Source organism: Tinamus guttatus, unplaced genomic scaffold, assembly GCF_059628265.1.
Source record: "Tinamus guttatus ecotype Peru unplaced genomic scaffold, ASM5962826v1 Tinamus_guttatus_pri_ptg000079l, whole genome shotgun sequence".
NCBI classification, from domain to species: domain Eukaryota; kingdom Metazoa; phylum Chordata; class Aves; order Tinamiformes; family Tinamidae; genus Tinamus; species Tinamus guttatus.
The window spans coordinates 3,091,102-3,211,536 of record NW_028288613.1 but is presented as its reverse complement, the minus strand read 5'-3'; the positions used below and the strand labels follow the sequence as shown (position 1 = coordinate 3,211,536).

Genomic DNA, 120,435 nt, shown 5'->3' with positions numbered 1-120,435 from the left:
ATGGGGTTGCTGCACAGGGCACTTGGTGCTCTGCGTTTTGCTGGCTCTGCGGAAATAACCCCAATCTGGCTGTTTGAGTAGGCCCTGTAGAAAAATCTCTAAAGAAATTAATAGCAAAATCTCTACCTGGATACCTGTACTGTGTCCAGCGCAGCCTTCAGCTTCTGTAGGTTTTTTTGAACCATTCTGTAGCAGTGAAAGGAGAGATAATCCTTTCTGCAGTACACTACAGGCTGGATCCAGCCAAATCTATTGTATATTTATTAGGTAAATTCCATGTCATCCTATTAGTTTTCTCCCTATTAAATTCCAGAGAACTTTTAATCCAAAAACAGTAGAGAGGGTAGAAAGGTGAGGATACCTATTGCATTCCAACCTCTTTCCAGTAAGGCTGAGCTATAAAGAAATGGCTTTTACCCAAAGGCTGCAGAACAAGGCCCTGAGCTCAGAAGACTAAGCAAAACATGTATATTCCTTCTAAGGTTTCATTAGTCACAATTTTTATTCTGACAGATGCATTATTTAAAGAAAAGATGGTAGCCAAAGCTGTTTAAAGGCAGTATTTGGGCAAAAAAAATGGACCCCGACCCTCCACAACACAGAAGTGTGGGCAAGGGCTGTAATCTGGATCCACATCTGACCACCCTAACACCCTGGGAGGTTTCAGTTTGGATTTATAGCACTGGATTGCAGCTGCACGCTCCAGTGTCTGTGCTGATTCAGAGTTTCTAGCTCTACTCAATGAAGCTATGACCATTTACCACACATTTAATGCTGCCTGCAGATAACATACCTGCAAAATATCCGGAGTCGGGACCATCTTACACGTGACACTTCCTGAGACACCTTTTTATTATGTTATTATTTTTAAACATTATTTAGTTCATTATATTCCTCTGAGCACAACAGCAGCTGGGAGATGGTTCATAATTAAGTGTCACCTAGACATCACATGCTAAAGCCACCATCCTGTGAGCTCAAGGGAAAATTCCTGATTTCAGCTACTTCTCTCTTCACTCAGTGCAATTACACTATGAAGTTAGTTTTTTCAAGTGTTTTCTTATTAACCAAGATGTAGAATATCAAAAGCAATAATTAAGCAGCCGTCATTTCTGTTGCTATGACTTTTTAAGAATAATCAGTTTCTGAAATAGCTTACATCAGAAACTTCCCACCTCATAACCTCTTAAAATTAATTTCAGGTAATTTCTTTAAATATTGGGTTCAAGTATCCATTTTTTCATTAATTGGCAGAAGACTTGCTATCAACTCTAACCTTAATTCTGTGCACATTCATGTCCAGAAGGTAACCTGAAATCCATATGACAAAGGCCAATTAATATCAGGAGTGAAATTAATTTCTTTCCAAGTAGATCTAGAAAGCTTCTGCCCAGTGGCCATGAAGAACACAGATATTTTGGTGAGAGAAATAGTAGATACATGCCCAGAGTACAAACAGTCTTGGACAACGAGGCTTCACACATGCAATAGCAGCTTAAATAACAGCTAATCTAGTTGGCTGTATTGACACCTATCCTTATTCTGCCTGTAAATGCAGAAGCCAGAACCATTACTTTTTTTAGGAAATGTTTTTTATTTGCCACCCCTTGGTCTCTCAAGCTGTCATGATACCACAGCTGCAAGGTAGATGCTAACCCATAAAATCCTGTTGTCACTTGCATTAGGAATTGGACAGGTACCACAACAGAGATTGACAGCTACCGTGTAAATAAAACCCTTCAGTTTAACCATTCATTTTAGTTACAAACCTGTAGCATAACTACATTAAAACATATACAGTCGCAGAATTTAAGTACGTTTTTTTCCACCTCTGCATTCAAAATTAGCCCTAAACCAGCTTAAATAGTCTACCTCATCTTATTCTTTTAACTTATTAGTTGTAACATAATCTTCTCAGGTGCAATAGATGAAAACATCCAGTTCATTATTTGTTTCTTAAGAAATTCAAGTCATTTTTATGACTTGATTACCTTCTGCAGGGAATTAAGTTTGATTACCACTAAGTTTTAAAAGATAAAATGCTAAGTATTAGATTATTTCAGCTAAAATCTCTTTTACCTAAGTAATTTAAGACAGGCTGATGGTTAAGGTTCACAGCTGTTACCAATTTATATGTGGGGCTACTGCCAAAGTCAATGGGAGGTTTGCATGCTGATAAACCCAGGCCTGGCAAGATTTCCAATTTTTGGTCCATCATTCAAGTATATTAAGATAATCTCCCAGAAAAATTTTATGATGCTGAGAGGTTGGAAAGCAAAAGATGGTGAAGGATATAGCAGTGAATTGTCTCATTACACACGTGTATCACAGTCAGTCACTGGTTGATTTATGTGACACCATGAGCAATAAATTTCTCCCCTTGTGCGTGTTTAAAAATTTGTCTTTCTTTCATGGTGCCTTTCTCCTGGAATTAATCTTATAGCAGAGAATAAATATAATTTCCCCTTACTGACATCAGCTCCCTGACACATTGTCATATTTCTACCGTCCGAAGCAAGCGATAGTTGTAAATGCTGGTGCTTGATAAACTGACTCAATATACAGAATAAAAGTAATACGCTAACGTTTCCTGGTGACATTTTATAAGATACTAGAAATATGATACTGTGGCTCGTTAAGTGCTAGATATTCAGCTGACTTCTTATAGGCAACTGGCAAAACCTTCTAAAATGTATGTCTAAGTGATGAATGTAGACGTGAGTAACTACGTGTCTGCTGAGTATTATATATATAGTAGACAACACTTTCACTCCAGTGCGTTAGAATAATGATGGCAAATGCAATGCAACAATACTTTATTATCGCTGACCGTGAAGCGGAACCGTTCTCCTCTTGTCAAACAGAAATGTGACTCTGTGCATGTGTGTGTGTGTGTCTGGGGTTTACAGTTGTTATTTCAATGTTTTTGAAAAAAAAATGTAAAGTACAGCTATAATGTGTGCCCAAAATATGGAACTGCATGTGCAACGCTTGTGCAGCTGCTTAGGCAATATGAAGCTTTCCGTTTGTTGATATCTGCAATCCATACGCAATATCTATTCCTCACATGCATGTTCAATTAACATTTTCTCCATATTTTGTAAATTTGGCAGGCAGAATTTTGGCAGACAATTAAGAAAACTTAATCCTCTGTGCCATTTTGTAGATCCTGATCTTTTTTATCCCTGTTCATTTTACAGTACCATATTATTTGGATACTCTCACAGCTCCAACTGTGAGTGAGGACCCCTCTTTATGTTGTGTTTTTGACACAGTTTGAATTTGAAGACTTGACTAACTGCATCGTGCAAGAGCTGTAAGACACTGATATGAATTTATTGGACAAATTATTAGCACCAGACACTTTCCTGACATAAATCATCATAATTGTTGGCTGTTTCACCCAAGTATCCTGTCCCTTTAAATAAATGTATCCATAGGTTTTATTGATCTGTCTTTTAAATGTGCAGGGCCATTTTCACATGTATTTGCACATGGAAGGGTGTAAACCGATCTTCATGCACGTAAGTGCCTCTTTGCATTTTCAGGCCTATCCTTCTGACAATAAGACCCCAAAAGCCTGTTTTCAGTGGCCCAGAATTAGACTTTTTATGCCTTGGATCTTGGAAATCACCAATTCTATCTGCTCCAAGCCCCAGGCAAGCCCTGGGCTGAGTCCCTTGCTGCAGTTACCAGCTTCTTGCTCTGCAGCAATGCGGAAAAACGATCCTAGTTCACATTAGATCAACAACAAAATCTCCCTGGAAATGATTTTTTTTCCCCTTTTGACTAGGCTGACTTACACTGAATAAACAACTGCATCAGCATGACTTGACAGGCCACTAACCTGGGGCAGAAGTGGATGGGAATGAGAGAGGGAGGGCCAGGAGGGCTCCTACTGCTAAACAGAGGAGACCCTCAAGGCTCTGAGCAGAGTCCTGTACATTTTAGCATGTGCACTAATGGCTCTGAGACGACCCTTTGGAATTTGCTTGCTTTCCACTACCAGTTGACCCATCTTCTCCCCAGATGAAATGCAGATCATTTGTCCTTGTGATCAAACCTTGCAAAGCCAGAGATTCCACATGTATGTGAGCTCATGGCTAATTCATCCTCGCAATCACTAGATATTACCACACATGCCACCCAGCAGAGAAAGTGCAGCCAGGTCCTGATCCTGTGGCCACTCTGCATTTGCTTTAAAGAAGGCCCCATTGGGCAATGCAAGGCAGAGTGTTTGCAGAATCAGGGACGGCATCTTCATGACTTACTCGAGCTTGCAGAAAGGGGACAACAATAACATTTTAGCCTTAAATCTATTTTTTTAAATCTGCTTCCTATGCTTTAATCCAGAGCACTATGTCTTGAAATCTTTGATGCATGAACTCTGTGTGTGACAAGCATCCTGCACAAAGAAAAGGCTGTCCCTGGTGGGGGTACAAAAGTTTACATGGGCAAAAGAGTTGCTGCAGACTTTAACCTGTGTCTACTTACCTGGAGTCCCGCTGTGCATCATGTAAATACATATTCGGGATTGTTGCTTTTTAACCAAATGCTGATCTAATGAGTTATAATGGTTGTTATGGTTTGTCATATATATATATATATAAATCTATATTTATAACAGAGAAGGTTAGTCCTGTAGTCTGTAAGTGCACTTCAGAAATGTGTGTGTTGAGAAGCAGATGTTTCTAGTGTATGACAGCATGCATGTGCAGTAATCCTGTATAGAAAAAAAAAGTATTATTTTTGTTGAAGAAATACTATTGCACATGGTTTCAATGTACCCAAAGGCACAAGTACACGTGACCAATTAACAACCTATAAACATATCGCTGGAAGTGGATCTGGCATTATTACTGAGTACTAGGAAACTGGTTCTAGTTGCTGTAATTATACAAATACAGCTTTAAAGAAAGCAATTTTGCTGAAGTCATACAATTAGTTAAGATTGTGAGCAGCTCCTTCCTGGGGTCTTTACCCTCCAAAGGGATCACAAGAAGGAGCAGAGCGGGACATTGTGGAGCGAGCGGGCACAGGGCAGTGATGGGGACACGCGTGGTTCAAGCGCGAGTTTGGTGCATCCTTCCCACGCTCCCACATCAGACAGGTCCCTTCACTCATTTTGCATTTACACAAGTAAAAACTCACTTCATTTTTGACTGTGGAACCCTTACGCAAAGGGAAGGCATTTCAACTCGTCCTGCTTTCTTAATGTGCTCTATGAGGAAAACAAAAATCTATTGAAACAAATGACACTTTTTAAAAGAAAATGCCAATGAAATACACGGGGTCCTCAAGGACATGAGGCCCCAGTGTGCTGAGCTTGGGGACAAGCTCTCCATTCCTGTGCCCAGCCCAAACACGTTGAGCCAGAGCCTCAAACCAGGCTTTTCTAGCAGATGTTATTGGGCTTCCCAGATGATATAATTCAAAAAAAATTACTATCACAGGCTGCCTTGGAAAATAGATAAAGAAAACTAAAAGGTGCCTTGATTTACCTTTGTTTATACGCAGGACGCTTTTCTAAATCCTGTTTTTCACAATGATTTTCTTTAGATCATTTTAGAACAGAAAGTCCCATGTACATGGCAATCATTAACCAGTTCTTTCTGATCTGTTATAGGAATGTAGCATACTACTAGTCTTGCCGGATACAGTTAGATAAAAACATTTCCCTTCTGATTAGATTGGTAGATGACTATTTTAAAATATATGTATATATATATATATATATAGGGGCTGGTTTTTACAAACTCTTGCTGTTAGTACAGTGTGGCTGTTTGAATGATTAAGGACCATCCATAGGACGTGGCATTTAAGAGGAGCAGCCTGCATATTTTAACCTTTCTTTTTGAAAACAGTAAAAAATAGCATTCGGTTTCTAAAAATACCTAGTCCTCCTGAAGAAATGTAGTTCTGAAATAACATTAAAAATAGTGGCTGTAGATAGGGCATGTTTTGATTATATTAGCATACCATTATGATTTAATGCATTTTGCTTTTTTGTTTAACAACAGGATGCAATTCCCAGGACTATTTATTTGGAAAGGGGAGGGGAAGACAATCCACAAAAACCTCTCCAAATCCCATAGAGAGGGAGATGCACAAACTAATTTCTAATGATCAAAAGCTAAAAGGTGCCATGGGTTAAATATGACTATGGGACTGCAGGGTACTACATAACCTAAATTGTATAAGTAGGCTAGATTGTAGGAGACTACCAATATATGGTTCAGAGATACAGATTCATTCATGTAAAAACAGATGCATAAAATTCTGTTACATTAGTACCTTCATTTGAAAGAAATACAATAAAATTGATAAATTTTATCCGGAGTTTTGAATAAGAGGCCTGCGCTGCCTATTCTGTTTACAAAGGCTTGTGCATTGTGAATACATATCAAATGTTGTAATATATTTTTATTACATAGAGCTAAAGGTTAATACAAAGTAACATATATAAAGAAATACTATATATGTATATTGTGATTTTGTTAAATTTACTGTTACTGAAATGTGATTATGACTAAAGGACTTTGTGTGAGCTATTTTTTAATATAAAAAGTTTACATTTTAAAATGTCTGTTTCACTTCCTTGTTGCAAAAAAATCAAGCCCATGATGTGGCTGCAATGAGGTGAATCAAGCAGCAATGCTTAGAAGATATTAACCACTCTTATAAACATTGCAAGTGAAATAACTGGAGGACCTCGGTGATGATTTGGCTCTAGTCTTACTTATACACACTTGTGCATATAGTCTTAAGGAGAAATAACTGTCTGCCCTCTCTCAGCAAACATCTTGTGTTCACTGCATGAATCCCGGACTTTTGGACCCACATTTATTTTTATGATGACCTGAGGGTTTCATTACTACCTGCACTTTACTAGTGATACCAGAGCTCCAGCACTCACACTGAGGCAAGCATTTTCCAAAATCTACACAAATTTCCCCAATCTCCCTGCTGCAACCCCGAGGCAGCAGTCAGAGCTGAATATTAAATCCACTCTGATGCACAACGAGGTCTCCAAAGGGCTCTTTTGCTTCCCTTGCAGGTGTTAAATTCCACTGCAGAAAAGCAGAAGCGACCTCAAAAGAGCTGAGAGCTCCCACACACCTATTAATTTCTGGGTTTACCAACATGATAACTTTATATTCTGTCCCTGGTTCCCATCCTTCCCTCTACTTTAAGCTGCTCAGCAGAAGAGTTCGTCTTGCACATCTCCCTGCGCCTTCTTCTTCTGCCCATCCCGAGTTCCTGGCTCTAGCAAATTCCCAGGAAATCCTGCTGGCACCATGAGGCTCCTGGGAGACTCTTTCCAAGTCCGTGGGTGGGTTTATTTTGCTCTGCTCTCCATTACATGCTTCTTTTCATCCCTTAAGAAGGGTCAAAATATTACCTGTCGTATTACAAAGGCTGATGCAAAAGAGTATTCATTCCTGGAAAGTTTTGCCTGAAGAGTCAGCAAAGATGGAATAATTATCCCAGAAAAGCGCTTCTTATTCCAAAGAAACTGCCATCCAGAGGGTTATAAAACTCCAGCCTTTTGCCAGTGTCTGGCTTTTTGGCCTGTATCCTGTCAGGATGCAGTTAAAAGCTCAGTGCCACTTCCTGCTACCTGGGATTTGGAATAAATCTGTATATAGGATTTAATAAGTCTGCAATGCCAACAGCACTGCACAAATACTTTGATCGTGGATCACAGTGCCAGCCAAAACAGTCCTTATTTACTGTTTTGTATTTACTTGCACCAACAGTCTAGAAAAAAAAATAATGCTCAAAGTCATAGGAGCCATAAGGGGTCATTAGGCAACAGCGGGATGGCTCAACCCAATATATGGCTGGCCCTATCCATGGGCTACTAGCCAAGAGGTGCACTCAGACCATAGCAATATCCATATCCATGCCATTTCCTTAGCTCCTCTATGATAGCATCTCTTGCAGGGTAATTACAGTTTCCTTGACAAAAAGACTCCAATGAAAGGTAAAACTAAAGAAAGCAAATCAAGGAGAATTATTGGGCAGTAAATATTCATTATTAGCTTTGTGTCAGTAGAAAGAAAGCTTCCCAGAGGAAGACTAAACCATTGCCTTTCTAAATAGGAGAAGCACTTTTGGAAGGAAGCTGGCCTCACGAGATACTTTTCCAATTAAGCGAGACAAGAACAAGCAGCAGTGCCTCCAACCATGCCTATACTGCAAATTTTGGGGCCAGAAGACATCCAGACCTTGTTCTGTCATCAGGGACCATGATCATTGGGAGTACAGTGTTTGCCAGGCAGTTACTCATATTAATCTTTGAGCCCTGTCTTTAAATACACATATGCCGAACCATTACCTTTGATAATTAGGCTCTGTTATCTTGGGTGATAGTTTCCGAGTGAGTGCAGAGGCTGCAAAGGGCCCTGGAGGAAACAGTGCACATCAGTCTAAGCTTAAGCAAACAATTGCATTTTGCAAAACCACTCATGCTGTTTGGGTTTTGGAAAGGAGTATAGTTTCTTTAAACCAAAAATATTTCCCCCCAGATTTTTCAGGGCCTTCCTGAAAGAGCTTTAGTGAACCCATTTGCAAGATGACAAGAGATATTCTGACAGGTTTTCTAATGATTTCATCAGTGTGACCGACTTAATCATTTAAAAATTAATGCTGTATCTGCTCTGTGCAGGTATCATGCTTAATTCGCCTTTCATTAACTGAAGTTACATAGCATTTTCCCATCTTTGCCTATATTTGATGTTGCTATTGCTTTCATTACTTCCGTAAGCTTCTTAAACTATGAAATAAATGATGATATCCGTTTTCCATGTAGCAGTAATTCCTGGTGCTACATCTCAACTTCTACGTCATAGGGGAAGAAATAACACTGTCTTGACATATTTTGTATGAATTCTGTTTCTGAAGTAATTTGCTTCCACCTAATACTTCTCAAAGTCTTCATTTTACCTTTTGTCCAAACTGACCATCACAGGATTGCACTGAGATCTTTGGATAAATCTCTTCTATTGCTTGAGATGAGAACACATTGAAGCAGGATCCAGACAAAAATGCTTGTATTAGTATACTAAGTTTCCTGTTTTTTTTTTCTTTAAGACTTCCATTCCCCACAGGCAAAGTGTCAAATTCATATTGTTTCACTTAAAAGCAGGTTTCGCTGGAATCTGTGTAGCTTCACATTACTCATAATAAACGTGCTGTGAACAGCCAACTCCCTCAAAACTGATTAGCTACAACCTTTTAGACAAACCACAGTTAAATTACTGCATTTCAGAGAGCGAATCTGTATTTCCTCCCCACAGGCTCAGGGATCGCTCATTCTCCGGCCTCTCTGGGTCCGCTCGTGTCCTGGCCATGGTTTTAGTCGTACCTTGAGGAAATGCAGTAACAGTTTCCTTCTGCTTCAATTATAATTCCTACTAATACTGAACAGCTGAAACAGTTATAGGTCCATAACAACATATTTAGAACAGGCCACATCAGCAAACAACAGCAGGAAGCCCTTAAGAAGTAGCCTGAAGAAGCCCAACTGAAGGAATTTTGTGGAGACTTTCCCCCGAGTCCAGTGGGCTTGGAGTAAAGTCCCAAATCTGGAAGCGCTGCTCTACTGAATTCCCTGTTTGCAACGAGGACGGCGTAAACATCCGATCCGCAATCGCGGCCAAGCTGCCATGTGTACAGCAGCAAAATCACTTCCAGCTGCCGCACTTCGGAGCGGAGCAAAGACCACAACTGCTAAAGAAATTGCTGTGGAGAACCAGGCATTTGGGGCTGCCTTTCCTCAGGTGGGATTCATTATAACTAATCTGTTTCTAGTCTGTGATAACCTCAGCGATTTCCCTTAAGGTCCTACTGATGGTTGCTCCATGCATCCTCTGTGCTCTCCGGATATTTCAGTGTATTGTTGGTCCAGGCGTTAGAACATTCCCAGAGATATCTAAGTCTGAACATAGCCCTTGAAAAGAGATCATATGCATGCGAGTTACCAGAGCAATTCACATTTTAGTACATTTAGTTCATGAGGTGAGAACTTGAAATAAACCTCTATTACAGAGAACTGGAAATACGAAGGAGAATTTAAGACAAACAAACAAAAAAACCCTAAAAATTCCTCAGTCCCTTTCTCTCGCAAAGCCCCCTGAAGTGCATAAACACTTGTTCAATGAGCTCCATGCAGCAGGACACGATGCTAGCACAGCTTTGCTGCACTGATTCCAAGTGCTGACAAATCTCCAGAAATCACAAGTCACAAGACTAGTGGAGAGACTTTAGGAGATTCTGAAAATGAAAAAAAAATAGCAAACCAACAAAACAGAATAGTATTTGAGAAAAGAAGGTGCTTAAAATGATGCTGGCAATTAGTATACCCATCATCACAAGAAGCTTTGCTAGAAAAAGCATCCTGTTAGGCAGCCCTAATGCAGAGATACCTGACCCTACAAGAGGCAAAACATACCAGAATCAATTTAAATCAGAAGTTAGCAACAAATCCAACAGTATTTGTACAGCTGCACCCCTTCTCATTATTGCAAATTACTGTTTTATCACTATCATAGAAAAAATGTCCATTCTCAACCCCAGCAAAGTGATGTACATTTTTACAAAACAGCCCTCTCTTTCTTTTTTTTTTTCCTGAAACAAATCTGTTTTCAGCATTTCCATTCATCATCTGTCCCCATTTAATCCATTTCGAGAAGAGCTGCACAGCACAAGATTTGATGCTGATCACATTAGGTGACTTCTAATAATTGCAGGTTTTAACAGAGCTAAAGACAGCAACTTGCCAAAATTAAGCTTGTAGTGAAAAGGAACAAGGAGGGGAAAAAAAGGAAATATATGAGTAGGAGTATGGTAATTACATGCTTGTGACTACAAGGCAAAAGAAAACAGAACAGATGGTATCTAAATCTAAAGGAAAAGTGTGAATGACGCTGAACTCAAACCATTTTCTAAATAATGACATATTTAGCAGCAGGTAGCTGCTCCCTGTAAGGAGACTTTACTTGCTAATGCTGGGGACATTCCTGCGTTGTTTCTTCACATTGCTACGTGCAGCCCAGCCTCGCACTTCCACCACTCTCTCCCACGCACTACATTACTGCCATCAATAAAGTAACACTAGATGCAATGTTTGCCATCAGTCATCCCATAAAACATCACCTTTTCCTCTGACCTTGCTGGATTTAATATGTCTATTTGCGGTGCAGCCCAAGCGAGCGTGCTGTACTGGCTGGCCTCTACTCAGAGGGGAAAATAAACAGGATGCAAATCCAACAAAGTTGTCATCAGCATTTCAGGGCATGCTCCCAGGAAGGCTGGTCACCATCAGGAAAACAAACCAAAAAAGTGTCATTTAAATGAGTATTTTTTGCAACACCAACCAAACAAACAAACAAAAAAGACTTACAGTCCCCTGGTCTGCACCTGTAATAAATATGCAAGAGCAGGAGGGTCCACACAGGAAATTCAGGCAGCAAAATGCCCACTTATAAAAGCCTATTTTTTAAAAGAAGGATAGAAAGGTCATGTGCACAGCCCACAAGGTTCTTTGGTGGAGGCCTATATGTCAGGTCTTATAATCTGCTGGCTGGAGCACCAACCAGCTGCCTAAAAGCCTGTTTCCAGTTATGAATCACTGTGTGTCTGTAAACACAGTTAAAAAGTTCTTTGGGCCTTGTATCATACGTGTTGTAACTCCAGAATGAGTAAAGTGTGATCATTGTGCAAAGCCAGGTGGTCTTGATCTGAAGATATTTTTGATCATACTTTATTTATCTTGTGCAAAACAAGAGCAAGAAGAGGAAGGGGGTATACACCCATGCAATTTTCATGTTTATCTACTTACATACTTATATTACGTATAGGTATAGACACAGTATATATACATTTGTATTCCTCAAGAAGGTAAAACAAAGGCAAAAATGTTATCTGCTGAAACCTGCAAATAGTTTCTATTAATTTTACTGATCCTTATGTCAAGAAGATCTAAAGAATATTGCGGTGTACCAGGAAATACTAAAGATAATGAAGTGAGATCCTCATCCCAGAAGAGCTTCTATAACTTTAGATTGTTTGCTGCTCCATTCCTTGGCCAAGATGCCTTGACTTCTTCCGTGGACTGAGGCATATTCTTGTCTGCAGCAAGAGTGAGTAGATTGAATTGAGTAGAGCAGATCAGAAACTGAGTAGATTAACTGGGAGATGTTGCCTGTGGCCAGAATAGTTTTCCAGTTTCCCAGTGTCGCTTTTTCTCCTTACACACCCCAAAAGGCTCCTTTTCCCCTGCCCACTTGCTATTTTCACCAGTTTAGTTCTCCACGACAGATATTTTTGAGCTGACTAGATGCGTCATCCAAGACCTGCCACACTGTGGCAATATCAGGTTAGATGAAAGGCCTCCTCCCTGAGCCAGTGGTGTCCCTTCCAACTTTGCAGCAAGCTCAGGACTTTAATTGCACAGTCCCAGGCCACCCTGCAGTGTTTTTTCTCTTTCCTTGATCTATTTCAGGTCCAAATGGCGCATGCCACAATCTCTGATAAGCTGATGAGATAACATTTATTTGTCTGCGTATTTTGTTTCTTTTAATAGATGCAGGTGCAGGCATTGCCGAAATGCTTTCCCCAGGAGCCTGCCGTTCTTAATCATCCTATTAAAGCGACTGTGTATTTTCCATAATTTTCACATTAGAATAATTTCCTTTCATGGCATACAGAAAGCTGTTCAAATTATTTGTTGCGAGCAGCTGATTGAATTTAGCTCTATTTGCAAACTGTCCCCCCTTTGCTCACAGCTCTGCAGAGCTGTTGAGTCACTGAAGTTGTCTGAGACCTTTTGGGCTCAGAGGATATGAGCACTGCTGCTCATGGTGAGCTAACCTGAGCATACACTTTCTGACATGCCATGGGGACACCCGCTCTTTGCACATGTCTAACAGCAAACATCGGGCTTTTTCCATGCTACAGGAGCTAATAGTGCTTGGCAAAGAGCAACCCATGGGATTTAAGCAGTTAAGTCAGAAAAAATCAATATATGTGCTCCTTGCTCACTACTTGCTTTTTTATACTGCTTGCCTGGACACAGTGGGTAGAGACATTTGCACAGCTCCTGCCTCGGGGGAAAGAGATAGAGATAACAACCTCCCGTATCTCCTGGTACTTCTGAAGAACCAGTGCCAAGAAAAGGATATTAACTACCACACTGAACACACCAACATCTCCTGCTCTCATGTTTGTTTTTTAATTTAACAGCTCTATTGCATTGGCGCTTCAAGAATCCTGCTTTTGCCCAGAAGAAAGAAATGTGATTACACATGCAATATTTCAAAAATGCTATAACTTTATGAACACTTTTCCTATTTAGGAATGATTCTGATGCATTTCTAACCAAGAAGCAAGATATTGCTTTAAAATTAGTTTTACAGCTTTCCCTCCAGAAAGCATTTCTTTATAACATGCAGATATATGCATCATTAAAGCTAGTTCAGTTTACAGACTGAATCAGTCCAAAAAATGAGCCTTTGGATAACATACTGTGACCTGAAAAATTATCAGGCATCAAAACCTACAATTTATCCACTTCAGTCCCAGCATCTCCTTACTGGAATGTCCACCTCCATAATAAACAGCTATTCTCCACATCAGCAGCACAATACTACAAAAGTTACCTTCTTCAAAACACAATAATTTTCAGCAATGACTTGGACTGTGGGTCTATCCCTGGCAGGCTCATCTTTATGGTTTAAGCTACTGTGCATACAGCTTGGAGAGGGAGGAACAAAATAGCACAGAGGACACCACTACTAAAGTGGTTTCCTAAGTCCAGAAACTGTGCTTCTAAGCTCAGTAGTACTGATAAACACAATTTACACAATTTCTACAAGAAAAGCAGTCATTACAAAAAAATGAAAAAAAAATATTCTCATAATGTTATCAACTTAATGTTTTCCAGTTTTTGCCTGGCTCATACAAAGTCATGAGTTTGACTTTGGAAAAGTCACAAGTTTGACATAGGGAAAAATATATTTGAGGGCATTGGCCATGGCTCTTTCAAAGCATCCGACTTTGGGCTTTTATCTACAACTCTAAAGGCCAGATTTTTTTTTTTTTTTTTTAAAGAAGACTTCCATATAACTGCAAAAGTTGGCAGCATTTTACCAGAGCTCAGATGACACATTATTTATCAGCATTTTGTTTACAGCAGCACCCAAAATGTGCTGGACCTTTTTAAAACATTCAAGTGGGGATGGGTCACATATTTTGACATAGAAAATCAGCATATTTTGCAGTAGGAGCTAGATTTAAAAAAATAATTCTTGGTGAGCTACAATTACAGTCCTCGAATTATCAAAGAGGAAGTTTTTCAGATGCAGCATCTGGACAATTTTGTCTTGATATCAGTAGGTTTGGTGTGGCTTCAACAAGCGGGTGGCATTTCCTAAAGTCTCGTTCAAACAAGAGGGACAAGACCATATATGTGTATATTTCAGGAGAGCATTTTCAGACGCCAAAGTCACAGGAGACTTTGGATTTTGTTTTTTTCAGTAGTTCTGGGAGGACGTTGGGAGAGAGGGAAGAGGGATATTAAAATCCACGACTTTACATCTCAAGGCTTTTGGTGGAGCTTCATCTCAGGGAAATGAGCTCAACGAGAGGGACTCAGTAAAGTGGATCAATAGCCCAGACTCCCACATGCCGCTTGGATTGTGGCTATGAGGGCTGCATTTGCAGGGTTTGTTTTTTCCAACGTCAAACCCTTGGTAGCTCCGCGGTGCTGATGCCCCCGAGGGCTGCCTGGCCTCTCATCGCTGCTGTCTGCTGGAAGTAACCATGGGAAGTGCATACAAAGTGCCCACACAAATGCACACACGTGATTATGGTGTCTCAGAAGCACTGTTACTTTCTCCTTTCCACCCCCTTTCAACAACCTTATTTTCTCCTTCTTCTCCCTCTAGATTTTTTTCTCTTCCCAATAATAAAGCTTTTGTTTTCTGTAGCTTCCCTGCTTCAGGTTTTTTTCATTTCAAGTCGCCTCTCTTCTCATTTCTCAAACACTCAACCTAAGGAGGTAACAGATTCCTCACGGATCACCAGGACAAGTGGAGCTCTGCTGATTTACACTGAGCACAGATTTGGGCTCTAGTATTTCATCTCAGCCAGAATTAATGGTATCTTTTCAGAAGAGAGGAGGGAAGGTTGTACATTATTGTCCCCATAGACAGCCCTAGGAACCGACCAAGCAAGTGACCAGGTGGAACTCCAACCTTCTCAAGTGCTTATTACATTTGATTTCCAGTCTTTTAAGAGCAAATCATCCAGCAGTCAAGGCATTAATAATAAATCTGAAGAATGTGCTAATCCAAAAAGCACTCTCTGGAGACTCATGTGGCTTTAGATGATAGATTGCTCCTGAAGCCAAGGCAAAAATTCATCAGTTAATTTGTAAGAACATTTGCATTAGCTAGAAACTGGATTTATACTATAGGTTTTCCTCCAGATAAGTTATGCTCTGCTCAGTGCTGGAGATGGCATCGCTATTGACAACATGGTACTGCTAATACTTGAATTTAGAGAGACTCAGAAACTCATTAAACTGATCGCTGATGACCTTCTCAGGGCACAAATAGCAAGCAAAACACATACGAGATTTAGCAAATATAACAAAGTATCTCTGCAAAATTTGATTCAGAGCAGATACCAATAGCTCCCACCATTCACTCCAGTAACTGCAGAATTACCTATCACTCCAGTAGCATATTGAGAATTCTAAAATGATAATAATAGCAAAAAACAATAGAATTTTCCCTTCAATTTGCACTCACTTCCAGCAACAGATTATATTGCCTACCAGATTTGCATCTGAGAGCTCACTCCAGACACAAAGCCCCAGGCCTCAGTTAGTGGCTTTTTAGGAGAGCACCAAATTAATGATCCCATTCACCTGCAAATCTGAGCTCCCACAAAACTATAATAAAAAGGAATATGATTTTAAAGCCTTTTACATTAAGCGAACACCTGAAGCCATATAATCAGATTCAGGTCCTTGTGGTAAGAAATAGATCTTGAATTTAAATCCCTTTGGTCTATTCAAGGGAGATTATACTGTCATTGATCCTTATTAACCTAGCTATTGAATTTCTGTCACATCTAAAACATGGAAGCTAATTCCATTTTTCATATTTCTACTTGCTGACAATAAGGCTGGTGGAATTTTGTTAGATCTTTAAATGATGGTTTGCCCTGAAAGCTCTTTCGTGTAACTCTCGGGATAGTATTGAGTGAACAAGAATGATTGTGATGTTGACATAACTCATATATTGAATTCTAAAAACAGCTGCTACAAATTAAGTGACACTTAATGATTAGAAATAATTAAAATATTTGTGTTCTTGATATTATACTGAATATAATGATAGGAGGGAATCGTTACTACCTGCTTCCTCTAAAAAAAATAACATTTGAGTTCTGAAAATACAATACAGATTTGAAAGAAAAGGAATTCAAATGCAAAGAGAAAGCTTTATTTTACTAACCATGAATTGGTATTGCTATTCACAAACGTTGTTTCGAATGTGCAGAGGGCTTTTTTGCTTGTTTGTTTTGCCTGCAGAAAGTGAAATTTTGAAATCTCTGCTGAGCTGATTTGCACTTTCACACTCATTTTCTTCCTGCCACACATTTTGCCTGTATATTTTTAAACCGAGGTGTTAACACAAACTAGGTTGGGTTCCCACCACCTGCGCCCTTATCCAGCTGCCATTTTTGAAGCTACATCCCAGTTCCCCATTTTCATGTATTTCTTTAGGTCTGGATAGATCCTACTCCAAATCCCTTTTGCTAGTCTTTACATTCCCCTCGTGCACTTTGATTCTTTACTCTATAAGAGGATAAACGGATAATATATAAAGGTCTATATATAAATATACAAGTCTATAAATAGACTCATAACTTTATAAAATCTTGCAGAAATTATAAAAGCTCAATCCAAAATATTTATTATGGAGTTATCATTTAACTTTGTCTTTTTTTTTTAAACATTTGCTGATTGTCAGGCTTTTGGATGTTTCTTCACCTATGAGAACATCTGGAGAGCAGTAACAGGAGCACCAATGCAACCCAAGAGCCCAGTTGCTGAATCCAAGCATGATGCAGCACTTGAACCATGCTCAGATATCCCAGATTCCCCCTTCCTACTTTTATATGTTTTTAATTGCAAGAATTTACAAGTTTTTAGGATCATTAAAGATGAGCAGCTCCTGAATCATTTCTGAACATCGGAGATGACAGTCTTCACCTGATATTTGGGGATAAAATCTGTCAAAGTATTTAAAATTGTCTAAAGAAAGACTGCTGAAATTAAATTTTAGTATCCATCATCATTCATACTCCATAATATGGAGTTGTTTTGCTTTTATGTAGGTTCAGAGGGATAAAGGTATACTTGCTTATAGAAAATGAGTGGCAAGTGTGTTCACTGCAGGCAGTAATGAATTGAAATGTTATTCCAAAAATAGTCTAATAAATACAGCCTCTCTGGCACCGATGAAGGATGTAAAAAGTTCTTTTTGCTGCCTAATGAGCAAGAAACATATAATGAGTGTGTGAGTGTTGTTTTAAAAATTACATATGGAGTTGTAATCTAGACCTCTATCAAATAAATTGGTAGGCAAAGAGGGCAGGAGAGCTGCTCCCTTGCACCTAATGCTCACAAAGTGCCCTGGAAATCTGACGTTGGACTTGGTGACTTTGTAAGTCACTTAAGACTCTATGCACTGGCAATACTCTCAGTGTAATCAGTGAAGACGGGCGCTACATGGGGTAAAATGAGGGCTGTAACAGTGGAAGAAAGAAAGAAATGGTAGAGAAAGGTTAGTTAGTGACTTGTTGCTCCAGGCACAAGATGTGAAGGCTTCACTGAACTCAAATTTCCCCCCAAAACATATTACGTTAAGATATACTACATATTATATTAAGATTTTTTTTTAAAAAAAAGGTAATTTCAAGGTAAAAGATATTTTAAAAATTTAGGTCTGCTAAGCACACTATAGTAAAGACACAGACATGACTAAAGCTTTCAAACTTAGGGAAATAAAAGAATAAAGACTTATAAAGCTTTAAGTTAACCACCTGAAGCCTAAAAACACTTATCTCCTGGTAAAGGCTGTTGCATGCTGAATCGGGAGGTGACACTACCAGTGACACTATCACACTTACCCAAGCTCAAGCTTGTGTCTGTAACTCACTCACTTCCGACCGATACTGAGATTCCACATATAGACATTATCAGCTAGTGCACGCCTATAGCAAATGTTCTGGATGTCAATTTTTAAAGGTTAACTGCTGAAAGTCTTCGGCGTGAGACCACTTGTTTCAACTCGTCTTCACTCAGGTGCTTCTCAAAAAGGTCAAGCACCTGCTGTAGAATAATAAAAGAGGCAAATAAATCTGGCTATAAACGTTCATCACTGACTGCTATAGCTCCATCACAGGCTTCAGAAAGATATCCCCAATTCACTGAAAATAAAGAGCTAAAGCAAAAGAAATAAAAAACATAATATACATAGAGAGAGGAAGAAACTGAAAAGATGCAACGGGTTTAAAATGTCCAGCAGAACATTGTTTCTTCACCAGCATAATTGCCAACTTCATTTATATTCATTTTTACTAGTGTGTTTTTCACTCACACAAAGCTAAATGTCCTAATGGAATGGATACTTAAATAGAGGTCACATAGTGTTCTGCAGACAGGGGATTAAATTTGGGTTAGATGTTATGAAGATTCAATGCACTTGCACCAATGTGTGTAAGTAGCTATTGCTTCATGGACTTCAGCATTCCCATGTGATCTGCATATCCTGAGATCTGTCTTCCAGAAGTTAGCATGCCTGTGAATACATATAGTTACTAACAGGAGTGAGATAAACCAGGCTACAAGGTGATAAAGTTTATGGTAAACAAGTGAAAAACTAAAAAATGCATTGCAGGACTTGGATGCTCAAGATAAAACCATTCGGCTCACGCTGTATTTTACGACTGTCAGGACTTTCCAAGTGAGCAGATGATTGATGACTGGTATTATCAAAAAAGGAGATGCTTTAGTCTTTTATTTATTTAACCTTTACTGTGTGGGTGAGATTGTGTAGCTGAATCTCTTATTACTTGGAAAATATTGTATTTTTTTATTTTGTATCAGGAAAGAGTAAGGCTTAGGGAAGTCCTCATATCTGTGGCTATTAAAATGGATCTGTGGTTATAAAAGGAGTTTATGCATCTTCAAGTTTTATTTCCTGTCTTTTCTGCAGGGTTGCCCTCTTTTCCTACAACAACTTCTCTTTAGAGATAAAAAGCAGAGAATATAGAAAAAAATACCTTTTTTGAAGCCATAGAAAAGGTAGACAAATAGAAAATATCGGTATCTGGTTTTAGTGGCTTGTGGTTTGTTTCTATCTAAAGATTAAGTGGCTCTGACATGTATTTCAAATAAATATTTTTAACCTAATTGTATGGCTATAGCAGTAAACAGGGAACTTTTCAACTCAGTACTATCCTATTCAGAGCAAACATAAGCACAAGAATAAATGCACAATTGTGAAAACATCTTAGCACACAATCTTGGACTATTTACAGACTTGAAGTTAGTAGTAAAAGTCCATTGAACTTGAGTGTTTTCCAGTCTAAAGGCCCCCCCAAAATAGTGATAACCTGCACAGACAAATACACACTGGGAGGCTTGATGCCTATGAGCTTTTAGCAGGACCTGGACTAAAATGGAATAAGACTAACCTGCATTAGCCATAGCTTTGCTAGGCTCGCATTAATCATGGCCAAGGCCACTACTCGAGGCTTCTGATGCTACTGAGGTTTGGAGCAATGAGCGCACATTCTATTTTAGTTAATAGACTTTACAGAATTTCCCACCAATCCACTTACTGTGGAAAACAAAAACAAAAAAACACATCTTGTCCAGATAACCTCATACCTGAGAACCTTCGAACCTTTAGGACCGTTAAGTAAACCTGAAGCCTGCCTGAAACAGTGTTTTCACAGAGTAATAATTTACCTCTCTGAACAAAAAATGTCCAACTAGTGTTTCCAGCTTTGATCTGACGAACAGCGTGATTTTAGTTTGGCTGGTTGCCTCCTTGCATGCAGCCTACCAGGAGCAAGATGACAGGGGAACATTTGTGGGTCTCTGGAGAGAAACCACCCAAAGAACTGCACACAAATCTGTACATCCCAATCTATTTTGGAGATAAGTAAAGCTACAACCTTCTTGATAACCTTGCTGCTACATTTTCAGTATGAAAATACGTGGCATATAGAATGCCTGGAAAGGGTGGTGAAGAAGGTGAACAAAGTAAAATGTAATTCGAAATGTTAATGCAACGATTGGATTATTTGTTTACCTCTTATTTAATTCAAATTATGCAGGGAGCTGAAGTTTCATAATTTTAGTGACACAAAATTATGTGTGAACTCTGCTACTTTCTTTGTGCCCTTGCTATCAAATACATTGCTGTTATTTAATGGTATTGGCAGAAAAAGTATAGCCTGGAATTGTCAAAAAAGAATTAAGAATGGGACTACTTAGTATGCAAGAGTTCGTGCTCATATTATTCACTCTGCAAACTTTTGCCTTTTATGTGTTTACAAGATTCTTTGTTGATAATAAAAAAAAAATTAAATACAGATGGCACATCGTATTTTCACAGTAAGTTTCCTACTTGCAGTTTATTTTTCCTTCTTTTTGAGTGATATTTTGGTGAATGTCTTTTCCAAGAATCATATCAAGTTAGGCAAGAACTGTAACAGCAATCAGAATGTTTTAAACAGAACTGTATTTGGAAATGTATACTGCAGCCTTGCTACCATGCACATTAGAGATGTTTATCCATAACATTTTGACTGGCTAAAACACTACAGCTGGACCTCCATTTGGTGCAACTCATAGTCATGACATTAAACCGACAGAACAAAGTTGATTTTCACCAGCTGATGATTTGACGAGTGTTTACTTAGCTCATTCTCCCCTCAAGTTGATCTGCATCTTTCCTGAACCTCGGTCCTGTCCTGCTATACAAATTTGTCACTTAAAAGCCAAGAAAGCTCCAGTCCAGCTCCCAGAGTGGCGAGGCCTGAAAAGCGGCAGCTCTAGTGGCAACATGACCAGGCAGGGGAGCAGAGCACAGAGAGGACCACGATATCCCTTGCATGTTGGGGCGGGCAGTGGCACTTGGTAGAGTCAAGGAAAAGATGTTGCCAGTGGATTTGTGGATATGCACCTTCCAGAGACCATCCAGATGGAAGACTGCCAAGAAAAGCTTCATTTCAAGTCCTTCTCCTGGGTTAAAGAGGAGATGCCATTCCACAGTGCTGCATTGGCCTGTACCCAATGCCCTTTTGGTGCGATTTCGTTCACAGAATAAAAATATATCTTTAAAAATCCGGAGAAGAAAACAATTCCTGGAATCACAAAATATCCTTAAACACAAACAACCAAAACTGAAAAACTGAGATTGACTATTTGCTTCATTCCCAGCCCCCACACCTAAGAGTCACAGTGCTTGTCAAAGGTGGACTCTCAGGGAAAGAGGGATGGAAATTTTGACACAAATTTCAAAGATATTCAAAAGAAATTATCCCTTCTCAGCTTTCCTCCTGTGTGAGAATGAAGATTAAAAGGTATTTAAAAGATTTTTTTTGAATTACAAGATATATCTATTTATATCTATTTTTTTAATTTTAAAACAGCATTTTTCAGCCTCTCATTCAAATTATTTCTCCTTAATAATCTGGGGGCTTTCTGTTTGTTCTTGCTTTAGAAAACAGATTTAGAAAGGATTAAATAACCCACGGGCAAAGTATCTCATTTCATGTAAACCCAAAACATCTTTTTTCATTCCTCCCTCCTCTCCTCACAACCAGAGGCTGATTCTGGTTTGACTTGAATTTTGCTTCTGATTTTTCACCAAACTGAAAAAAAAAATCCACTATCCGTCCAGCTCTACTAACTGAAAGACTGTGTATAGAAAAAATATGTATTAGAAGGTTGGCTATGAAACTCTTACTACGACTACAGCCAGGCTGATAGAAGCAGAGCTCGTGGCATCCTCGGGGTGTCCTTGGGGGTTGAAGTCCGTCTATCTCCGCTGGCGCCACTGCCGAGCCCGCTGCCTGAGCCGCCGCATGGACAGGCTGACCGGCTGCTTCCCGAACTTCCTCATGATCTCCTTGATCCTCGCGAGGTTGGTTTTGGAGATGGTGAAGTCGCACTGCGTAGCCCCCATGTCGTAGCCGACCTCGCAGGCCTTGGTGGCCGCCGTGTAGCCCTCGGCTCGCACGGCCACCACGTAGTCCCCCGGGTTGAGGAGCCGCCAGTAATCCCCATCGCTCCCTGGTAGAAGGACCAGAAGAGACAGCTTCAGAACAATGTTGCTGGTGTAAAAGATCTGTCCCAAAACTAATTAGTCCCTGCCAATCAAGAGGAACCCAGAGACACAGCGGGGACCCATGACACGCAAGTGATCCTGGCCAAACACACGTTTCCATGCTTTTGAGTATTCCAGTATGAGTAAATGCACATCACTGCACAGATCTTTGCAGGTAAATATGCTCTTCAGTAAGATCTTACATTTTTACAGTTTTAATACATTGATTTTCCTACAAACCATAATTCCTCTGGGTACTTAGCCACTTACCTGCCTGTAAATGCATGAACAGCACTACCATAACCAGCTAAATGACTTGTGAATAAAGCAAAGTGTATTTTAACACCTCGTTGAATCTGGAATTTTTCTTCTCCTATAGGTGTTGTCAAGTTATCCAGGCTATTCACGTACATTTAGGATGTTTTTAGACTTCTAAGTATTATTTTAACTAGTAAACATGCTTAGCTGTGGATGGAGAAAGGTGATAAAAATATAATATCTAAAAATTGTTTTCTACTCCAACCTGGGCAACCCCTCTGTGTAATGAAAGTGCACTTTCAGTTACACAATTCTATATATAAATGGAAATGCAATATCTCTGGTAGGAAGAGGTGTTTTTAACAGTAATGGGAAGAGACAACCTTGCTATTACTAGCTTTGGGCCACTTGCAATGCACTGTGTTGCTAAAACTAGTTTGGATAAAAATGCCATACTTGGAAAAAAATCAGACTGGTCGTGTTGGAATAAGACTATCTTGCATCTACTTAAAGAAATACAATTTTAATTTAGGACATGGTGGAAAAAAAAAGTAGCATGTTTTAAAATATTAACAAAACAGTAATATCAACTATATCCTGATATTACAGCTTCCACTTGCAAGTGTGAAATCAGAGAATGGTTGAATTTGGAGGGGACCTCCTGAGATCCTCCAGTCCAATGTCCTGCTCACAAGAGTGTCACCTAGAACAGGCCACTCAGGCCTGAGCAGATACTCTGCAAGAAGCACACCTGACCAAGGTAACTCTTGCACACTGGACCACTTGGGTTTTCCTTTCGTCTAATTGGTGTTACCCAAGGTGATGGTGATGGTCCAGATTTCGTGTTTCTCAGTTCTCAAGCATTTATAGGAAGGAGTCCCAAGAGGCTTAAAAAGGACTTTCTGATGATCTCTTCAGTTCCTTGCCCTTACTGTTGGGTCACCAGGAACCTTAGCCAAAAAGCAGAACTTAAAGCTGCCCAGGTTTCTTGACCTTAGCCCTGGGAGCTCGTTCTTGGCTCTACCATCCTGCCTTGGCTGTGTTTTGCTTGAGGCTATTTCAGGATAGGACTTAGGGTGAAAAACAGCTTTTGCTCTGTAACCCCTGCCAGGGGGTTCAGAACTGACCCACATTTTCCTGATACAGATTTAACAGGCCGACCATTACGGCTCTGCATAATTCCATAAAAAATCTACACATTCAGGCACAGCTAGGGAATTAGAGCAGAGCAAGATAATAAATTGCTAGCAGGATGCACTTTATTTACCTCCTTTCAATTTACACATAACTAGACATTAGTCCCTCTGTCACCTGTCACTACCCAACCTTTAATGCCAGACTAAAAGGTTTTTTTTGTTGTTTGTTTGTTTAATCATGTTAAATAGAGTAGGTAAAAAAATTCAGAGCAGATGTCAAGAGAAACAAAATTAAAGATATGGATAAATATAGTAAATAATATGTTTTCTAAAACAATAGGCTCCAGTTGGAGCAGGCTGGAGGCAGACAACATCTATCTCCACCTATTGGGTCCAGAGAAGAATTGCCAAGTCTGCTCAGATAAAATGATAACACATAATAATAATAATAAAATGATTGCATTATTATAAATTAAATACAAGTGTCAGGGCACTCCATAAAATCTTCAGTTAAGAGGAATACTCCCTGAATCCGATAGGCTAGATTCTAAGTTAAAATGAAGAGACACATCTAAACTTATATGAACTAAACATCATGAGTTTAAATATATAATACAAGTCTCTCAATGTTCTGTTACCTACAGAAAGCTCTCCAGGAAAGTTTTGCCACAGTACTGCATGCCCAGCTTATGTAAGAACATCTGCTTAAGCTTGCTTTATAGAAGCAGCAGCCAACAATAAGCCTAAATAGTTATAACATTAGAAATACAATTAGACAAGACAAATGTTATGAAATGTTACCACAGGCTACTGAGCTACAGCACTGCTAAAGATGAGCAGCTGCTAGATGGCAAATATTACCCTCTGCCAAAGATCAAAACCGTGCTCAGAAAGAGGCCTCCAGTGCTCAGCCTCCCTAATAAGTCTGAAGATGGCACCTCACCTTGCTCAAGACTTTCTTGATCACAAGGTTATGGTGTGTCCCTACACAAAACTCTGTCTCAGAGACAAGAAGGGACGTATTTGACATAAAGAGGCCATTTTGCAACAGCCTAAATCAGAAGAATTTACTAACTCCTCCAGGTCTCCGCAGTGGAAAGTCCTCTGACCACTGCTAGGGGGAGCGAGAAGGCAACACAGAGAACTGTCCTAGCAAAACGTGAAAAATGGGTGTCCAGGTGCATTTGTTCATCCAATTGATTAAGTTTTTTTCCAAAGGTTATCTTACAGAATACAGTTCACATCTAAGCGTAATACCATGTAATCACTCTGACTAAATCAATAGTTACATCTGCATCAAGAGAAAATGGAATAATCTTCCACAAAGCCCTTACCTTCAACAGAATCAATAATTTCAATTAGCTTATTAATATTATCAGCTTAGCATCAACTGTCTCCTTTTCCCAGAAGAAATATTGTACTTCCAAGAGAAAGTTACAAAAGTGCTCTATGTGCACTTCTTTTGTGCACAGACAGAAGCAGAAATCAGAAAAAAATCCTAAAAAAAGCTTTTAACAGACAATTTTTGTCTGCTCTACATGACCACATTAACCATTGACCATAAAGAAATAGCAGTTACTGTATAGCCCAAATCACATTAAACAAAAGTTATATAAATACAGACAATGGCCATAATTCTTCTCCCATTTAAATTATTTTTTATCAAGGGAAATCAGTTGTTTTTATATGGCTGCATTTTTCATTTGAAAAGATACAAATGAAAGGATAAAGCTGACAATTTGCCTTCCTTCTGTGCAGTTATATACACCATTTCATTTTTTTTGTCTCCAACATAAATTTTCCACTTCAAAGACTAATGACATATACAGAATTATCTGTATAAAACAAGATAGAATGTTTATGTTCCCATTTAGAAAGTGAAACCCAAACACAGTTTCAACTTTAACATTACTCATTTAAAGAAAGAAACAAACAAAAAGAAGAAACAGGTGCTTTATTTTTCCTGACAATTACAGATGGCTTTGAGCCATGAAAGCTCAGTTCTAAATCTAGGCTTGAGTAATTCCAAGTTTCCTGAGTGTTACAAGGTGTATTCTAGGATGTTGAACAGTCACGTATTACATGCATGTAAATTTGCTGTCATTTAAAAGAATTTTTCTTTCGTGTGGCAATTTAGTATAATGAGAGTTGGAGATTAATCACCCACTGCGTTTATTTGGTCTCGACCAGAGAAAAACAACCCACAGTTTATGGCAGCCTTCCAAAACAACTGATTACTTTTATTCATGTTATCATTTCCCAGTGGTCACATTTTGAAGTATTTAAGGAAGAATCATTACTGCCTTATTAAATATCTGTCTTTCAATGTTTTCTTTTACAATAGACACAGTAGCACTGAAATAATATTAATTGTAAACTAAGTTAGATATTTCAAGATTTATTATCAACTCAAATAATCAGCTGTAGCAAACATTAAAGATTTGGAAGTTTCTTATCCAAAGATCCATGCTATTGTATAAATCAAAAACAGCTAAGATGCTAAAGTATGACCTACTGCACCTCATTTGCTGTGCAACTAATGAAAGACCGAGAATGCAAGCAAGAGAGAAACAAATATAAAATCAGTGTCCTTGTTTCTAACATTAAGCCAGCCCTGGAATACAATATGATTTGTTTGCTTATTCACAAATAACATTTTATTATCCTACTGCCACCCTTACTTTGACAGCCAGGTTGTTGCATGACACTTGTCCTTAGAGCCTATTTGCTGTTTTTCAACTTTGATGACTGTGTCTAAAAAATCTACACAAGCAAAGGGGTGTTGGCCAACCTACAACTACTATACTGGTATTACTACTGATTTTTTAACAATTAGTATCTATTCAAAGCAGTACTTAGAACATGACACTGAAGTGCCATAACTATTTTCCAGGTCTTTAAATAGGCCTAGTTTACACTGAATACAGTTTACCTATCTATAGGTAAAGATCAAGACCGTACAAGCATGATAAATACCCGTTTATGCATTTTTTTTTAAATATAAGCATTGAAAAATAAACCTCTGGGATGGCAAATTTCTTAACACTGTGATGTTTTGTGAAAGACTCATAAGAGTGTGAAACTCCCTCTTTCCTGTAGCAGCTGTTCCTTTTCTGGACAACTCTCTAAATCAAGTTTCTAACACATTCGAGTGCTAACAGCCACAGAAGCACCCTTCATACAGCACAGTATCGCTCTGGTTTGGATAATCAGTGCTTTAATCATTCTGGGTTAGAATCTCATTATTTTCATATAGTAAAAGGGGAAATAGGGATTCTTTCTTAACCTGGCCTTACTCAGCCTATTGGTGCTGGGCAGAGACAAAACTACTTGCTCAATTCTGTAAAACAAGTGGGAAGAAGAGAGGGCAGGCAGGAGAAACCCCCGATCCGTTCTGTTCCTTTCTTTTCCAAGCAGCTGCTCCTTGGAAAGCAGCAACTCCCTCCTCCTGTATCTCTCTTTCTGCAACGTGCTCTCTGGATTGCAAACTGTCCCCAGAGAAGAATTCAACGATGCGACGTCATTCGCCATTTTTTCTTTTCTTTTTTTTTTTTCTTTTTTAATCTTTTCTTCTGCACTGACATTTTATTGTTTTACCTGTGCGAATGTCATGGTTGACACCTTCTACAGAAATAATAGCATTTGGAATTCCTTTGCCATGTATATCTTTCACAATGCCTTTGATGCCTCGATGGACCTATTGAAAGAATAAACAAACATTATACAACAATAACAAGTGATATCATTAGTAGGATACAGTAAATCATTAATTCTATGTAGGAATTAAGTTTATTCTATTTCCATTTTAAAATATCATTAAGAATATATTATTAAGCTACCAGGAATCAGCTAGTCTTGTATTAGCTTACAAACCCTTTTAGGATTCCTGAAGCATCAAGTTCAAAAGACAGAGAGAGCATCTAATAAAAGCAGCAGATACAGGGGTGTTTCCATTAGTCATTTCTGGAAAGCTCTGCATGCAGTTAAAATTTTAGCAAGTGTCATTATTTTGCCCTCTTAAGCTAAAAGTGTCTGATAGAAGTGATATGTCATTACTTCTCACAAGTAAAGTTTCTACCACAAATATACAAAATCATGTAACTTATATCATTTAAACCACACATCATTAGTGAAACTTTTCTTTCTAAAGCTTTTCAGGCTGAAGGTAATGTTAGCCCTGTGGATCCACAGGGATTAGGTAGTACTTTGTAGTGTAGAAACCATTTCTGATTTTCATGTAAGTCATGGTAACAGCTGAAATTTTTGCACCAAGCATCCTAGCTTCCAATTCATGTGGAAACACTGTAGAAAATGAAGCATAAAATCAACAGGGGTTTTAGAAGACATCCAGCAGCTTTCCACAGAAACTTATGCCAAAGCAAAGGAAGAAAAATAATTAGTCAAACATCAGAAACTCTTCAACAGCTTTGAAAAACCCAGTGACAGTGTTTGTACAGCAGGAAAGGCAAAGGCTGAACCTTCTCTAAGACAGTAAGGGGTGACATGTCTACATGGTGCTGAATGTCAACCGTGTCTAGAAGAACATCAACCTCCATGAGCAACGTGGCTCCTCCAGGCTACAGCCCTACCCAAAGCAGAGCACAGATGGTCATTGCAAACTCAGGGAAAGACAGGGCTTCACAAACAGAGTTATTCAGAAGTTGTTATTCTGCTAAGTACCTGTTCCATAAAGACTATCAGAGATTCGCGGTTGTTTTCCCACTCTTCAGGCAACTCACTCTCGTGAGGATACTTGTCACAGCCTACGTAGATGGATAGCTCAAAGCAGTTTGTGTGCAGGTAGCTGAAGTCATTTATGCCTGTCAAAAGGGGAAGAAAAGAAACAATTGATCAGATCATTTCATGTAAAGTAAATAACAGAAATTAAATATTTATCTAGCTGTCTCAGTCAGCAGATCTTAACAGTGAAATGCTTTCTAAAGGATACCACGTCTCCTGTAACTAAGTGCTGTGAATAACATCACAACAGCAATTTTAGGAGCAGAGTGCTGCCAATGTGCTTAAACCAGTCTGTGCAAGACTCCAGTGTAAGAGCATTGGCCACTGCGGCCCCTTTCCACTAGTCACCCTAGCACCACATATCTGCTTCCTTAGGTGCAAAGAACAGGGCCATTTCACCACCACCAAATTTACAGGAATTAGAGCTCTGGCAGAAAAACAAAACAAAAAACATCACTTATTCTAGATGGAGTGTCTGTGATATCAGTGGGAAATATCAAGGCACATCAGGTGGCCCACAAAACTCCATGGGCAGAATTCTTATGCAGTAAGAGTTCAAGAGGCGATGACTGAGCTCCCTCCTCTTTTTCCATGCACAGCTCCCACATTCCCAGCGTCCCAGAAACAAACTCCTGATCCATTTTCCAGCCAAAAGAACGAAACTACAGTGAGCTTGGCTAAAGTGGTGCCCCTAGGACTGCCCTGGGAGGAAATGGGATGGTATACATTAGCTTGTGTGGGTGCAGAGTATTCACCTAATTTATCCAGCACTTAAATGCTGGGATGAAAAGTAATGTGCACACAGGGATTGCTACGGAAAAAAAGTTATCAGAACAGCCGATGGAATAAATAGCTTTCCCATTCCAAATTATTCTCCCACTCCAGTAATAAAAGTAACAGGAGAAGCAGAAAAAAAAAAAAACAAAATAGTAAAAACTTAATAAGTTATATATATGTTATATTTATATTCTATTATATATTGTTATGTATTGTGCTTGTTAGCTTGCAAGCAATGAAAGGACCTATTCCATTTCTCCCTGTTATGGCTTTGCAGAAGACTGGAAGCAACACCGCTGTTCTGCAATAGGGATTTCTGCAAGGAATACACAGCAATCAAAAACTAGAGGGTTCAATGCCTCTGACCTTTGGTGAACTGCAGTTTAGAACTATATTACAAAGATAGTTGTGTTATTTACAAAGCCCAGGCCGTGCCACTAGGAAAGATAGTATTTACATAGAGATCTCTGAAATATTTCTATTTTTCATGTTCCTCTCCTGATTCTCAAAAATATTTTCCCTTGGGGAATTCCATTTATCAGTCTCCACAGTCATACAGATAACATGATGTAGTAGATGAATGCTGGAGGAATAAATGATAGGATTTTCTTTCTTACCATCCGCTGACACTTTTGATTAAAAAATAAACTTTAAAAACTTATTATGCTATATTTTATTATGCATTCATTTTTATATGTTACCATGGTGGAATTAGGGGGAAATACATTCATTAAGTATTTCTGATTGAAAGGAGTTAAAAAAAAAAATCTATCCCTGTTCAATTACCATGCAACAGTAGTCAAGATTTAATGAGCCCTCTGTGCCTTCTGGACGCAGAGCAGGAGGATTATATAATACAGATGTTAAGCTTTTCACATTTGTTGATGTGAAAAGACTAAAATATCAAGTTATGGCATATGCTACTCTGCAGAAATGTGCTTCCCTTCCATTTGAGAAACAGTCACAAATATTTTCTCCTCACATACTGCATTGCATCCTGATTAATCTATTGTGAAATGTGTTGCAATATGCAGTAATTGCTCTGTTTTAATAAGCGCATTTAAGAAAATGATTTAATGTTGCCAAGAGCAACTATCCGCATAGTGTCTGAAGCAGCAAATCCATAGTGTCTGAAGGCAAATCCAGCCTTGAAAACACCGTGAATAAAAATAAAAAATATATATATTGTTTGCCTGTGTGCAGCACAACAATGTTAAAATTATCTAGAAATTTACACTCCTTGCAGCCTAGAATATGAGCAAGAAATAGTATAGCTCCTAAAGAGCTACATGTTAGTGACTATATAATTAGTTATAAATAGTTAAGGTATTATGGAGGGGAAGAAATAGAAGCGATATCAGGGCAATTCTTTATCACCAAATATGAAGATACTTGAATCATGTTTGGATAACCCTTTACAAAGTCATGTGCCAGTGCTTAACTTGCTATCATTTTCTAAAAAAGATGTGTTTATACATATGCATATATATTATTTCCATGTAAATCATTCCCTTCCAAGCTCTCTTTGTTTTCACTTACACATACTTTAGTACAACATTTTTGACATGGTCTGAAACCCATTAGAATTTTAAGAAAATGCCCAGCAACTTTAATGACTTTAGGTGGAAATTCTGCATCTGACAGAGGAAATAAATACCATGCACAGAGAAAGCACAGGAAAAAAAAAAAAAAGGTAGGATTTCACAGAAGTCAGAGGAAAAATTCTTGGTGAGGAGCCTGGAAAGATTAGCACGAAAGCATCCTGTGGGTCTGAAACCATATCCTTTGAGGTTTAGCATAGAATCCAAGGTGTAAATTGGATGGTAAAATGAAAGCAAAATCAGTATTCTAGCAATTCTCAAAGGCAATTTTGGAAGTTTTATGATAATGACAGAAAGCAAGATGTAAAATGTAATGAGAAACATCACGAAGCAATAAAATAAATCAGATGAACCAAATCCAATATATAATTGTTACTAAGAAACCAAGTTATTACTCAGCAACTATATTGTAGAGCATTACTTAATATAACTTAATGTGTATCTGTTAGTGACATGGCCAGTGCCATCTTTTTTTGGATCAATCCATAATCATGTTTCTATAGTACTTAGGAAAATTAAACACATAAATAATTAAGTTATTAAGTTGGCATTCTGAATTTTCCAGAATTTGCAGAACGTATTGAAATGTATTGTCAGGCATTGGACTTGTGATCCAAGCAGCTCAATCTTGTTTCCCTTGGATTAAACCCAGCACAAAATATATTTGAAAAGAAAATCTAATTCCTGGCTCTATCCCTTAAAAGCTGGCCATCACTAACTTTACATAGGCCGATGCAAAAACAGTAAAAGCTGCGTCCAACACTTGGAAAGGTTCATGCAGTGCAGTGACCTGCAAATTACACACAAGCATTAGCTCTCATAAAAATTTGATCTGGACTTGCATCTATTAATTTATCACTTCTGCTGCTGTTGTGGTTGCTATCACCAAACAAGAGCAGACACATTTCTGCATCTCACAGAATGCTGCGTCCAGCTGATGAGCAAAGAGTGGGTTGGGAGAGCTGTGAGGAACCAGCAGAGGCCCCAGTCCAAGCCTAATGATGGCACAAGGATGGGCACATCCAGGTGTTGGAGACTCATGCTGGAAACGCGTTTCCAAGGGGGCTATCCTGCAAACAGAGGCTCTGCAGGACACGGCTTCTCCTTCACTCCGCAGGCTTGGGCATGTGGGGAATGACACAGCTGGTAGTTTCTTCTGGCAGCAGAAATGCCTATGGAGCCCGTTCAAAATCTGTGTGTAGACACGGCCAGGCCCTTCACAAGCAGGACGGTAGCAGGCAGGCAGCAGCTTTCTGTGGCACATTTCCATAACTCGAAGGGAACACAAACATGGGCTGAGCTGCTGCTAAGTTCAGGGAGCAGGAGCTGAAACTAAGATTTCCTTCTCTGAGGGCACCTGGAGTCTCTCCCTAGTCTCCCTAGCCAGGTTGGGAGTTACTCCTAAAATCCTGGCATCACTTCCTCTGTTTGTCTGCACTGTTTTCTGCTGGTACCTTCCGAGACAGATTCCCTCTTTCTAGTGGTTTTGGACTGGCTTGCTCTTTGGAATCTGTCTGGATGCTGGCTAGGATTATCTGGCACATGGTGAGCTTTACTTGTGACAGTCTTAAACATATGGAACAGCTTATACATTGCATGTGCACTCTTGGGAAAACCAGTAGCAAATGCAACAGCTACTCGGCTCTTCTGGAAAGCTGTCAGTCAAGTTGCTACCAGCACAACATGCTACCAAGCAGACCTGCTGATGGTCATTGATGCCACCTCTTTTCTCAGTGGACATGTTTACTACCATCACCTCTACCAGGCAATTATGGCTTTATCACGTTTAACAGGGAACCACAGGGAAAGCTTCTACAGACACTTACTTCCAGCCACTGTATGCCATGAGGCCCCATTAACGGTGCCATCCTCCTTCTGGAAGTCCTCAGTGTGACACGCTCTCCTCCTCGCGTCCGTCATCAGCCGGTGAGTGGAGGCGTAGGAATATGCCAGCCAGCGAAAGACGTGGTCGTCCGGGGTGGGTGTGTAATCCTGGGTCTTCCACATGGAACGAACCATATCATAGGGGTAGGCGACCACCAGTTCGCCTCCCTGTAAATTGCCACCGAGCACAAAGGGGATTTTTTCCATCCATGCTATGATTGCTCGTGTCTCAACTGCCACCTAGGAGGAAAGGAAACAGAGGCTTTGCTTGGAGCACTGAAATCTAATGGACTTCCTGCATAGTTGGAAGAGACAAAGGTGTCCCACTTTCAGTGTGCAACCAGCAGAAGAAATGGTATCGAGGAGAAAGGCTGCTTCACATCACAGTGGCTGCTAGCAGGGCTTTGGAGGCCACCACCAAACCATAAAAAGTTACATGACCTTAGTGTTTGCGATTTATGCAGGAATGTTATTCTTATTCAAGAACATCAAGAGAAAATCCCTCAGAAAGCTCTACAAGCCTAGGGAATCTGTTTCATAGTACTGAGCCCTTCAAGGTCTTCTCTTTGTCTATTTCCTGCTTCCCAAAATTTGAATATTTCCTCCAGACTCCCTCAGTACATCAAGGAGAATAGGATCCTTCAGGAAGCAGTTCATCCCACTTAAGGGAAGCCTTTAAAATATGCAGATGAACTGCACTTGCTGAAGATATATACCTTCACCTACAAGATGTTTTCAGCCTGTCCCAATCTTTGGGGTTTTCTCTGTCTGGAGCTGGTTTTACTTACTGTGGCGTTTTCCGACAGGTACCAGTCTGGAATGGGAATGTGATGGTTTGGGACTTTCCTTTTACTCTTCTTCTGGTCTTCAGAATCCCAGAGCAACGAGTTTAAATCAGGGAAATTATTGTTGATATCAATGCCATCCTGCGTCCATCGCCCTAAAGACCAGCCGCCTAATTCTGAACCCTTAGGACAAAGAAAATAAAAGGAATGGCCATTCAGAACATGGCAACTTGTGAGCCCTGAGAAAAGGGTTTTGAGACTCTAATACGAGATAATTCTATACAAGGGGGAGGGAAAAGGGGAGAAAAATAATAAAAAATAATGAGCTGTTTCATTAACATGAAGAAAATACTAGACATTGCTCCCCTAGACCTGCCAGCCCTCCAATTTTCCTTTTTTTCTTTTTTTCTTCTCTTCTAGACTAAATTTCTGCCATGCCAAACATATTATACTATTCTGAAAGATGCACTATTAAACTTCCACTGCAGAGAAATGAAAATTTTCCTGTTCCTAGCTTGGTTTCTGTCGACAAAACAGACCGAGTGATTTTGCCCTGTCACACAGCGGTGCTCACATTGATCTGTGCACCTCAGCTTGGTTTGCTCTTGCAGTCTCAGGGACCATCCTTTCAGTACCCATCATCCTGTTAATCAATATCACAAAAAATACGATTTTTCAGCTTTGTTTTTTTCTCAGTAAGGTGTTTCAATAGTTTATGCTTACTTTCATATGTTTATTTTTTACTTTATCCTGATTGCTTAAAAAACATGATCTTCAAAAACGTATTGACAACAGAAGTATACTTCATTAATTTAATAGCACTAATCCTTTGCTATGTTGATAACTGTATTACCGCTTTATATGCCTTGTCATATCCATCTGGGTTGACTGAAGGAAGGAGGTGAATCCTGGTATCCTCAATGAGATGGACAATGCGCGGGTTCCCAGCCAGGTACTCTTGGCACATGAACTGCATTAACAGAAGGATTAGCTCCCGTCCAAGCACTTCATTCCCATGGGCTCCTGCGATGTACCGGAATTCTGGTTCACCTATTGAAAACGCATTGAATGAAACACAACCAGAGCAGCAGATCAAGGATGTAATCAAAAGCCACTCCTGCCAACAAGAAATGTTTCACCTAAACTAACAGGGGTTGCAGAAACACCTGGACTGGAATGAACAATAGCTGAAATTATAATCCCACCAAAAAAAAAAAAAAATCATTGCTTTCTGTTGCTCTGATATGAATTGGTTTATATGCCAGCAATATCTGGAATTGCTGTACAAAACCTCTGATATACATTTTTCCATTACACATTATTTTAACTCAGCATTTCACTCAACATTTCATCATAATACAGGTAGGTCTTAAAAGTTCCATTAGTCTAAAAATAACACAACAAATCCCTTAACAGGCAGTTTGTTGGGAGATATTTTAAGACTTTTAGATAACAGCCAATGAATTTGTATAATTGATCTCTGGTCTCAAATACTCCTTTCCCTTCACTCATCAAAAACCAGGTCCATATTTACTTGTCAAGATTTTATTGAATGCACTGAATTTGCATTCAAATAGTAGCTGCTCCAGAACTGATTAGGAATGATGCTGGCTATTCAGAGAAGAGCAGTCTACAGGACAGACAACTGAATAATAAAGCAAAATTGTCCAAAGCTCGGCTTGTGGTTGGATCCCACCTAACCAAGCAGCTGGTCCAGCCCAGAGTACACTCCTTGCAACGTCTCACTGCAGGATTTTCTGATGTTACAGGTAGGGCAAGGCACAACTGAATTATTCTGGTGGTGCAGCTTGTGCAAAAACTGAATGAGTTTCTATGTCGAGTACTCTGTCGCTATACAAAACATCTCCCACAATGACCACAGAAAAAATATCAGGAGAGTCCAGCTGTCTTTTCTTGCAATGCATGCATCTCAAAAGAATCAAATTTCCATGGGACTCTCTAAAAATCCCCACAGTAAAATCCATTACCCAGAACTAAAATTCACTTTCTTTTTTTTTTTGTTGTTGTTGTAAAGAATAAAGGTCATTATCATTAAAGAATTTGATCCTACACTTGAAATACCTTCTATTTGTGTTCCCCCTCCACTTCCCAATTTAGCAACATAGCATTAGTTCCTCCCACGTACATTATAAATCCTTGCTGCCGTGAACATAATTTCATCAGTGATAATTGCTGCGGATATACAGAACAAGGGGAAAAAAGCCAAAGCCCAACACCCTCCAACAGATTTAGTTACACTAAATCCTAACCAACTTCGTGTTCTCCAGGGTTGTCAGAAATCTCTACAGCATACAACTTTAGTCCTTGGTTGCTTTTCCCAATATTGTAAATTCTTGTGATATTCGGACACATTTTATTCACAGTTTTCATCAACTGCCAAAGGAAGAAACAGCATAGTTAGATAATGCATCGTCAAAACATAACCAACATTAATTATTTCATTCCAAATTGGTTGTAGCTAACACTGTTGATTTCTCTTCTGTTCTGTTTACATTTAGTTGTAAAAGCTTTTTGTTTAAGCTAGGTCTTATGGCTATGCTACCACACAATATAATATTTGTTCAGATACAACAAGTTGCATCCTACCTGCTGAAGCAGCACAGTGTTGGTGAGGTTCAAGAGCATTCTTACATGTGAGATACTTTGGCAATAACAGAAAATGAAGGACATGACAAGGAGATCATGCATTTAAACACTGTTGTCCTTGAGAGCTCTCATCACTCCTGTCACCTTTATTTAGGTAGAAACTAAACCCAACCTTCTTGTATTACAAAATCTCATGCAAAATGTATACAAAAATCTCACATAGTGAAAGTCATTACTTTAGGTATAGTAAAAAAAAAAAAAAAAAAAAAAAAACAGCAAGCTGGTTGTCATCTGAAAATCTCCCCTAAACATAGCAGGATCTTCTTCTTCAGCAAATAGCTAATAAACCAGATTCCTCATAATTTGCTTACCTGCTTTTAGCAGAATTAAAATCTATAATGGAAAAGCCAACAACCTTAATTAATCCAGTCTGAGAACATACCTTTTGTCAGAATCTATTCTATTCATTATATATATGGACACAGCATGGCATACCAAAATATAATTAAACAACTCAATAAAGCGCATAATGAAGGTCTTGGTAAGGGGTACAGTTCTGTTTAAAGCCAGGTAGTTATTCAGATGTCGTCTTGATAATGAAATGCAGAAGCTAAATCGTCCCATACAAATGCCAAATACTACAATTTACAGACATGACCAGAGAGAATTAAGGTAATTTGCTCTATTTTCTCATTGTATGAAATGCAGACATCTGAATTAGGCTCCCCAAATAGGAACAAAACAAATTAGCTATCTGCAAGTAGTCCTGAATGTTTCTAAAATTTATGCTCTATACCCTGACTCCTCTTCAACACATTTCAAACTAGAGTTAACTAGTTAACTACACAGAATTATTCAACTACAGTTTGAATAATTCTCTTAAAAGTCATTTACGTATTGTTTTCTAAGCTGATACTTCCAATATCTACAGCACATTTGTGCAGCAGAAAAAAAGACTAGCTGAAGTAAATATGCATTAATTTCATTTCCAGGATAACACTGGTAACATTATCTGTCAGATCTGTCTGTACAACATTTTGGAGATGGAGTACTGATGTGCTCAACTAACCCAAGAGAGAGCAAAGGAAGGATGACATGCTGAAAATTTGTTTGTGGCAAATAGACCCTATGCTAAGTCCTTCGCGGCCATTTGAAACACTGATTTTGGCTTGGGTGTTTGCATAGATTAAAGGAAACAAACATCTGAAAATTTGCGTGATCTTAATAAGAAGTTATTAAAAATAAGTTTAAATGATTAATTTATCTTTCTTGTTTTCTTCATTTGAAGGGATTAAAAAATAAATAAGAATTTCACTGGAAATTGGAACCCTGGGGAATATTAATTAGACAGCCTTTTCATAAACAATGGTGCATACATTATTGAAGAAGTATTGTAGCATAACATAACTCTTTGCTCACACAGTGTTAATTTAGAAACAATACTGGATGATAACAAGGCTGATGATTTTAAAAATGCAATAATTAGATGTGTCCAATTCCCATGCTACCATTTACCAAACCTAAGTGGAAACACAATTCACATTGGGAAGAACATCATTAAAATTCCACTCATAAAAGACTTCACTTCTATTTATAATCATGTTGCAAAGAGACCGAAAGGATGTTATTTTTGTACATTTGTTCATCTCCAGATTGTTTTTCATATATGTATATATGATTTTTTTCTTGCAAATTTAAATTCCATACTGAAAAGTGCAATTAGATATGCTCTTTCAGTGTATTTGATCATTTCATCTCTACAAGGTGCTTATATAAGAATGCAACATTGGAAATGAACATATTTCATATTTTGTTTTCTCTCATACCCATGTGCCATACAAATGGCACAACAGGTCATCAGAAATGTCACGGTGCTTTCCATGCGCTTGTACAAACTGTCAGGCACAACTGATGATAATAATCAGTCATGGCGTTATTAACAACCAGTAGGACTGTAAAACACTGCCACAATTATGCTCACTAACAGCTCCTATTTGACAGTTCTTATTTGTTTGTCACTACCAATTATTTATCCTATTAGCACCCTGGAGGAATCGCATGCAGTCACTTTGAAGAAGCCCCACAAGACTGGTCTCTGAAGGTTCAATTCCTCCATTTTGCAGTGTGTTTTAAGCATAGGTCTAAGGGCCATCCAAGCTCAGAGGAATCAATTAGAGCTATTCTTTACCCTTTACTCTATAGAGAGATTTTGGATGTCCAAGTCCCACAACAAACCAGGTACAGAGGTCTCTACGTTCCCCGTTCTACTGGAGGCCAAACCAGAACTTGCCTCCTTCTGGAGCTTTGGCAGACTGTGATATTGCCATAAGTTGCACGTGGCTATTTATGAGGATGTTTGCTGGGTTTTGCTCCACTCTTCCAGACTTAGCTCTTTCCTCATCAAATGAGCCTATTCTAGAGAGCTCAAATGCAGAAGAACGTTCTGCATCAGCAGCATTACAGCACTTCCATCAACAAAGATGGACATGAAGAGCAATTCCAGACTTCAGAGGTGCTCAGTCTGCTTCATCCCAAGGGTACAAGTAACAGCTCTTTAAATACTCTGCTATTTTCTAAACAAAATACAACCCAGGTTAGCCATTTCAGTGGGTCACAAGGACAAGCTTGATGCTTCGGTCTCCGTTCAGATTTGACTTTCTGTGTGCTCAAGCGTAGCTGACCGAACCCTTTAGGATAGCTCACCATAAGGATCAGATCATTTGGCAGAATTTTCTCCTGCTTTCAGTTTAATAAAATATTTAAATTTGTACAAAAGGGAGGGCAGGGTCCAATCTATAGGAGATACAGCAAATGTTTCCCCTGGCTGAGATAACAATCTTGAATGCTTTTTTGAGAGGGAAAATAAAAATGGTGCTATAGATATTTTCTTCCAAAACAGAGAAGTCTATTAAAATAACCTGACATTAAGAAAATCCCTTCCTCTATAAATACTTGACATATTGCTATGTAACATATTACTTTTAAAACATGACCCAGGGAATTCTCTCTCCTTTTCTTTAGCATTTATGATAAACAACTTGAGTGAGGAGTGATTCTCTTCCCAGGGTGATTGGCAGTGAAGTAGTTAACAAAACCAACAATAACACCCTGCATTACAAGAAAAAGAAAAAAAAAAGGCAAAAAAAAAACAAAGAAAAAACCCTAAAAATCAGGAAATTAATGGTTATCATTCTATTTTTTACTGAGGAAAGAGATTATCAAAGTCAATGGCATCACTGAAGATTGATTTGGGGATATAGCACTTACTGCAACCCAACACATAATCTGCTGCCCACAAGCCTCATGAGTTGCCAGTACAACGCTATGTTGACACACACACAACGTTAGGGAGCCAGCAGAAGACAGAGCACATTGCTGACCAGCTCATAAGGCTTTCACCCTATGTGATAGGTGAAAAGCATCCTGATAGAAAGCTGTATTTATTCCAAAGCTATATCTTTTGATTATTTCTCACCTGACCAATCTGTCTTCCTGCAATTAGAATCTCAAACACGTTTTATTTTATTGCTCTTGACACTAATTATGTCGATTGAGTTTCTACTTGTCTAATCTTTGTGGTAAGGAATATAGGCCATGAAATAGCTACTGAACTAAATGTGTGACTCAATACACAATTGCTCAATAAAAAGTGAATGGTGATTCATGCAGTATAAATACCCTGAAAAATCAGCACACAGCTAATGATTCATATACTTCAAGTCTAAACATATTATCTTTTTATTGGAAAAGAAAGCAGGAAGAAATATTTCTTTAGCACAACCCACACCTCTGTCTGTGATAATACAGAGGAAGATAAAAACAACAACAAGACTGGCTCTCTGAAGATAAAGGAACAAGATTAAGGCTGGTAGATTTAAAATTACATCAACAGAATTATTAAAAAAAAAGATTTCTAGTAATTTATATGCTATGAGCCTCTGGGTCAGGTGTTATTTGCACCCACGTCAGTTTAAATCCCAAATAATTCCAGTGGTTTCTGGCGAGTTACTGAAGATTTTCATGGTGTGAGTAAAGAATTTGACTCCGTATAGTTTATTCTGACTATCCAAAACCACTGAAATTTATGAGAATTATGATGGCTAAACCAGAGTCAAATCTGAAAGGAAAAAAAATAAAATTAACTATTTAAATATCTACAGAAGCAAAACAGCCGCCCTTCATGAAGAAATACTCCCATTGTAATGGTCTCATCTGTTCTAGAGAAGATGATAAATAGAAAATGGGATTTTAAGAGATTGAAGCTTTTAAGCCAATGACCTGATAGAATTTTTTATCATCAAAAAGTTAATTCCATTACTATTTTTATGCCCACTTTTTAGGGAATATCCCCCCAAAATACTAAGGCTTTCTAATAAACATTGAATTGCTTTCCAAACATTTATAAGGGAGCACGGCAGAGATGTTACTTGAAAAAAGAAAATGAAGTTGGCTCAGGTGCCCACAGATTATATTTCAGGGACTCACTAAGGAATGCACCATTTTAAAATATAATTTAATAGCTAAAAATCAAATTTCTTAAGGGCTAAGTCCAAGCCTGCACCCGTCCACCCTCTGTGCACAAGGTTGCAGTCTGGATTCTTTACCTACCTGTCTCATTTCTTTGTAGTTGTGATGTTTAAAATCAAGATTATCTGTGGTTGTCATTTCATTTCTTCTGTGGTAATAATTATTTGGGTCTGAAAAAAAGAAATAAAAGAGTTGCCATATATTTATTAGCCATGTCAAATATAAAGATGGTTAACCACAATGCATGCAAGAAACATGCAATTATCTGAACTTCACTGTCCTATGCAAATTCAACGCAGGTTTTCAAAACCAAAGCACAAAGAAACAAAAACTTTAAAATATTGCTAATTACTGCGCAAAATTGAGTTGTGTTAAACCAGATAGAAGCAAGGAGGTGGCAGGTATCTATTTGTTAAACACCTACACTGCACTAACATCTAAGCTTTAACAGAAAAGCAAAAGGGCATCCTAAGGCTACAGAAAAGGGCAAAAAACACCAGAAAATTATGAGTCAGATGCAATAAATTAAAAAAAAAAAAGAGTTAAAAAAATCACATGTGAAAAAGCACATCAGAGGAAAAAAGCTCCAGTGACTGCACAGAAAGAGGGTAGTGAACGCTTCCAATTATTTTCCTAAGCATTTTTGTGGAAGCCTGAGATCTTCAGTTTAAAATTAGCAGACACATTTCTACAGGGATAAAGTTGATATAGTCTGCATCTCCTGTGTGAACATTTGTTGGCAGAATGCCAAGCACCAAATACCTAAAGAAAACAGCTTAATGCCAATTAACAAAGTGGAATCAAAGCAGGAGATGAGGGTAGAACAAAAACCTGTTACTTTGACTTTCCGGGTATTGGTCATTCACCAGAAAAAAGCAGCCCAAGACCCTAAGGGCTCAGTTATATCTCTACGTGTATATATACACATATGCTTCCTGATAACATGTCCCCAGCCTAATCTGTTATGAAGTTTCTTAAACAGGCCTGTTTTGAAAATACTGGAGACTTTCGTTATCTGCTATATCTGAAATGTTTGGAAGTTTGAGTTTATTGAACCAAAGGTTCTCAGGCTCTTATGACAAAGTTTCACTTCCCATAAAATGATCTAGATAGAATTTTGAACTATATTGGGACCAAAAGAGAGAGAGAAAAAAAAAGCAAATATTATCAAAGTGTCATTCTGTCTTATTGCAACACAACCATAAGATACTGTCTGTGGGGAAGAAAGTTTATATTTTTTTTAAAGAGTACCATAAAAGTCAAAAGACACTTTGCCCTATAAAATCCAGTTATCCAATGCCTTCTGTCCTCTTCAGCAAGAGCCTATATAGCAAAATCGCCTGGAAATTGATTTGAATCAGCGCCTAATCAGGTGAGGAATTTTATTTTTTTGTTCTAAAGAACCAAGAAAATTAAGTGCATCTTTTTTTTTTTTTTTGGTGTTCATGCCAACCTAACTGCAGGCTAAATTCATGCAAGTACATTAACAACAGCAATGCTGCAGATTACTCTGGAATGGTAAACGCTTAAAGGTCATCCCAGGCTAATTTACAGAAATAACTTATTAACACATAAATTAATAAGAAATGAAAATAGTAAAGCACTTCTAGAAACTCACAAAGTGTTTATAATGCCAGAGTGATATATTTACCCTCATAAAAATAGTTCTGTTGTACAAATTAATATAAACACTACAAAACTGCCAGGATGTTGAAGGCTTTCTCTATCACCAGGAGCCAAAGCATACAGGAACTGACTTTTTTCCTAGCACTTAAACCCATTCCTTTCAAATCCTGGAATTCTTTCCATACAAACATTAATAAAATGAGAATGATTGTGAGTACAGTAGATTCAGTAGACAGTCAAGAAACTAAAAGAAAATCTTCTCATAGTGAAAATGATTCTATATCTGGTCCTTGCAGAAGGACCGGACAGTTCTCTAGAGAATTAACACTCATCTTTTGCCAGAATCTATCATGAGTTTACTTGAATCACTGAATTTCTCTCACACAGATTAGGAGATAGCAGTGTAAACATGTAGAAAGGCATAAAAATCCTGTGCACAGCTGGTTACATCCACCGTGGCAAAATATATTTGCTTTCATAAAGGACAGAATAAGAGAGAAAGTAAAACCACAGAATTTAAACTGGAATGTGTTCATTTATTCACAGCACCATTGCAAAACAGTCTCTCTTTCTTCTGAGGGGAAAAGATCCATGGCGCTCCCATGGATTCATGGAGTCTATATATATATATATATATGTGTGTGTGTGTGTGTGTGTGTGTGTGTGTGTGTATAAACTTTAAGTTGCAAGTAGCGTCAATTCTAAGTTTGCAAATAAAGACAGTTCATTTCATCTTTCTATTTATGTTTCAAAGATGGACAAATGAATAGAAAGCTTTTTGTATTTGCATTTCTATGAAATGAAATTGGCTCTAAAATGCCCAACTATTTTCCAACATCCCTTTATTTTTTCAATAAATACTAGAGAAGTCTGATTGCTCAGCACTTTGACATACAGATCTGATATTCAGCTATATTGCACCTCTACACAATACCTAGAGCAGTGGGAACTTGATGCTTCCCATCAGAAAAGGTGGTTCCAGCTGTGAAACTAGCTACAAGAGCATGCACTTTAGATTTTGGTGTTAACTGGCATGTGAAAGGTAGGAAAGGAGCTTTGCAAGGCTTCGGACATGAAATCAATACTCATAAAGCAATATGGTCCAAATTCTCTCCTTTAATAGGATGCTACCTTGCTGTGTTCATCTTGTCTTCTCACAGAACTTATACATTGAGCTGTATCGTATCACACTGGTACAGTTCGTAAGCTCAGAAGTGATGTTTATGTGAAAATACAAATGGCTGAGAAAACTCATTCTAAGTGACCTAGATAAATGTCAATTAGAAACATTGAAATAGTCTAAATCCTTTAGACTTCATTAAAATATAAACCTATCCTCTTGCAAATGAGTGACTTTTTCATGTTAATGCAATAAAAATGAATTTAACTTATTTGACTTTTTTGAAGAACTAAAATTCATGGTACAACTCTTTGCCTTGTTTTATTTTGTTTCTTTCCCCTAAAGGTTTTCTACTAGCATGTGATCTTTCAGATGGGCTCCTACAGTCCAATACTACCAATAAGGGCCCTTCTGAACATTGGCAATACTTCCCCAGAATAGAAAATAGGAAAGAAAACCTTCTGAGGACAATTGCTGCATTGTTGGGTGATGTTATACATCTGTCTTGATGAGACTAGAGAAACATTACATTGGCCATTTCCCAGTAAGCCTTATTGAATTTGGACTCATTTTTATTCAATCTTTGCTCAAATCTGCAAAGAAAGTTAAAAATCTCCAAAGATTATGTTTGAGCTTTGCAGTGGTAAAAAGGGAACACAAGGACAGACTGGCTGTTCAGACAAAAATCTACTCTCCTGAGTAATTTGCTGAATTTAACAGTGCTGCGTACACAGTCACTTATAACCAAAGATGTACGTAGGAAGTCACAACGTTCTACAAAATAAGCACACTCCTAGCACTTAACCAAACTGTCTGGCAAGCTGAGGCAAACAAAAATACTACAGAATGATGCATCCACAGCAAAAGACTGTGGAGACCATCATGAAGTAGTTAAATCAATCTTTCCCCTTGGGTTGCAAGAGATGGCATGATCGTGATAGCAGTGATGCTGCTTTCTAAATAAGAAGTATTAAAAAGAAAATAAGCAATTTTATCACAAAGTCACTCCATGAAAAATAATTGCCTGTTGCTTTGAATGCTCTACAGTATACATAAACACACAAAGAGCTCATCTAATTTTGTCTCTCCTTCACTGGGTATTTTTAATCATATGCATTTTTTTTTTTTTTTTTTTTTTTTAGATTTTTGTTAGAGTACGGAAAGAACAGCCAGGGAAAGTACATCTAACCCTCTGAGGCAATTGCAAAAGATTGTGTGTGTCACTCTACATCTATGTAAATAGCAACATTTTTATAGAAACACTGTAATAGTACAACCTTCCTCTGGAAAAGGTAGTTTGCCAAAACCATCCTACAATACCCCCAAAATGTTTGTTGTGAAATATAAATGCTCCTTTAAAAAATGATAAATATCTTACGCAGTTTACATAGTCATTAATTCCCCAGATTATCTAATATCTTCTCACATTTCCAATTTTTGTGCATGTAGTGTATGTAGCAGGGTTTATTAACATGCCACATGGCAGAAATTGGACTTTTCTGCTTTCAAAAGCTAGCTGGCTCTCTACATTTTCACGGGGCTCTGCCAATGCTAATAAGCTTTCCTAGAATGCTAACATCTTTTTCAGGTTTTCCCTTTATCTGCTATTCCTTTCTTCACCTCCCCTGTGAACCTACTTGATGGAAAACTGATATACACTATGGGCTCAATGCAAGTCCACGTAATGCATTCAGGGATTAATAAAGGCATGAAACCTATCCTAACAAGTTGAAGACATAACTGGATTTTCTTGCATGAGAAACTTTCTTTTTTTTTTTTTTTTTTTAAACCCATTTTTATATTTTCCAGTATCTTCCTATGCCCAGTTGGACCCACACTGTTATTGCTGTAGTCGCTTGAGCCAGTAGAGCTTCACTTATTGATTTTGACCAAATTATGAGACTTGCCTAATGTCATGCAGGAAACCTTTTGTCAGAAGAGAATCCGTGATTTCTAATCCCACTGTCAATACAATATTAGATCAAAGCTTTCAAAGAGTTTAGATCCCATGTCCCAGCCGCGTTATCCAGCTCATGAGGAGTAAGATGATACCTAAAGCAGCTGAGGAAATTCAGTCACATCTGCAGAAAAGTCATTGCCATGTCCTACAGCAATGGAGAAAACCATAAACAGAGAGGATCTGCAACTGAGAAATGGCTTTTGTTTAGCAAGTTTTGCATGCAATGAATAAAATGAGCTGAGAGAGAGAAATGTCAGTTCTTTCTAAGCTAAAAAAAAAAAAACAAAAAAAAAACAAAAAAAAACACACACACAGAGACTGGCAGCTTATCAAAACCCATTAGTTCTTTCAGTCCAATTAATTTTTGAATAAACACATTTCCTTCCCATAATGTTTCTCGATAGATGATTAAAGTATTTTCTTTCAAGAATAAACTGAATCAGCCACTGCAGAGAATTAACTCAATAAGTGACTACCAGTAGAAACGATATCGGTAGCAGCTAGATACTATTTCCATCCTCATCCAAGGCACATAGTGAGCCCTAATGGCACTCGCTTCCTCACTTCAGTGGCAAAGGTGCCCTTGTGCACAGCACGGGGATACTTTGGTCTCCGGAACAGTTTCACCCACTGATTCAGCCCAGCAAAGTCAAAGGGAGACAAATGTCAACAAGCCAAAGTAGAACCCAGCCCTGTAGGTGTGTATGCACATCCAAAAAGAATATAATAAAAAGCTGCATTTAACAGAAAAAAAAAACTTTTAAAACACTCATATTTTCACTCTTTCTGCTGTAACTTTAGTGGAGAATTTGGAATTCAAGGCAATTATAACCTTTTCCCTGTAAACCGCTCCAGAAATGGTTAGTGTGTTGTCCTAAGTATTCCTTGGAGACCTCTCTGTGTGTCCTGCATGCCAGTAGAGTCACAGTACCAAAGAAATCTCTGCCTTTTCTTCAGTCTGACACCATCTATTGTAAATATCACAGCTGATTTATTCTCTGTAAACCCACATAGGGATTTGGGATAAATGACTGTTTTTGGCAGTCCACCAGTTTTCAGCCATCCTTTCGAGAGCTCAGAGGAAATACCGTGTCTGGAATTGTCCCTCCAGAGTAAAAGGTTCTCAGTGGGAAACAAGGTGGAAATTCTGTAAACCCATGGTTGAAGCAGATCAGAATCCTCCTGAAAATATGAATATTCACAAAGACAGGACATTCCTGGCCATTGCCACTCAGGTCCATTGTGTATTTAGACCCACAGTTCTCTAATCGCTGTAAACTTTCATTACTTACTGGTAGTAAAGATATTGATCTCATTTTAGGACAATACTTGCCACATTTTTTGTCTTTGAAGAATCATCCCTTCAATTCCCCAGATTTTTTCCCCCTTTTTTTCCCCGTGAGTATTTAAATTTCTAAAGGACAAAAATCAGGCTACCTCTGCATGGCATGTGAAGACCCTACATCAACAGTGGAATTGGAGGCAGCAAGTCTCTGACCAGCAGCAGGAGCAGTTAAAGCAGTAATGATAGGCTCTGGAAAGGCAGCTCTTTTTCTGGTTCTAGTATTTCTGAAAATACTATTCATAGCCCCCTGCAAAAAAAAGAGAGAGCTATCCCCAAGGTGCTTGAATTTAAGATTAAAGGAAAATATAAAGCAGATGAAAGAATTGGAATGATTAGGAACAATTTAGAACAGGTTTGAACAAATAGGTCTTCAAATTTATATTCATAAACACACACAAACACATGAATCCATCATGCAGTTATTTGCAATATGATTAATAGAAATATGGGTTTCGGAAAATGTGAAATCTTGAATGCCCTTTTCTTGAAATAACCTTCTTAGGTTTTTATTTTGCATTGAGCAAAATCTAATTTTATTTTGCATTCTTACTATAAAAGGAACACATAACAAGAATTTGGTGCTAAGGATTTGGATGTGTGGTTTCCATAGTCTTTATAAAACACAAGATATTTTTCTACCACCCGAGTTTTCCCAGGAATCACTCCAGAATCAGTAACTTTTTAAATTTGCTAGAGATTTTACCCCCTCGTACCTACCGCGCAAGGACAAGCACTACTGCAGTCACAAGATTCAACTTCAAATTAATTATGGGAAGTCCTATGGTGTATGTTATGGAAAAAGTTCATACTGCATAATCAGAATGGTTCTTTCTTGCCTCAAAAGCAAGCGACTGCCTTGAGTTGCATCTCTGTTGCCTATTGAGTATATTTGCATTCAGATTAACTGCACTGCACTTCAGTCCACACAACAGAAACTCATTAGGTCATCCATACAATCTTTGTTTACTATTAAAGGTACTTATAGTTATTCAAATGTTGCATTTGAACAGAACTATCTTGATACCATCTGAGTACCTAGATAAGTATTTTTAATTCTTTGCCATTAAAGAGAGGTATTATATCAAGAACAAAAATGCATAAGGAAATAAAGTTCCTATGTGTTGGTACAGGGAGCCACATGAACATCGACTGAGAAATGCTCTTACCTGGCAGAGGACACCCTAAGATTTCCAGTCTCATACAGATGCTACCTTCTTCAAACCATGATCGAGGGTTTATACGGATATAACGTGCAACCAGCGGTACCGGCAACATATTGAGAACTGGGATCTCTTTCTCACTGTTTCCTTCAAAAATCTGCATAGAGAGCAAACATGAAAATGGTAAGACCAGATCTTTTACTAGGATCTTTGGTGACAGAATCAGATAAAATCACCTGGTTCAGCCCCAGGCTGATGGGTCACTGAAGAACTGCTCTGCAAAGGGCATAGGCCCTTAGCAGTCCTCAGAAAGGAGCAAAGGAGCCAGAGCTCCACAACCTCTCTCAGCCCATGGGCACATGGCCATGGCCATGACATATCCACAGGAAGCAGCAGACTGTTGTGCATTGCACAGGCCACACATTGAGAAACATTTCTTAACACAGACAAGACCCCCTAAGTGGCATTCACATCCAAAGTCATACACATGACGTACATTTACAACAGAATATATTCTAAGCCCATCTTTGTGACATACAATTTGCTCTTAAAGTTACACCAGGCCAGTAGAACCATGGGGAGATGCTGCCTTTTTGTCTTACATTGATAAAACAGCCTGGCAAATCAAAGTCCATGTGAAGAGCCCTCACCCCATCCCTTTCCCCCCTCTGCTCTTCTTCATAACATGTCTGTTTTGTGATACTCACGACATCTCCAGATTCATTTTTGACAACAGTCCATGCATGGCTGTCATTGCTCACCAATACTCTGTAAGAGGTCACCCAGTTACTCCTGGAAAAAGACAAAGAGCATCTGAGTTATTTTTTCATAACTTAGAATGACTGCAAATTGTGTCGAGTGTGATAAAGCTTGTAAGGCTGCTAGTAAAGGAAATCCCACTTGGCAAAGTCATGCCAACACTTGCCTGAAAAAGTGACATGCAAATCTAGGATTAGAAAAACCCTACCACATGGAAGCAAAAAAAAAATGCCACTGAGATAATGCTCTGTGTTCCCAGAAGGTGCGGAACTTCTGCTCTCCTTTCCTTTTACATACAAACATCTTGAGATCAATGGCCTATCTAGAGCAGATTGAATGCCCCAATTCACTTCTCAAACTCATTGGTCTGAAAGGGCAATAGTAGTGTATTTTTTCCTGACACCTTCCTAGTCTCCACAGGCAGTATTTTGGAGGACAGTCATGCCTCTGAGGTATTGCTATCTTTCAGTTAATTCAGGATGCTATCAGTTGTTTTCATGTATGTGAACCAATCACGTGTAACCAACAATTCTCGTTTTCCAAAACAGACATATCTAAGAAAATCTTCCTGTTTTACTGCACCCAAACCTTTTTTTTTTTTTTTTTTTTAAAATAACCAACAAATAGCATTAACCAAATACCATCAACATGGAAGAAATTGACTGTTTCTGCTTATGTTCAAAGGGTTAAACTAGCCTTCATGTGTTCCCTGGAAAATAGTTAGGCTTCTACCCAAAAAATAAGGTAGCAAGAGAATCCAACAGCCACAAGTTCATCCAGTTTTGTAAGATACAAGATGTGACATTGATCTAATTTATCTTGATGAAAAGATATAATAGCCCAATAACAGCCAAGCCTATGCATGACAGCACCAAGTTATAACTTTAGACTTCAAACAGTCTAACTTGCATAAAAGATTCAAACTGAGAGCTAGTGTTATAGTGACACTTAAACACAAAGTTTAGTTAGTATATTACTTGCAGAAGCACTTGTCTAACTCCCACTAATACCTAAAAAAGAGAACAAAATTAAATGTCTAGCACGATTTTGAAAAAAGCTAAGTGAACTTGGCTGTGTTGTATATTAAATCTGTCCTTTGAAAATCACTAACCAGACTTTTTAGATTAATAGATTTTGCCATGCATATTATTTTAAATCACGTAATTTTGTCTTTTGCCAAGCTGATTGAATTTCTCATTACTGTATTGGAAAAAATGAATATCTGAGTATCACCACAATGCACAAATTCACGCAGCATCTGCAAAAACCTTTTAAGAGCCAGCAGCCCTCTGCAGAGATTCATTTTCTGCCTGTCAGTGGAAGATCTCCTGGAGCAGAGGATTTACTGGACATCTGTGAAGTGCCATGCTGGCATCTCAAGACTCTGTGGCTGGAAAACAATATGCAGTTGCACACCCAATGTCTTCAGGACACTATGCAAATTCCTACTAACTTTTATAAAGGACTTTCTTTCCTTGTTTCTGCTTCTGACAGTTATACTAAAAAGATTTCACTGTGATCATTAATCGAAGACAGGCAGATTTAAATCCAGCCGAGAGAGAAATGAAGATTTTAAGGACTGGCCAATATCAAAATTCCAAGAAAAAGAAAAAGAACTTTTTAGATTGAACAAGAAAGCATATGTGAAGAACACTTATAGGTTTGGCTGAGGGATGTACCTCCTCAGTGCTCATCAAATGAGAAGGGTTTTTATGAAAAATAGTATTTCCAAGCTAGAAGATTTATTTTCCGCATTTCCATTTTCTTACTCCATACAGTTGTAACACACACTTTACACTTTTCCCAAAGGAGAACCTACACGGCTGTATGCATGATCCATCCCGAGTGATAACAAGCAAACCACTTTTCAGAGGGATTTTACCAGTTAAAATGCAAGGGGGACGATATCCAGTCTTGAACACTTGCAGTGTAAGACGACTAAGATGAGAATGGGAGGAGATAAATCAGGAAATGTATCAGTTCACATACAACATCCTATTAGATGTGCTTGCCTGTAAGGAATAAACATGCACTTTGCTTTTGTTTAGATTGTTTAGATGCAAGAAAAATATCACAGCACTTTCCCCATTAACACTGAAAATAAAACAGCCTCTAGAGGCTCAAATTCTCTCTCTCTCTTTTTTTTTTTTTTTTTTTTTTTTAAATCTTCACACATTATAGGAAAAACTACCTCTGTTGGTGCTAAGGAGGGTGCTACAAATCCAGATTTCTTGTATTGAAATCACATCCCAGGTTGCGGGGAAGGGGAACATTCTCATGTTTTTAGAATACCTGAAGTCTGGCAGGAGCACAGTGCTGCTGATCAGGCTGCTAAATATCTTTAAATCAGCACTGCTACAGCTACAAAGCAACAGAACTGCATTTACACACTCAATCTTCTAGAAATCTGCAGATTTTCTACACATGTGTAGCCTAGGAGGTCAGATACTTCCAGAAAGCAGATGGATGTGTTGCACATGATTGAACCAACAGTCAGGGTGTTTACAGTAACCACAACATTTCCTGGAATTGAAGAATTTAACATGTACGAGCTGCCCAGTTTATTCCTGTGTACACAGAAATCCAAAGTTTTCTGGGAAATGCATCTCAGAAACTTTGCAGCTAATGCAAAGTCTTGTTCTAGAAGTATCAGGGAATTTCATCTACTCTGTCTTGGTAGTTGATGACAGGAAGATCCATCTTACTGGGTTTGGGATTTTCAGGCAACATCAATTTCTGCAGCACTTCAGGTCCAATTTGTTTGGGGCATATTAACATTGAATATTAACGCTAGCTAAGGAAACTGGAAAGAAAACTGTAAAGCTTAACATTATTTAGGATGTCCCTACTGCTGTGTACAGAAGCTCTTCTGAATTAACTCTACCAAAACCTGCTTGCACCTACTATAATATTCCTCAGATATCACGGATATCTGGTGGTTTTATTAAGTCATAAATTCGCAAATAGTTTCATACTAACATTAAGAAAATAGTGCATTAATTATCAAGTTATTTTCTTAGCAAGAAGCAAGCAGATCAGTTGACAGTCTTTAAAGTATTAGAAGCTACCTCTAGTCCACGGCATTCTAGCACAAAAATGGGCTTAAGGGCTATAATTGCCTCCCAAATTTCTTCAATGCCAAAAATGGATCTTAAAGTACAGATTTCTAGGGAATCATTCTGATTCATGTGTGTCCCATTAAGAATTCTTTTCAAAATATATGCCAGACTATTCTAGCTGCACAGGAGAAGCCTACCTAAAAAAAGTGAATATCTATTGCAAATTTATCAGCTTGATCCACAGAAAGTGCAAAATTCAAAGTACAATTCAAAGTCACTTAACATGGTGCATTTCTATTAATTAGCTGGTTTTCATCCATGCTGGATTAGCTTTAGATGAGGTGAATTTGGACATCATCTAAATTTAAATTCAGGAAATGTCCAGCTTGCCTATTCCCATGAGGAAAAGGCAAAGTGAGGGAAGCTCGATTAAGTAAATTTCCCAGGGATAGGCAGAGAAACTGAACCAAAGCAAAGAATTCCATGCAGACCTCTTACAACCTAGGCCAGTTTCCTGTCTAGGGCATCAGTTTTCCATCATCTGGATATGAAATATTCATATAACTATACTATAAAGCTACTGAGCATAACGAAATCATAATACCACCAAAACAACATCTCTCTGCCTTGCGCAGTATAAATCCCTCCCTATCTCTGCAAAGTGGCACAGATGCTGGAGATTAGACTAGCAAACACTGGCAGAACTAAGAAAGTGCCATCTACAATGGACCTGGCTCCAGCTAAACATATTGCTCTTTTACCAGCATGATGATCTGATTTATGCACTCTACAACCCCCTCCAAACTAATAAAAACAGACATACACAGAAGCTTGCATCCTCTGGTTGTTACCAGTTACTGACGAGTCAAAATATTTGAAATAGAGATAGCCCTAAAGCACGGGTACATTAGGCAAAACTTGCATCAATCTGTAATCATACAGTAGAAAAAGCATGTTGGAAGTTAAAGGACTTTCTGCTTGAGAAATTAATTTGTAATCTTATGCAGGCAAATATAAAATTGTAAATATTAATATTATCCAATATTCATGCTAATAACGCTTTAAAGTACCCACTGCCCAACAGTTTCAAAAATAAGCCAAGTTAAAAATACTCAGATTAACCACAGGTAGCTAAGTAAGTTTTACAAACTAATTAAAATAAATATGATTTAAAACATGGAGCTTGCAGAAGGGTATTTTTTTAAATAATTGAAAACTCAGACTGTTTAATTTTTAAAAGAGCTCCTAGCTGGCTTAAATGAATACTGCTGTGAAATCTGGTTCCTTAGAGGCCTATGGAGAAGAGCTCAGGGCCAGAATTCACATGTTTGAAATGCATTAAGGACAGATTTTTCAAAGCTCTACTCAGTAAGGAGCAGTCAGATCTGCAAGTGTTCCCCACCCAACAACTCCCACAACCAGCAAGATCTCCTCAAGATTTTAATTTCTAATTTTTCAACCTTTCTTGAAAATCTGGTCCTAACAGTTGGTGTTTTCTGTCACTGTGATTCTTACATAGTAAGATACCAACAGTACTGGAAAACCAGAGGTTGGTTGTGCGGGTCAAAGACAGCCTCTGCCCCAAAGATTTTGCGGTGTAATGCATACCATTTACAGGCTGCTCTTCACAAAATAAATAAATAAATAAATAAAAACTATATGTGCTTGAAATGCGTCTCATATCTGCCATTTGCTTTTCAGATCTCACACTTGCCAAACACAAACAAGCTGCAAGCCCTTTTCTTCTAAGTCCCTTTTTTAGTTGACATTTAAAATGTTCTTTTTCTTGTGCCCAGCACATCTTTACCTATTGGTTATTTGCTTGAGGAGCTCTGTCTGCGTGGCCTATCAGTGTACCCAGCTGAACTGGATTGGCGCTTCTCCATGGGACCTTTTGACACATCTCCTGCGTGTAAATATCGAAGCACTGGAGAATGAAAATCCCTGGAAGTGAGCGGCAAACACCACCATTTATGCACATAGATGTGAGTATTTTTTAGGGTAAGAGCGAAAGGGATAACATCTACCAAGCGTACAGAGATAGGACCAAGTTCAGCTTAGTAGAGGCTAGAGGAATGCCTAGGCTCACCAAGTTTCCTTTTAGCTTCCTACAGCCTCTCTGCATGAAGTCAGGTCTCTCCACAAAAAGCTTCACCTCTCCAGGTGCAAAGCAGTGGTTGACCCTTCAGAAACACCACTTGTGGGCATGGCTGTGACCTGCTCCCAGGCAGTTCTTGAGCAATGAGTCATGTAGGCTCTGGCAAAACAGTCATCATTTGAGTGCAAGTGCCATGACAGCTCATGTTCCTAACACAACGCGATCGGTTATGACATTTTTGTCAAGAAAGCTTGTGAAAGTACAAATACATTTCTGGGTGTGCTGTCATGGAACTCCACCCACACAGGATCATCTAGGAAGGTCACAAAATGAGCTTCCTAAAGTCAGGAAAGAATGTCAAGTAGTCATTAAAAGTGCCTTCTAGGCTGTATAGCACACCAAAATACTTCACAGGACAAGAACTGCAGTGGAAGACAAATTAGTGGCAATACTGAAGTTAAATAAATGGAGAGTACTCTAGACTGGAGCTGACAAGGCTCACTCTCCCAACAGCACAACAACTAAAACCTCATGAGATGACTCCACTAAGCCAGAGTTAATGGAAAGTATAACTGATCAAGAAAACCACTCAGAAATATTAGTAAAATATATAACTGCAATAACATTGAGGGCTTTTTTTTCCCTCCTACGTACTGAACTCAGACTATTTAATGACTTCTGTCAACTCACTCTATATGATTTCAGCAGATTAGGAAAAATTCTGTTAGCAAGACTCACGGACTTCAGGGAAACCATAACAAATCTCAGCAATCCTGTCACTGACTGAGGCAGGTCAAATAAGTTTGCACTGGTTTGATGTACCATAACAGCTCTTCATGCGAGTGCACAGCAGCTGCTAATTTTATTACAGGAGTTGGATAAAGCATTGAGACATTTTCATTGAATTTGCTGAGGTTTTATCAGGGTATGTTTCTGAGCCTCTGTATAGCTATAAGAGGTATTGCTTGGAAATTCAATGCCAACTGTATCTATTGCTCTTGTGAGCTAGATGCTATTCACAGTTCAGAATAAACTTTCAAAAGCAATGTTGTGTTGTTGTATTTACCCTTTCTTCCTGTATATACTGGAAAACAGTTCACAAATACTGACCCTGTAACCACTGCACTGCTCTGAAAGGCAGCACAGTTGGATTGAATGGATTGTCACTGCTTTTTTATACCCCAGTTAGTGGAACACTCAAGATACTGAAGTGAATATCTTTTCATAAAGGTGATCTTAATAATTAAGCAAGACCTTGGTCTTAATGCTATGAATGGCTGCTAACCCAGGAAGCATACAAGGAATTTGGCTCTTTGGCAGGCAAGACTTTTACCTTCTTGCAGCCCTTACCTGTAGAATAGCCCTAAGAACAATATCAGTACTGGAGGGATTGCCAGTAAATACTGCAGTAAATGAGGAAGGGGGACAATACATTTATTTCGTGACTAAATAAAGAAGAGACTACCACACTACTTAAACTGCAGAGACTTGAATTTATCCTCAACTCTACACATAGCAAGCTGGGTACCTTCCAGAAATATTCCTGATGAAGTTTGTCAAAAGGGATGCTAAGGGTCATGAAAGGCCATGCTAAGCACAGCAGAGTAAGCTAAAGATAAGGATGCACTGTAAGAAATTGTAAACTCATCTCCTTATCCAGCCACAGATGCATATCTCCAGTCATGGTGGTTGAACAATAACTATGCTATTGAGCGAGTTTGCTTCCAAATAGAAGCACATCAAGATATGACACTAATGAGGCTGATGCTTTGCACTGGTCCTAGGACAGCTAACCTGGCCTGGAGGACTGTCCTGTTCTCCTGAAGCACTGGAGTAGCAGATGACCTCTTGAAGTAGTGTGTGAGGTAGGACATCTGGGCTTGGAATGGTCCTGCAGTCTTATAGCAAGGCATCACAATCAGCCTCTACCTGCTTGAGTGTTAGAAATTATTTATTTAAATATTAAAGGATTAGCTTTAGAGTTCCAGAAAAAAAATGCATATTTGGAAAATAACCCATTTTGGATTTCTTTATGAAAACTTCAAAGTTTGCCTTTGAAGCTTAAGCATTTTGTATAGAATATTTCAATTGTGATTTTCCAAGTTATAGTGTCAGTTTATGATTTCATTGCATGAAGTGGTCATGCGTAACTTGATAGAGCTGAAAAGCTGCACTTTATTAGAACTATTGAATATAACAAATACACATTACTTACAAACATTGCATCTTCTTTGCTATCCTAAAAATCCTGTGTGTGGAAATAGTCTGAAGCTTTGCAGTAATATCCAGTACATTTTGTGTCTGTTTAGAATATGTGGGTTTTTCCCCCTCCCCACCCTCAATACAAAAGATAGTGCTGAATTATCAGAAGATTGTTTGGGTTGTGGGAAACATGCTTCCTATGTTTTTTAAATTCCTGCCAAATTGCTAACAATGATTAATATTTTCTTTCCTTCTGTCAAAAGAGTGCATATTTTAAACTATCACGTCATTACTTTAAATATATTGCATAGTTCCACAATGATGCTTCCAGTGTCCCACTCAGAGCAGCCTTAAATAGTTATTTAAGTTGATGTAGTTCATGAAAACTCACAGAGAAATCTTGGCAGCAACAAAATGAATTACATACAATATTTCTTCCCCAAATATTCAGCTGTAAACCCCTTTGTACCCTAGCTAAATCCCAGCTGCTAGCATCAACCCTCACTAATAACAACATGCCTTTCTAAAAGGTCACATCCCTCAACTTTTCTTGCCTTAAGAACAGAAACAGAACAGCTCTGCAAAGAGATGTCACTAAAGACAGAAGGACATGTAATGTCCTTTATTAACTTACTGTTCCTACTAAAAAAAGTGCCAAAATTCTTGAGAAATACAAATCCAAAATATTCTCCTTTATACTCCAGCCTTCTAGGAAGGAATTCACATTGTGCTCACCCCCAGGTTGTTCGCTCTTACTCATATCAACCCACATATGTGTCACTTCCGACTGTCAGATATTTTGAGAGAGTCAAAGCAGCCCTGGTTCCTGCAGCTGGGCCCAACTTTACTTGGAGAATTCAAGAACATCTGCACAACTTCTGGAAAACTTAGGCAGAATTTGCCATTTTTGATGATGAAAATATGTTTTGGCATGGTTTCAGATTTCCTAAAACATGCCCTAGGTGTCTGAAGAGCTACACCCACTGAGTCATTAATTGCAGCAGCAACTTCTATCCCTATGTCTAGTTCTCCTGGTCTAATATCTTCTCTGTTCTGCCCACTCCTCCTTTCTCCCTTTCCTGACAATTTATTCCCTTCTTTTCAGTCTAAAAGGCCAAGAGCTTGTCTGTAGGAACTGCCTAGGTGGAGTGGACCATCAGCACATCCAGGCTACAACCGGCAGTGCTGGCAAAAAGAGTACAAGATTGCTTTTTCTATCACTTTGTTAACATTGGCTAGGGCATCAGCACTGCAAAGAGCCTTGAAGACCACACTCCAACACTGCCATTCTGCAACAAAAAGCAGTTTGCTGCAGCATTTTGTGGGGTCCCTCGCCTGCCTTCCCCTGTCATTTTGCATGTGCACTTCAAGCCAGTAGCAAGAAACCAAAGCCAGAGAGACGGGTCTAATTTAGGCAGAAGCTCAGAGTGGATGTTAAGTAAATTTTCCCTAGTTAATATTAAATCTCTTGTTCAAGGTAAGGAAAAAAAAAAAGATTTTTTTTTAAATCAGTGTCACATAATAACACTGGCAAACCTACCATACATCCTAGTATCTTTATTCTTTATTTCATGCTGGGAAAGAAGCCAAGGCTTAAATAAAATCTTACCTTGGCTCTCAAGCTTGGCAAGCTTTTGCTCCTAATACAAAACAAATCAGTAGAGGGGTGTTTTCTGGCTCTACCACCAGAAATAATTTTATTTTCCAACATATGTTCCTATTGGCTATGAATGATATATATTCTGGTCCCACATCTTCATGTAGTTGTGAAGGTCCTTTAGGTAATAGGATAGCATCTTTTTTTGCACAAACTCTTACAATGCAGCCAGTAAATCTCAGATGGGAGCTAAGGAATTTCTTCCCACTGCCCCCCACCAATCCCAATCCTAACCCATTTATCAAAACTATTGCTTCCCACACCTACAGCCTGTTCTTCCTGAGTTGGCTTATAAATACAATTCACTGCATCAAACTCCCATGGCTAATATCATAAATTCTTGTCTCCCTACACTGGCAGAAGTACCAAAGCTTCCACCAAACATCTTTAAACTTCACTCCAATACAACTGCTGTTCCATGCTTATTATCTCTATCATCATCCAGAGAGAAATCCTCTTTGTGTAGCTCTCCTGCACCTCATGATTTTGGAGTTTTTCCTCCCTGCTTTTGCACTTTTCTCCTGAATTCCTCCTGTAGTCAAGTCAGTTACACTGAGAAGACCATCATTCAGCAAAATAATTCAAAAGGCATCACCATGTCCTAGAGTGCTCAAAAACTGGCAAATCCACAACAGGACTCTTAGCTCATCTGAGGATTGCATACACCAGGCAAAATTCTTTTGAAGATGCAGACACCTACTGTGGTACTCTGAGCAGTACTAAATTATTTTCTAAAAAAATAATCAAGGACCACTATATGCAGAGCTAGACCCTACAGACCTCAGATAAACAGATTTTAACCACAATTTGTGGCAGGGGAAGGGAATGAGGTGGTAAGAGAGGCCACCACATCCTGACCAGAGGAGCCACCTCCACAACAGTCCACCTCCCTTATAACCTGCAGGTGGGCTAGGACATTATCCCTGAGCCCAGGACATCCTTTCCAGCAGACGTTACCCTGCTCCATGCTGCAGGCCTCCTCAAACCTGCCTTTGCTCCCCCGAGATAGGAACAGTCACTTTTCTCTGCAAAGATGACTTACAACATAGGAGAAACCTGGGTCTGTTCTCCCAGCACAGATCCTGCTCCTCCTGCAGGTTTTGCAGTTCTGCCAGTTAACTTTGCACAGGGGAGAGAGTGAAAACAGACTCAGTCACCAAAGAAAAAAAAGACAGAGAGTACCAAAGGTAGAGCATCAAGTTCTGATGTAAACTCAAAATACAGTGAAACTAAAAATAGCAACACAAGATAAAGCAATGCAGCATTGGTGCTGAAGGGAACAGGGATGTCAAGAGTACAAATACAGAAAGGAAGAATCCTTTGCTAGAATAATTATCTACCTAAAACAGAACAATGTGGAATAAATATAGAAACCTTCTTGCCAAAAGGGCTTCTGCTCCCACACCAATGAGTAAGAGAGAAGAAACACAAGAAATTATAGTGTAAAAAGTAAAAACGTTCTTTTTTCTCAACTACAGAGATATTTTTCTGATTTATCTTTGATTGTATTGCATACAGATTTTCTTAATTAAGAGATGTTGTAGAAAGAGGCTAAGGCTGTGCATCCCCAACCTACATGGCTGAGAAGGTCTAGCAAAGCTAGTAGATTATTTGCTCTTATAGTGTGGCAAGACCCAACAAGAAATGAAAAGAGATTGCAAATGTACACTGTAAAGATCAAGGAGAAAAATAAACCCTAACTTCCAGGTCTTGCTTAGGGCAGCTGCTTACCCTATTTCTGGCACATAATTTTCACCCCACTTATATGGGCTGTGTTATAGAATAATTCCACAGATGCCAGCAGATGTCATATTTTTGGTATCTTTTGTACAATGTTAGCTAGGGTTGGTATCAGGGAAAGATGCAATAAAAATAAAAAGCCCTCCATTTTTCACAACCCCATTCATTGCATCAAACTACAGCCTCAAGCTGAATGAGAGTCTGCAGAAATCAAAGGGGATTTTTTTCCTTTCTCCATTTAATTTTCTCACACACAGTTTGCTTTCTTTCTTAGTGGGACTAAAATCAGGTGGTAAGGGATTCAGATATCTGGGAACAGAGGGTGAACTCCTACGTTTCAGGAGCACCACACATGGGTAAGCTGAGCATTAAAAACAAGCATTTGGTGCACACAACTTCTTGCAAAAGTGTTATTTCATAGTGCAATATTCTAATTCCGTAAAACAAGCCCAAATGCTCCAGAGTGCTTTCCATGTTTGAAAGGAGCAGGACCACAGGACCAGACTCATGGGCTTTATAGGACTATAGTGTTTCTCTTTTCAGTAAGGCAAGAAGAGAGCTGCCTATAATGAACAACCATCCTTCCTAAAAGCTGGACAACAACCAGGCTTTAACTCCATGGAGTCTTCCCACCATCCATGAATAGCACAACGAACTTTTATGTTTCAATCAAAACACACTACATGGTTTTTGGTTATGTAATAAAATAATAATACAGAAAAATATTAACTGTTAATTTTGAAATCATATTTTGGAATTTTACCTGTTTTGTAGTGATTGTCTATGCATTAGGCAATGTCAGAGATCACTCATTGATCATTAGTACAACAAACTACTCCAGTTAGATATCGGCAAAGAATTAGGAAACTTAATACAATCAAGTTCAACAAAGTCAGGTAAGAGGCATGTGAATTATGTTACTTCCTTTAACTCCTCTTCATGTGCAGTTAATGAATATAGATTCCCATCTTCAAGTTAGTACTGTATGCCACATATAAACACTTTGATTTTTATTGTTCCTCTGTTCATTTACTTAATTTAACATTGTATTTCTATTATTCCCCATTCTTGAAAAAAGAAACACAATACAATGTAAATTCCTTGGGCTTGAAAGGCTCAAATTACCAGGAGAAAAAAAAAAAAAAAAAAAAAAAAAAAAAAAAAAAAACACGCATGTACTTACGACCAGAGAGAATTTCTTCCTTGTGTGATAACTCCAGTGAATTTTGTTAGCCTTCGAGCGTCTACTTCAATCCACTGATACGGGTCATTTCTTCCTGCACACCAAGCACCATCATAAAAATCATTTTCATTAACACCTGCCTGAAAAGAAGGCAAAGCTGTCTTCATAAATCAGAACCACAAAACCAAAGGTCTTTCATGGGAAAAAGAAAAGAAAACATGAGGTCATTGTTCATTCCACTTTCTCTTTTTGCTCAAGCACATGTTCCAAGGCCCCCAAGACTGTCACACTCAACAGTTAGACTGAGCTACCAAAATATTTTTCTTATTCAAATAAAAACAAAACAACCAGAAAGCCTACTACTAACTCTCTTTAAAAGTTAACAACCTGAAATACGTGTTTAATGTATAGTTATAGACAAAACTTAAGTTCTAGGTAGTTCACCTTTGTCTGATGGCAACCTAATGGAATACCTATCCAGAAAGTTATCTACATGGTCTTCCGAGTTATGCAAGTTCTAAAAAGCAAACTCCAGTTCAATTAGAGAATGGTTAGATGTGGAATGACCTCTTTTTCACTGAAAGTAGCAGAGAACATAGGGTATACAAAAACTTTTTCCACCAATTCTTATACCTAGAATTACATAATGTTCATTACTAGAGACTTTCAGGCCTTACAGCAAATAAATATCACAGGATAAGACTTTAGGAATGTCCAGCTCCCAGATCTACTCTAACTTATGCCCACCTACACGTTGGTTTATACTGGCAATAAATAACAAAGTATTCTGGACTTTTTGAAAAATAGCTGCAAGGTCTTTTCAGCAAGATGTACTCTGAAAACAAATGAAGCAGCATTTAGAGAATTGTAGCATTTGAGGTCTGTGCATATTCATCCCACTACTAAAACCCAGGAAGTGTTTTGCACCAAGCTGGTTGAAAAGTCATCGAGAATGCACAGAAGCTTTTCCATATGGTCCTCAAAGCTACATGCAGTGTTATGGTATTTCTTCTGTATTTAACATGGGTTTATCATTGCCATCCAGGCAATTCTAAGAACAGGCATTCTTAAATGTTTCCCAGTGATAAGTAAAGAGCACAGAAAACTTTGTAGGCCTACATTTAAAACAAGCTCTTAAATTCTGGCATATAGTTATTGTTTCTTCACTGATATAACCTTAATTATTGTATATATAACAGAATAAATACCCAAGAACACTGTTGTTAAATTGTCTGAATCATCTCTTAGCATCCCACTGAGCAGTATTAGCAGAGATTATGCAGTCACAGCAGTGTCAGAAAGGCAGAAATTGATGTGTTTGTCTGCATCCATTTTTGCAGAGTTTCTACTTAAAGGGACTTTGAGGCAGACCTAAGCCACAAAAGATGCAGCTTGGACCCATTTCTTTGTCCAAGTCTAGATCCATCCAAAAGATGTCCAGCAAACTGAAGACATATATGCAATCCTAAAATTTCTTATTTTCTAATGTATCAAAGCCTAATAGTTTCAGGCACGCCATCTCAGTTTTACTGCCTCTGCCAGACTTAGATAAACTCAGTTGTCTCTACTAGCTCTGACATATAGGAAGTGAAGTTTGTGTACAAACTGAAATGTAAGATACAAAAGAAAATTCTATTTTACACCAGAACACAATTTTTTTCAAGGAGAACTGAACAATGGGAAAAGGAGAGAGAATATAAATATGATCACTGACCTGAGTTATAACCTTTTTTCAGGAAAAGGTTTCAAAGTATTTTAAAATAAGATGGGATTTGAAGTAGCCTTAGGGTTTAAAACTGGTGCTTGCCAGGAAGTATTAAGATCCACACAGCACCTTGAACCAGCACCGTACTAATCCCACTTGCACTGCTGAAATATCACCAATTTCAGTGGACCAAATACATCACTGATAGTGCTTCAGGTGGGATTTTTTTGGCTTAGGAGTCTCTCATTCAGAACAAGGGCATTATACATAAAGGCAAAACTCATCAGGGTGTCAGTCTGTCCTCTACGTTATAATGAAAAGAGAAATCAGGAGAAAAGGAAGAGTTTATTTAAAAAAAGAATAAAAACACCCACAAAATTACATATTTAAGTTTCCGTAGTTTCCGCTGGACTTGATTAGAAGCTTGGCACATGTTTAAGTCCTATAGTGAATATGGGGAGTCCAAAGGGTATGATTACAGTTATGCAAATCTTAAAAGAACGGTGCCAAAGTAAGAGCATAAATCTCCCTGTTCCTACTACTACTTCCTGATCCCTTTTTTACTTCAACTTTTCGTAAGCTAAAATATTTTTCACTAGGAATCTAGGAAGTAGTTGTGTATAACTATCACTGGATATTGCTTGAAAAACATCTTAATTAAAAAAAAATCTTAAAAAAAAAAAAAAATCTCAGATAATATCTCTGCCTCTCAAAGCCAGGATTCTGTCTCTCTTCACCACCATGACCATCACACGCCCCCTGCCCTACACCTTTTTTTTCCCCCCTCACCAGGAAAAAAAACCAAACAAACAAAAATTTAAATTAGGAATTTCCTTGATTGACACTTCAAAATGTTTTCTATAAAAACATTACAGATTTGAGCAAATATTAAATAACGTGTCACTAAAATATTTGGAAAATTCTAATCTTCCATATTGAATGATGAAAATCATGACATACAGAAGATGAAAAAGGATTTAAAAAAAAAAAAAAAAGAATGCATTTTAAAAACTGACTTTATCTTTCTAAGTAGAAGAGTGCAGGAGCTAACAAAAACTGGAAGCAAGGACTAAGTCTTAAGCAAACTTTCCCCCCCCCCCCCCTTTTCACTGAATTTTCAAGAACACCTCTAAATCTAACCATACTTAAATTTTCTCACATCTAAATGCAACATTTATTGTGCTTTTGAATACCTCAAATTCCAAACACCAGCTGCTGAAGATCACTAGCAAAGAAACAGTCCACTACCAAACTTCTCCAGAAATCTCTCTTGCCTTGCTATATAAAATGTGACCTTCTGTATATAGAAAAAGGATTTGCCCTCATCATTGTTCAATAAATTATCTATAAACTTAACTGTTGAAAACTGTGATTCAGGCAATACAGTGACTGTTTGTGCAATGCATACTTAGGCTCTTGGAAGCTAAAACGAAGCACACAAAAGCTTGTGATTCCTTTACAGATTATATGACTTCTGACCTTAATTCATACTTCTCTTCTGACTTAAAAGATTTGCAAGACAGAATAAGTCCTTAGTCACTGTTCAAAAAGCCTTCTTCTATAATGAAGAAACATTATAGCTCAAATGTATTCAAATGAAGATCAAAATTTCAGTCTTCTACAAGTCAGCAGCATCAAAAAATGCCAACAGCAAATGACTTAGGCATAAGTTCTTCTCAGTTCCCAAAGGATGACAACAAATATTATCCTGCTATAGGTAAAGAAAAAGGAGGGGATTCAATATATATATATATATTTTAAAAAAGAGACATTCACAAATGTAGCTTCTTGGTAAGTCAAATGAGAAGTTGCATGTGTCATCACATGCCCATCTAGACCAGCCCAGCCTCCTGTCCCAGCTGGAGCAGCTCCTCCACTTCAAACTAAGCTCCCCTTTGATATACCTACATATGGTTGCAAGGGTATATTTTTCAAATACTACTGAAATTCAGAAGTCCTGAAAAAAAATCAAGTGACAGAGAAGTGTAAGTGGTTTCAAGAATATAGAAAGGTTATCAATTCTAAGTCAATCCCAAGAAGTAGTAGAAAAAAAAAAACAAAGGAGAAAAGCCAAATGCAAGACTACTTTTAACATTTTCAGTCACAGTGGCAAATCTAAGTCATCAAGAGGCTTAAGAAATTACAGCATATAAATAAGTAGTAACATGGAAAGTTTTGCTTTGAGGATTACTAAAAATGTCTACTAGAGATAAAGACATAGGAGAGAAAAAATGCTGCATTCAAAGGGGAAAAATAAGTCAGGAAAAAAAGGAACAAAAAAAAAACAAACAAAAAATTGAAATCAAACATTGCTTATGCTAGGTACTCTTGAGTTATTCATATATAAACCTTGAAGAGCCATTGGGTGAGATTATATATATACACACATATATATGTACCAGAAAAGAATTAAAACAAAACAATTCACACAGGAAGGAAAATTTGTGTGGAATTAATACAGACTTTCATCTTGTTGTTGCTCTCTCAAACTTTATCATCCACAAGCATGACGTCATGAAAACTTTTGTTCCTAGGAACAAAAATGCTTTTTCTAAACAGAGATCTGAAACAAAGGAACAAAGAAGAAAGCAAAAACACTATTTTAATTGGCACTGGGACTAAAGGTCTTTTCATCCAAGACGTCTGCGCTGGACTCCGGCGCTGACACAAGACCTGGAGCGCTGCACAGGCAGAGAGACCTTCTGCTCTGTGTAAACAGAGAGAAAAGTTCTGCCAAAGACGTGGCACCAGCATCACTGCTGTGATCAGCAGTGCCCACACACTGCTGCAAACCAGTGCTGAGATGCAGCAAACGAACATGGGACAAGGTAAATAGAGGACTCCCTGTCCGCTTTAAGGCTACAGTAGGGCTAGATGGACACCTGGGCTGAACCAGTATGGTCATTCTTCTGTTTAAATGATCAAACATCAAACAATCAAAAAAAAAAAATAAACATCCCCACTGTTTCAGCAGAGGTTCTATCATCAGACTGAGCCTATCAGATCAGATTGAGTCTATCACCAGACTGAACTCAAGCCTAAAGGAGCAATTGCTCCATGGGTACCTCCTTCCAGCACCACCTACCATTACCCCAAACTGGGCATCATGCTGGTGGGAGTTCATGGTTCATAGTCCCTTTCTTTGTCCATTAATTAGCAATCCTCTTCAGTTAGAGGAAAAAAAAAATCTAATGGAGGGTTAATAAAAGTTTACTAGTTAACTAACCTAGTTTTGTGCATTTTTTGCTGTTGACTTAGTGATCGGTGTCTGGTATACAAGCTTGAGTTTCAAGTGTTCTGCTTTCTTGTGGAAAAGAAATATTTTTACCCTGGAAATAACCATAATTCAGAAAGTATCATGAATAAAGTAGCAAAAAGAAATACAAGACATAGAAATAGAAGTTGGCCCTGCAAGACACAAATCTTAATGATAAAATAAAAGCAATTAACCAGACAAAAAGTTGTATGCCAAAGGCTCCTAACATGCAGCATTTTCTGTAGTATTATCATTGCTTTTGAAAAGTTGCCTTAGGATAATGCTTCATTTAAAACCACAGTTTCTATTAACCACTGTCATTAACTACAAGCAAAAAACAATAAAAAAGAAGCAGCTTGCTCCATAAGCTTCCTCAATCTTACAGTTAGCAGAGATGGGATGGTTTCCAACAGGTGAGAGGGATTTCTGTGTCACCTCACCTCTACCTTTACTTCTGCAGAGTGTTCTGTGAGGACTTGAATCCTCAGCATGTTAATTCAGGAGCACTTTCTAAACCAGGAAATAAGCCCCAAACTTTACAAGTAATCCATCAACCTTATTCACTGTTGTAATTCCAATGTTTCCCCTTCATTTGAATTACATGAGCTGACAAAGTAGTCAGAACCAATAACCATTCATTGGTTCTCCTTACAACAACACGTCCTTAAGCCATTCTACCACTTAGGAGGAGAATTGATGTTACCTGAATATTCAGCCTTCCTCTGTGGGCCCCAAGGCCATATCGCTTTGCGGTGGAAGCATGGAGCTGGAAGTCAGTAATTTTTAATGTTTCCAAACCAAGTGGAGGACAATCTGCAAAACAAAAGATTACAATTTATTAAATAAATAAACAAAAATAAAAAAGCATTTTTTTTTTCTTTTATATGGGCCAAGCTAGTTGGAGTCCTTGTGGGATAAATGAGTATTGAACCAATAAAGTCAAAGTGGCAGCACCTGATGTAAAATCAATGCTGATTTACACCAGCTGAAGAGCTGGCTTTTTGAGGTTCTTATAGTATAGTTGTTACTGCTTTCTATATGCTTTTGTTTTTTACAGATATGACCAGTATTTCCTGTCAAGTGCTTTCAGTACAAAGCGCCAATAAAATGGCGTTTTATTTGTCTCTCTTTTGGCTTTTTCTATTTCATCTCTTGTTTTGATTTTTTTCCCCTGTACTCGTTCCAAGCTACTGTATGAAGTTATGTTTCTAATTAAAATCTATTCTGGAAACTTCAATCACAGTCGCTCGCATTGCACAACAGCATCTGTTGCAGAGGGCCAGACTGCTGAGGCCGTGACGAAGCACAGACGGGGCCGTCCTGAACCAAGGGGGCACCTCTTTGAGCTCCAAATTGTGCAAAGCCTTGGACGAAGAGCAGCAGATGCCACTGCCTTCATAGCAAGCCAGTAATGCAGCAAACTGCAGCCTGGCTTTGGAAGATAAGACTTCAGAAAAGGCCGACTTCTTCAGTACTGGAAAAACATGACCCCAGTCCCCACAGAATTTGAGTCCCCTACAGCATATTTATCCTTAAAATGCCAGGGTGAGGGTGGGAAGATCAACTATCTGTGTTACATGGAACACAAACAGGAAGCAGAGAGGTGTTTTGAGGGCAGCTAAGCTGTACAGTAAAGGCAGCACCAGGTGGAATTGGAGAGTCTGCACAGGACAGAGGTAAAAAGCAGTACTTTATAGGTCTGGTGCTTTTTAGGGTAGACTTAGTTTTGCAGTGCCATGACCATAACGACTCTGCTTTTGGGGAGAGGCCAGATATTTTTTGCAACAGATCTCTATTGTGTACAGGAGGTCTGTTCTAATTAGCATGATGGGCTAGATGGGTCAGAAACAGGAGCTGAACATCGGTCACAAATCCTTGGCTGTATTTCTAGTGCCTTGGCCACCCTTACTTGCAATCCCTACACCATCCTAATTTGCTGCCTTGGTTGAAAGTCGTGATTGAGATCTCACTTGTGCCACAGTTGCTGGACAACTGTCAAAGTACTTTTCCCCTTGCTCTATAACCATATCCCAATTGCAAATATCTTTAATTGCTCATCAAAACTTTGTGACAGTGTGTGCTCTAGAGTCTCATCCTGGCCTTGGCCACCTTTCCCATACAGTTTTGTGTTACCGCACACTAACTGGCAGAACATGTATGCAATTTCATATGCTCATCCTTAGCTCATGGACAAAATCCCTCAGGAAAAATACTACATACTGCCAACTCATGCTGGTATTTCTTTGTTCATCCTTAGAAAAAAACTTGCAGAAACCCATGGCCAAAATTCTATGTTTTCATCAAAGGCTGTAAAGACAAATGCTAAATATTAATGTATTTTTTGAAGTACTACCCATGATCTTCACATTACACAAGAGACAAAATGTAGACAGTTCCTCCTTTAGAAGAGCTTCCAATCTAATTATCCAAAACGGAGAAGATACAGGATGCATAAGGAAAAAAAACAGAGATAGGAGCAGCTCAGAGGAGTTTTGTTTCACCAGCTGATTGTTTTAATCATATTCCCTTATACGTAAGTGTTTCATCTTTCATTGTACTCTGAGTAGAACAAGTCTTTGGCTCTGGGAGAGCTCTGCTGGGAGCACATTATATAGCTGGGAACTTCCTGCCTTCCTTTAACAAGCTCAGGCATCAAGTCATGCTTGGAGATGAGTCTCAGTGTGTAATCCAGCAAACTCTTTTGCACTTTAGGATATTTTCCTCTGCATACAGTCACTTACAAGGGCTACTTGGAAATACTAGCAAGTGCAGACACCAGGTTTGAGCTTAAAATAAAAGCAAGCTGCTGTTATGTACTCAGGACTTCATAAAACTTCATTTACCTCTATGTCTATGTGCCTCACCTAATAGAGGCTAGAAGGGCAATCTACAGGCACTGCTATAACTTAATAAAAACGTAGACAATTTTCCTCAAAGTGAATAGCCAGCTCCATCAGCAATGGTTCTGATGCAGCTTGGTCCCTTCCAAATCTCCGTCAGCAATGGTTCTGATGCAGCTTGGTCCCTTCCAAATTGCATTTCAAAGTCAGGTTTTCTGTTATTTAATAGGGAGCGGCAAACACTTGAGGAGCCACCTGATCCTGTTATTCCTCCCAGCACTCTTCTGTATGACTAACCCACACAATTTGTGTTGCATCTTCCTCAGCAGCGATATTAGGAGAATTTCTCTCCTCCGTACAGAGCTCTATTTTCATGAAGCCCACAGGAACACGCTCTTGGGGAGGCTGCTCGCTGCCTGTCAAACCTGCCTGAGTTATCCTTCAGGTTTAGGCATTGCTGGAGTGAGAGACGTACCCAGACACTACCAGCATGTATATAAGCCCCTTCCCCACAATAAATTCTTTGGAAAATCAAGCAAAAAAAATACACATCAGTTCACAGACAAGACTCAGACTTGGTTTCACCCAGATTGAAATATTATTAATTTATTATAAAGCTGTAACATCCTGGGATTGCCTGTGGATTTCAGGCAGTTTCTTAAATGGTAGCACAAGCTATTTACAGAATGAAAAAAAAATGGCCTGCATATATTTGTGTCTGTTATCCATGTTTCTACAGAAAGTGAAGTCTGATAATATCTCAAAAAAACATTTAAAAGCATCTCAGCTAAACATGCCTGACTGATCTTTACTTTTTTAAGTATGAATTATTTGTATTGTCTGTGAGTGCATTAGATTAATGAGCTAATATTACAAAATGCTCAATTTAATGAGAGCTTTCAGGGAAAGCAAGATTAGGCTCTAAGGGCAGGCATAAGGTGTCTGTGATATAGATACTTCTGATTAAAACTACAGGAGTAAGTTGATCTCTCTTACTGACCTCAAGTCCTACAGTATTTTAGGTGAAATCATTCAGATTTCACCTTCTTGGGGAATGAAAACTAAAATTCAGGTTATCATTTCTAGCCATAAATTTGAAGCTCTATCTTACCAACTTACCAAATCATTTTAAAACCTTCTTTTAATTTCATAAGAAAAATTAAGTATCTTGTTCCAGCACCTGTCTGAAAATCTATGCAAGATATTCCCTTCACAGTCAGCCTATCTCCAGAGATGTTCCCACATATGGGAGCACAAGACACCATTGACCTTTAGAGGTTTCTCTTCATGTAGGTCTTCACAGGGCTAATAATCTGGGACTCATCAAGTCTATTGTTTGCAGTAACAACAATACATGGAATTTGTGCTATATTTCACAAGAGAAGATCTTAGATTTAGCTTTTAACTGTAGTTACATCTTCCATAAATAGGCAAAATATTTCCTTGCTAACTCTTTAGCAAGATTATTTTTTAACATGTGCATATGAATTTCATCATCAATAATAGAATAAAACGAGAGATATATTATACCAAAACATCAAATACAAACTTCTGTCTTTAATGTTTAGAGAAGATGAAGACAAGCTTTCCAGTATAGCCCAGTCTGATTAACATCCACCTAAACTTGCCAGTTCACTATAGGAGAAAAAAATCCTGGATCATACTTGAAATTTGGTTTTAGAGAAATTATTTAGTGGGTTTTTTGTTGTTTTGTTTTGTGTTTTTTGTTTTTTGTTTTTTTCCTTTCTTCTTAACCTACTAGACATACCCAGGACAATTTAATTATTCTTAACAACTATAAAGGAAAAGGTACTGACTTATGGCATTCATAAAAACTGTACCTTTTAAAGGATTGTTTTAATATATTTTATGTAATTTTAGGAAAACTTCCATATAATAATGGAAATTGTCACACAGTCTATGAGACTGACTTCGTGATTTTTTATTCTCCATGCTAGTTTGGCAAATAAATCCACAAGCTGCAGAAACTGGGTAACATGAATAATCAGGCCAGTTCAAACCTTACGGATTTAACTGGAAATGATTTAACTATCCAATCATTTTTAATGGGTTAAAAAAGAAATTATACACATACAGAAAAATTAACTTCTTTGGATTTGAATGATGTTTAAATATATGCACTATGTACATAAAATCTTACCAATAAAACCTGTCAGTATCTAACTACACTACTTACCTTTTACAGCAGAAGACTAATAAACATTATAGCTACAGGTTCAGGGAAGAGGCTGAGATATGGAAATTTTTCTCTTCCTAGGCATGATTTCATGTGTGATTTTCAACAAAAAATAGCTATTCATTTTAGAAACAAGTTACTAATAAGTTGTCTGGATCGAATTCATTAATTCCAAGGCCTGAAAAGAGACAGGGCTTGGAATCAGATTTAATAAAATTTGTATCTTGCACACTGTTCTTGTGAAATTTCCATTTCAAAATAACTTTCCCATTAGCTATGTTAAAATGCCATATTTCAATGTCCAATATTCTCAATTATGCTTTTTCTAGCCAGATGGATGATTTTATCCCAGGAAGGGCCAGCGAGGCTTTTCTCATGCTTCACCATTAGCCATCACTCGTCCCTTGACACAGGGAGTGGGGAAACACTTCAGAATTACTTCAGAATTACTTCAAAATTACGTTAATTTTGAAATTAAATGTTTCAACCAGCTGCTTTGTATTTTAAGGTTTACCCGTAGCAGGGGACCAGCTGGAAGAGGTAGGAGCCAGCACCAAAGCTGCATGGCGCTGTGCTACACTCATGCCCCACCTTGCAAAAAGCTCAGGCTAACAAGAAAACAGCTTCTGCCAAGCCAATTTGGTCATCAGTATAAATATGCCCATATATTTGTTCTGCTGCAACTTTATCTGTTCTTTATCATGCAAGTTATTAGCAGGCATCCTTAGAAATGCGGATTAATGTCATCAGCAGAAGATATGGCAAAGAAAACACTCATGTTCATCTTTATTGCCTAAGTTATTCATTTATTTTACTTTCTTCTGCTGTAAATAAAGATTGTCAGATAAGCACTGGTTGTCTTTATAGCTCTTTTATCTAATAAGAATGCATTTAGAAAATCTTTGTTGTTCTTTTGGGCAGCACAGCAACCTAATATTTTATTTAAAGAATATTTTCCACCAACTTAGGAATATGTTCTGTTTTTCACACAGGGAAAAGAAAAAAGCAGCATGATTTCTTTTGATTTGTATTTGTAAGGGCTATACCAACACCCCTTTTCACTTCTACAACTCTGTGCTCGTCTAACTCCTCAGCCACAGAGAAGCAGAGAAGCTCAGACCTGGAAGAGAAGAGATATCATTTTTGCAGTCTGAGCATTTCCCTTATACTTGGAAACTGAAGGCATGCTGCCCGTCTATTTATTTTTTATTATTTCAAATATGTTTTAGCTCCAGGAACTTTGTCATTTTTAAAGATATGAAAACACCTGCACTTCAAAATGTTCATGTGGGCAAAAGCAATGTAATATTACAGAGATGCAACAGTCCAGAGGAGACAAATGGACGTCCAGACAGCACTGACAGTAAATTGAGAGAGAATTTGCTCTATATAAATGATGTTTTTAGTGCCAGGTATTTTTGTTCATTCTTCTCTGTAGCTGTGCATTTGGTGCATCCAACGTAACTACTTTCTACAAGCTGTCCAGTTTATGTCAAAATATACACTGAAAATACAATTTTCAGCAATGCAGCACTAAAATTCTTGCAATGAACTAAAGGTCTTTAAATATCAGCCCTTTCCTTCTAGCTGCTTTCCAGAGAAAGAAAACATGCATTGCATCTCTCATTGCCCAAGCAGAGAGTGGCAAGGATGAGGATGTGCTGGCTGATTCCAGGTGTCAATGCTGGGAAGGGAATCAGTAAGTTGCCAGTTTGATGTGCTCTAGGATGCTATTTCTAATGGTAGCTTAACACTGTAATCAGTATCAGACAATTAAACATACATTTCTAGGGATAGAAACCTTAACGTTTATTATTTTCTTCATACTATTTTGGTCCAATGTGTAGAGCATTAGAGTCTTCTACAAATATTCTTAGGAGGTCAGTTTAACAAGTTTGACCCTAATAGCTAAGTTTAGAGGCTCTTCTGTGAAAAGCGTAGATGAAAATTCATGTCCTAACAGTGGAAAATTTTAATGGAAACTCTGGCACTCTAATTTCTGCATCTACAGTGACACTTTGGTAAGAGGCATGCAAAGTATTTTAATACTGCCATGTACCCGAGTGGTGCAATCCCAATAAATGCACTTTTCTACGGAGCAGCCACTTGCTGAATATCTGTTTGGATGGCATTGCTGCTACGCAGCCTTTGTGGGGGCTGAATTCAGCCAAACAAGGCTCTCCATTTGCTAAATAATTTCTGGTATTTACAGTCTGAAACAGCTTCTGGGGGGGAACATGGCCTAGCTAAATTCCGTTGTTTTGAAGATGTGATCACAGAAGTGTGAAATTTTCACAGATGTTCATGAGTCACAGTCTATACTTGGTCTGCCCCAGCTTTTCCCTGAAAACGGGTTTATCGGTTTTGGTTGGAGTGGTTCTTCCCTCCGTGTCCCTGCCCTGAGGACAAGTGGCAATACCAGCCAGCTTCTCTGTTCAGCCACTGGCCCTTGTGCACTCCGGATTAATGGAAGCACTCCGGGCGGATAAGGGCTCTGCAACCCCACACTTTGCTTTTATTCATTTTCGTTTATAAACCCATTCCCAGAGCAGCAAAGTAGCAGAGCAAACAGCATACACTTACCACAAACCCCAGGTATGGAATTTAAAATAGCAAATTAGAGTCCCTAGTTGAAGCTCAAACAAAGGTTTAAACAGATCCCCAAATTTTCTCTGTCCTAACACAACATTAATCATGCTCTAATGTTGTATCAAAGACATACATTTTTTTCCTAGCACAAGCAGCAAATACCACAGTGGGTTTAAGAGTTTGGGGACTTCTCCTGGAAAGAAAGGACAATATTATCATTGCTCCGTGGTGCAAAGACACTCAACACCTCTGTATTCCCCTTCCTCAGCTCTCCACTGGCCCTTAAATTTCAGATGTTTTCTGCAGAACAGAAGGGTCTGCCAAAGCTCTGCTGGCACATGGGTATCTATTGATTATACTTGATTATACATCTATATATCGATTATACATCTATATCACACCATATTCTCTCTCTCACTCTCCATTTTCATGCACTATTTATTAATTCAGCATACGCTCTACTTCATTTTTAACTTAGTTTTCTTTGTTTTCCTTCTGCTTCTGTAGAGGGCAAAGATACCTGTAGCAAGACACAACTGAACCACTTTCCTGTGTGATCACAGTCAAAAAGCCACAAAATCTGAACAAGATGAATATATTTTACTTGTTCCTACTCTCGAGGTGAACAAGGTCAGTTACATTTCTATTACAGACATTTATGCTTTTCAAAAAGTCACTTGCTTTATGTCCCAATACACTGTGCACCAGGTGGCAGAATTGGGCACATGATTTTTTTTCAAGGTTGCAGGGTATGAACTTTGTGCAAGGCGAAGAGCGTCCAAGGTTGAGGAAAATTGGCAATACAAAACAAGTATAGAATAAATTACCTTGACCCTTTAGGTCATATTGGACATAAAACAAAACTTTCTTTGAGGCTTAGAAAGAATACACTTTTTTTTTTCTATTTTTTTTCCATATTTTTCCTTCGATTCAGAGCTGCCGCTCACACTGAGCAAGCCAGTCTCAGTAGCAAGCTGAATTTCTGGTCATCATCATATGGAGTCTTTAAGCACCACTGCAGGATACCCCTGGAAATGTTTCCAGATCCTTGTAATAAAAGGTATTCCCTCATTTCTATCAAAATCTGCACATTCTTTACCAAGCAGTTTGTGTGTTTAGGCACTCTGAAAAAGACATATTATTCCCTTTAATGGCTGAAAAATACAGCTATGAAAATATCAGATCAGTTCTTAACTTTTTATTATGAGCCTTGAGTGAGGCTGATTTATGTGCTAGTAATTTTAAAATGTCTCCTCTGATGTTTGTCTGAAGCACAGGGAAAAGACTTTCTGCAATTCCAGCTAAAGCCACAAAACTGCATACAGCCATCAAAAACAAGAATATTCCTTGTTTTCCAGAGCCAAACAAATAGACTGAGCCAAACAATGGAGACAAAAACTGACTCAGACCACATGCAGAACGGCCGCACGTACGACTCAAATTATGGGTATTTGTTCAATGTGCCCATGCCAGAAATATCTTAAAATGCCAAATTGCTGACGTATACTGCAAGACCAAAGATTCTGCAATAAGAGCATTAATCATATCTATTAAAAATAATCATCTAAAATTGGAATACCTTTAGCAAGTACAAAATCAAGAAAGAAAACAAGACAATAAAGAAGACACCTTTAAGACACCTGACCCAATAAAGAAGACACCTTTAAAGTACTTTAGTTTAACTACTTTTGCATTTCCACTTGAACGTATTTTATCAAAACTGTATGATTGCAAGAAAATCATTGCACAAGTATAAAATTGTTTTATCATGATACAATTACTTCCCTTAAACACCATCACATGTGCAATTATCTTACCTTAATCTGGTCAAGAATTAAATAGAGTTTAGGACATATACCTGTTGTAGGATCAGGATCCTGGCTGGTATCACAGTATTTTACCAAAGTGAGGGAAAAAGGGGAAAAAAAAAAAAAAAAGCATCCACTGGATCAATATCAATGTCTCGTATGAGAAGCCTGTGTGTAGTCTATAAGAAGACTATACTACGGCACCAAAGCCTGCCATTGTATGGAAACAATAACTTGGTTTCTAATTAGGTAGCAAATTAAAAATTTAGTGGAAATATGAAAAAAAAAAAAATCCTTCATCCATTTGTTTAGCTCCAAAGCAGCAATCTTTGCAAAGACTGTAAAAGAGTTCTCAGTGCTGATGCACCATTAACTTTTAATCAATCACCTCTACTGTAGTCACATCCTTTGCTACATAGTAAATCTGTCACACTTGAGAGGACAGAAATAGTTTTTTTCTGGCCTGTGCTGCCTACTGCCAATGCACTTTTTAATCTAATTTAAGCTCTAGCATTGACCAGACTGTCCTAAGAAGTGGAAAGGGTGCTGGATAGGATCTTGAAACAGACGCGTTATCTTCATTTATGAAGCAATCCAAAGCTTAACACAAATCAATCAGAGAGGAAGATAAGAGCACTTGCCCAGTTCGTGGGTTTTTTGAGTAGATTGGGGTTTCCATTGATTTAGCTTTCTGACTTCACTTTTTGTGGGTGCAAGTGAGCACCAGAGTTTGGTGATAAAGTAGTACCTGCCATCCTTCTAGGCAGCCCGTCATTTATGATCTTAGCTTTAAGTCAAAATGATATCTTTAACAAAATAACTTTCATTTTTTCATTATTAAAATTAAAAATGTGTATTTTGCAACAAAACGTTTACTAGTAATAGCCTGTATCTGCAGTGAGATGGGGGGGGGGGGAATGCTTCAGGACAATCTTTCTTAAAATCACTTCTTCCCTGCTGATTTGTGAAAAACTAATCCTTGCCAGTTTTAAATCTTCCCAAAGAACACACTGCTAATCAGAAGTGACATTAGCTTTTGCTTCCCCTGCATAAAGACAAACACAGAATTACACACACACCTTCATGTGTAAAGAGGAAAAACCCCAAAGGAGAGCTGAGCATTACAGCAGGGATGGCCAAGAAAACAATCATTCAAAAATGAGAAGAGAGGCCAAAATTTGCTTAAATCAGCCCCTTCCAGTTAACATCCCTGTTCTTGTAGCAGGAGAAATTAGTTGCCCAATAGAAGGAGGAATCACCAAGGTGGCACGAATGAATATTCAACATTAAGAGAGTTTATTTATGTGTTCCACCCACAGTTGTCACCATGTGCTGGCTGGCCTCAGCTCCTCCCTCCTCTAGGTTGCACATCTGGGCTAAATACTTGACCTATATAGGGAGCCTGTGACAGGAAATACCTAAAACCAATCCAACTTGTTTTTCAAACCTTTTATAAAGTGTAAGTCTCAGTGTTATAAAGACACGGTGTATCTGATCTAGCGGTAAGTTTAGACAGTTGTACGTTTTTTCTTAAAAACACATCTGTTGTTATTGTTTCATATGAAATAATAAGAAGAGTGGAAAGAAAACAAACACTCCTCATAAAGCATAGAAATCCTCTTAGTGCCTGGAGCTATTGCTCAGACATGATTTCAGAAGAAATCTGTGTGGTTACAATTAACCTGGTTTCAAACTCTGTCCTCCTTCCCAGCCCTTAAAGAGGAACCAGTCTGCATTTTCTTGAGCACAGTAAAAGAAAGAATAAGTTTAGTTGGTTTACTTTGCTTTTTACTTAGTTACTGTTTTTAAAGGATTTTAATGGTTTGTTGATTCAGGCTCAGCCTTACACAGTGCTTAAAAAGTCAGAAGTAGTTTGTACATTTTAGCCCAGTGAAAAACTGCTCAAGTGAGGGACTGAATACAGTGGCCAAGTGCACACAGAAAATATCCAAAAGTCCTGAAAAGGAAAAGATTTAGAAACTTATAACACAACTTGCTCCTTTCCCTTAAAGCACCCTAAATCCAAGCTGATGCACCCATAAAAATCTCCCATGGAGACTAATCAAACGTTTGAAAGTTCAGAACAACAGGAAGTACAGCTTCAAGAAACAACTAAATCTCTTATAGTTAAGGAGATTTAAAAAAAAAAAGACAAGGTTTGAAATGTGACTTAAATAAGTAAATAATAAAAATAATAAATAAATAAATAAATAAATAATAGAAAGTAAGTTGCTGGGGTGTAAGCAATAGGTGCAGGGGGAACAGCTTCCCAGGGAGCAGGTCCTTGACACAGGATTGGTCCCACAAAACCCATCACACTAGAGGAGCCCTACTGGAAAATGCACCAAAGATGAAGAAATCTAAGCACAGAGCCTAGTTTGCACGGTCGGTTAACTATTCCTTAAAGTCATTTCTGACAAGGACATGATTTTTAAGGAGCTCAGAGGATGCACAAACACTCTGCGGTCAGGCTCCGTCTTTCCCACGTTTCACCAGCTGTTCATTGCGGGTTGCCTTGGCCAAGCTGCCTGAAGGATTTCAACCTTCTCAGCCTTCAGATGCCCATTGTGGAGATGTTCTTCCCGCATGCCCAAATCCTTCCATTTCACCTCCTCCTGTAGACCTGCCTTCAAGTTAGTGATGGGGGAGCCAACTTGGAGTACTTTTAGTACTAAACTAAACAGGAAAAAATAAAAAAATTGCCTCAAGCCCAAGTAGCACCAGAGCTCTGTGTTTTTAGAAGCTCAGTTAATACCTCTTAAATTTTAAGTGCTCAGCATTTTCACAAGCCTCTAAACTTCCTGTCTGCAGAAAGTGGATCGCTAAAAATATCGTGAGAATGGCCTGGCTCTCCGTATTTCAGAGGAGAGAACTGGAGGTTCAGCAGGGAAGCTCTCATGAAGCTTCCAGCTCCATGGCACCGAGCAAAGGAGCTGAGTCAAAGAGTGGGCAACTCTCCAAGTCAAATGACTGAGTGTTTGGAGGTCCCTCCACCTCGTTCCAGCTTCCTGTGAGCTTGTTGCTTTGTGCAGTTTGCAAAAGATTCCCAACGTTCATTCTGTCTAAACATCTTTTCTGCTTCAACCCTGGTCCAGCAAAGGCTCATAACAACAAACTAAGCATGAGAGGTCTCAGTGAAGCCAAGCTACATGTATCAGAAACTTCAGAGGTTTTATGTGAGTTCCCAGCAAGTTCAAAACTGCATGCATGCTAAAAAGCTACATGCATGCTTGCTGGAGGCTGAAAGCCCAAAGATTCATGCTGAAGAGATATAGTTACCTGCAGACCCAACAAGGACTGCTCAGGAAGCCACTCAAATTAACCCAGACACCTACCAGTTGCTCACTGAGGTCTGACATTCTCCACCTGAAGAATACTCTTCTGCTACCAACAGCATATGTTGTCAACAACAGAGTCTACATCTCTGCTGCAGAGCATCGCTGGGCAGGACATGATTTGTGATTTATCACTAACCTAGGTGTTGCCTTGGAGAGCTCATCCTCCTTCCAGCCACTCTAGCGGGAAGTATCTAGTAAGTACAGGCATTCTTCACCTTGGAAAGAATGGTGTGTGTGAGGTGGAGTGGGAAAAACTTCAACGCAAGCTTCCCTGACTGCAAAGAAATGCTTGTTCAGCTTGCTAACAGGTGAGAAACAGAACCTAATTCAGCATTATGGAATAAAAATACAGAAAGCATTTCCGGAGGAATAGTTTTGTAGTATTTTCTCTCTCTTTTCAAAGGCCTTCATGGCATTTTAGCCGCATAACTCCCATACTAGCATTTTTTACCATATTTTGAAAAGCTTCCCATGCTATTCCTTTTGTAGAAGTATGAGAGGTTTTCTGAAATGTCACTATGATTGGTATTTGGTGTTCAAATACCCCAAAAATCCCAAACATTATTTGTTGCTTGCTTATTTTTAACAATACCAAATATTTCACGCTCATCTGCAGCATTTCACATTGCATATGCTACTAGCCTTGGTTGTGGCCTGCAGTATTTGTGTTAAAGTCAAAATGAGGGATAGGGGTGATGGTGGTGGTGGAAGAAAGTGCTTACACAGATCTAAAATCAGCCCCTTAAAGATACTTTTCCCTTTGCTTGATGTTTTAGGAGGACCCTGACAGAAGAGCAGAGCCATAAAGCTGTCACCATAAAACAAGGTATCTCTGAAGAGTTCCCAGTTGGGCATAAAGGACCATGGTACTATGCTCTGTGTCCAGTATGCCAAGCTCTGCTCAAAAACATGGCCACCAGCGAAAATAAAGGCATGGGGTGTCTTTTTATCTCTTGTCAAGCAATTATCTGGATGGCTAAACTGCTCTCATTGCTGACATGAACTCTCACCCCACCAGGATTGTTGAACATTGCCAGAACATTGTTGAATATTGCTGAATATCAAGCGGCAGAGATGCTCTCAGCCAGAGTTCTTGAAGCTATTTCACTTTCCATAAGGTCAGAAGGGCTGAATGATAGCTGAAGAACAAAGACGAGCATGATTCTCAAACTTAAGTATTAGGGTAATAAAAGTGCTGGTCTGATTATTATTTTAGTATTTTAACTCCCAAGGGATGCAGTACTGAAAGACCAACTGTACTACTAGCCACCACTATCAAAATCTAGGGATCAAAATGTAGGGATCTTTCTTGTGTGAACTCTTGGATGCCGCAGCATATTCCCAGATACATTATCTTACTAATGCATGTGTAAAAGCAGCAGCAGAACTATATATTTACTGTGAAGCAGCGCTGTATGCTTACAGTATCCTCATACTGTAAATGACCAGAAGTAAATAGCAGATTAATTCTGTGTGCAAGTATTTTCACCACAAAATCAACAATTCATCTGCACCCATAATCAATAGTTGCTGCAAGTCATTACAGTCTTCCGAAGCTTGCTAGGTTTTATGCAAACTCCTGGAATATCAGGTCAACCACAGTGGACACGAATCCACCACACAGGAACCACAGCTATGATCGTCCTATTGCCCTTCGACTGACCTGGCCACACCAAGTCAACGCAGTCACTTTGTGGTAACACAGTGCAAATCCTTGCCTCAGCAGAACAGGACTATTTAAGTCAAGAAGAGGACTTAAATACCTATCAATGAACTCTCAAAAAAATTCTTTGCAATTTAACTCAAACAGGACTAGAGGGAGTATCAGCTAAAACCAATTTTCTAAAGATGCTTTATATGATCTTAGCACACTTCCACTGACGTCTGCATAGGCACTTTGACTCTGAGTCACCATCTGGCATATTTTCATTCTTCTTCTTGTTTTTCTCACCTTTCTGTTACCATTTTTAACTATGGGTAGAAAAGAGAAACAGCTTTACTTTCACACTGCCAACTTGATTTAGCATTGGATAGTGATGAAGAATAAGATTGTGCTCAAACCCTTCCATCACATACAGCATATGTTTAGAATATCTTGTTATTCCATGTACCAGAACTATAAAGCTTTAGGTAAGTGGGATCATAAATATTCCTTTTGCATTTATTTGCAAAATCAGTTTTGCAGTATATGCATTAATCAGGACACCAAGCCATCTCTTAAGGCAGCTCCCAGGTACGTGATGTATTACGAACATTAATCACTGTTTTTTCTCTGCATTTGATCTAAATAAAGGTCATGAAGTATTTTGCATGTGTAATCACTGAAATTTAAACAGGAGATGATATCAGCTATGTTGCAGCTTTTCTTGTTTGTTTTCTTTGAGTATCCAAAAAAAAGCATGAAAGGCATGTGTTCATATATGTTTTTCTCAGAAGAAAGGCACTACCACAAGACGTAATGAGTGTACAGTGCTTTCTAAACCAGAGGCCTAGAAAGAAGGCCAGACCTGATGCACCCTTTGTACATAAAATAAGCACAAGCAACTTCTATGTGTGAACGTCACAAACAAACTGTACTGCACTGTAACACTGTGCTGAAATGACTGAATTGAAACAAGACTACCCTTTTGGTAGTCTGCTATAACAAAGACAATGAACCGGTCAAGGCTTACAAATCAGAAGAAATCAGACACTGAAAATAAAATAAAATTAAAGAAATTACTGCTTCTCCACCATATCTTCAACTTCCAATATTTCATCTTTTTGATAGAGTCTAATTCACACAACTGAAGTCTTCCTTCCAAAAACCAAAAGACATAACAAATTTGAATGTGAAATACTGAGCTAACAAGTCCACTAAACAGAGAATAACATTAAAAGATAATAACAAATTCAAATAACAAGTGATCTGTAGTGTGTTGGTGCTTCTGAAACAGGTCTAAGGTTCATACTACTAAAATATGTTCACTGCAGCTTTTCTTCTCTTAAAGAGGTATTTTTCTCACCTCAGAAACTAATATGAGACCAGAGAAGACTGCTGGGAAAATTATGGTGGAAAAAAATATAAAAAGTTTGCCTATTGTATATGAACACGTAATGCCATTACATTGTTTACTGAAACCGTAGGTAGCGAAAAACAATAATCTGAAAGGATTTTGGTGACAGACACTGTTGTTTATTCATCCTTAATCATCCTTTGGTCTCGTTCAGTGTGGCGTGCTTTAAAGATGAGCTCTTAAAAGGAATACTTGTGTTGTGTTTTATTCTTCTATTTGTAGATATGTCGTGGAGACCTAGAAGCTTGTAGATGAAAGAAAGCTCATTAAAAGCCACATGTTTTCATCTTTGCTTGTTAAACATCTGGCAAAAAGGACATTAAAATTTGTGGGACATCTTCCAAGGAGAATTTAGGGCCAATGTGTTGGTTATTAAAAGGTACTTGTGTAAAAAGTGCAGGCAAAAGTTTTAAAACTACCTCTATGTGCTGCGTCAAAGGACTGTTCCTCTTCCTCTAGACTTCTCAAGATGGGAATCTTCTCAAGGTTTAAGAGAGAGGATGCTAAACAGACCAGATAGCAAGAACACGTAATGCTTTTTCTTCCTAGTAGCTACAAGGGTACTTGTATCACTGAATAGGTCTCACTTAAATATCAGCCAACACACATTTACCAACAGTCTTTATTACACCCTCTGAATCTTGATTCAGTTCCCTAACCTAAAAGTTTGTTTCCCGATCTATCTGAATTATTGTTGTGTTCCAACAATTCCCTGTTTCCCTTCATACCTGCCACTCTAAGCTCACTGAATTCATTGTCCGAAGCACTCCTGGTGTTGCTCTCTTCCAGACTCATGCTAGCCTCTGGCCCAACCTGACTTTTGGCCCTTGCATACTACTAAAATGCATCTTGCCAAAGTTTCTAATGACTTCTTCCTAGCCAGAACTCTGAGACGTTACTCTATCTTCAACTTGTCAGCAAAGTTCAATACTCAAAAGACTCAAAATACTCAAAAGTCTTCAGAAGTTTTATGAAAACTTTTACTACTGTGGCATTTCCTCCCTCCTAGATTTCCTTCTAACTGAGTCCTTCTTTGATGTGGCAATTGGAGAATCTCCTTTTGCCACTTCAGATCCCTGGGAGACTTTTGCAGGGCTTGGTTTTGAATCCCACCCCTTCTCCCTTTCTGTCTGCTCTGGGTAATCCCAATTAAACCCAGAATTTTGTCATAGCTGATTGACAGACTATCCCTCCACCCTACATCTCCTTCAATTCTAGTAGAAACCTGGCATATTTCTGTGGCCTCTTATGTATCAGCTCTGTATCTTATCTATCAACTAAATCTCAACCTTTCACTTTGTCTTATATCTTGTTCATAGTGAACAAAATTGTGCAACTGTCAGTTAGTTCAATAAACATTCAATCATATTCCACAAGTACAAATATATATAAGGCAAGCAAACCCTGGCACATCTAAAGACTCAAGAGTTTCAACAAGCTTAGGGAAGGTCTCAGATAAAGGATGTAATAGATGATAACTAGTACATGTACACTTTGGATTGGCTTAGAGTTCAAGCACTGAAAGATCTGTGAAATATGAAATAGGTGTATACTAAAAACCACCCTGAGCACTGGCATATAAATGAACATGATTCCTTAATTTTCACATACAGAAATATTTTAGGACTAGAACAAGAAGCACTGTAGTGAATATAAATGTGGTCAGAGCCTAATTCCCTCAGTGTGGAGCTACTGACGCTAATAGATGTGGGCATCTATCAGGTGAGAGGCAGCACCTCTCAGGACCATGTCCTTCAAGTGTCCTGTCATCACACCGTAGGTCAAATGACAAGTAATGAAGCAAAGTCACAGAGAAGGCATGGGTAACGACCCCGTATTTTCATTTATTTTAATTGATACTCATTCATTTGAGCTACCAAACTGGGTCAGTACCTTACAGTAAATAGCAGCTTGGTTCATTCTTCCCAAGGAAGATAAATAGTATCAGATTAAGGAAAGCTATAGGAATGTGATACTTTGGCACACACAGTATGATGCTAGGCATAAAAAGAGATATGGAACAGAACTGGGTCACCTCAATGTTTTTAATGTTGCATTTCTAAAGCCATTGCAAAGTTTCACAGAAAAGCAATAGAAGTATGCAAAAGTTTGTAATTAGGGATTTTAATTGCAGTAGGTTCAGCAGCAGTAGAAGAGGAAGTGGAAGCTGTTCATGCACGGCACATAACATAGAGCAAATATGCAGCATTAAGCAGCACAGATGGGGACCATGGACTCGTAAACCTCTCACCAGTAAATTTTTGCCTATATGTAGGCAATGTCCCAAAGCCATCTCTAGGGCTCTGCCTTACAGATGGCCACTGAGAAGACCTATATTAACCTCTATTAAGGGCCTCACAAATGAAAAACATTGAATTTAATGAAACTCTTTCCACTGATTTGAACAGACTTTGAATCAAGGCCTAAAAAAGCAAGGATGGAATTAGAAAATGGAAGTACAGCTGGAAAGAGATCTGCTAATCCAGCTGTTTACCTTCCAAGGGTGACCTGGTGCTTTTTGATTTAAGGGGCAAGAAGGCAGGCTGATGCGTCTCACTGTTACTTGATTCAAGTATTTGCAAATACTGACTTTAACAATATGTTAAAAATTGCAACCCCACTAGCATCCACAGGATTTGTTCCTAGGTTAAAATTTCACAGTTTGAAAATACCTGTATTCTCACATTTACAGCAATTAGCTTGAACAAATCAAGCCAATGTCATCTGTAACATGCAGACTCCTATGTTTGATTTCAGCTTTGATACAGAGCTGATCAGTACCGGCTGCTCAGCCAAAGGGCAGATCACACATTCCTGTTCCTTCGCTTTCTTCATTCCAGTTTGGAGCCAGCCTATTGTTTGCTACAACAACTAATTAATCCAGCATGCCTCAGCTTCCAACGAGCCTCACAGAAGACAGGCTCTTGTATTTACTACATGTCCATTAAATTAATCCCAATTCTGGGTACGTGTACAAATGCATAAATATATACACATGTACACAATACACAAGTCACATATGTATTTACAAAGCTATATTCATTGTTACTATTTGTGGTCATCTATTTAGGAGCCACTTTTACTATTTCTAGCTGTCCTTAACAGGCCAAATGTGAGTAATCATAGGTAGGTATTACCTATAATTTAGGCACTTCTGCACCAGGCCAGATTTTCCAGTATTTATTTTAAACTGATTCCAAGCGACATGGCCCCAGACATCGGTGTTCCTGCACTGGCTGCAATTTTACATGCAAACTGCACAGCTGCTGGGCTGCTGCACGGGGCCCTTGCCTGCTCTGGGGAAAGCAGAGAGAAAATTTTATATATTAGAGACAGAACTTCCAGCACTGTCTGCAGTTAAAACTGCCTGAAACTTCCTGTTAAAAGACTCCTGTTTTCAGTTACTTAAGTCTTAAAGGGTAACCATTCTCTTTGCTAAGGGTTTATTATGATTTATTATGGCTATTTCAGTTAAAATATTTCAACTGCTCCCAAGGGAATACACTGCTTTTCACTCATAAAAATTAGCCTAACATCCGTCTTGCTGGATACCAAGCCTCCATTCTTGGTCTAAGGATGAAAAGTTTAGTCGAGGGGATCAGTTACTGCTTGTACCTCTGGCTATTTTGGCAAAGAAATCATGGGCTTGATGACACCAAAACCCTTAAAAGTTCTATTGCACATGTTGGCTAAGTTTGGGGATTGGCTGCTCACCTGGCTCCAAAGAGCTCGGGAACAGAGTGGCTTTTGGTGGTATGTCATGAACTTCATTGGCCATGGTCATGGTCTTGCCCAGAAGAGGAAAGCGAGGATAGAAATTTACCTGGCTGAAAGTAGAAGAAAAAGCCCTCTCTGGACTAGGTGATTGAAGATGTGGTTGAAGATTAAAGGTAATAAATTGGAAGATGAGTCCTGCATGTGACTCAGTCGGTGGGCACATGATGACGTGTTTGGAGGGAGGAAGGTTTGAGGAGTCGTGGGCTTCTTAAATTCCTATATAAAGGAATGTAAAAGAATGCGATTCCATTTGTAAAACCAAAGAATCTTGGTTTGGAAATGGCCAAAATCAGACTGTTCCCTCAGGGGGCCAGAAGTACAAAATAATTTAAATTTTGTGCTACTCTACTCACAGTGCCTAAAAATCAATAAATAAATACATAATGGAAAGAAGGAAAAAAATAAAAAAGAAAAGGAGCAATAAAAAGGGAAAAGAAAAAAAAGGAAAAGAAAGAAAAAAGAGAATTCCTCAGCGGGGAATTCTCCCCAGGGAAGACTGCGTAGGAAATGCCGGTGAAAATGTGTTTTGTCCAGCTGAGCTTTATGGCTGTATGGCAGCAATATGGCTCTTGGCATTGCACCTGTGTGCAAATACAGCCAAACCCCAAGTGCAGACGAGGCACCTCCTGCGAGCAACCCATCAAAAATCATGACTTCTTATAATCATTTCTTATTATGAGACTTCAGATCTTTGCCAAACAGAAGATAACTGATTTCTATGGGTCTTCGCCTTGCAGCCACAATTCTACATTGACCACCTGCTTGAGGTAACGGGGAAAAGTTAACGTCACTACACAACCCCGACTCTATTTTGCTCTATTTTGCTGTACTGCTTGCGTTAGTTTGCAAAGTTTGTGCCACAGCTGTTAGCATTAAAAGATTCCTTCTGAAGTAAACTGGAGCTCAGCCTCAGGGCAATGGGGCTTGGCCCCTGACTTTACAACTCTGAGGTTTATTACATGGGCTAAACTTACTTCAAAATGTCCCAAAACAGTAAAGCGCTTACCGCACATTCGGAGAGCACAGGAAAAACGACTCTTATTTCAGGGTGGTGCAAGCAGCTCTTAATGGAAGCAACTGCACTGTAATAACTCATCAAGTCTTTGCAGATTTTAACAATTGCGTGTTTCCATACAATAAAACTCAGACAATAGAAAGAAGAAATTAAGGGCTGCCCTGTTTTAAATGTATTTTTATTGCTACTTCATTCCTGTATTTAACAGGTCACTAATTAAACTGAGTCTGCTACAGCTCAGTCTTTTACAGGGAAGCTCTTTGTGTATCTTCCTCTGGAGGGATTTAAAGTGAAATATCAATGTAATTCACAAGTTCATAAGCAAAATTTATTTGGAAGACTTTCTTAGATTAAAATGACAGGGAATAAAACAAAGTGTCACAACATACAGCCAGCTCTTAATACAAAATCTGCTGCCTTCATCTGCTTATAGAACTGTGGCTTTAACAGCGAGTCAGTGGACAGGTGTAGTTAAGAAGGAAAAGTCCACACACCAGCTAGAGCTCAGCATAATTTATACATTAGCTCTCTCCAATCTCTTTGCTTGATGAGGAAGGGTTTAAAAATGCCTATGTAACTGCAGAGGATCCAATCTGTGGGATATTAAAAATTAACATGTTGTCATCATCATCCCCACATGCACCCTGGCTGTTACTATTACCAAGTCTATCATTAGCTGGATATTCATGCTAAAAGTCACAGTCAGAAAGAGATTCAGCAGATCCCAAGTTCTGCAGGAGGAGGTGGAAAGTTACCTGGTGGTGGTTCGAGAATAGGTTTTCCTTTTTTGCTGCTTTTCTTCGGTTTTAACTCTTTCCTGCTTGGTTTGAACCTTGGATGCTCCTCCTCCGTGTCGGCAGCACGGTGCGTTCCTTCCTCCCCAGGCTGCTCCGTGAAAGGGGAATAGTCTTCACCGGGATACGGAAAGGAGTAATAGTGATCCCTGTTGCTAATCTCCTGCAGGTAGTAATCCTGATCCTCCATGGGCAGAGCCCGGCACGAATTCCACAGCAGAACCATCCCAAAGGCACAGAGACCAAGGCAGAGCAGGGAGCAGGAGCGGCTCCAGCAAAGGGCAATCATTACTGCTTTAATCTCCCTTGCAAGTCCCAGGATTTTATTGGGAAACAGGGAAAATAGGAGCCCTGGCAGCTGGCAAATCCCCTGCGCACGGGGAGGGATGCGGAAGCCTGTGCACGGTGCGTGCTCCCGCTTTGGGCTAGTTTGCAAAAGTTGCAAGGAGAGCCCGGGACAGAGGGCTGGGAGGGAGGGGGCAGCAGCGGGATGCATGTGATCCCGGGATGCAGCAGCCAGACACACACACAGCCCCGTGCAGGGACGCGGAGCCGTCGCTGCCTGGCAGGTGTGCACCCCCTCCGGCACCGCTGCTTCTGTTCCCCTCTTTTTTTCCCTTTTTTTCTTTTTTTTTTCTCCTTTTTTTTTTTTTTTCTTTTTTTTCCTTCCAAAAGCACAGACTGACGGGACAATTCATGCCAGCCTTCCGGCACGCTGCTGCCTTCTGCTTGGGCACTGAGCATTTGAGTACAAGCACAAGTTTTGTGTCTGCATCAGCACATCCTCATATATATATATATATATATATATATATATATATAGCTTTTCACAAATGTAGTATCACTTTCTAGCAATGAAACAAGCTCAGTCTTCCTTCTTTCCCAATAGTCTGACTAAATGCAGAGCACACGCCAGTGCTTAAAATGCGTCTCCTAGGGGTAACTGTCCCCAGGCCAGCTGAAACCCAAGAAGGACACATTTCATCAGCAGATCTTTTTCTCTCTCTCCTCTTTTTTTTCTTTATTTTTTTGAAAGGATCATGATTTTTTCTCTCTGAAACATCTTTGAAACATATTAGGATGTACTGTGCTACCAGCTGCACATGTGCATCCCCGGTGCGGTTAATGAGACCGATTTGAAAATAAAACCTTATCTGTCATATTTTGCATGCCTCTAAAATAACCCATAGCACTGGAGGGAATACCCAGCAATTGGCTTGTATGAAATAGGCATTTTTATCCTTCCTACTGTGCTGAAAGTACCAGGTTATATTTTCATCATGTGTATAGTATTCCTTGTGTTGCCAGCTAACAGAAAATACTACACGTCCTCCCATCCACTCAGCAATCTGCCCTTGCAACCACAGCTCAGGTGTGCTGCTCATTACCTTACTGAATAAATTCATAACTCAGCAATTACACTTTTCGGTCTGTTTGGGGTGCAGATTACGGGTAATCCAGTCCCAATATTTGATTATCATTGTTGCTTTCCTAATCACTCTCTCAAAAGCTTGGTGATTATGTTTTGTCTGAGATCTTCCCTTTTACTGATATGCAAATTAATTTAAAAGTGTTTTAATCAGCAATTCTATGCTCATTTTTCGGGGTTACAGCTTTAAAAGCTTTTTCAAGCTATATTTTTTATTATTTTTAAGAGAGTTTTTTTTCATTTTCCAAAACAAATAATCTTTTTTTTCACTGCTGTATTGAATTGCATAATTTTTAAAAAATTATGAAAATCCCTTTCTATCAAGCATTTCAAATAGTTTTTCAGAGAATAGGTGGTTTTATCACATTTTGTTCAGAGAGGACGGTGACTTGGTAACGTGTGGGAGCTGAGACCCTGGATATGGTGTGTGAAATACCTGGTTCCTCCCCGGATTCAGTAGCAGACAGATCCTGGATATTCTGTCTTAGTGATTTCACAGATGTTCCTAACATTTTTTTTTTCCTTTCCAAAGTATTCTGGCATTTTCCCTTGGTCATAACTTCCGAGGGCAGGACCTGAGCTACAGAAATTGTGCATAATTTTGTTACCATTTTCAGCACAGCCCTCCTTGGCAATTATTGTGGGCAGTTATAAAGCTACAAAAGCAACAGAAAAGCAGACCTTTGTATGTCAGCATTAACAATCTAATTATTTCAATAATTAAAGAACTTTGCAAATGATTATTTAACTCTTTCCAGAAGAGGGAAATAAAAAGACAGTTATGTTTCCAAGCATAACAAGAAGCGTTTCCATAAAATATAGTCACGTGTACATTAGTGAAAACCTCAGTAATATGATTTATGAGAATTTTACATTGTTTATTTTTAGCAAATTTACATGCGAATATTTCAAGAATGTATATATGTAAACATATTTTCTCTAATATACAACAGTTGTTTTATAAAACACAAACTTTTCTGTAAAGATTTAACTTCTTGAAGCTCATTATGGTGAGTATATATACTATAAGGTGAGTATACCTAATAGCTGCATATAGCATAGTTGCAAAAACCTTCTACTGCCAACATGAAGCCTGTGTTTATTTAATACATATATAAATATATATTTAAGTGACTCACAAATATACATATATAAATATATACTTAAGTGACTCACAAACATCCACCCCATGTTTGCCAGGCTATTGTGATATTAATACCAGTTTATTACTGGATGCTCACATATATTTTTGTGAGATGGTCCTGGTATTTGTGTTTGCACATGGATAGTGCACTCAGGTGATAAGGATCTCAAGTGCCCCCTACAAAGGGAGGTGAGGATTAAGGAGGAGACCTTCTCCTTTTACTATGCCATGGGAGTATTAAGTTCATTGAAGACTTGTTAATTTAACCAAGAGATATTTTTACTCTAAGAAGGTGCGGTTCCTATTTTTGCAGAGAGAAAACTATACCAGAGTAGTTTTAAAAACTTGCAGTCAATGTAGGAGATAAAGGAAGCTAATATATATATTTTTAGAACTGTAGCAGAATTTATCCCACCCTACCAGAATCACCCCATCGATAATATACAAGTCACACATTGCCTTAAATCCTTGTTCTGCTGAAGCTAAACCCAAAATGATGGTTATCTGCAAATGAGCAGTTTGGTTTTGCTAAGGTTTGAGAGAGCTGGCCTCTTTCATTGCACTCTTCTCCTCTTGCCCCAGGCAAACCTGGCTCTCTGTATCTGGTTGTCACTGAACATAACCTCAAGAAGTTGTGATTCAGGAACATATTTTTGCTAAAGAAAGGTATAGCTGCATGTGTAAGAACTGTCCTGGTGCAAGAACTTCATTTATATTTATACTACCCACAGGTAATAATCACACATTTATTGCTTAATTCTCCCTTAAGCTGCTTGGTGACTCCTGCAACTTTTCTTTCTGAATAGTGTATTTTTAGCTGGAGAAAAGCTTCATGGATGGAAAGAAAAGATGAAAAAATAGGCAGCCTTCTTTCGCTACCACTTCACGGGAACTTTCTGAGGTAGTACATAAGGTTTCTATACGCCTTGGCAACAAAACAACACTAAAAATAACTTTCCTTCCAAACACCAGTAAAGTTTCTGTCCCGCTGCACTTCAGATCTGTAGTAAATCACGGACAACAAAATGGAGCGAGAAAATGGAATTACACTTTTAAACACTCAATCCTTTTTCACATAAAGCTTTAACTACCGCTTTCAGTGAGGTCAAAGCATCTCCGAGGAAACTGAAACCTAGAAGCAATTTTGGAAAACACTAAATAAACTGCATTTAACATTTATGTGTTTAAATGCCTCTTTCTTGGGCAAGTAAAGAGAGATGAGGGTCCTTCTGCTTACCTTTCCAAGAAGCTGGCCCCATCCCTGTGGTGTACAGGCATTTAAAAGCCTATTTGCACTTGTTTGGTAAGACAGAGTCTTGAAAATATGTCTTTTCCTCCAAAGTTGGCTGGATGCATATGGACACATTCTATTCATTTTTAAGAGGTGTTTGAGTCTAAAGGAATGCCTTTATTTTACCAAGTTAGGGATGCCAAAAATACACAGGAACTTTTTCATTTGCTTTGGGAGCATATCAGATCTTGCTGTGAAATATGAGTGATTCTAAGGAACAATTAGGTCTGCTCCCCTCCCTCAAGAGCCAGCTACTATTTTCTTTAGGAAAATAGAATTTAAAATAAACAGATGGTGTGAACTGATGCAATTATTGCTATCAGAAATTGCTTATTTTAATTATTTAGAAGTGCAGTATTCATCATGAGTGTGGAAATTAGCCCGGTGTATTCTCTTTAACTTTTCTGGTAAGAACAACACGACCTTCAGATAATCGTTCATCATTCTGCCGTTTCACTTGTGTCTGAAAAAAGAGCCTGAATTGCCATGGAAACAAAAGTTCCCTGTTCTTTTACACTTCCCCGTGTTGCAATATCATTTTCATTGTAGGAATCCTTTTACTTATCTATGAAAGAAATGGAGAAATGTTCATGTTCTGAAGCATCACGAAATCCTCTTAGGTGATAGCTCAGTTCACGGCAGAAATCCTTGGAGCAGGGACCACAAAGGGTGGCATCACCCTGTTATCCAGGTTACTTAGATATATTTACATCAGTGCATTTCTGTTGGAGAGGTAAAAAATTCCTGCATACTCTTTTCCAGGGCTTGCTTGCCTTTTCCTTGACTGCCGAAGGGAGAAACAGCATTTACGGAAAGACAATATCAGCCAGTGTGCTTATGACATAAATAATGCCCCCCCCAAAAAAAAATCTGTCACTTTGAAAAGAATGCAGTAGTTCTTTATGATGGGAACTACATTTCTTCATACCCCAGAACGCCTGTAGATCTAATGCTGACAGCCCATGGCCTTGGCATTTGGCAGCCATTGCTGGATCAATGCCACCAGGAATATCAGTAGAAAAGGAACAGATTCAAAAAACTGTAATAGTAGCAATACAGAAACAGGAAATGGCTACTAATATTATTTTTCTCCAGTTTATTTATCAGCATTTTAAAGCCCTTAGGTCTGTATTAACTAATGTTTTTAAATAGTAATTTGCATCAGTCAAAGTGCAGGAAAATGTACTGCATATTTTATTTTAAGTTTAAGATGGAGGTAGTAATGAGACAACAAATATGACTGGATGGCATTAGTTTTAATGCAACACTGAGAGAAGGTGGGACAAAATGCTCTCGCTGTACCCACACCCAGGCTGAGGGTGATGTGTGCTGGAACCTCCTTTTAAATCTATTTGTATGAAAACAGTCCCTTTCAACTGATTCCTGTGGACATCATCTACCTGCCAACATTTGAATTTCAAAAAATAATGGTTCTCACATTTCTGTCTGGTATTTCCTGGACCGAAATTGCTGTACATGTGCCATGCAGAATGTGAGCAGTATGTTTAACACATCCCAGGCAGGGAAATGCAATGTGGAGTGTATCTGAAATGTACTCAAAGGCTGGGATTTCTGGGGTATCCACAACCTCGTCAGCCTGAGAAGTCACTGGCAAAATTCATTTGGAACTGGAGATGACATAAATGCAATAGACTTTGTCATGCAGTCACACGCAGTAATAGAGATAGCAAATGTGCCAGCATCAGAGAGCAGTCCTTAATACTTCTGTATTTAGGATTGATATTTAAAGATAGAAAAGCAACGAAAGACTCCTCTCAGACATAAGTAGTATTCATGAATGTGATTCGTTTGGATTAATAAATATATAATGTGATAATGTAATGTGATATGATAACTCTGTCCCTGCATAGCTTATGTCCATATCTGAACAGATTTGACATAATTTATTGACATTTCTTTGTTTATAGCTGATATATTTGTTTGAAAGTGGGAAGGGCTGATTTTGTTAATCTTCATAATCATGTTTCTGAGAATATGCTCTAAGTACCTACTGCAACGCATTCACTTACTAAAACACTGAAAATGCAAGGATTTATGGGAAAGACAATCTCTGAAATGAGTTTTCACTTGTCATATAGCAGGCATCAAAGATTAATGTCAGACTTACATTAACGGATATGACAATATAATTTTACAGCTATGCAATAAACTTGTTCTAACCTGACTTGGAGCCATTAAAAAAGGACTTGTGCTAGCATGTTGGATAAGGCTGTTTGAAAGGTGCAGTGACAGGCTCTAAGGATGCAATGAAGCTTTAAGGTTAGGCAGATATTTACTAGTAGATAGTATGATATGAATTAAAAAGTCCCAGAGCATTTTTTGCCAGCTCATACGAAGAATGTCCTCCAATGAGAAATGCATTAGCATATTTCCTCATGTCCTTCATACTAATTCTTCTGTGAAGGATCATGGTGAGAAGGATATGGTCTTGGAAATCTATATCCTGCTGTGCTAGGCAGCCTGAGTTGTCTCATCTGAATTTCTGAAATCTGCAGTTTTTAATGTCTTGAGCATTTAGCTTCCTAAAATGATAGAAGAGCAGAAGTTGGAAGGGATCTCAGAGGGACTAGTTTACCCTTTTCTTCTCCTTTCCTTGTATTTAGGCTCTAAGATCTCCAAGACAGGATTTATTTCTTACACCATATATTCAGGGTACTAACACTATTACAGATCATATTGTCTTTAACAGAATTGCATCTTTAAGCGTGTGCTTGAGTCGGAGCTTTGGGAATGCTGAAACTTGGACAAGGATCCAGCTGTGCCGTTCAGACTGGTTTTGGTTGCTTCATGCTCTTGACTGCAAACACGGCCTGCGAGAAGTGTCCCAGCCTCGTATGAGGCCAGATAAGCTTGTCAGCTGAATAGAGAGTCATTTCCAGCAGCACTCGTCAGGATTTAAGCAGCTTATCTCAGCCTCAGGAATAACGATAATAATAATATTTTTAAAGGAAACCACCCATGACTAATAACCACTGATAAGAACTGCTGTCTTCTTTGCAATACTATCCAGACAAGGGATTTTTTTATTTTTTATTGCTGTTGCTGGAATGGATAACCAGAACCGCTATGAAGCAGTTTTGCAATCCTGCTGGTGTTTCCAAAGTTGCCGCTCTGTTGCTTTTGCCCGTGCCCTTCTCTTCTTCTCCCATCCTTCTCCTATTCCACGTGTGTCCTGGAGTCGTCTTTCTTTTCCTGGGCTGTCCCGTGTTTCCAGTAACGGAGGAAAAGCAGATATGCAGGGAGCAGACACCTTGCAGCTTCTCTGCTACATGATGTTGGGTTGAGCAATCTTCCCTGATCTTCCATGGCTCTTTCCCAGATTTTAGTACACGCGTGCTGCTGAGACTTGCATTCACACCTGTGACTGTGTTATGCCTTGTTGCTCTTTTCTTCAGCTCAGCGGACACAGTCTCCTGGCTCCATTTCATGAGAAATTTCCTAAGGTTTTAGACTGAGGTCATTAGACTTCCTGTCTGAATTGGCAGCAAAGCTGGTAACCCTGGGAATGGGACATCAGCAGGAATGGAAACTTCCTCAGCCTTGAGGTTAGCCTAGTACTTAGGAAAACATAACACTGCAGCAGAATTATTTTCCCATTTTAGCTTCACAGGTGATTTGAAGTAATATTAAATACAATTCTTTTTTTTCTGAATATAAATAAGCATTTTTCAAACCCATTCCACCAGAAACTCAAAAAACCCTCAAGATTATTTACAGGGAACATTACTAAAGACTTCTTTGCCAATGACTGGGGAAACACAAAAAGTTATCTTCTCTCTAGAGAACTCTGTCATGCATTTAGACATTTTCATTATTTAATAAGGCTGAGAGATGGCTTTAGTTTTTAAGGATACTCTACATGTATTTTAACTAAGATTAGTTATGTCACGTCGGACTATTTTATCTCTGCTGGAAGACACTTGTAAACAGCCATCTTCAAGCTATAATTATATTAAAAAAATCATATTCTTCATAAACATCTGGATTATCACTGACAAATCCAAACTACCAAGGCAGCCAAAGAAGCATCATTTTTTCATCTTCCCTCAAGGCCCATGGAAGGAAATTTATCTAGTAGGGTCTTTGGTCATTCCCATCCCACCCTACTGCATTGCTGCCATGCGGTCTGCCTATTCTTTTTCCAAGGAAGCCATATAGGGGACATAGGATGGAGATCTAAAGGAATTTATGCTTCTCTACCTCTCCTGCTCACAGACCAGCTTGTCTTCTAAATGCCAGTAAATACTCCCGCTGACATAAAAACAACTTCAGGGCTAGGTTTTGGTTGTTGTGTTGAACTTTCACTGTGCATGGATAAAATTCTATGTCGTTCCCTTTGAAATCAAAAAGACAAATTGTGTGGAATCATGGTCTATTGATTGGTGTAAAAATCAAGATGATTTCTATGGAGAGGTTCAAGATGTTACTGAATTAAGAATTTCTATATTTTCCCTTGGGGGAAAATGCACCATGTCCAGCAAGCAGAGCTGCTGCTTCTTCCATGAAATGGCCCAAAGACGATACTTCTGCATCAAAGTTTCTGTCTTACAACGTAAAGCAGAAGAGCAGAACACTGAAATCTTTTTCTGAGTGAGGTTCCAGCTATGCAGGCAGCATGTGACCAAACTGTAAGGTGTTTTATGGGTATCTTTGATTTAAATCACATATATTCATCCTAAATACAGAAGAAGAAAGAAACAACATTAACAACATCCGTCCTCCCAATGAATTTAGGTTGCACCCATAAATTTTTTCTGGTCTTATAAACAGCTCTGACTATCTGCAATGATTAGTTTCATATACTGATATGGATACAAACTGTGGCAGCTGATCGTCTTTCCCAATTTTTATGAGGAGCTGAGTTACCATCACACTTCTGTAATACCAGAACTGTAGTAATTTTTGGTCTTGACTCAGAGGACCTCCTTCTTTGTCTTCTCAGTGAGTGCAAGTTGAGTAGGGCAGGAGAGTTTTCCTGTCGCCAGTGACTTTGTCATCTATAAATGCAAGTGAAGGGTGGTGAGCCCATACACAAAAACCATGTGCTGCATCCTGGCTTGTATGGTAAACAGCATTGAAACCAGCCGAGGGAGAGCCCAGCAGCAAAGATGGATGTGATGTGCCTAGAAAGATTTTTTGCTGCTGTAGCACATGGGTCTTCACCTTAATGGTGGAAAATTAGCTTCCAAAGGCTAATTAAAAGGCTAATTCAAAAGGTGGACTGGAGGATCCCTTACAGCTGTGTGGCTCTGTGTGGCTAACTTAATTGTAATCTCTCATACATACCAGACTAATGGAGTACAGTGGAGCAGCTTTAGCATTCATCTTCCTTTATCTTGGAAAATCTGGGTAACAGTATTAAGCATAATTTTCCATAAATGATTTACAGGAGGAGGTCAGGCTCATAATTGCAATGGAAAATATTTGTTTCCTTTTATTTCACCCAATCACATGCAAATTCCTCCTGACTACTTGTCTAGAGCATAAAAGAAAAAATACTTATAAGGCAATGTCGAGAATGCCCTGGAAAATACCCGAAGTTTAAAACAAAACAGTAGGATAGAGAAAGGCAAAGCAAGACACACTAAATTCCAGACAGACAGCCAAATTCCACAGATAATCATTAATCTGGAAAAAGATCTTTGCAGTTTCTAAGATTATTGGGAGGAGGGGGTTGTGGTTGATGGTGATTTACCCTTGCTGGTATTTAAGCACTCACCTCCTCATAAAGAACATCTCCATTTCAAGCGAGGTGAACCGCATGCGAGGCTTCACATTCAAACCACCGTCTAATTCAGGTTATGACCTGCCTGGAATGTGAAGTCCACTTGCTGCAAGCCTTGTGCAAACATAATTCCCAATTTACACTGATGTTTCCCTCTAAAGAGCCCTAATGACACGGTGTTTATACAGCATCGCTCAGCAGTGTCAGTGGATCTTGGATGCCTCAAGCCTGGCTCCACAGCTGTGCCCAGCAGGAACCCAGTGCTCCTGGAGCCTGGAGCCAGCCCAAACGTCCCCTCTCCAGGCCACAGATCTCACACCACCACACCAAAGCTGAATATTTCTGTTTCTTCTGTCATTTAACAATTGCCTAAATCAGCCTAAGTAAGTCCCATCTTTTGCACCCTAGGTATTTTGTAGGGTGTACCTGAATTCCTGTGCCATCGTTTCATATGGCTTCCTGTTCTGATTGGCACAATGCCGGAGTTTTCAGCTCCTGGAATTTTTCAAATAATTGGATTTCTTTTTTTCTGAGAAAATGGCCACAGCATGATATCAGGAAATATGATCAGTCTAATAACATTCTACTGAGGTAACTCTGTCCTTGCAGATGGGCCTTTACAGTTGGGTTTGTCATTCTCTCTCATTTCCTTGTCTGAAACTAAATGTCCATCCTATGAAGGAAAGTTTCAAAAGAATGCTTATGATTTTAGTCTCTTCAGGATGGACTGCGATTGTGCTTCTATAAATAAAAGACCAAATGTCATTAATCCTGGTGAATCACAAGTTCCTGTTCACTATCGTTGCTTATATGCTTAAAGGTGAACAGCAGAGCTGAGCTTTCCTTTTAGCTCTATCATTGATTTACTGTGTGAGCTAGATCATGGTGCTTCAATGTCCTGTGACTCACTTTCTGCGTTTTTACTCATTTTTAAAAAATGTATATTTATACAATGGGTAGGAGCTAGTAGAAGTGCTGGCCTGTGCTCATCTGTGCAAGAGTTGCATATTTTATATATGTTCAATATTATTAGATAACTTTGTTCTGAAAAATTGTGTTAGGAAGATTCATTAATAGGTCAACTCATAATGATGCTCTAGCAACCTACCAGGAGCAGACAGGGTGATGGAAACCTCTAAGCAACTGTTGAAATAATATCATCTGCTCACATTCTGCTCTCCACCTTATTTCTGAAAGAACCTGCAATTTTCAGATTACCAATCAGCTCCACCAACACCCTGAAACAACGTCCATGAAAGGGATTGCAGGAGTCTCCCTTGTGCTCATCCCATTTTTCAAGTCTCCACCTCAGAACAATCTTCCTGCTTAAAATGTTAATAATGCATAATCATGCCTTTATCATTTTTTTATCATTTTATCACACAGAAATAGAAATGACAGTTACTTTACAGATGATACCCCCAAGTGTCCCTAGCAGCAGGGAGGTGTCGCTGAGCTGCTGTGGCTCCTGAAGGTGATGGGCAGTTTGCCATGGTTGAGCAATGCCCTGGTTTGGGTGGCTTGGCGCGGGTGGACTGACACTCTTCTCCAGTGCTGCTAATGAGAGCTGTGAAAATGGGGTCACGGATTGTTTTTGTCCTGAAAATAAAAAAAACATACAGCTGATAATGATGTGTTACTTCTCCTTTTTCCATACTTATCATTAATTCAAGTTAATTCTGCAGAAGAAGCTCATGATCTGGATGGTAAAAATTGTTATAATTGGATACTTAACTCTCCTTCTCTCCAAGGAACAGCATGCTTTGGGACAAAAACAGCAAAAATCTCCTCAAAATGCCTGCTGACACCCTCAAAGGCTAATGTCATCACAAGGGTGACACGTGTGGGCGCTACGTGTGGGCGCTACAGTGTTAATTGACTTGTCTTTCTGTATGACTCTAGGTAGTTAATGATTCACATCCAATAGTGGTCAGAATGGACTAGCTCAAAATGCTGCTATTATGTCTCTAAATAAATGCAAATCATAATAGCAAATAAACAACCACAGCTGCCAAGCCAACCTTTAAGTACAGCACGCAAGCAGCTCTAGACAAATAACAATCCTGAGGGATTAATAAGACCGATTTGGGTCTCTTTCTGTACTGGGAACCATCTTTTATTACTTGTTCTTAAAAAAAAAAAAAATCCTTCCTGTCTAGGCCTCTCTGATTCTCTGGATCTATACTAGCCTTCATCCCGTGATGATAGATTAATTTAAGCTGTAAATGGAAATCTAAAAAGATGCCTAGAAAATGCTACTGTAGCTCCCAAACTGAGAGCAGATCAGTGATTCTGTGGGTTTAGCACATGGTGGCCAACAGCTCCCCATGGGCATTAGCCTGACCAACTAGGGCACAAATTATTCGGGAACATGTTTTCCCAGTATGGGTATATAAGCCTAATTAATTAACAAAACAGGCTAATTAGGGACTCAAACTGAGACTTGTTAACAACATCTAGAAGAGCAATCAAACCAATCTATCTCATGTGCACAATTAGCTTGCTGTGAAGATTTGGGCCAGTAATTTGTAACTTTGGCACCTTCATTGTCAGAAATGCCAGAAAAAAACAAGGAAGACCTAGTGATCAGGAAAAAAGGCCTTTCTACAGATCAACCGTTGCATATAAATTAATGTAAGTTGCACTATTAAGATTCACAGAGACTTTTGCAGTGCCACAAATGGGAGTAAGTGACCCGAAATTCACTGGCCTGGCCTCAGAGAGCCTGCTTAGTTTCAGCTTCTTAAACATATCCTTGAAATTAGCTCAAATGTGCTGGATTGATTTAAAGGAAATTGTACATAAATGCCAATTATCACTAATAACAAAGGCAGCTGAAGGAAGCATACGTGTTCACTTGGGCAAGGCATGATGAGAGGCACATGGAGCGATTAACAGATGCAAACCCAGTGCAGAAAAATCCACGTCCTCCTGTCCAGCCGCATAGTAGCAGGTAGAATACTAGTAACTCCCATAATGAGCTTTCAGAGAATGAAAACCATGGGTTTCAGGGGGAAATTTATTTTGTTCTGCAGAAGAGGAGGCTTTCTGGTAAAGGTGCTGAGTCTTTAAGGGTTGTAGTTTTACTGATGGCCATGAAAATAAATTATTCTTTTAGAAAGTTTGAGTCTTTGAGCTGTTGGAAACTGATTTGGTTTGCAAGCACTGTCATCTTACTTTTGTAAAACCTTGACTCCTCTCTTTGCATGCTCTGGATGAAGTGGTTAGACTATAACACACAGTCCAAAACAATACTATAGGCAGTGGTGTCCTCCATAGGAATGGAGTCACTCACATGTCTTTACTTGTGGTTGCTTCATTAACCCTAGAAAAATTGCCTAACTTAGGCTTTTTTAGTTGAGCTGCATTGAAGAATAACTACTTCAAGGCGAAACCTGAGATTTAAAAATTTGCAAATGAGAAGCACAGGGGAGAAAGTAGTTTGAATTTCACCACAATTGAAATGCCAGTGTTTATAATGACAACTTGAACAACTGTTAGCAGTTTAGGAAGGCTTCAGAAGAGAGCTACAAGAGTGATGCCAGTGTAAACAATGCTGACTTCCAAAAACTAAAACAAACTGTTTTTCCACACTCATGCAACACAACACTTGACTGTAGACTAGACGTTCCCTCAGTGAAAATAAGCTTCTAACAGCAGAGGGCTCTTTTGGCTCAATAAATAAAAGAATAATCAACTCTAGTAGCTGAAACCTAGTTATAACACAAATAAAATGCAGGATAGGAATGAGCTACAAAATTTTAATGGCAAGGCTGAATTTTATTGGAACAACTTCATTGGTGACAGATATGATAGAGAACTGAGCATGCCTTTAAAAGTTACAAATTTTGGCCTAGAAATAGCCTAGCATAATTATCTTTCTGTCTGTATTGTGTCAAACTGCATGACCATAAAAATCCCTTCCAGCTTTATAACTTCTCATTCCAGCTATGGAAAATGTCATGAGTTCAGTATGTGGGAATAACGTGATTCTAATTTTTAGGTTTTATATCTTGATATTCTAGAAACTTGCTTTCATGCAAATGTTGTCCACAGTATTTTCACATTTGGTTGGTATTTAAATTGGAGCCATGCAAATTCCCCAGCTTGGTATGTTTGCAGTGTCTGGAAATTCTCCCAGAGGCTTGAATTTAAAATCTTGAAAGAAATCTGATTGACCACAAAATCTTACTGCAGGAATCTTACATTAGGCAAAATAAGGTGCCTAAAGATTATAGATCATTGTAAAATCATACTAGTATTCTGCAAGGGGCATGGAGTTGGCGTTACAGATCTATAATTTAGTAACAACTTAGTTATCTAGTCATGTATATTTTATTCATGTACTCAGTACCTTAGAAGAGAGGAAAGGAAATGAGAAGATACACATTTAGATATACAAGGTTTATACTTTAGTACTCTTGAGGTCATTGTAATCTCAATCAAATGACTGGCAGAGATATGATTTCTATATTACTAAGCGTGCTTGGTCTTCTATTATCAAGAAAGGCATTAGGAAATATTTTGAGATATGTTCCATCTAAATAATAAATGTGGACCTACTCAATGGGAGATTCCACACTACTCCTAGATCAGAATATACGATATATACTTGATACTTAATGTTATGTCAAGATGCTTCTTCCAATACATTATACAGTACATATCTATTGCATAAACCTCTTCTAACAATTAGAATTCTTTTTTTTTCCATTGATGAGTATGCTAATGATATTTATGGGCAAAAATATTGCCATGTCTCTTTCTATGATACAGAAATTGTTATTACTTTCTGCTTAATCTGAGTCTGCCAATGCGACATCTCCTTAGCTATAGTTATATCATCCTTAAATGCACCAACATGGGCTGGTAGTCCAACAGCCCGTGCATGAAGGGGACACACAGACTATGCGAATGAAAACTAGACACAGGCACCTCTTTGAAATTCATAAATAAATACTACATGTCAAGCTTTCTCACATGCCCTTGGATAAATCGATGCTTTGTTTGCACTGTGTTGCCAGATGCTATTATATAAAATAACTCCCATGCTGAGAGCTGTTACCAGAGGCTGCAAAGAGCATATGTAGTTAGCAGTAAAGAGTGTTCCTGGGGGGTGGCGTTCCTTCAATGCCCACATAGAATGTATTTGATCCTGATTTACACTGCTGTGAAAGAACCAAGCTTATGTTATGCCCAATATGAAAATTCCCATTAGCCCTGAGACTCCTAATTCTTCTCTTCCTCCTATGTGATGTGAGAGCTTTCGGCTCTTGCTTATTGAACTGAGCTCTGCCTGGAAGCCTGTTGCCTTTCAAAAACAAGTGCAAGCGAGTGGTTGTTCTTCCCCCCTGAACAACCATCCATATGCAACAGATTGAGACTGCCTGTCTCTAACAACGAATACTGTATTAATTTTAAGTTAGGACATAAGACATAATCTTATAGCTGCTTCATTCAGTATGAGTTTTTGGGCTCACTTACTCTATTTTTTGGATAGTCAGCAGCCAAGGAATGTTTGTGACTATTTAGCTTGCTTAGAGGTATTGATATTCACGAGTTTGAAGTCCTTCTGATATTAGTAAACTTTTTCAAAGGAACGTAGATCCAAGAGTGAAAGGCAGGTTTTACATATTTGACTCTGAGTCTATATGACAAAAACCTTTTTTTTTTCAGATAATGAATTCAGTATCTCACCACATCAAGATGTGCTCTATCTAACCATCTACCTTTACCACTGTTTTTTGCTTTAAACAAAACTTTGTGCTCTCATTCACATACTAAGATGAAGCACTTAGGAGAAAGCGAGACAAGAATTGTTCTGCATCTTTATCTGCTCGTTGAGTGGCCCTTGTCATACAATGCAACAGGCAACCTGCTGCTAGGAAATTCATTCAGAGTACATTACTGTGAAAAATTAACCTCCTAAAGAGCAAATTCAGTTCTCTTAGGCTGAACAATGTGTTGAGAATATCTTCAAGCATATGGTTCTCCTATGACCATTTAAAACAATCCAAAGTGACTGATGAGAGTAATTAAAGGGTACACCAAGGCTTACTACAGCTGTTGAAATAAAAAATTATTTATTTAAATTTTCTCTATTGGAACAGAGGACTCAAATTTCTATAAGGCTTCCAGCTATACTAGCAAGCCTTCCAACTTTATCAACAAAAAAAGGGCATAAAGCCTGGGTTATGCTTTTGCTACACAAGCTGCTTTGAACCTCCCACCAGCTTCCCTCATGTCTATTGCCATTGGAATGACAGTGTGTTTCCAATTGGCATCAGGTTCCTATTTTTACTATTGTTAGAGCTATTTCTAACTCCATAGCAAGTTTTGAAGTCTGGATCAGAAATGCATCAGATCACAGCAGCTGGTTCAGCAGTGGGAAGCACTCACCTGCTCTGGACCTGAGCAGCTGATGCTGGAGAGCACTTAAATCCTCAGCCATGACTGACCACTGTCATCATAGCAGAGCTGGCAAAATCTGTGCCCTATTTTATATGAGATAAAGGTCATATAAAATAGGGGCCATGGGGCAGACCTGTAAAGAAATAGCCTTTTAGACCATGCTGACATAAATATTCAGAGATCGTCTGTAGGTATTTGGAGACGTATCTTTTGTTAGTGTCCTGCCTTACAATGTTCGTATAAAAAAGCAAAAAACAGAAGAGACCTGCAGAAGTAAAGAAGTCTCTTTGGTTTTACGTTGGTTTATTTCATCTATAAAATAATAGTATATTCTTGCATAGTGTTAAAATTAAGGGAAATATTTCTGTTCAGCTATATTAGGATCAAAATTAAGTCTAGAAATGATGATATAGTTCATAAAATACTTTCTTGTTGTTTCTTCAGGCCAAAATGACATTTAAGAAAACTACAAAGGATTTCTTGTAAAATCAGATGGGAATATAAAGTATAAAAATAATCTTTTAATGAAAAATTCATTTGATTCTTGACCCATGGTCCAAGCAGAATTGGGCAATATGTTCGCTTTGGTCTTAGATACATCCTGGAACAAAAGGCATCAAAGGATCTGCTATGTGTGGAAGCTGAGATAACTGTGGAGGTGACCTCAATTGAAGTATTTTGATAAGTTGTCTAATCATGTTGCAGTTAGAGCCCTGCCTCTCTTGTGCTTCCTGAAACCCAAATTCATCATTAGTGCAATGTTAATGCAGTAGTTTGTCTGGATGATGCTGAGAACACCTTGCTTAGGTAACTGGATGTTATCACTCTTCTACAAATAGGAAATGTGAAGAGAATGGTGAGTGAGCCAAAGCAGAACAATAATCACTGGTAAAAAAATGAAAGCTCTTAAACCGGGAGGTCTTAAACTGGGATCTTCAAAGGTAGAGCAAAGTCCTGTTTTAATAGGGATTGGGAGTCATTGGTTTTAATTTCAGCTCATGGGGCAAAATTGAAGTTCAGCAAAGAAAAGGGAAAGAAGCAAAGCTTTTTAAAGAGAAAATCAAATGCAAACAAGATATATATAATAATTCAAAGCCTAGAGGTGATGTTTTATAATGAGGAACTTTGGATATGATCTGCTTAACAAAATGAAGTCACTTGTTTACAGTGACACCATCCTAGCATATTTTACAAGGTAATCATGTTACTTCTGATTTTTTTCTATGTTTACAAAGGAGATCTGACTGTCCTCTTTAGGTGGCAAATCTATGAAAAAACAAAGCTTTTCTCCATGTCTGGTGACTATTAATAACAGTGAAAAATATGCAGCTACATATAAAATCTCCAAAGAGCATCGAGAGCACTTGAGTTCAATAACACTTTTACTAATGCCTTTCATCTTCTTTTTCCTTTTCCATTTCCATCCAAACTGCAATTTCTCCCTCCAATGCCTCGCTCCTTTACATATCATCTCCTTCTTTACCTTCCTCATCTGACTCTGTTTTTCTGTCCAAAAAGGAGCAAAAGGCATTGCTTCTCTACAATTTAGAGCCTGGAGGATGCCAGAATCTATCTTATACGACAGATGACGCTAAAATACCTTTATTCTAGCTCCTGCAGAGCAATCCCCAAGGAATGCATTTGCCTCCTTGCTCCAGCCGGCACTGGCTCCTTAGGGTTCTTTTGGGTTTTGTGGCCTGCATTGATTAACATGGTGGTTTCACTAAAGATGCTGAAGAGTTTTATAGCAGCGGTCTGCTGCATAAAAGAGCACAGCTTGTTGCACAAAATGCTTTAAAAAAACAATCAATAGAAGCCAGTGTTACTAGAGTGGAAAATATATTATGCTCTTTCTCAGTCTCGGCTTGTGCTTAAGTTGTCTCTGCTGTACATGTTGTTAGGATTGGTATCCTGATTTCCTGATGAAGATCAGGGAAAACAGAAATATGAATATGCGTTATAGATACACTGAAAGCAGCCCTGTTTCTATCAAGGTGCTTTTTTTGCTGGTCCGTGCTGATAAAATTGCTTCCACACTGCAATTGATTGTAAGCTGAGCTGACGTGAATCATTCATGCTGTCTGAGTGATTAAAATTCTCCAAATGGATCTTCAAAATACAAAGGTTATATAATTGGTCTCTCTTTAAGGGAGAAATTCTTTCTTCAAGGTCTATCTGCTAAACATATTCTAATATGCAATATACACATTTTTGCATAGTTCAGCTTGGGCAATCTTTATGCTGTAAATTTTGTCAGGTTAGAAGAATGGTCCCATCCAAAAGGTACATACCAGTTCAACAGAAATTTTTAGTTTTCCTGTCATGCATATGAACCCCCATAAGAGCAGCAAAGGCCTCTGCTATGAAGTTGTTAAGCGAGAAGTTTAATGGTTTATGCCATGTTTTTAATTTCATTTGTGTTCTCCTCTAAATCTCCCTTGGATTGCCACAGAGAACTTGAGGGGGGCAAGGGCTTGGTTGATATTAACTACAGATGTACCTACAACAAAGAAATTATGCCTTTAAAAAGATGCCAAATTCTTTTCTTCACTGAAATGATGGAAATAATACTTTTAATAGTACTCAAACAATGCACAGTAATCTAGCAAAGCCATGGCCCTTTTACTTCAAAAGTTCTGTTTTTTCCAAAAGTTTTTATTTACATTGTTTTGTCAGATGCTTTATCTAGCAAGGGTCTGTTAGAAATTGAATTCTTTCAAGTTATTATCTCTTTTTACTTATCCCCAGTTTGACACCATAACTACTTCCATCTTACTTAAACGCAGCAGTCATCTCATTCGGAAAGGTGTCAATATTCATACCTGCAAACCCTCTCTGGGTTTCAAAGGACCGTGTCATTTTTCCCATGGTCTTTCCCTCATTAATTTGTTTTATTAATTTATTAAAGAGAGTTTCTCTCTCTTTTTGGAAGAGTTATATACGATATCCTCAGTTGTTTCCATCTTTTTTTTTTCTCGTTCTTCCTCCTTGCTATCTTGATAAAGGAGGAAGACTTCTGATGCTATTATTAGACCCCTTTTAGATTTGTCTGGCCAAGATAAGCTCAGATATCAAGGTCACTTTTCTAAATTTTGTCCAGTATTAATTGTATAAAAAGCTGAATTTAAGACAACTGAACTTCTAGTCATCATATGTAACAAAGTACAGAGCTTTGTACATTTTTAAACATATATGATGCTTTTCATGTTTAAAAACTATCATAAGGTTATATATCTTCATTAAAAATGCAAATCTGGGAATGTAAAAAAAAAAACTGCTCAGATTAATTATTGAGAGAACTTAACTCCAGCATTTTATCATGGTTAAATCTGTCTGTGATCTAAAGGAGAGAAATAAGGCACATGTAGAAAGTTTGGAGAAAGCAGTAGCTGAAGGTCATGAAAAATAGAAGAAAAGGTTCAAATTTTAAAGAAAAATGAAAATATTTCTCTTAAAAATTTATGAATGCATATAAGGATGTACAAACTTCAGGTAGCATTTAAGCCTAGGATTCATTCCCACAAAATACATAATCTTTGGCTTAAAATAGAAATCAGAAGGCTAAGACAGTCAACAAATATTTTAAAAAAAAAATAGGGCAGCTGAACTGGTGTTTTTGCCTAGTTGTTTCTTGCTACATTAACCTGTCAGATGATATATATGCAGCTACAGTAAAGAGGTATGAGCCCCCCACAGTCACTATAGAATTAGAGGATGGCAGTGGGTGCAATAGATGACGGGCAGTTATAGAAGAAGGTGCCTTCAGAAAAAGTTCCCTGTCAAAACTAGTCCTCAAGGAGAAAAGGACTTTTACAGCAAAGTTCTCATCAAAACTAGTCCTTGTCAAAAATGTCACTTCTCCAAGAAGGCCAGGAAAGTGTGAGGATCCTCTACAGCCCTTGCTAATGAGCGGGCAGTGTGTCGAGCTCTGCAGGGAGCAGGGACCTCTCTGATCCCAGACACTGAACTGGAAGTTGTCCAGATAACAGCTGCTACCACAGCTAATTTCCTGACACCTCGAGTTGTCCCCAGGGGCCACTCCTGGGCCAGCGATGAGGATTATCTGTCTGGTCTGTCATTCAGATGGGTTTGGGTTTTCTCCTTTACAGAACAATTTTACACACGTTCAGCTTTGCGCAGATGCCAAAGGAGGTTTCAGAGCTGGTGCTTGCGGCACCACACCGCTGTCCAGCCCTGAGGAGTGAACTAAATATTGTTTATCGCCAGTCGTCTGCACTAAATAAACCCTCTGCTGCCTTTGAAATACACTCATAAATTTAAATCAATACTGAGCACGGAGCCTCCACTCCTTGCGAAGAGCACATTTCTCATATTGCAAGCATATTGCTGAGCCTCTCGCGGCTGCTCCTTGTCTGCTGGCCAACATCTGGGCTGTCATTTTTAAGGCAAACATTGGAGGCCATTACAAAATGCACTAATCTGTCCGATGCAAATTTACATTTCCAAAACAAAGAAGGATCGTGATGCATTTGCTATGTCACATGCTATGGCATTTAACCAGGAGGTTAATTCGTTGATTGACTTACTGCGTCCCCTCAGCCTGCTTTTCTACTAATCTTCCATACAAATGAAGTTACAAATATAATTTAAATTTACCAGCATACAGCTGCCCCTGGGATGCGAAACCCAAGGGAATTGGGGGGATAAAAAGCAAGCTGAAGACGAAATAGGATGAACAATAACATCATGTGCTGAAAATGGGGGAAATTGCAAGGAATAAATTGAGGAAAAGAAAATAATTGCTTCCAGCAGCCTGGGCAATGTACGTAGACCACCAAAGGACACTGCTGGGATACCCTTGGTGACCGTCTTTATGACAGTTCCTAATGCCAAGACATTTCATGGCTGTAATGACCAGGAATGTGGGCCAGCGACTTAAACCACCAGAAGTCCATGGACTCATACCAAGGACTTAAATAATCTGCTAAGAACACTTTAGCTCCAGCTACAGGAGCCAGGTGAGTCCTTCCAACTTCCATGGGAAAAAAAGAAGTGGCTCATTTGTAGCTCAGTGTCTCAGCCCACCTCTTTTTCTGCACCAGCACAGCATAATCGGATCCCTGCAGATGCCGGGGGAGTCAAGAAAAACCCAGCTCCTCACTAAATCCTCCCTGTGTGCTGCTGCTAGAGCTTCACAGCAATTTCTGCCCTGCAGGTAGATTCTGTCAGTCTGTCTATCAGCCCATCCACACGGGAATAACTCTGCATTATTAGAAGCGTCAGTATCACTGGCTCGTCAGCCCTGAGCCTCAGGAAGCCCGAGGGACTCTCGAGCATCAGCCAGTGTGAAAGAAAATAGCAACTTTTCTTCAAGTAGTCCCAGTTCTTGCAGTTGAGGGAAATCTTCCTGTTCATCGCCCATCTACTTTGTGCTGCCACAGTTGTCATTACCAGCTAGCAATATTTTTGTCCATTCTTTTTTCCTCACTTTACCCAATTTTGGGAACATCCAGGATCTTACAGCAAGAAGGGGAGCTGCAGCTCTGCAAGAGGTACCCACAGGGTCATCACTCCTGCTCAGCCAGGCTGAAACAGGGAGCAAAGACAGGGCTGCTGGTCATGGCCTAGCTTGGGTGAACAAGATATAAGTCATTTTTAACAATTACTGAGTTTGGGTAGAATTGTAAAAAGTGAACACGGATTGCATTTTTTTAAAAACTTTTTTTTTTAATCTCTAAGAATTTACTGTGTTTTGTTTTCCCCCTTGCTGCAAAAAAAAAGTGAATAATCCAGGGAGTACCTTGGATTGACTTACCAATTGATTACTCCACTCACATCTTCCTCGAGAAACTTTTATTCAATATTTGGCTCCTCTTCTTTCTTCACTTGACTTCAGTCTCACGAAAATGAAAATACAGAGTTGAGGCACTTGACGCTTAGAGAAGAAAAATTAATGCAAGAGTGCTGTCTGATCTGCTCTAGTTAGAAATGAAATGGATTGTGGTTGTTTTTTTTGACAATTTTGACTTTGCGGGAAAATGCCAAGCCCGAAGTATTCAGAATGTTGCCAAGGTGCAAAAGGGTAATTGAAGCTGAGTTGTCTTATTTACCACTTTCTTTAAGGAGCACTTTCTTGGCTGAACTACGTCATCTTCTCTACTGTTCCCATCAAGCATCTGAAATATATCTGCAAGAGATCCCAAAGAGCACTTGAATATTTGGGGGGAAGAGGGAAGGGCTAAAAGCAAAATATCACAAATCTCAGGAAAAAATGTCATCAGAACATTTGTGAAAGATATTCAGGGCTTTCAGGATCACAGATACATTTTGTTCATGAACATCACTAAATTCAAATGTCGCTGCTGTGGCTGCAGCAGCACAAGTAAATAACACCCTGAGCCAAATAAAGTAAAGCACAAGTAAATAACACCCTGACCCAAAATAACCAAATTCATGGAACCATTTCTTTATATTTTCTTAAAGGATCCTCTTCCTGTTTTAAAAGGTAAAAGTTCTGCGGCCTCACCGCTCAATATATCCGAGAAAGCCAGAGATTTTCTACGTTAGAAAACATACTTTATTTACCATGGTATTCTCAACGTAAGGATTACCCTTGGTCTCAATTCATTGTTTTTTCTGCTATATAGACTCTTGTGACTTCCTGGGGAATATGATTTCTGACATAAAGAGCTTTTTATTTAAACAAACTGTGATAAAACTTTCATCCAGCTGACAAAACAAAACAGTGAAAGTTTTCAGTAGTTCATAGGGACAGGCTGGGGGGCTTCGGTTTACATCTAAAAATTACTCGAGGCAATGAATCAAGTCTCCGGCATCTAGTTTTGTCAGGACCTTATAGTCTCTCTTTCTTCCTATAATAAGATTTACTTCCCAAGCACCCCAACGACTCCTTTAAAATGTCAATGCAACAGTTATATTTCCCTTACAACTTGCAGCAAATGCTTCCTGTTTTCCCTTAGCCATGAGACTGTGGTTTCTGCTTCAGATTTCTTTATTTTCCCTCCTACACTCATTTTCTCTCCAGTGCAGCTTCCATGATGTTATTCTTCATCTCCATCAGCATGAAAAAACACACACTTAGAAATATTTTAAATCGATTTTTGCAGAACTAAGTCATTCCTAAAGTCTCATTTGTTAAATTTAAATAAGAACAGATTTTTCCAAATTTGCAACCATGTCTTGGTAATCACCCACAGTACATTAATAAAATATGTTTTGTTGCTTGGAGTCACCATATGCTTTCCAGAGGTTGTTCCAGGAACAACAGCACATCCAAATATTCTCTTTAAGTGAAGAAAAACAGACATGATGGTTCGGCAGAGGGATTTCAGGGGTGCTCGTAATTCTTCACAGCTTTGACTTGTGGTGGCTGGTTGCTTCATCCATCCCAGGTGAGGAAATGCCTCTGTGCTGCCTGCAAGGTCTCAGTTATTGAGGTGCAAGCATGGACATGGTGGTGGTCCCATGGCCCCATGCCTCATATCAGGTCCTCATGGACTGAGACATATGCGAGAAGGGCCAAGCGTCTTGAATTCATGGTGCCAGCTTTACGGTCAATGACAGATCTCCCATCATGTTCATTGGGACAGAAATCTCATTCTCATATAGGGAAAAAAAATCAAAACTCATTATGATTATTGAAGAAAAAACCTAAGATGATTAATCTTAAATGTGGCTCTTCTCTCACAAAAATTTACAGAAGCAAATGCCATGTTGTCTCCAGGAAAAATAAGTACAGTCATTATATTGCGATCACAAAAAGATCCTCAATATTATAAATGACAGTAAAATGACTCTGTGGTTATTATTATTATTACTTTTAATCCTGAGAATAATGAGACGGAAGAAGCAAAAATATGCAAAAGAAGGAAAAATCCTATTATATTTCTTAATGTATTAATGAGTCCCAAATAATCTTTTCTTTCTTCACAGACTAGAGCATTAAAAAGAGGTAATTTGGTAGTTGGCTATGTGTCAGGAATATAATCTTTATGTCACATTTTAAAACAATTAACGCTTAGTAATACTGTGATTATCAGCACAGTAACTATATAAAATTCCCAGTGACAATATCCTCAGAACCCTTTAATACCCCTCATGTATTAAAAACTCAGGTCATCATGATATCGTTTTTGTCTTAAATAGTATAAGGTCTTAAGTCATCAGTTTGTAGACATTTGCTGCTTCAAGTTGAGTTAAATTACTGGTATGGAATAGTAAAGACTATTCCATAGCACTATCAGGCCATAAGCAAGTCTCCAATCAGACATTATAAGTACTAAATAGATCTTAATTCAGATTTTATATGCGAATTTTCATTTCTTCTTTTAATGTGTAACAAATGGTGTGTTTTTTGGGGCTTTCTTGGTTTGTTTGTTTGTTTTGTTTTTTCTCAAGTATTACCACTGAAATCAGTGCAATTGGCTCAACAGAAACATGAACTCCAGGGCCTGCCTTTATTTTCAGATAAAAAAATGACACTTCTGCAAACCGGGGAGTTCCATAGGAGACTGTTTTGAAGATGGATTTGACAAATGGTTGTGTGAATCAGAGTAAAGAGATGGGAGATTTCAGTTATTTGCTGAAATGTCATTTCTTCCACTTTTTTTTAATCTACTTTAATTTTTGCATGTAGATGGAAAATTTTATCCACACGACTGACTTCATCCTTCTTGTACATCTTCAAGTAGCAGTACAAAATCAAAAATAAAGGCCATGTAATTGATTGGCAAAAATGGTATCAAAGAGGAGGAGAGACAATTAAAGTGGGGAAGAAAAGAGGGATAGAAGGAAAAGAACACAGTGAGCTCTACTTTTTTCATAAGAGATGGGAACGCCTCCAAGCCTTGATCTTCAGAAGACCCAAACCCGTGTGTGTCCATTGAAATCAGTCCAGCAATGTTGATTTAGATGATTTAAGCCCTGGACCCCGCCCAGGTGGTTTCACAGACCATGTGCAAGGGTGTACTTTGAGTCACAGTGTTGCTTTACCTTCCCTAGTAATGGGGTCCAGTGAAATATGATGGCAACTCTACCTATGCTAAGATTTTTCTATACATTTCACCTCATCTGCACCAAAGTACTGTTTTATAAGAATTTGTACCTGCTTCTTTCAGAACTAATTGCCAACTTCATTCTGCTTGCTTAGGCTTTTCAGAGGTAAAATGAAACAGTTGTTCTTGGAAGAGCGAGCCAAAATAATATCATATTTTGTAAGGACAGCTACAGTACTGATCTCCACAAAATGATAGTATTATATAACTGGGCAAATGCTAGCTTTTTAATAGAAACCATTCTAAATAGATGAAATGAAAACATGTGGTGCTAAGCTGTTCAAGGTCTGTTTTATTCTCCTACGCTGGCAGTTCCTTCTTGTTTAGCTCGGCAAAGCTTTGGTATTTCCTAAGTCTCTCAGGTGTTAGAGAAAACTGTATTTGATTTGTATAGCGTTTTGTAAAAGAAAAGCAAAGCATAATTTTAGAGTCAAAAGGATAAGCAGGGTATCTTTTGAAAATAGATGAATGCAGATGCTTGCCTTCCGAAGAACATAAGTTTACTCATTGAGTAACCAACTAAACTATACATCTGCAGCAATAATGAGGAGAATCCACTGGATTGTGTTAAATGCACCAGCCTCCAGTGCTCCCCTGCCCCAGGCAGAGGACAGAGAGCAGATGCCACCCAAAAGCAACGTCCTCCAAACCCTCGAGCCAGCCCACCATGACCAAGGCTACATATGCAAGCCACCACGGAAAGATTTTGTTACGAGTCGCATGGTAATGAATATTTTCTTTAGAAGCCTGTCAGCTCAATTTGTTTAATGTGCAAGAATCTCAACTTTGTTTTTTTAAAAAAGGTAGTTTCTAGCCCACATGACTGGGAAGGCAAATATGAAAATGAAATAGGAAACCTCTGGTGTCTTAAAGGATCAAATTCCAAGATTCAGAGAAAGCCTAAATATTTTATTTTAATTAATCTCACATTTCACAGGAATGGACTCCCATTTTTCGATACATGGGATTATTAGCAGCAGTGCATGTGCAATGTATAACATTTTTTCTTCTAATTAAACCTGAATCAATCAAAGGCATAGGTTTTCTTGTGTGACTCTCTAGAGTTTCTCTGTTTTCTTTCACGGGTAAGTGTGAGATACACCAGAGTCCGAGCAGGGAAGTCCCCCACTGCATTCAGTGTTCAGCAAAACCGACATCTCCCACCCCAGACCAGAGCATGGATCTCTTCTCGATTGATTCTTCAGGAAAAAAAAAAAAAAAGTCATTTGAAACATGACTTCTTGCTATTGGAGGTCTGAAGTATCACCTTTACCAAAAGAGATGTCCAGCTGATTGCCTGAAGCTCACCTTTGGTAAAAGTTAAGATACGTTCCTTGATTTGCACTGACAAACCCAGAGGTGATGTACAATGTTAAAGACTGCTAAAAGCTGAGGATTAGCAAGACTCATTAGCCTTGTACTTGCAAACGTCACTAAAATCCAATAGTGTAGATGGATGAATGAAATCAGTCTAGTGTCAGCAGTTCCTAATAAACCCGCAAGGTCATTTTTTAATTTGGGTGTTTGTATTCCACTTAAAAGCAGTGAGATAATTCACATTTGCTTAATCTAGTTTAAATTCTAGACAGATTTTACTCCATGAGCAGCTGATTAAACTGGATTTCCTATCAGCCACGTAGCAGGGAGATATAGCACAATAAATTGTCCTTGAAAATAAAAGCACAAGTCTCTTTTTAATGGCAACAATAGTCAGAACAAATGCAGAACATGTCTCTTCCTTAGCTGAAAAGACACAGCACTCAGTGGATGAAAAACAGGATGACTGAATGAGAAAGCTGAATCTATAAATATCTTGAGGTGCAGAAAGTCCATGGTTCTGGGGAAAGTGCTCTATTCCAACGCCCTCAGAAGACCCAGGAGTTTGCAGGCACTTCCATTCAGGTATTGCTCAGAGGTGCTTTGCAGACCTATTGCTCTTCTGTCTGACATCTGAAAAATATTTGTTTGGTGCCCTAATTATGTCTAGTTCCTCTCACTAATGACCTGTACATTGAAGGCGATAGGCAAAATTATAATAATGAAGATGGTATTTGGAAATGATACCAAGAACTACTCAATCACAATTAAGCTAAAACCATCATGGGTCTTGAATAAGCTGAGGAGACTTCAGAGTTCAATAAAAGCAAGACCAAATCTAAATGAGGCAATATTAACCTAATGATATAAAGCTGCTTCCTTGTAAATGGAAAAACAAAACCTGTCTGTGTCTCTTACAAAGACAGAAACAGTGACAGATTTCTCCAAATGCTGATATTTCAACAGAGTCCTTAGACTTGAAAAAAACACACTTTTCCCAGATCTAATATCAGTTTCATAATGAAATTCATAAACAGTTTTAGTATAATAGTTTATATAGCAGTTAGTATAACGGTTTGAAGAGCCAAAAAAGAGAATACCTTATAAACACAGAGCAACATAGTTTAAATTTAGTGATAAAATGCCAGAATAAGCAGAGCTCAGCAGTTTCTTCCATTGTCACTTCTCATTCTATGTGACATTCATAAAGATTTGAAGCCTTTACATATCCAAAGGATCCAACCAGTTGCTGGTATAGAAGGATCCAAATCTACAGCCAAGCCAATGCACACAAACCTCCCTCTCATCATACCTTATATTCCTCCTGACTTCAATAACCTTGAGTTAACATGTCAAGGTGTCTCAGTTTAAGTGATGCCCCATCCACTAGTATCATATAAAAGGATATTCTTAAAAAATAAATAAACAAGCAGAGCAGCCACAGCTGGCAACTAGTAGAAGAACTGAGACAAAATGGGGAGCAGTCCCTCACCAGGCCCTACGAGAGTTGGGTTCTCTGAAGGAAAAGAGAATCTCCTTCTAAAACAAAAAAAAATTCTTCCAGAGGTTCCAGTGATCTTTTGGAAAGGATCATTATCATGACATTCTATAGGCCCATGCGTGAGCAACAGTTTAACAATACACAGAGGAAGAAAAGTGAAGTGATCGTGCACGTTGTTTTATGCACTTGCATATTTCTGGAGGCAGCATCTGGTTTATTCTTCAAGCTACTCCAGCCCTTGTCAAGCCTTCTTATGGAAACTATTTTTCGCTCTTTTACTTTGGCCTAAAATAAGAATAATTCAGACTGAAAGCATATAAAAGCCGTCTACCAGAACTGGAGCTTCCAAGAAGCAGAGAAAACCTGATGAAAATCATGTTCGGTACCGAATAGATAAGTGACAAGAAGCTGGGATCCAGCATCTTCTGCAGGAGCGAAATATCACTGTGTGCCCTGTGTGCACGGGTGCCCACAGGTGCTGAGCGTAGCCACAGCAGAGACTGCAATAACCTACGGAGGAGCTTGCCTATTATAAATAACCTTTTTAATAGTCAGACTGGAAAAAATCCAGTGCAAATAGTAGCTTTGACTTTGTTTTATTTTGCTTTTAAAAGAAAAGCACATTTCCAACCAGGAGGGAGCAAATAAATACAAAGAGGTGGGGTTTTTTTTAAGCATCAGAGTGTCGTAGGGGATAAAAATTGTTACTTTACCAAATCAGAGCTTCCTCATGGCAATTAAAACTAAAGAAAAGAAAGCCTCAAAGCAACGAACTTTCCTTTCACTGGTTTTCTTTCACATGAAACCGTAAGGAAACCACTTGGATCCTCAAGGCCACTATTAGTTAACAATATACTTGGAGAGTTGGTCCAGAAGTGTCCCTAGAATCCCTAACCTTAAGCCATCCCAGGTGGCATCCCAGACTCATAGTCCAACAAGGCAGTTGGTACCTGAACTCAAAATGTTTTCATGTACTTCAGGAGGACAGAAGGAAAGATGCAGGAAAATGCCATTGCTCTTGGTTCCTGCAAGAGCAGTGGTGTTGCTGTGGAGAAATTCCCAAACATAGGTATAAATTTCTATTTCCTGACTCTGCAGAGCCAGGTCTTTGCTCCTGGCTATATTTGCAGGGCTGGCATGTGGAGGAAAGTTGCTCTCACTTATTTTGCTGTGACCATATGACATCTTTGCATTTTAAAGTGCTAGGTCTGCAGTATCATTTTGTGCAGTTGTACCACCATCTTGGGATTTTGATTTCATTTTTGCTTAATTAACCATTATTGAAGGAAAAAAAAAAAAAAAAAAGGTATTCGGAAGTAACAGAACTATGCAGGGAGAATGCAGTAAGAAGTAGGAATTGCATTAATTGCATTACTGCTATATACCGGATAGCTCAGGAGAGACTCTCTGCTCCAGTTTTGGCTTTGGGAGATGAGTGGGTAGTCTGGGATGTCCTGGGATTTAGCCTAGGATCCTAGGATAAAGGAGCTGTTTGCATTAGGGGATTCTTATCTCCTTTTCCTTGCAGAGGAGCCTGGTGCAAGATGCAACCTGGTTTGATATTTCTCTAAAGTTGTCTTGCATACTTCAAAATGCTTAAAAATTCCCATGTGCCAACCACACCACATGAGTGTGGAAGGTAATGCGGTGCTTTCCACTGCTCAAGCTGTGATTTTCACTTAATTTTTATGCCAGAACAACCTGAAAGCAATTTATTTTGCAAATATATTCATTAAATCATAAGCGCAAGATAACAGACACTAGACATAAGTGTTGCTGTCCCTTATAGTGCAATTCAAATTGACTTTAAGCATGTTAAATGATTTTCAAATGGCTATGAACATAACTATATGTGTGCTTTAGGCATTTACATTTCCTCTTGTGACTTGCTCATAGAAGATGTAATCCTTGAGCAAGATTCTTCGTGTTTCTATTGCAATGTATACACTTTCCATGTTCTAAATATGGAAGAACTTTGAAGGATTATAAACCAGGCAAAAATGTTTATATTTCAGCATTCTTGTTGAGAGGAAATGACTTTAGCATGGGAGGACAGCAGCGCGGGTTCACTTTGCAGGAGGGCTGCCACGTGCCTTCTCTCCCTGGGGTTTCATGCATGCATACGGTGTGTGAGAGTGAGTGAAGCAAACTTGAAGACTTATCTTTCAACAGGGAATTTCACTTCCTGATGCATCTAATATTTATGAGTGAAAATGTCCTGATTCTGAAGAAACTTGAGTTCAGGCTATTTTTATGAGAGAAAGGCCAGCTGGGCCTGAAGAGACGATTACCAAGCGTACATTGGGATGTCGCGCTGCAGTAAAAGAGAGCAAAAACTACAAAGTGCACTTAGTAATGCAAGGAATTTAGTTTAAAACACTCAATCCATGATCAGTTGTGGAGACATCTCAGAGGAGGAGCCCTAGTTCAAAATTATTTTACACTTTATTTAGGGATACTCATTTTTCTGATGATTTCTTTGAGTGGCATCTGCAAATATTTGCACCAGACTAACCTGCAAACCTGATCCCTTGTTATTTGTGTTACCTCTGTTCGTTAAAATGGGTTAGTGCGAAAATACCTCAAAGTTAACTAAAAAACTGCTTGGGTTATTCTGGGGACTGGCGTGGGCTGCAGAGCAGAAAATGTACAGTTCAGGTCCAGAATTTGGGAGCTCTGGGAGAACTGGGATATATGTAATCAAAAACCAATGCGAACAACTGAGAATATGTAATTCATTAAAAAGGAACTCCTGAGAGTAGGGACAGGTTTTTAAAGACCCACATCTGAGGGCACTTTGAATTTTAACCATGTACAGTCCAAGTTTACTAAAGGCTGCTGCAACAACAGGGAATATTGAACAGTTCTTGTTATTTGGTTCCCTGGAGGGCCAAGTCACCGCGGCCCAAACTACAGGTTCACTAAAACAAATGAGCTGGCACCTACCCATGTTAAGGCTGCACTTGGAGATCTCCATCCCCCTCCAACTGGAATCTTTTCAGTTCCTGAACTTTGCAGCAATCCCCTTTTCCAGACTCTTCCAGCAGTTTAAGTTGCTGCAAATCCTGCAGTTCTAGGCACCTGTGGCTTCTCCTTCCGAAGTTTATCATCCTTTCCCTGCAAAGGCTCTGAACCTGCTGCCTTCCAGAGCTTGGGATTTTGAGAGTTTGCTCCATTCTTCTGCAAATCCCTGTCACAGCTCCCTTCAGGCCCTATGAGCTGTCGTTACTGGTGTGCTCATTGGGCACCACAGCCTTCTGCAGCACACCCAGAAGGAACTTAAAACTGTTGCAAACCAGCTCGGTAGGAATGTGCAAGCGCCGTCTTTGCAGAGCTGGAAGGCCAGGACTGCTCTGTGGCACCATCTAGTGAAACTCGGAGCTTTTTCCTTGTGGTCCAATGGCAAAAATTCTGGCAGCAGCACCCGCGCCAGCCCGGACACCTGCTTTGGACTGGGTCCACCTGGGGCAAAAACTACACTGCTGGGCTGAAGGCCTGGTCCACATGTGCCTGTTGAGAAGGTGTTGCTTAAGCAAAGGATTTTCGGTCCAAGACACATTTCTCACATTTTGACGCTGCAGGTGAATAGCAGAGTGGTGCTTCACCTTGCTTGTGCCACGAGGCAGCGTTGGATTTAGCAAACTTTTCAAACAGTCCCACAGATACTGAGCTGACCTCTTAGCACGCGACCGTAGCGGGATCAGCTCCTTCCTGCATCCTTCTCCAGCGGCGTGGAGCTGCAGGTGGACGAGCAACACGTCTTAGTGATGAGCAAGGATGCCCTGGGGAGGCAAGAGCAGCACTCGCCGCTTGCCCGGGACCCGGTGCTCATCCTATAGCCCGGATGGGAGATGCGGTGCTGCATCCCTGGCAGCAGCGGATGCCGAATCCCGGCCATACCCTGCCCTCTTGTGGTCCCCGACGTGTTCCTGGCTCCGCTGCATCCCGGGGAAGGGATGCGGCGGCCAGGATGGGCACGAGCTCCCTGGCATCACTGCTGCTGCCAGCACCCACCACGTGAACCAGGAGCCCCAGCCCACGGGCAAGTGCGCGGGGACCTGCTCGCTTACACTGCTGCTCATTTACTCGCCTCTGCTCTTGAGATTCTCCAAGCATGCAGTAAAATACCCAGGAGAAAATTCATTAAAAAATGTCTTAATGCCACCCTTTTCCTCCACATGCAACATTTATCCTCTACTTCCATTTCTAAATCTGGCTCTTGCTTTTATTTTAACCTCTCTCCCACCTTAATCCTATTTCTTTTACTCTTTTGGGACGGTTTGCTCCTTCCCCTAAGGTTAATGCTGGGATGTGTTAGAGCAGGCCAGGTTTTGTGGATCCCTTCGCCACAGCTCTAATTCACAGGACAGAGACCCAGCACAAGGTGCCCCCAAACTTTAGTCCCCTTCGCCTCAGCTAACACCTGTGCTCTTAAACCATTATAGTTTCCCCAGATTATATCATTATTTTCCTTTCCCCAGCCCTTCTAGGTGGTCAAAAAATTGATTTTCCTTTCCACATGGCAGATGTCTGTCACTTTTCTTTCTTCTTATTCCTCCATTTGACTTTTTTCATTTTTTGGCTACCTCATTTGATTTTATTTTCTTCAGTGCAATTTTGCCCCATCGATTTTCGTCACCGTTCCAGGATTTCATTTGACTCAATTACATTTTTTTCACAAGATTTCTTTCTTTTATTATTTTCTCTCAACCTTTCTACCTGTCCGGAGCTGCTGTACTGCAGTCTTTGCATCTCCCTTGCTGCCTGCTCTGCAGAGATGAGCTTAGCCTGAGTGCTTGAAAGGAGATACCCTGCACTGAGCCCTGTTTATAGTGAGTGATACACGGCCAAGCATTGCAGGACATTTCATGCAGAGAACATCACTTCAGTAGCTCCTCCGTGCATTAGCCAAGATTTCCCATGTTGATGGGGCTGATGGTGCTTCTGCCTCATATCTATTTAATAGCACCACAAAACTTTCCTGAACACGGTTTTGGTAATTGCTGTTCCCAAAAAGGACTTGAGAGAGCAGCAGTCGCTTAAATTTAGTCAGTTCAGGCCCAGAATAATCTGTATAAATAAATATATACACGCTGCATATCACCATGGAAAAGCTGAGTGTGACCTAAATGACACAGTGCACTTGTCTGCCTTAGACATGTCAGATGACAAGTCTGCAAACCAAGACAAATAAATACTGGAGTCTGGAACACAGTTTTTTTCTCATTCTTATTTTTTAAAAAATATCCAAAATTGAGGTAGGGGGAATACCCAACTCGTCTGACCAGCCTGTGAGGAACGAGACCTGGTGACACAAGGGCGATGGGGACACCCCCAGCCCTCTGCTCCTGGTGAGGCCTAAGCCCCAGGATGCCCGGGACACAGGCAGGGGGCTAATGAAAGATGCACTAATGAAGTAATGAATGCACTAATGAGGTAATGCCGTGGCTCCCCAAAATTTCCTTAGGGCGGGCAGCAAGGGAAGTGCCCCAGGACCCTCGCGCATCCTTCAGGCCACTTGGGAGGGCAATGGGAGAA

General features: G+C 38.9%; 1 protein-coding gene across 1 annotated transcript; it reads right to left on the bottom strand.

Moving 5' to 3' along the window:
• Window positions 1–21,707: 21,707 nt before the first annotated feature.
• Window positions 21,708–87,337, bottom strand: CPXM2 (carboxypeptidase X, M14 family member 2). The gene is made up of 13 exons (XM_010223485.2): window positions 86,985–87,337; window positions 66,313–66,422; window positions 60,649–60,788; window positions 48,658–48,742; window positions 47,957–48,107; window positions 40,821–40,909; window positions 35,876–35,999; window positions 34,459–34,655; window positions 33,609–33,788; window positions 32,763–33,060; window positions 28,499–28,638; window positions 27,416–27,515; window positions 21,708–22,390 (listed from the first exon to the last, which is right to left on the bottom strand). Exons 1-13 carry the CDS (start codon window positions 87,310–87,312, stop codon window positions 22,137–22,139), a joined length of 2,196 nt encoding a protein of 731 aa, XP_010221787.2. The 5' UTR covers window positions 87,313–87,337; the 3' UTR covers window positions 21,708–22,136.
• Window positions 87,338–120,435: the final 33,098 nt, after the last annotated feature.

Bases quoted from the DNA above. Each gene is read 5' to 3' on its own strand.
- CPXM2 (XM_010223485.2), bottom strand. From the start codon at position 87,312: ATGATTGCCCTTTGCTGGAGCCGCTCCTGCTCCCTGCTCTGCCTTGGT. The intron at 60,789-66,312 runs GTAACATCAATT...CCTTCTTTTCAG, and splicing joins GAGGAAGGCTGAATATTCAG to GCAGGTGTTAATGAAAATGA. The intron at 48,743-60,648 runs GTAAGTACATGC...GTCTTTTTCCAG, and splicing joins GGAAGAAATTCTCTCTGGTC to GAGTAACTGGGTGACCTCTT.